Source organism: Arvicola amphibius, chromosome 1 (genome assembly GCF_903992535.2).
Source record: "Arvicola amphibius chromosome 1, mArvAmp1.2, whole genome shotgun sequence".
Taxonomy (NCBI): Eukaryota; Metazoa; Chordata; class Mammalia; order Rodentia; family Cricetidae; genus Arvicola; species Arvicola amphibius.
Genome location: NC_052047.1, coordinates 106253379 through 106375022, shown reverse-complemented (window position 1 = coordinate 106375022; position 121644 = coordinate 106253379). Strand labels below are relative to the sequence as shown.

Below are 121644 nucleotides of genomic sequence, written 5' to 3'. Positions count from 1 at the left end.
GGCATCAACATGGCTCCAGGCAACTGCAAGTCCAGGGAAGACTTCACGGCCTTTGGGGGTATGGGCCTTAGACAATGTCCCAGGCCCCTGCTGCTTCAGTCATGGACCCTGACATGGTCCCTCGTAGCAGCACAGGCTGGACATTACTATGGACACAGGTGTCAGCACAGGCTACTCATATCAGACTGTTTGTTCCTCACGATCCTCACGTTGTCAGGTCCACCTCTGTTTATAGTGCCAAAAAGTCTGCTTCTGTCTCTTTCCTTACCATTTCTCCACCAAATATGTCCTCATCATAGTGGGTCCGGCCCTGCCCATGTGGCAATGGGTTGTGAAGGGGATTCTCCAGTGTTTACTGTCCCATCAGCATCACGTCAATGTCACTAGCCATTTTCATTTATTTATTTGTGATGGAGGAGAGTTATCTGTCTATGTTTCTTTCATTGGTTAATTAATAAAGAAAACTGCCTTGGCCCTTTAAGAGACAGAAAATTAGGTAGGTGGAGTAGACAGAACAGAATTGTGGGAACAAGGAAGTAGAGTTGGGGAGACGCTTCAGGCAGTCGCCATAGGGAGTCTCCATGCTTCTCCTCTCCGAGATGGACGCAGGTTAAGATCTCTCCTGGTAAGCCACACCTCGTGGTGCTACCCAGATTACTAAATATGGGTTAAAGGAAGATGTGAGAATTAACCAATAAGAGGCTACAGATAATGGGCCAGGCAGTGTTTAAAAGAATACAGTTTCCGTGTAATTATTTCGGGTGTAAAGCTAGCTGGTGGCCGGGTGGCGGGACGCAGCCCCGCCGCTTCACACTACATATTTGTTCATTTTTGGTTTCTCTCTTTTGGAAAGATCTCTCTGTATGACTGTATGCAGACTGGCTAGGAACTCAGTCTACAGACCAGGATGACTTTGAAATGTTCCTGCATAACCCGCCAGAGTTTGGGTATTCAAGGGCTGGCCCTCTACACCCAACATTAAGATTGTGTTAGCCTTTGAAAAATTGACTGCTGTAGAGATTTTCTGTGACAGGTTCTCATTTTATACCCCATACCAGTTTTGAAGGTTTTACCTTGCCATATCATCCCAAGTCATAGGACTCAACCGTCTCTGAGTCTCCAGCCTCACAGGGATCTTGGCAGTCTTTGCAATTACCTGCATCCAATAGCTTTGGCTCTTTCTTTCCTTCTTCCTTCCTCCCTTCCTTCCTTCCTTCCTTCCTTCCTTCCTTCCTTCCTTCCTTCCTTCTTTCCTTCCTTCCTTCCTTCTTTCCTTCCTTTCTTCCTTCCTCCTTCCCTCCCTCTGTCCCTCCGTCCCTCCTCATTCTCTCCCCCTCCCCCTCCCCCTCCCCCTCCCCCCCCTCTCTCTCTTTGTTTTTTACAAGAAAGAGTTTCTCTGTAGCTTTGGAGCCTGTCCTGGAACTAGCTCTTGTAGACCAGGCTGGCCTCAAACTCACAGAGATCTCCCTGCCTCTGCCTCCTGAATTCTTGGATTAGAGTCATGTGTCACCACAGCCTGGCACTTTGAATCTTTCTTGAAAACACGTCTTGTTATGGTGCCTACAGTGATCTGCAGCTCACATTCTTCTTGTCTCAACCTGCAGAACAATGACTATCACACCTGACTACCAGCATCCTAGAGAAGATGGAATGAGTGTTGGATTCCATTCCCAGAATGTACATGGAGACTCACAACTCATTTGTAACACAAATTCCAGAGAATTTGGATATCCTCTTCTGACCTACACAGGGGGGGAAAGCAACAACAAGAACAAAAATGTACATACAATAAAAGAGAAAGAAAATAGAAAAATTTTAAATGAGATAATTATTTCATCTATTTTTCTGTATATATTTCAAGCTAATTAATGTTATTAGTGTGAGGAGTCTGATGAAAACAGCGATTACCGGGAATGTAAACTTTTGCTTAGATGTATATAATTTGTTGGCATGTGCTCAGAAATGAAGAGCTCAGTCAGTGAGTATGTCCATGTGGAGTGCCCAGCTTGGGATGCAAATGTCAACCATGATGCTGAGAGTGGATAAACCTCTTCTCTAAGACTTCGTGTTGTCAGACTGACACTTGTTGAATTGCTTACTGGACTGAATAAAGGCCAAAGGCTATTTCTCTTTGCTAAAACTTTTATTTGTAAACTCCTGTGACATTCATGGTCTAAACTGGGTTTAAAGAATTGAAATTTGTCTAAAAAATAGAAAACAGTCCCTGAAATAAAGTATCTTTCTCAAACTATCACCATTGGTTGTGTTAATCAAGGGGTCAGACAGTAAAAGAAAAGAAATTCATAAAGTTGATTATCTTATTACTGTCAGAGTCCATCAGAAACAGAAACAATACCTTTTAATAGCCTCATAAATACTCTCCCACCTTCAGATACTAGAAATACTGAATCATTTCCCATGAAGGTTTATCAGAAATATAATTGACTTTGAAATTATTACTATTGATCACATTTCATAAATCTGCTGGATACACAGCTCTTAGCATTTTATTAAACCATGTGTGTAGCCTGCCATATTTTTGTGGTAATTGTTCTGTGTGGAAGACTGTAAATCTTGAACCTGTCGCAAAGTTGCAAGGGTTTTCTAAAGCAATGTGACTAACAGTTCTGGCATGCTGCTTTGGCTTACATGCATTGTTAGCTAGAAGATTGGAGGATAGAGATTCTATCTGGGATGTGTTCAGAATTCTTCCTCTTCCTATTACCTTGTGAATAAAAACAAATGGGACCCCAGAGAAGGATAACCTCCCCTAAGGTGATCACCTCACCAGCCCAGTGTTGTGGCTTTGTAGCATGCCCTATAGCTACCATATTCTAGAACACTGCAATGCTACTAGGTTTTCCCAGAAAAGGTATAAATATTGACTTCACTTACTACATTTGGTACACCATCATGCAATCTTGCTGTATATTTATAGTGGCATTAGACACCAAAATACAGCAAAAACCTGGGTCTTGGATTCGTGTAGGAGGTCCTTCTGTTTATGTGTTGCTTTCATTGGTTGAATAAAGAAACTTCCTTGGCCTGACAGGGCAGAACTTAGGTAGGTGGAGAAGACAGTACTGAATGCTTGGAAGAAAGGCAGAATGGCAGACACCATGGATCTTCAGCCTGAGACAGACACTGGTTAGAATCATGCCGGTAAGCCAGAGTCATGTGGACATAAACAGATTAATAGAAATAGGTTAAATTAAGATGTAAGAATTGGCCAATAAGAGGCTAGAGCTAATGGGCCAGGCAGTGATTTAATTAATACAATATCTATGTGTTTATTTCAGATGTAAGCTAGGCAGGTGGCTGGGACAGAACAAAGGGCCACCCTCCTGTTGCAATGATTTGGCGCCAACGTGATGGACTAAATCCACTTCAAAACCTGAGAGAGCTTAATTCTAGACACACATAAAAACAGAGTTTAACATAGCTTTTTGCTGTTTGCTGGTGGCGTGCCATACACAGATTTTCATGACTCAACAATAACAGCAGAAAAAAGCTGCATCGTTTTAAAACAAGGCTTCCTGGGTCAGGCTGCCAGCGCAAACTCCAGCTATGGAGCATTTATGGGCCCGGGTGTTTGTATGCCCACTCAGGGTCAGGAGGAAAGTAGCTGAGACCATGCCCATGGCTCGGATCTTCCTGCCTGGGCAGGTGGCTGGATCAGGTCTACTAGGCTTGGGCAGGCAGGAGAGCATGACAGATGCCCGTCATCATACAGCCAGATGCTTCCAGGCTGTGCAGTGCTCTGCATGGCAGATTTGGCTGTAACTTAGATAAAAAGGAATTATGTGCTGCATGCTCATTCTTGGGTAGAACTGCTGAGAGCGGTTCCTGCCTGGTGGCCCTAGAGTTAGCACTGGTGGTACATCCACCATTTTAAAATTAAAGAGAGGCAGAGAAAACATCCAGAGCAGCTGGAACCAAGCTGCTTAGCATTTTAAAAGCTCTTCTAGACAATAAAGAATTACAGATTCACAATAGGACAGATTCAGATATAAACGACCACTAAATGGGTCATAGTGTTGGATAAATGTACATAGGCATGGGAAAGAAAAGAAAAGAGTATAGAGAGTCATAAAATAAATTAATGCTTTTTTAAAAAGGTAAAGTCTTTAAAGAAACAAGAGTACAGATAGTCATAGGTTAAAGGAAGTAAAAAAAAAATAAGCCCACATAAAAATGGAAAATTTACAGAGAATCTGGATTCTGTATATTATTGTGTTTGTTTTCTTTGAATTTTTTACTGTAAAAGAGTTAAGTACAGAGACACATCTCATTGTGTGGGCTGCTAAATTAAATCAACACGTATATTATAAAGGTATTATGACTTCAAAATTTGGGTGTAAGGATATGATGTTTTGGAAAAGAGGTTTTTCTTTTGTTTTCACAGAAGATGAGAACCTGTGGATTGTCTCCATGCAAATTTGGTTTCATGGACCTAGGCCTCCTGAAAGGTCACTGTGAACACCCCCACAAAGAAAATGCTTTGCCCAACTGCTAACTGAGATGAACCTAGCACAATAGCACCCCCATACAGCACAAAGCATTTGGGAGAGAAAATGCTGCACCCATATTCCCAAATATTATTTATAAATGTTCTTTTACATTTAAAGGGGGATATGATATAGATATGAATAATTTATATTGTTATGGATCTTGCTTTATTGATACAAATTTAAGGCCAATCTTGTTATATGTATATTTCTGCCTTTGATTAAGGTATTGTGATTGTGTAGTTCATTTAAAAATGTATAATTAGGAAATATAGGTTGTTAATGAATAATCATAGATAATAGTCAAGCATGTAGTCATGTTAGTTAGATTTTCTAGTTCTATAGAGATACATTTCAGTGGTTGAATAAAGAAATTGCCTTGGCCTGATAGGGAAGGACTTAGGTAGGTGGCAAAGACAGAAATGAATGCTGGGAAGAAGGGCAGAGTGGCAGTTGCCTTGAATCTTCGTCGTTGGGAGACAGAAGCTGGTTAGAATCTTGCCGGTAAGCCAAAATCACATGGGGATACACAGATTAATAGAAATGGGTTAAATAAAGATGTAAGAATTAGCCAATAAGAGGCTAGAGCTAATGGGCCAGGCAGTGATTTAATTAATACAATTTCTGTGTGGTTATTTTGGGTGTAAGTTAGCCAGGTGGCCAGGACAGAACAAATGGCCACCTTCCTTGTGCAACATTGAATATCAGGCCATTTCCTCCTCAGACTTGTAGAAGTACATTTCCTTGTCTTGAGACCAGTACTTTTAAGTTATATATACAACTGCCTTTATTACACACCTGCTTATCACAATTCAGTTCTCCAGTGTTGCAGAAATATCTACCTCTTTCAGATTGCAGATGAAAATAACTGAAAAAATTGATCCAGATATCTTCTAGTTTGTGCTAAACACACTGCTTTATTTCTACAGCCCACGACTCTCGTGAGGATATGAATTGTTAAGAGGCAGTCTTTTTTGCTTTTCAAATATATGTTGTAGAGATTTTTTCACTACCATGAATCTGATTTTATCTACTTGATTCTGTATAGATTAAGTAAATATGTGTGATGAATTTAAAAGAAGACTTACTGTTGAGACTTTACTACAACTCACCTCCACCAATCTCATGTCTATCCCTTTATTCTTCCCAACTTTATCTCTCTGAACTCATCCCAAATTTTGAAAAGATACCTCAAATGAAATGCATTCTTAAAATTATAGTGTGATAAAGTAGTCAATATCAAAGACAAAAGACCAACAGGAAACTGAATACACCATGCTCTTCCTATCATGTATAAATTATTACCGGCTAAGCATGTAGGCAAGGCTCACATTCTAAGTATTCTGCAGAACCATTGGAAAACAATTTCCACGAAAGTTTTGTGATTTTTCACAGCCCTTAAACAGTTTGCTTAAAAATCAGTGCAGTGACATTCCTCCACTTCGAGAAAATTGTTTAGCAAAGTAGTTAATGTAGGTAGACCATAGTAGTAGGGACAGACTCATCACTAACACAAGAAGGCTTTAGGGAGAAAGCAGAGAACACATTGGTTAAAATTTGGTAGGGATAAAGACTTAGTTCCTCAAGCCTGTAATGCCTGTACTCAGGAGTTGAAAATAGGGAGGGATATTGCTAGGAGTTGGAGAGAGCATCAAAAGCACATAGTGTGTTCCATCCCAGGCTTGGATACAGAGCAGAACTCTGCCTAAATAACAAAACAAAACAAAAAGGTAAAAGGTTTCTACATCATTATTCACAATTCAGAAGGATATGTACATATTACAATTGTGTAACATCAATTGTGTCTATAGCAAGAACAATAGTAGAGGCTCATTACCTCATCAAGATGTGAAGCTTCAGTGAGGGATTTAGCTCAGCAATGGAGCACTAGCCCAATTCACAAGGCCCTGTGTTCAATCCCTAGAAGGGCAAAGATCAAACTAAAACAGGAAGAGCAGAAGCTCATGATTCCAGCACTGGGGAGCTGAGGGAGCAGGAGCTCAGAGGTCAGACTAGGGTCTACTATGAGACCATATTTCAAAAGAAGAGGAAAAGTAGAAAGAAAAAACAAGTATGTAAAGTAAAATTCAAATTGTGGTGACATATCTGTTTATCTGCCACACCTTATGTCACTTTTCAGTAGGTCAGAGAGGATAAGGAACAAATGAGTTGCTTTATTGAAGGAGGTGTGTCATTGGGAGCAGGCTTTGAAGTTTCAATAGATGTGGCCATTACCAATGCTCTTTATCCTCTGCTTCATGTTTGTGTCCTGAGTTGTGACCTCTCACCCCCTGATTCAGCACTGTATTAGTCAGGATTCTCTAGAGCAGTGGTTCTCCACCTTCCTAATGTTGTGACTCTTTAATACCGGTCCTCATGTTTTGGTAGCTCCCAACCACAAAATTATTTTTGCTGTTGCATCATAATTCTAATTTTGTTACTATTATAAAACATAATGCAAATATTTTAGAGTTAGAAGCTTGCCAAAGGGGGCACAAAACTTGGGTTGAGAACTGTACTGCTCTAAAGATATAAAACTTACAGATTGAATCTATATGAAGGGAAGATATTAGGATGACTTACAGGCCGACTAATGCAAAAATGGCTATCTACCGACAGACGGTCCAAGAATCCAGTAGTTCCTCAGTCCATGAGCTGATATCTTAAGTGATCATCAGTACATATCAGAATCCTGAAGAAAATGGACTCTAAAGCCAATGAAGAAATGGACTTGCTACTGACAGCAAGAGAAAGCATACAAAAAAACAGGCACCATCCCTTAATTCACGTCCTTTATACAGGCTGCCAGCAGAAGGTGTGGTGCAGATTAACGATGTGTCTTCCAACCTGGGAAGATCTAAATTAAGGGAGTATTTACTGCCTCAAAGATCTGGATTAGATGTGGGTTTTCCCAATTCAAATGATTTAATTAAGGAAAAGTCTCTCACAGGTGCCTAGTCATTGTGTTTTAGTTAATTTCAGATGGACTCTGGTTGACAAGGAAGAATAGCCATCACAGTCACTGTGCCTCTCTGCCTGCTAACATGTTCCCCACTGTGGTGGTCATGATCCCTAACCCTTTGAACCTGTAAGACCCAAATCAAACACTGTCCTGAATCATACAATGCCCCAGACATGGTGTTTACCACAGTGTGATAGTCAGGATGAAAATGATTCAGTTGGTTCATGGGCAGTAAGGAACACTGTCAGTAGGTGGGACTTTGTTTGAGAAGGTTTGGCATTGTAGAAGGAAATGTGTCCTGAGCAAGAGCTTTGGGGTTTCAGTAGCTCCAGCCAGGCCTGTAGGCAGAGACTGCTCTTTAATTTCCAGCCACCTAGATACAAAATAATCACATAGAAACAATATTAATTACAACACTGCTTGGTCTATTAGCTCAGGATTCTTATTAACTAACTATTACATCTTAAATTTACCCATTCCTGTTATTTTGTATTGCCACAAGGTGGTGGCCTACCAGTAAGGTTCCTTCCAGCGTCTGTCTCCTTCAGCAGCTACATGGCATCTCTCTGACTCTGCCTACTTTCTCTCTAGATATCTTCCAGCCTGGCTATATTCTGCCCTGCTATAGGCTGAAGAGCTTCTTTATTCGCAGCATACAGATGTGAATCTAACATCACAGGCAAAGTAGCTCACTCTCTTCCTCCTGCCTGCTCTTGCAAGGGCACAGCTGTCACTGCAACATGTCTGTCTTCAAGCTGCGATGCTTCGAACTGTGCTAAATACTACTGAACAAAACCTCTGAAATGTAAGACAGGCCTAATTAAATGTTCTCCTTTATTTGTCATCATCATGTGTATGACCATAGTATCTCTTCACAGCAATAGAAAACTAAGGCAGACTACATACCTATATGCCACCACATCTGGTTTCCTGCCACTCAGAATCCATGCCAGGGTTCCAGGATTGCTGGGCAGGCAGGGTACCAACTGAATCTCATCTCGTTCTGAGCCCTACAAAATTTCAACTTCTAATTCAAGGGATGCTGAGTCAATATCAGAGGTTTGTAATAGAAATCCTAACTCATATGGAGCCTATAGAGCCATTGTGGGGAGGGATTCCTGGAAGGGATGTAATGAATGTATCAGATCAGCACTGGGAAGAGGCCCTGCTCTGGGCAGCAACAGAACACCTAATCAGCAGGACACCCCTGGGCAGCTGGAGAGCCCTCTGCAGTTTGCTAGTTTCACTGCTGTGAGGGTGGGAAGTGTCTCTGCAGGGCTCTGCATGGGGCTCCTCCCATCCTGTCCCTGCTGGGTGGGAATCTTGATTGTGAGCAGCTGCCCTGAACTGCAGCTTCCTCCATGGCGAAGGCTTTTTTTTCCAGAGGATCAAGACATTTTTAGATGTAACATGAGCCTGAACAAGTAACCTGACAACTTCCTGTAGCACTGTGTCCTAAGCTCCGGGAAGGCAGAGCTGAGGTAGGGGAACTGACTTCCTCTGATGGTAAAACCCCAGATACCAATATGCTAGCATCCCATTGGCTGGTAGTTATTTAGTTTCTCTTTCTCAGTTTCAGCCCTAAAAGTCTTAACTTTCATTTCTCTTCTTGCTCGGCAGACATCAAACTTAGAGACCAAGTCCTCAGGACACTGTGGCCTCCATTTGCTCCTCTCCACAGATTCGGGATCTCTTGGTTGGTGTCTGAAGGCTTGAGAGCAAATCTAGAGGGCAGAATTTGGAAGAAAACACTCTTTGTTCTGGTGAGTTTAATTTGAAACTGATAAGGGCCAGGAAAGAACTGCTGGCTCCTTGCTGAATGCTGGGGGAGGGGTGGCAGAGGGAGAAGTGGCCTTGAGAAAGAAAATTTTCAAATTGCACAGTTTGAGTAAAGCCAGAGTGGTGTCTGAATGTGGAGTTGAAGGTCTCGCTGTGTAATAGTGTATTTACGGATGGTTCTATGTTGTCCGTCCCTTTGCTTCTGTCTTTCTGTAGCCTCTAGTACATTTACTTGTACTGTTTAAAGTCTCAAGTGTGTAGAGAATTGTTAAAGAGAGAGAGAAAGAAAGAAAGAGAGAGAAAGAAAGAAAGAAAGAAAGAAAGAAAGAAAGAAAGAAGCAAAGAAAGAAAGAAGCAAAGAAAGAAAGACCCAAATGGTGTTCTTGATTTTCATGGTGCAGTTAGTGAGTTGGCAGGAACCTTCAAGTTTGCGCTTGGCGTAGGATTCGATTCCATGTAAAGAGACAGAGGAGGTGGCAGGGGAAGAAAGAGACTGTGAGTGAGAACACTGGAATCCCACACTTATTGAAGTCACAGCCTTTCTTCTCGTTTGGGACACGGTACCCTTATATAGCCCAGGCTAGCCTCATCTAAATGCCCTGTGCCACCCTCCTAGACACTGGGGTTACAGGTGAACACTGCAGCCCCAGGACATTTCTGCCTTTCAGGAACAGCACAAGATCCTTACTGATTTTAATGCTATAAAGACTGAAAGATATCTGTTGTTGGGAAGATCTTGAGAACCACGAAAGGACAGGGAATCCCAGCTCCACCCAAGCTAATGTAGACACCAGAGGACAAGGGCCAGGCTTCCTTTGTCCAGGTTGACTTGGAGGACTGTCATGAGGCCATCCTCTTTCCCTTTGATCTCCTCTGCTCTTCATCAGTTGTGGACCCCTCCTGCCTGATCTTAGCCATTGACTCTCTTTACTGCCATATGTTATGAGATACTACAATGCACACATTAGAGTTCTCCAGGTTTTAAACTTGCGAGCATATAGTGAATACACATTAAGTTGTTCTAGAAAACGCTACTTTGTAAATGAGTCCTGGGAAAATTTGTTTGCACAGCCTATTTGGAAAAAGAACCATTTTTCATATGATTTCAGTACTTTGAAGTTTCATCATAAAAAAAATGCTTTTACCTGCAACTTGATAGGCCATGGCAGGTTGACATCCATGGGAGCCCTGCCCTTTGATGAACACAATGGGAGGAGGAGTTGATGGGAGGATGGAAGGGAAGAGCTTGGGAGTAGGACTAGGAGAAGAGGAGGGAGGTGAAACTGTGGTCAAGATGGAAGCACAATAAAAAATGAATAAATAAAAAAAGTGTTTTACGTGTTACTGTGGGGGCCAGCCATGATAAGCTAAGTGTGGGCAGGTCACCCAAAGGAAGTTCTTTTCTTCCAACCATTATCACCTGCCAGAGAACTCTGGCCATCCATAAATTTAATAAGAGGACTGAGTTTCAGCAGTTTACCCTAAAGTAATGCCTGGTTGCAGGAGGAATCACAAGCTGAGATTACCCAATCACCACCCAAGAACAGACCATTCAAAACTGTAAATAGGATTACCTGCCAGCATACATTCACCAGGACAACACTAGACAAATGTCATCCAATCAGAAGTCCTGAACCTCAGAGACCCCTCACCCCCACCTTACTACTATAAAAACCCAATTCTAATTGAGCTTGGGACTCTATGTTTATTCCAATATGTCAGACATGCAGAGAGATCGAGTTTGCAGACTTTATTAAAATAAAGGCTCTTTGCTTTTACATATGGGACTTTTGGTTTCCTTGTTGGATTTTGTGGGGACTTCGCGGATTTGGGCATAACATTACTGAGCTCGAATTCACCAGGAAAAGACCACAGACTCAACTTAAATTATAATTACCTGGATTTATTAATTACTCCTAGTAGGCCAACAACAGCCTAAAGGACAAATCAAAGGCTTATCACACATGAGACTGGAGGAGGGGTGTTTTAAGGTAGGCAGCCAGTTATCTCATTTGTGTGGAATGTGTAGCTGACTGAGAAACTGCTTGTACTCCCTCAGCTGTGAGAAGCTCTCTCACACAGCAGTAAGTGCATTGCCAAAGCCAGACTAAGTAGTTAATTATCTAACAGCACATTTACAATTTGGGAGAGGGTAGCAAGGAGTGAGAGTAGCCAGGAGCTTCTCTTTTAGGAATATAGAATGGATGTCTACACAGAATGAAGTTTTCCTTATCTGTCACATACCCCAGCCATATTGTTTGAACTGAATGAACCTAGTGGTTTTTTTTTTTTACTTAGTGTCTTTTTTTAAAAAAAAAATGATAAATTTTGCTGGAATGGGGGAGTATTTGAAGGATGATACAGCAACCTAGTGCAATGGACATGTCCTAAAATATATTAAGAAATCCTAATGAGGTCCCCTACTAATGGAGGATATGGAGTCCCAACAGGCAATCCCTTGTCACCTAACAAGGCTTCCAGCAGTGGGATTTGGTTGCATTCAATAGAATTGTTGACCAAGGGAATCACATGGAAAACCCCAAACAACCGAAGCTGTTGAAAAGACTGTAGTGGATTTGATTTGTATTTTAATAACTAAAGCTTGACTGAAAATCAGAGAGTAAAACAGCCCCACTGGCCACCCTTACAGACAAAGGAACAATGATACACACCTTTAATCCCAGTAGCCACACTAGTTTGCCATAGAAACCAGGCAGTAGGTGCTGGAGACATGGCTCAGAAGTTAAGAGCACTGGCTGCTCATCCGGAGGTCCTGAATTCAATTCCCAGCAACCACATGGTGGCTCACAAACATCTGTAATGAGATCTGGTGCCCTCTTCTGGCATGCAGGCAAACATGGAGGCAAAATGTTGCATACATAATAAATAAATAAATAAATAAATAAATAAATAAATAAATAAATCTTTTTAAAAAAAGAAACCAAGCAGTAGTTGTGCTTGCCTGTAAACCGAGAATTAAAGAGGATTATAAAACGGAGGTAATAGCTCAGGCTCAGGCTCTTCCTGAGATTCCTGGAAGCAGGATCACCATTTAGGACTGAGATAGAGGTAAGAGCCAGTCACTGGCTGTTTCGCTTTTCTGATCTTCTGATTGAATCTCAATATTTGTCTCTGAGTTTTTATTAATCATGCTTTATAAGGCAAAGGGTTGCCCTCTAGAAACTGACAGTGAACTCTCCTTGCCTAGGAGCACACCCACAGAATTCACTGAACATGAAAAAGTTGAGCTAGTGCCTACATGGAGCCTTCACCTCTACATTCTAGTCTCTCTGGTGAACGAAGATCCTCTGCAGGCTACCAAAAGAAATTCAAACACCAACCAAGTCACAAAGCCTTCACCTACAGTCTGTCCTGCCTGTGAGATATGCTAGGGCAGTAGTGGCACAAAACTGGTGGCAGTAGCCAACCAAGCTCGGATTTGACTTAAGGCCTACACCAAGGGAATGAACCCATACCAGATATTGTGTGGGCAGACCAAGAACCAGAAACTACATAGCCCAGAAGCCTAGGGTAAAATCCAAACTCTACTGGACTTACAAAAAAAGGAAAGAAAAACACAAAACAAGTAAACATTTCATTTTGTTTTGAGTTGTATATTTTTGAGCCTGCCTGTGTGTATACACATTTGAAAGGATGGTTGGGATAATAACAGCTGGTTGATTCCTTGAAGCTGGAGTTGCAAGTAGTTGTGACCTGCTTCATGTGGGTGCCAGGAAGTCAACTAGGATCTTCTACAGAGTAATACACACTCTTAAACAATAAGAAAAATTGTTGCCTATGTGAATCAGGAGATGGACTGTGTACACTCCACGTCAGTCTGGTAAGCGACTGGGAAGCAGAGGATCAGAGAGTCACACTGACTGGTGCTGATGAAAGAGAAAGTACAGTGGGGGAGACGTGAGTAGTTTGATGCTTGTAACACTGAAGATGTGATTTTGTTCAGGAAAAGAAAGGGAAGGACAGAAGGTCGGTTACCCGAGGCTGATGGAAGGAAACACAATCTTCCTGGTTTTCAGTGAAAGGAAATGACAATCCTGCATCTGAAATTAGTCATTTTGGATGAAATATAGCAGAGGACTTGAAAGTATGACAGCATTCTCCTTTGCCATGTCACTGAACTTCTCTCTGTATTTCTCTCCTTTGTTCTTTTCCCTTATCATCGAGGGTATTCATTGACCTCTTCACAGTTCTGTACTGATTTTCCTTTTCTAACGTGTCCCCTTCTCATCCTCCCAGTCTCTCAGGTACCTGAGCAGAAGTGTCTGGAGTACAGACAGACAGACTCAGCATCACAGCAACAATGGCCTCATCAGTCCTAGAAATGATCAAGGAGGAGGTATCCTGCCCTATCTGCCTAGAGCTTCTGAAAGACCCTGTGAGTGCCAATTGTAACCACATCTTCTGCCGAGCCTGCATCACTCTGAACTATGAGTCCAGCAAAGGCAAAGAAGGGGAGGGCATCTGCCCTGTGTGCCGAGATAGTTACCTGTTTGGAAATCTGAGGCCTAATTGGCATGTGGCCAACATAGTGGAGAGGCTCAAGGAGTTCAAGTCCAGCCCAGAGAAGGAGCAGAAGGTGAATGTCTGTGCACAACATGAAGAGAAACTCCAGCTCTTCTGTGAGAAGGACATGGTGGCCATCTGCTGGCTTTGTGAGCGATCTCAGGAGCACCGTGGTCACCAAACAGCTCTCATTGAAGAGGTGGCCAATAAGTACAAGGTAGGAAGTGGGACAGTAACTGATGGGAAATCTCCACTTGGTGTGACAGGTCAGTTACCTGGACATCATAGACTTTGGGGTTGTTACATCATTCTATTTAGAGTCCTAAAAGGACATGATGGTTTATTCCACTTAATTGTATAAGAATCAACCTGGAGTACAAATATTAAGATGGAAAATCTGTTTTGTAACTGTCCCTATGAATTTGAGTCAATGATAAAGAAAAGCCAGTTGTAGAACAGGTAATTTATTCCATCTTTATTGTCCTTCATTGTTTATGTCAGATTCATTCATACTACCTAAAATCCAGTCCAGTGACATCCAACCATGTAACTAGTAAATGATTGACATACAGCAGTGAAGAGAATGTGTATGTGGCAGTTGAAACATCTGGGAAAAGGGGGAAAATTTCCATAGTGAGATGCACAGAGGCAAGTTCTATGTTGGATCTATGTTTTCTGAGTTAGTTTTTTTGTGGTTTTTTTTGAGCCCACATATAGACTCATGGAGACTTGTTGACTGAGTTTTCTGTCCTGCCCTGTTCCAGCAGTCATTAAGTCCCAAATAAATCACACAGAGGTCTACTTTAGTTATAAAGTGAATGGCCCATTAGTCAGGCTTCATATTAACTCATAACTTATATTAGCCCGTTATTCTTGTCTATGTTAGCCACATGGCTCAGTACCTTTTTCAGCGAGGCACTCACATCTTGCTTCTTCTGTGGCTGGTCAGGACTCCCAGGAATGGGCTTCCTTCCTCCCAAAATTCTCCTGTTCTCATTGACCCTCTGCTACTTCCTGTCTCATTGTCCTACCTATATTTTCTGCCTGGCTACTGGCTAAAAAGACCCTCGTTTTCAAGGGTGGCGATTCCCCCCCTTAACTCAATAACCCGAACCAACAGATTCAATTAGCAAGAGGTTATTTTATTAATTTCACAGGCGTCTGTGGGTGAATCAGCAGGTCTCGCCAACTGATTACCCCAATCCAACTTTTTATTCAGCTTTTATAGGTTTACAGGTTACTTGGGGGGGTGCTTAGTAACAGTAATTCTATTGGTAGGGGCTTGGGTCATCTTGGGGCCAGTCCCATTTGTCTGTTCCTAGGTTTTCTCGCAAGGTATACTTCATCAATTTGACCGTTGTGATAAGGAGGTCTGAGATCTTAGTCCGGTCAGCTAATCTCTTGACCAGATGTATCCCATAAAATACCCTGCTGTGGCACCAGTTGTCCATAACAGAGACAGTATCTGACTATGGTCAGGAGAAAAGCTAAACAAAGATTATTAGATTCAGAAGGCTTTTTTTTAGGAAGAGGGGAAATGGAGTGGGACAAATGTCAATTTGTCAATTATATTCTGACAATCATATTTTAAATAAATGCTGACTGGCCAGAGAAGAGTCCAAGAAATAAATAAATATGGATTCCAAAAATAAGGAATATATATATATATGTATATATGTATATGTATGTGTGTGTATATATATATTATATATATATATATATATATATATATATATATATATATATATATATATATATAGTTGCAAGTCTGGGAGAATGAGAACATACCATCAGCAGCTTTCCCAACAGATCAAGGATCATTTACTCACAGGGAGCTGTTTTCTCAGATGTTTGGGAAGCTTAGGTCATTTTACGACTGGCTGTTTCATTTACAAGACCAGAACACCCCCCTATAAATTGAGAATGGTGTCCTGGTCAGTCCTGATAAACAACAGATGTGAACTGAGCTAACCTTTAGGAGACAGAGATAAGGTGACCTTTGTCCATTTTGGGGGAATATAGGTGTAGTTTTTCAGGCTGCTTCCTGTTGGTTGGGGGTGCTGATAATCTTATGGAAACCTAAAGAAAATTTAGCATTATTATCAAGTCCTGACTGGAGTATCTTGTGAGACTTGATCATCTCGAGCAGCATCTTGAATCTGTTCTGGATGTAGAACTCTGACATCTGGGCCATCTGTTCCTACCAAAGATTTCTCAGGTAGTCTTCTTTGATCAAATCTGATTTTTCTTAACTCAGAATGAATCCATAGCCTCTTATATCCTGTAGAAACAAAAGTAAATTCTCTTCTCCAAAGTAACATACCTTCTGACTTCAATTTTGATGTCAAGGTATTTTCAAAATATCTTTCTAGGATTAATTCAGCAACATTTATAAATAAATGTCTTTTAGCAGCTGTTGCTCTTTCCTCAGCATTCAAACAATTCAAAGGGAACATAATAACATAGAGTATCCTGACTCTCTGGGTATTTTTTTATCTTTAGGTAACTTTATTTTAACCTCTATTTCATTTATTTTTAATTTTTGGCTTTTTGAGACAGGTTCTTTGTGTATCTTTGTTTTGGAATTTACTCTGTAGACCAGACTGTCCTTGAACTCACAGGGATCTGCCTGCCTCTGCCCTGCAAAAAGCTGGGATTAAAGGTGTGTTGTTGTAGGAGGTTCTTCTGTTCATGTCTTGCTTTCATTGGTTAATGAATAAAGAAACTGCTTTGTGCCTGATAGGGCAGAACTTAGGTAGGCAGAGAAGACAGAACTGAATGCTGGGAAGAAGGGCAGAGTGAGGGATGCCAGGGATCTCCTGCCTGAGACAGACGCTGGTTAGAATCTTGCCAGTAAGCCACAGTCATGTGGTGATACACAGATGAATAGAAATGGGTTAAATTAAGATGTAAGAATTAGCTAATAAGAAACTAGAGATAATGGACCAAGCAGTGTTTTACTGAATACAGTTTCTTTGTGGTTATTTCAGGAATTAAGCTAGCCAGACAGCAGGGATAAACAAGGGGCCACCACTCCTTGTAACAGTGTGTGCCACCACACCTTAAATTCACAGAGATCTGTCTGCCTCTGCCTCCCAAGTTTTGGTATTAAAGGTGTGTGCCACAACACCTTGAACTCATAGAGGTCTGCCTGCTTCTGTCTCCCAAGTGTTGGGATTAAAGGTGTGTGCCACCAACCCAACTACTCTCTTTTTTTCTTTTTTCTCTCAAGCCTACATATATTTTTAAACACAGTAAAACATTTAAAGGGTTTTTTTTTGTCTTTGAATCTATCTTTACTGTATATCTTTCTTTTTCTGACCACATGAGTCTTTAATTTGCTAAGCAATATGCGTAGGATTAAAGCCTTGGCTTTGATGGCTGGATCCAGCCCATTTCTTAGCTTTCTGAGATTCCAGCCTCATGGCAGAGGTACCGGCTGAAGCCAAGTTTATTGCCACAACTCTATGGCATTTCAAGGTCCCTGCCAGCAAGCAAGCTTCAGCAGTGTGCTCACAGACCACATTCAAATGCTCCGTAGTCAGACCACCTGCCTGAGAGAGTCAGTTTTTCCTGGCAAAACAGCCCAGAAAGCTGGCATTTTAAAATACCATGGCTTTTTTTCATGATATGGATGGAAACCAAAAAGCATGTGGTCAGCTTTTCATCAACACTGTTTAAGTGTTTTGTGGCAGGACCTCTTAAAGAGCTGCAGGGTTTTGCAGCTAAAGCTGAGTCAGGAAGCCACTCTTAAATGATTGCCTCTAGCAAGCAGAGCCCACCTAAGAAAATGCTGCTATCAATAAGCCATGCTTAACTCTATTCTTTTCTGTCTAGAATTACTTCCCAAGCTCTGTCAAGCTATATGTGGATACAGGCATCCACACATTGGCACCATTTGTTGGAGGGTTTCTGTCCTACCCAGTTCCTGCAGGAGTTAAGTCCAAGAATGTAGACATTTGTCCCACACCAGAGACTGTTGCAACATGCACCAGGCCTGCAAGGGTTTGCACCAGATGGGATTCTCAAGATTGGAGAAGTAGGCACATGACCCATCCCTAACCAAGAAGCAATCTCTAATTGATAGCTACTTGTAAATGAAAACTTACTTTTCTCCAATGGAATATCAATGTGGAAATGAACTATTTTTATAGCTCCCCTTCTCAGCAGTAGACTGATGACTAAACCACATTAAGGGAACCCATATTTGGAGGTTCTTTCTCTCATAAGGTTAAGTCTGGACTTTGGTGATATGTACAGTTAAGCCTTTATGTCTGACTTTGAGTGAAATGTTTCATCAAAGCCTTTGCTATGTTTGTGTTAATCAGTAAGGCAGAGAAATTGCTCTGAGCGTGTTTAAACTTTGAAGAATGTTGCCTGGGGAATCTATACTTTGTGTTAAATGAGAGTTTGCAGCTGCACCATACTCGGTCCTAAAACACTTCTGGAAGAGCTGGAGGTCTTACTTACTTTTGATTATTGCTAGCCATAGTCAAACAAAGCTAAGATTTGTGTAGGGTATCTCCTTTCTGGTGTGGGATTTCCCTCTGTTTGCTGTGACTACCATTAATGAATAAAGAAACTGCTTTGGAACTATAGCTGTGCAGAACGTAGCTAGGCAACGGAAAACTAAACTGAATGCTGAGAGGAAGAAGGCAGAGTGAGGAAGAAGTCATGGAGCTGCCACTGGAGACAGACGCACTGAAACTTTGCTGGTAGGCCACGACCTCATGATGATGCACACATTAATGGAGATGGGTTAAATTAGTATGTAAGAGTTAGCCAATAAGAAGCTAGAGCTAATGGGCCAAGCAGTAATCTAAATAATACATTTTCTGTGTGATTATTTCAGGTCTGAGCTACTGGGTAGCCAGGAAATGAACAATAGGCCCACTTTACTACAAATTAAAGGTAGCAAGAGCAAGATAACTTCATTAATTGGAACCTTTCCCAGCCCTATTAACCTTGTACATGGTTAAATAAAGTAACTGGAGTGAGCTACCTGGGTGTCAGTCCTTTCCAAGAGACCCAACTCACCTCTCTGCTACTTTGGAAAATGAAGACTTAGCAGATTAGTGAGCTTCTCTTCCTACTTAAGCACCTACAATTGATGGATGTCAAACAATACTGGGGTGTTTCATTTTATTGCTATGTTTGTCTTGTTGTTGTTGTTAGGTTTTTTGTTTTGGAGGGATTTTTGGTATTTTGTTTGTTTAGTTTCATTTTTGGTTTTTGCTTTTTCTACTCTACAGTTCCTTTGTTTTTATGTTAAAGGTTGGGGTTTTATGGGATTCCCATGTGTTGGAAACCTGTGTGTCTCTGCATCCATATGCATTTCTTTTGTTTTTCATTTTGCTCATTTTCTAGTTTTTTTGTTTTGTCAAATTCCAAAGTATTTCTTATTGTATTTATTTTTATTCCCTTATCATTCCTTAGATGACTATTTCTTTCTTAGCAAGAGACATACTGGGTATGTATCTGAATGGGAGGGGAGGTAGAAAGAAACTGGGAGGTATACAGGCAAGGAAATCTGTAAACAAAATATATTTTATGAAAAAAATTGCAGTGAAGCAAAAATATTGAATACAGAAAAAAACTACAGTTCATAAAAGAAAAATGAAATGACAAAAAGAAGTGCATGTGACCAGTAGGATAGGGCTTGGCCCAGTCCCAGAAATGATGTGTTTGAGGTTATACAGGTATACACAGAAATTCCAGGACAGCCAGGGCTACATAGTAAGATCCAGTTTTTTTTAAACAAAAAAGGTACGTGTGTCAACAGTAAGGCATATGAGGTATGTATATATTTATAGGAAAGACCAGAAAACATAACAAAATTATTCCAGTTTATTGAAAACAGAATGAAAGTAACCACTTTGTACTTGGTGGGATGACTGACTGAGACACATTTCTGTGTCTTTGTTTGGGACTGTGTGTGCATAAATGCAAAAATTGATTGAGCTGAAGATGAAGATTTGCCTACTTTATGTGCACAAATCATGGCACAAGATATTAAAAAAGAGTACAGTCTTAGACCTCCTGTCTTTCCAGAAGGGTTTCTTGGCCTTTGGCTAGGAGCAGCTGTCCTACTAAGCACACAGCTTGACTCTGCTACAATTCCTCTCCACAGGGGAAGCTCCAGGCTGCCATGGAGATGCAGATGGCTAATGAGAAAAGATGTGACCAGTGGGATGATGACCTTCAAAAGGAGAGAACTTCCTGGGAGGCAAGTGGGGACCCTACCACCCTTAGGTGGTAACTCCGTTAGGAGTTAGCCTGATGCCTGGGAGGGACCTGGGCAAGAAGCTCCCTGGCTCTTCATTCCCTGGAGGCTGATGGGGACAAGAGGCCTTGATAAGTCCTCTCTGCCTGTTCCCTTGGAGATGGGGCTGCACAGAGAGTGCATCACAGCTGAGCCTGGCTGTGTGAGGAGCTGACAGCATGGCAGGGGCCTGGTGAGAATGGCGCTGAGTCCTGGGACTCCTCCTGTGGTGCTTTCTGGAACTCTGACTGTTGGGAAGATGGGTGGGAACTGTTACAATTTTATTTTGGGGTTAGCTTCTCTCAGGGGTTCAGAGGCAGAACGAGGAGTATACAGACAGGGATAGAGATCAGGGACACATGTGTGAAAGCTGAGCCACAGCCTTGCATCCCAATTTGGCTCAAATGACGATGGTAAAGGTCACCTAAGATCTGTGTTTTGGAATATCATGAACAGACCCTGAAAAGAGACAGATGCTTCCCTAAGACTGCATTCCCAACCCAAGCTCATTTCCCATGAGAACTCCCAATTAGAACTTTTTTTTCTGTCTCTCTGTCCCATTAGGACAGTCTGAACAAATCCCCCCTTTTTTTAATCCCTGAAGAACCAAATACAGAGTGAGGTAGAAAACGTTCAGAAGGAGTTTAAAGGACTGTGGGAATTCCTGGACTCCAAGGAGAAGAATGAGCTGCAGAAGCTGATGAAAGAGAAGGAAGACATTCTGGACATCCTGGCAGTGTCTCAAAATGAACTGGAGAAGCAGAGGGAGTCAGTGAGAGAAGTCATCTCAGATCTGGAGCATTGCTTGCAGTGCTCAACCATGGAGATGCTGCAGGTAAGACTGCAGGAGGTCCAGCATCTGAGAGTCAGGACACCTGGAAGCCATTTCCCTCCCTCTGTGATGCTGTGATCTCCCTGAGGAGGACAGTAGGGCTTTCTGGGTTCTCCCTGAACTCTTTTCCTGAACCAGTTTCAGAAGCTGTGGAAATCATCACATGCCTGGATGGCCAGGGGAAATTGCATGTTTTAGTTTATCAAATAAAGTATAGTAGGAGAACCTTGGAGAGATCTGTTGCATTACGGGTAGTTACTCTCCTACTGCAATGTGAGCATGCATGAAACATATTCAACAGTCATTTGTCATTTGACCTGAATTTGATATTAGTTTGGAGAATTTCAGCCCCACTGCTTCTGATTCAGTGGTGTGGTCAGTGGGAGGGGACTTGCCACCCAAGATCTCAGACAGTTTCCCTCCTTTGTCTTTGAGTTCTGAGCTGAAAGTTGTCTTCTCTATCCTTGCAGGTATGAAATTTCTATTGTATTTTATAGCTGTGGCATTTTTAAATACTTTAAACCAAAGGCATATTCTGGTACTGGATATCTCTGTAGGAATTTGTTACTTTCATCTCAGTTGTGAATTTTATAGACCTTAGTAGTTCTGGTAATTTATCATACACCTTTAATTTATTGGTTTCCATTGTGTTGATTTAATTATTATTGATATCACTCAGTTATCACTTATATTTAGATGGAACTAGACATATTCAGCTGAACTAAGCTAGTTAATGTAGGTAGTAACTACAGCCACCGTACTCTACATGACTGAAATTGCATCTCTTAACCAAAGAATCTGCCCACCTTTCTCTTCCTCCAACCCCTGATGACCCAAATTCTAATACTTACTATTGTGAGGTCAAGTTTTGTACATGATAAATATATAATTATATCATTTAGTGTTGTTTTGTCCTGTGCCCAGCTGGTTTAGTATAACATAAATTTTCTGAGTTCATTAAGTTACCACAAATGGCAATACTTCTTGCTTTGAATGTCTAATATTTTAACATTATATGCTTATCATATCATTTTATCCATTTTTATCTGATTAGTTCTCCAGTTGACTCAATTTTATCTGCCATGAAATGACTCAGTGGACATGAGCATACAGATGTTTCTATGAGGACAAGTTTGAACATCAGAATTCACCTATAACTAGAATGATAAGTTCTCCCCAGAATTTTTTTCTATGAAATCTACTTTTTTGGTTTATGTTATATAAATAAAGTCATGTGTAGCCAAGCATCTACTGCCTATGATCCCAGAACCTGAGAGCTTCTCATCATACACAAAAACAAAACATGAGATGCACACAATAAAAATTAAATATAAGCTTCCCAACCTACCACCAGGTGTGCTGGCTCACATCTTTGATCCCAGTAGTGGGAATGCAGAAGCAAATGAAGCTACATGGGTGCAAAGCCAGTCTGGTCTATATGATGAGTTACAGGCCAACAGCATTTACAAAGTAAAACCCACAACTGCCCAAGGTGGAGACAGTAAGAAACTACAGAAATGCCCAGCTTAAAATGGAAAATATACACTATACCTTAAATTTAAAGTCACAGGAACCCCAGTCCTGGGCAAGTCTAAACCACACCAAATTCAACTTTGGAAGGTGGACGTTCTTAGATGGTTCAACCACACCCAAAGAGCAAATGGTAATTGGCCAAAATATATGCATATATGTACAATCCATTACTAGATGTAGTCCTGTATATCATTCTCCCGTCATTATCGGGTCGCATACACATACGTTAAGGTGGCCTGGCAAGTAATTAAAACTGCTTGAAATCTTTTTAGGAGGACAGCTCTCCCTCTGGCAAGAGCTGTTTTACTTCTCCCAGTGTGAGATTCCTGGAAAAATTCGCATTTTAAAAGGGGTCATTGTTTCGAACAACTGTCAAATTGAGAGACACACATGTCTCTTTAGATTAATTTCTTTTCGTGACAGGACAATTACAGAGAGATGTAGTCAGAGACTGCTTGTTTGTTTCTCAGTTGCCAAGACCTGAAATAATCACACAGAAACTGTACTAATTACAGTGCCACTCGGTCAACAGCTTAGGCTTCTTATTAACTAACTCTTACATCTTAAATTAACCAATTCCTATTGTGTTGTATCTTACCACAAGACTCGTGGTTTACCAGTATGGTTTAGGGCGGCTGTCTCCTTCGGCAGTTACATGGCGTCTCCCTGACTCTACATTCTTTTCTCCTCTATCTCTGCTTAGAATTCCTGACTTGCCCTTTTCTGCACTGCCATAGGCCCAAAGCAGTTTCTTTTTTAACCAATGGTAATAAAACATATTCACAGCATACAGATGGGAATCCCACACCAGAAAGAGAAGAAAAAGAGACCAAGAGATTTGATTAGTTGGATTTAAGGATCAGACAATCTTCATTACAAACACATTAAATTGTGTCTAAATGACTAAAATAATGTAGAAATAAGCTTCTCAGACATGTTAGTTTTAAGTTAAGTAATGTAGAGCTAACATGGGGCATGAATAGTGTCATTGTCTACGTGTTTAGTTGTACACACAGTAAATCCTATGTAAGTTTTCAAATGATCAAATTAATTCATCTTTGTTCTCCAAAGTCTTGTAGTACAGAAAATAGTCTATTAGTTTACATATAATCCAAGTAAATAGCCCTGCATCGTGTGTATATCATGTCTTAGAGGACAGTGGGTGACGGGCATAATTCTCTTTGACACTGTCTCTGTACCCAGTGAGCCTGTGACAGGATTTACAAGAACATTCAGTACATGCTATTAACTATGTTTTGTTCTTTTTCCCTAGGGGGTGAATTGTGTTTTAACAAGGTATGTTTGGGCTTTCAGGGATGAACAGTCCTATTGTCTGTTGAGAATGATTTAGTATTCAGCTGGAATATATGTCTCATAGGTTTGGCGGAATTTAGACAAATGTTATTCTGAAATTACAATAAGAAGGAAGAAGTGGTAGGGAAAGGCAGCCTCTGAATGTTTTGTAACTACTGGAGACAGATTTGATTCTCTCTTAGGGGTCTGGGTAAGGGGAGTCACAGAGTTAGGCTCAGCAGTGGGAAGAGGCAAATGGAGCCACAGGAGCTTTCAGACTCCTTGTGGTTCCATCATTCTGTCCGTGCTCTGTGCTTGTGTCTGGCTCTGTCTGCAGCTCACTGGTACTTGATTCACAGATTCATCCTAGATAGGGTATGTCTTCCTTGTCAGCAGTGCTCACAGAAGTGTACACTGGGAAAAATTCCTGTGGGTCTGTGTATTTCACATGAAGATAGAAAAGTGAGCACAGCTGCTCCATGTGAACCACATACTTCAGAAGACTGGAAAGCTGTGCCTTTGTGTGTAAAGATCACACCCAGGCTGTTGGCAACAAACTCATGTTCTTGTGTCCAAAGTCCTGATCTCCAAAATACCACCAAGAGACAAAATTCGATGCAAAAGAAAGGGGGGGGGGGCGTATGGTGGCCAGGCAAAATGAGGAGGGCTTGGGGAATTCCAAACCTGCACTGCATAGCTACAGACCCAAGCCCTCCAAAATGACATAGTTACACACTTGGGGTTGGCTCAAGCTGTAAGAGGTTGCAGCATTGATTCTCAGCATGAGGACATCTGGTTTTGTTTGTCTATTTCTCATTGTCCTTGCCCTGTGGGGTCAGGTGTTGCTGGGCTCTGATTGGCTTCTCCCTATGGCTGGGACTGAGGTCAGGCTCTAAGGTCAGGCTACAACTAAGGTCAGGTAAGGGGCAGATACATCTTACTGGCAGACTGGGACTGCCTCGTGCTGAGGTCTGGATTTTCAGCGTCAGCATTAGTTTGATACTTAAGTCTTGTTTTCAAAAACTGTCATCTCTTAAAAAGGAACCTGAAGTGTCAGAAGCTGGCCAAAAGTGTCCAGATTGACGAAAGTGTTTGAAGTACTGGCTTTCTCCAGTGGGTTCTCCACACCCCATGACTCTATACCCAGGAGCAGCTTCTGTACCCTGACTTTAGTTTGTCCTGGAAAACACAAATTTACTTATTTATCTATCCACTTATTTAATTGTTTGTTTCTTTGTGTCTCTCTGTCTGGTTGTGTGTCTGTTTTGCTGCTGCGGTTGTTGTTGCTGTTTTACTGGCAGGGTTTCTCTGTGTAGCCTTAACGGACATGGAACTCACTCTATAGTCTAAGCCAGCCTTGATGTCAGAGATCTACCTGCCTCTGTATCCCGAGTAAAGGGATTAAAGGCTTCTGACTCCATGCCCAACCCACATAAGATTTTTTAGCCACCTAAGTTTGATTTGTTTTGAAATTCGCTAATTCGTCATTTCTTAAGACTCTAGGAGGGAAGGATACAAACTCAGGGAGCAAGTATTTTGTTGTGCAAGTGAGGAGCTCTGCTCCAGAGAAGTAAAGCTTTCCCAACATCACATAGGAATTAAGCAGGAGGGGTCATGAGTGTGTCTCTCATGTCTCCAGAGTTAGTATCTACCCACTCTCCCCCTGCTCAGAATTCTCAGGAGAGCTCCAGGACCTCTATGGTTAGAATGATAGGGAGTGATAGGGAGTTGATGGTGGTCAGATGTCACACTGTCTGAGATGTGGAAGTCAATATTTTGTCCCTAGGAGTCAGAACTTAAGACTGAAACAGCCCGAAATCATCTCGAGAAAACAGAGAAAGGTCTTCCGAGCTCCGGATCTGAAGGGCATGCTGCAAGTGTTTCAAGGTGAGAGTAGCTCCATTCTGTGGTTACTTGGGGGACTCTAAGGGTGGCTGGGGCTGCACTCTCTGGATAGAGAGTGATGTCTCTGATCATGGGTAGAGAAGCTGAGAAGAGCAGAAAATGTCTCTGAGTGATGTCACCATGTTTAATGGACATCATCATTCATCTTGTCCTATGTCACAGTTTCCAGATCTTCTCCCACATTGACTTTAATGTTCTGATTCCCTTGCTTGCATTTAATGCTGTGCATGTTCATCATTTCAGGGCTCCAGGATGCCCAGCACCACTGGGGTAAGGAGAAATCACACCATCAGCCTCTCTCGTCTTAATGTCTTTCAGAGTATATTTCTCTACTAATACTTATTTTTTATGTTACTGCTCCCAATATGCACAGCAATCTGCCTCTCCTTGACTTTAAACTTGGCTCCTCCATGTTCCTCCTCACTTTCTCCTTAGGCTTCTGCTCCTTATATCACCGAAAAGGCAGTACCTTGTTTCTCGTGTGACTCTTAATTTATATGTCTCATTTTTCTGCAGTTCACGTGACCCTGCCTGAACTCTGCAATAAAAACATTGTCATTAGTGAAGACAAAAGACAAATACAACACGGAAGTGGTTATATAAGTAATTTGCAAGTTTCTGAGTCCTATGATTTAGGTGTCCTAGGGTATCCAGCTATCTACTCAGGGAAACATTACTGGGAAGTAGACGTGTCTAGATGTGATGCCTGGCTCCTGGGAATAAATGATGGAAAATGTGCTAAACCCCTGCTTCCTTCAATGAACCAACAGGGCTTCAAAACCGAATATAAGTGTGGTGTTAAACAACATGTAAATTATGAGAAAAACTATGGTTTTAGCTGGGGATCCAAATCATATTTTAAGGATAAACATTATGATTATCGGTCTGAGTATGAAGCTATAGATAATTCTGATAATAAACAGCATGTAAATTATCAGCCCAAATATGGCTACTGGGTTATAGGGATGAGAAACAGATCTGTATATAATGCCTTTGAAGAGTGTTCTGTCACCCACAATGCCAGTGTTTTGCTCCTCTCTCTGAATTGTCCTCCCAGTCATGTTGGAGTTTTCCTGGACCGAGAAGCTTGCACTCTCTCATTTTATGATGTTTCCAACCATGGAGCTCTCATCTATAGATTCTATGAACCGAACTTCCCTGATGCGGTTTATCCATATTTTAATCCTATGGAATGTTCAGAGCCATTGACAGTCTCTGGGCCGCCCTCCTAAGCCCTCACCCATGTCTGCACAGTGCCCCTGTGTCTGATGTATCTCAAATGTCTAAGCTCTGTGGGATCATTTTAACTTTTTTTTCTGTCTTTGCTTGCAAGGAACCATCAAACTACCTTGGCCTAGCTGCCTTGAGAGGCATGAGTCATAGGTTTTTCATGTTAGAGTCCATGGCTCCTGGTGTACACTGTGCCTTCCAGTTCCCAAGAGATGAGTGCACTCACTCAGGCAGTGAAACATTCAGGCTATATTGAATTCTCTGTTTGTTCCCCCTAATAGTCAAGGAAGCATGGAAATTTAACAGGACAATAGGTATTAGACATTAATCGTGAGTACCCTGTATAACCTTCAAACTTCATTGTTTTCTGACAAGCAAATTGCATTGATCCTGGCAACTGCCACTATGATCTGTTTCTGATAAAGGTATAAAAGTCTGATTGCTCTCAATAAAATTGTCACAGCCTTTATCTTGCTGTGGTCCCTTAGCCTGAGTCTGTTTCCGTTCCTTGCGGCCATATCAGGTGACTTTGCCCTAGTAAGTGAACACTGGCACTCCTATTTGGTCTTTCTATTTTAACAAACTTCCCTTCTCAATGCAAACCAGTATGGATTCTTTTCCTTGATCCAATTGCTTATCTGTTTATAAGGCAATAATAATTCATCATTTCCCAAATTCCCAAAGACAATGTCTCTTCCTCACGAGGTGAGGTAAGAACTCTGCTAACCCGTACTTCCTGTTTTGTGATGCCACAGATGGAAGCCAAGGCCTTGTGCATGTTGAGGAGGTACTCTGCCCCTGAGCCACTTGTCTCAGCTCTGCCAGGTCTCCACAACCTCATTCCTCTGTCACTGACACAAGATGACAGAAAGTCCTGATATGGGATGTACTTCTGTATATGTCTTGCTTTTATTGCTAATGAATAGAGATGATTTAGCTTATGGAAGGGCAGAACATAGCCAGGATAGACGAGCTATATATATAGAGAGAAAGAGTCGGTGAAGTCAGAGAGATGCCATGTAGCTGCCAAAGGAAAGAGATGCCCTGATACTTACTCATAAACCGCAGCCTCATGGTGATACCCAGATTAATAAAAATGGATTAATTTAAGATGTAAGAGTTACTTAATAAGAAGTCTGAGCTAATAGACCAAGCAATGTTATAATTACTATAGCTTCTGTGTGATTATTCTGGTCAGGGCCGCCAGGAACAAACAAGCAGCTTCCAGCTACAAAGTTCCTATCCAGCTCTTCTATTAGTTTTAAAAAGTACAAGTAGGTGTCTCTAGCCTAGGAATGAACCCTTAGTTCTAGGTCAGTTTAACCACATTGCTGTGCTTCATCAAAACTTAAGAAGTTAATATCTCTAATAGTAACCACTAATGCTGTGGGACAATGGTTTTACCCTGAAAAGATTTGTTTCTTATACTTGTTTAATAAATACTGATTGGCCCGTAGATAGGCAGGAAGTAGAGATGGGGCAACGAGAATGCTGGAAAGAGGGAAGTGCTGTTTACAGTTGTGACCCAGCCTCAGAGGAAGCAAAATGTGACTGCCTCACCAAAAAAGGTACCAAGCCACGTGGTTAACTCAGATAAGAATTAAAGGCTAATATAAGTTATAAGAATTAGTTAAGAAAAAGCATGACCTAATGCTCTAATCAGTTTATAACTTATGTAGACCTCTGTGTGATTCTTTGGAACTTAATGGCTCCAGGACTGAGTGGAACAAAACAAACTTCAGTCAAGACACTAAGATTGTTCAGAGGACCTGGGTTCTAATCCTTAAACTCCACATAGAAATGTAACCCTGAATAGCAACCTCAAAAACCTATGCTTTATGGGATTTTTGTTTTTGTTTGGTTTTGTTATTATTTGTTTTTTTTTTAATTTTTTCTATAAAGAATATACACATACTATAAGTCAGTGTGAGAAAATAAATCTGGATGTGTTAGAAGGTTCTGAGGGTAAAAGCTTCGTCCTCTAAGCCCAGTGACCTGGGTTCCATCACTTAACCCATATGGTAGAAGGAGGCAGCCAACTCCAACCTGCAGATTATCCTGTGTTGACACATATGCAGGACACACAGGCCTAGACACATTCACAAATCTAAAATGAGTCATGTAAGTGATTTAAAAGGAAGTTCAATTCATACAAAGCATCCAGTGAACACTCCATAGATGGTTGTTCTGATAATTACTGAGTTTATGTTCTGATTCCATGCAAAAGTTGGGAGAAGGGACACATGAAGATTTCTCATTCCTGATGTCAAATTTACTGTAATATGCTGTAGATAACTACGATTATATTTTGGTTTTCACATTCATTTTTTGACAGGATATTTGTAGTGGTGTCACATTTGTTTCTTATCAAATATGCAAATCCTATGATTTTCATTTTACAGTGAATGATGGAGATGCCAGTGATGCCGTAACCTTCCCTTGTGCTGTGCTGTGCAATGTGAACAATAGAATGTTTCTAGGAACTTACAGCATGTCTGTGGTATTCAACATCGCGTCTGTTTGTCTCCTCACTGTGACTGTAATAAATGATTGTTGAGGCTGAGTACCAGAGCCTGGCATAATGGTTTTGATGCAGACCCAGCATTCAGGAGGCAGAGACAGGAGCTTGCTGTACATCTGAGCGAGGCTCAGTTACAGAGTCAGACCCTGCTGCATTTTGTCTCGCCTTTACAGAGGAATGTTCCAGGTTTTGGATGAGTTAGTTGGTTCAAGGGGACATGTTGGAGAATTGGTGGGCAAAGGGAGTTTATTTGGAATCAGATTACCATAAATAGAGAGAGGGGCAGAAGAGGGGCAGAGAGAGAGAGAGAGAGAGAGAGAGAGAGAGAGAGAGAGAGAGAGAGAGAGAGAGAAGACCCACACTGATGAGTGCTCCCAGGAGAGTTCAGGGCCCACTACCAGAGAAGACTGAATGGAGAGATCTCTGGAGAGCATCAGGGTCCCCGTGGCTGAAGAACAAGACTCAGACTTTGTAGGATGGAGGGGTAGGTTCACAGCAGGTGCCTGCAGCCAGTCTCTCTAATTTCCAGGCAGGAGGCAGGACAGACATGTGACACAACATAGGATGCCCTGTCATGAGAACTCACTTAGGTTAGTGTGGCAGCAGCAAGGCAGCTCCTGGGGACTCAATTCCAGTGCAGCTCCATCATGTCTCTATAACAGCAGAGAGGCAGTTACAGGGCCGCATGTAGATTGGAGATTCTAGCACTAAATGCTGGCAGAGTATGCATCAGCCACTCAAAACAACACATGCTTAGTTTGAAGAATTACAATACCTGTATTGTAATTCAGCAGTGGTGGCTCACGCCTTTAATCCCAGCACTAGGGAGGCAGAGTTAGGTGGATCTAGGTGAGTTTGAGGCCAGACTGGCCTACAACTGCTAGTTCCAAAACAGGCTCCACAGCTACAGAGAAACTCTGTCTTGAAAAACCAAAACAAACAAAAAATAACAGATGATTTTATTTAAATTTTAAATTATAAATTCATTCAAGAAAAAATGTTCTATCTTCATATCTCTCCAATGTTCTTTTTGGTTAATATTTCTTTCATAATTGTATTTCATGGGAAAGCCTTTCCTGTGTTGAAATAAATGTCAGTGTGTATTGACACAGTTAGACTCACACACATTGCAGCACTGGTCAGTGCTGTGCTCTCCTGGCCGCCTTCATTCTTGTCACTGAGGTTCAAGGCTGGTGGCAGACCTGACCACAAAGTCAAATCTTTGCACAGAGTTGAAATGAAATTGTGGCTGCAGAGAAAGTTCATGAAGAGGTAGAAGACTGTCTGAACATTTTACGGTTTTAATTACCAAGAAGGCCTTAGGAAGAAACAGAGGAGGCACTTGTTCAACTTTGTAAAAGACAAAGATGGTGGCTCCTCCCTCTAACACCTGTACTTGCTAGATTGAGGAAGGAGTGCTGCCAGCAGCTGGAGACCAAGCTGAACATGAGTGAGCTCCAGCCCAGTCTGGGATATCCAGCCTCCAAAACAAAACCAGAAAGTTGTAAAGTATTTTACATATTTATTAACAATTCAGAAGAATCAGATTATAATATTGATTGACAGCCGTTTTGTCCACACCAAGAACAACAGTTCTGTCTCTTGACGTCATCAGGGTGTGGAGTTTGGGCTAGGGGTTTAGCTCAGGGATGGAACACTGGCCCAGCATTCACAAGGTCCTGGGTTCAATCCCTGAAGTGCAAAGACCAAACTAAAACAACAGCAAAACCCATGGTCTCAGCACTGGGGAGGATAGGGAGTTACATCTCAGCTAGAGGTTAGGCTGGGGTTCAATGTTAGAGCCCGTCTCTAAAAATAAGAATAGAAAGAGGAGGAGGTGACAGGTATGTTAAACAAAACTCAGACTACGCTGTCATATCTGCTGTCATTCTGTATGACATAATTTAGTAGATCTGAGAATATAAGGAACACACGAGATACTCATACAGGAGTGGGGGTGAGATTGAAAATGGGGATGGCTCATTGTTTCCCTGATATAGTGTTTCTGTTTTTAGATAATTCTCATGAATCTCAAGCTGTCTTTGCATCAAAGTCACCTATTGCTGAGGATGCCCTTTGAACCTCTCATCCTCCTGCTGCCAGCTCCAAAGTAGTATGTCCTCTGGTGATTTAATAAGAATGGCCTCCATAGGCTCCTATCTCTGAATACTTGGTACCCAGCTAGTGGGACTCTTTGGGACAGACTAGGACATGTGGAATTATTGGAGTACATGTGACATGGGTGTGAGCTCTGAGATTTCAAGACATTCTGGGCATTCCCAGTGACTCTCTGTCTCTGGCTCAGGTTTGTGTCTCAAGTGTGACCTCTCACATCCTACCCCAGCACCATGCCTCCCTGCCTGCTGCCATGATCCCCACTGTGGTGGCCATGACCTCTAACCCTTTGAAACTGCAAGCCCCAAATCAAGCACCGTCCTTATAAGGTGCCTCAGTCGTGGCTAGTTTCACTGCTGTGAGTGTGGGAAGTGTCTCTGCAGGGCTCTGCATGGGGCTCCTCCCATCCTGTCCCTGCTGGGTGGGAATCTTGATTGTGAGCAGCTGCCCTGAACTGCAGATTCCTCCCTGTTCTCATCCAGTAAGTGCCCAAGTCCAGCCCCAGAGGACACTGCAGTTCTCTATCCCTCACCTTGTCTTTCCTGCCCTTTGGGCCATACCTACCACACAAAGCAAAATCCATTCTGGAGCTCAGGTGCAAGAGGAGCCCATGGGGAGGGCTCTCTTTCCATCATGGGCAGCTTTCGCAAAGATCAGCATCTTTTAGGGTGATTGAGAATGAGCCTGAACAAGTTCTATAGCTCTGAGAAATGTCCCAAGTTCCTGGAAAGCAGAGCAGACCCAAGGAGACTGACTCCCTCTGTAGGTGGAACCTCAGAAACCGCTATGGTGACTCCCCATTGCTTGGTTGGTCCTAAGATTCTTTCTCAGTTTCAGCCCTCTAAGTCTTTTGATTTCTCTGCTGGATAACCAGAGATCAGCCTTAGTGACCAACAAGGGGGTTAGGACATTTACTCTGGCTCCTCTTTCTCCTCTCCACAGATTCAGGCTTTCTTACTTTTTTCTGAAGGTGTGAGAGCAGTTTTAAAGGGCAGAGTTGGAGAAATTTAGAAGAAAATTCTGTCTTTGCTCTGGTGAGTTTGATTTCCAACTGAGAAGGTGCTGGGGAAGATGGAATGCGGGCTTCCTGCTGGGGGCACTAGGAAGGGGGGTTCAGGTGGAGGCCTGGCCTGCAGAAAGACAGCTGTCAAGATCCAGAGGGGTCAAGGCTTTTCTACAGATGGAGTTTTTTCTCTTCTCTTCTAATGCTTAATTTTGGGTTGCACCAAGAGTCTCCTGTTGAAAGACTGACACTGCTGTCTGTCCATGCCTCTACCCTGTTAAAAAAGTAAAGCCCAAATGGTGTTTGAAAACAGAGTTTAAGGTCGCTCTGTGTAACAGTGTGTTAACCCATGATTCTATGAGTTCGTTCCCTTTCTTCTTTCTCTGTTATTAAAATCCCAATGTTTCTGCAGACATTTAGTCTGTAGAGAATTGCTAATGTTACTTAAAAGTTATTACATTTGCCTGCCTTTCCCTTGGTCCATGTCTGCCATGCATAAATGAAATTCAGCTCAAACTAGTAATTGCTGCTACAAAGAATGCTGATGCAGGAAGATACAAGGTTCAAGACCTGCCATGGAACTTATTAAGATCAGGTCTCTAGAAAAAAACAAACAAAAAATCAAACAAACAAACAAAAACTCAGATGCTCCACCTTATTGGGCAATGCTTGGATTGATGGTGGGGGCTGAGGGATACATTTAAATGCACTTCATACCCAATTCAGTCCCTAGGGAAGAAACAGAAAATTGGATGAAGATGTAAGAGAAGAGGAGAGAGAGAGAGAGAGAGAGAGAGAGAGAGAGAGAGAGAGAGAGAGAGAGAGAGAGAGAGAGAGAGAGAGAGGTGAACACGTTAGGAGCACCCTTTCTAGAAGTAACAGCTTTTCTATTTCTTTGGGACCTGGTACCCTTATATAGCCCAGGCAAACCTCATGTAACTGCCCTGTGTCACGCTCCCCAGGAACTTGGGTTACAGGTGAACATTGCAGCTCCGGGACTTTTCTATCTTTCAAGGGACAGCACAAGCTCCTGATTGATTTTAATGCTATAAAGACTGACAGATGTCTGCTAATAGGAAGAGCTTAAGAGCTGCAAAAGGACAGGGAGCAGGGAATCGTGGCCTTTGGTGGTACCATGTCTCCTGCCTGTTGCCATGCTCCCTACTGTGGTAGTCATGACCTCTAACCCTCTGAAGCTGTAAGCTCCAAATCTGACACCATCCTTATAAGGTGCCTCAGTCAAGCTGTTTCTCAGACTTTGTTGATTAGAATGAAAATGTCTCATAGCAGTGGCGTTAGTAGAAGGTTTGACATTGTTTGAGTAGAGTGTGACGTTGTTGGAGGAAGGGTATCAGTAGGGATGGCCTGTGTGATTTCTGAAGCTCCAGCCAGGGCCATTACCTTTCTCTCCTCCTGCTGACCTTTGGTCCAGATATAGAGGTCTCTACTACCTCTCCAGCACCATGTTGCCTATATGCTACCATGCTTCCAGCCATAATGATAATGTGAACTGTAAGCCTCCCCAAATTACATGTTTTCATTTATAAGAGTTCTGTGGTCACAGTGTCTCTTCACATAAATAGATATTGGTATTAAGACACACAGCAGTACAAATGTAACTGAGCAGACTAGTTACTTATGCCACCACAACTAGTTTTGTACAGTGTGAGGAACAACCAGAGTTCCACCTGGGCTAGGCATGTATTGTGCCAACTCAACCCCATTCCCAGATCTACACATTTTCAGTTTTAATTGAGGAGATCCTAAGGAAATATCAAAGGTCATTAATAGAAAATCTACCTCAAATGGGGGCCTGCTGAGACATTCTGAGACATTCTCCTAGAAGGGATACAATGAATGTATAAGATCAGCACTGGGAAGAGGCCTTGGTCTGTTCAGCAACAGAATAAATAATCTGTAGAACACTACTGAAATGCTGGAGAAATCTCTGCAGCTTGCAAGCTTAACTGCCCTGTGTATGGAGAAGTGTCACTGCATGGCTCTACATGGGAATCTTCCCCATCCTGTTCCTGCTTGGTTGGAATATTGATTGTGTGCAACTGCCCTAAACTGCAGCTTCCTTCCTGTTCTTATCCTGTAAGTGCCTAAATCCAACTCTGATATGGAATTGTCCTCTACATGCTATGAAATGTTTTATTACCATTGGTGATGTAGGATGTCCTTCTGTATATGTGTTGCTCTATTGGTTGGTGAAAAAAAGCTACTTCTGCCTATAGCAGGGGAGAATAAAGTCAGGTGGGAAGTCCAAACAGAGATACAGAGTAGGTAGAGACTGTGGGGACACTGTGCATCTTCTGAAGGAGACAGATGCTGGACCCTTACCAGTAAGCCACAGCCTCCTGCTGATACACAGATTAATAGAAATGGGATAATTTAAACTGTAAGAGTTAGTTAATGAGAAGCCTGAGCTAAGAAGCCAAGCAGTATTGTAATAGTTTCTGTATGACTTTTTGAGTCTGAGCAGTCAGGAAATGAAAGAGGAGTCTCTTGCCCAGAAATGGTACTATGGGAACTCCTTCAGACAATGGCCTTTAGGATGCTGGTCCATTTTGGGCATGGTCTCTTGTACTATAAATTCATGTATAAGGGCATTCACAGCCACTTGGCTGCTGGATTTGGTTCCTGTTCCCCATGTACACAGAGGACTGCAGATCACTACTCTGTCTGTGAGTTTGCCCCCAAATGAATAAACTTTTGTTATACTCCATTCTGGGGTCATGTGAAACTATTTTTTATTACAACAAAAGGGTGTGCCAACATGGGAGAACTACATCCACATAAAACATGAGAGAGCTTGGGTAAGAATTTAGACACACACACACACAAAAAGAGTTAAGTATGGCTTCTTAGTAGCAACATTTTCTCAGGTGAGCTGTGTTTGCTAGAAGCAAGCAGAGGCATGATTCCTTTAAGAGAAGTCTTCCTGAGTCAGCATTACCAGGAACAACTACACAGCTTTTTTAATAGAGGGTTTCCTGGTTCATGCTGGCAGCACAAACTCTGTCTCTTTTGAGAAGTCCTATACTTAAACGGGTTTTCTGAGCAGCATGCTACTTCTGTAAATATGTTACTTTATTATTTTATAAAGCTGCTTCAGTCTATCCAGGGTAGAATAAAGCCAGGTGGGAAATCTGAACAGAGACATATAGAGAGAGTGGGTAGACACAGAGGACATTGTAAAACTGCCAAAGGAGATAGATACTGGACTTGTACCAGTAAGTCACAACCTCCTGCCAATATACATAATTCATAGACATAGGTTAGTTTAAGACATAAGTTAGTTAATGAGAAACCTGAGCTAAAAGACTAAGCAGTATTATAATTAATATAATTTCTGTGTGTCTTGGGGGATCTGGACAGTCTGAAAATGAACAAGTAGTCTCTCACTTACACATTGGTTAATATTAAAGCTTTTTCACCCAATGGTTTAGCAGAGGAAAGCCAGGCAGGAAATCCAAACAGAGATAGAGAGGAAGAATAAGTAGAGTCATAGAGATGCCATGTAGGTGCCTAAGGAAAAAGACATTGAACTTTACTGGAAGGTCACAGCCTCATGATGATACACAGATTAATAGAATGGGTTAATTTAAGATGTTAGAGCTAGCTAAGAATATGCCTAAGCTATTGGTCAAACAGTACTATAATTAATATAGTTTCCTTGTGATTATTCAGGTCAGAGTGGCCAGGAACGAAAGTAGTAGTCTCTGCTTACAAAATGGTGCCCACCATCAGGGTCATAGTCCATATAAGACCTAAAAAAGAATAAGGAGAAAAAAAAGGAGAGTTTCTAGACACAAAAAATTGGAGCCAAGAGCAGCTTTTTGGTAGCAGCATTTTTTTTTCAGAAAGGTTCTGTTTGCTGGCAGCAAGCAGAGGCATGGCTCTTTTAAGAGAAGGCTTCCTGACTCAGAATTACCAGCAGAAACTGCTTGGCTTCTTTGAGAGACAGCTTCCTGGTTAGTGCTAGAAACACAAATAGCTCTGGCTCTTTCAGGGGGCCAAGCACTTAAATGGTGTTTGTGAACAGCATGTTAAAAACTGCTTTATGGCAACATAGATCTGCTGCACCACTGGTGCTGGAGTGGTGAGCTTGGCTCATCAAGGCAATGGACATACCTCTGCCATGGTGGAAGTGGCAGAGCCAACAGCCAAAGTCACAATGTGTTAATCCTAGCTATGCCTGCTAAGGGTTTCAAAATAAAAAGGTCATCCTGGTCAGAAAATGATTACAGGTACATAATAAAGACAGATTCAGACAAAAATAAACCTCAGAACAGATCACAGTGTGTATAAAAAATATATGTAAGCTTGAGAGGGACAGGAAAGAGAGAATAGACAAGAGTACAGACAGTTATAGATGAAAGGAGTAAAGATAATAAATTAAATAATAAAAAGTTATGGAATAAAAAATTAAGTCATGTAAAGATGGAAAATACACAGAGAATCTGAATTATGTATATTATTATATTTTCTTGGAATTTTCTGATTGTGAATGAGCTTGGTACAGAGAGACATTTCATTGTATGGTCTGCTAAGCTAAACCAAAGTTTGTGTGTGCATGTGTGTGTGTGTGTGTGTGTGTGTGTGTGTATTTTTTAAGGTATCTTGACTTTAAAATTTGAGTCTTAGGATTTGTTATTTTGAAAAGAGGTTATGCTTTCATTTCCACAGAAGATAAGAACATGTGGATTCCTTCCAGGGTATTGTGATTTGATGGAACAAGACATGCCCCCCAAAAAAGTCTCTGTGAAGCCTAAAAATACTTTGCGCAGCAAACAGCAGGAGGCAGTTTAAAGAAAACTGCCAAATTAAAAATGACAGTTTATAAATATTTATTTTATCTATAAATGGTTAATGGAATGAAGAGGGAATATGATACAGAGATGAATACTTTACATTGGTATGGGTCTTGGTCTATTGATACAAATTTAAGGTTGTTTTTGTTATACTGTGTATACGTAATTCTACTCTTGCTTAAGGTATTGTGTTTGTGCAGCCCATTTTAAAATGTAATGCATAATTAAGAAATACAGATTAATAGATAGCCATCTCTAACAGTCAAACTGTAGTCATGTTATTTATGCTTTCTAGATGTACATAGATATATTTCAGATGAATAGGTATTCTTTAAAACTTTCAAAGACTTACAAAACATGGCATTTAAATATTTTTAGGATTTAGACTTTTATTGATAATGAAATACATCTGCTTCTGTCAGCACCAATTTACTTCATAGATTATGGGTAATGAAGAAACTCCTTGTGAAGTTTGCTGTCGTTGTGGCAAGATTAGTCATTTGATCAAGAAACTGCTCTTGCTTCAACTGCTTGACAGTATATTGTATAAACTAGACAAGCAGAAAAATGACTGCTGAACTTATCTAAAGAAGGTGAGTAAGTCCCTCAGGGTTCTTGCTTCATGAAAGAGTCTATCAGACACTCTGCAGGACACAGAAGAATGTGACTGACAAACTGCCAATATTGGCAAAACAGTCTTTCAAATTTCCTGCTTCATGCAAAAGTCTGTAGGATAGGGGCTGGAGAGATAGCTCAGTGGTTAAGAGCATTGTCTGCTCTTCCAAAGGTCCTGAGTTCAATTCCCAGCAACCACATCGTGGCTCACAACCATCTGTAATGAGGTCTGGTGCCCTATTCTGGCCTGCAGACATACACACAGAAAGAATATTGTATACATAATAAGAAAAGAAAGAAACAAAGAAACAAAGAAAGGAACAAAGAAAGAAAGAAATAAAACCTTTTTTTAAAAAGTCTTTAGGATACTATGGGCCTGTAGGTTAAAGATAGATGCCCCAATGCCACAGAAAACCGCTGGGTGGCTGTCCAGGCAGCAAGTTGTCTCTGTCAGTTCTAGAGTTTTGGAAGTTGCTTACAATGCACTTCCTGTTTTCTTATGTAATATTATATTCTCCTGGAGTCTATGGTGGTGTTGAAGACAGATAGTTGGAGTTATACCTTTCCTTATATGATAAAAGACTAATTAGTTATGAAACTTGCAAGATACAAATAGACTCAATATTGTAAGTGTAATTCTTGCTCAATAACTGTTTGCTTATATGTAATTTTACTATGTTAAAGCTAAAAACTTCCTTTTTATTTATACAGAAAGGGGAAGATGATGTGAGATTCCCCTCTTTATGCTGTGGATATCTTTTATTACCAGTGGTTAATAATAAATCTGTTTCAGCCAAAGGCTTAGCAGAGTAAACCCACGTGGGAAATTCAAACACACACACACACACACACACACACACACACAGAGAGAGAGAGAGAGAGAGAGAGAGAGAGAGAGAGAGAGAGAGAGAGAGAGAGAATAGGCTTAGTCATGGAGATAACATGTAGCTGCCAAAGGAGAATGATGCCAAACAATACAAATAGGCCACATCTTCGTGGTGACTCACAGATTAAGGAAATGGGTTAATTTAAGATGTAAGAGCTAGCTAGGAATATGCCTAAGTTACTGACCAAACAGGGCTGTAATTAATATAGTTACGGTTTGATTATTCAGGTCTGGGAGGCTGGGAAGCAAATGAGCAGGCTCCACTTATACAAGTCCAGAGGAACACTGCAGTTCTCTCTCCTTCACCTTGTCTTTACTTCCCTTTGGGTGATACCTACCACACAAAGCAAAACCCAGCCAGGAGCTCAGGTGCAACAAGAGCCCATTGCAAAGACTTTGTTTTCTTCAGGGTCAGCTTTCCTGGGGATCAAGCCTTTTTTTAGATGACTGTAACATGAGCCTGAGCAAGTAACCTGACAACTTCCTGTAGCACTGTGTTTTAAGCTCGGGGAAGACAGAGCTGATATAGGTGAACTGACTTCCTCTGATGGTAAAAACCCAGATACCAATGTGTTAGCATTCCATTGGCTGGTAGTTATTTAGTTTTTCTTTCTCAGTTTCAACCCTCAAAGTCTTAACTTTCATTTCTCTTCTGGCTCTGCAGAGATCAGACTTAGGAAACAAATGCTCAAGACACGGTAGTCTCCATTTGTTCCCCTCCACAGATTCAAGATCTCTTGGTTGGTGTCTGAAGGTCTGAGAGAAAATCTAGAGGGCAGAATTGGGAAGAATTGAGAAGAAAACGCTCTTCATTCTGGTGCATTTAATTTTAAACTGAAAAGGGCCAGAAAAGAGGAACTGCTGGCTCCCCACTGAGTCCTGGGGTAGGAAGGATGATGAGGAGCAAGCAAGAGGGGAAGCCTTGAGGAAGAAAGTTTTCAAATAGCACAGATGTTTAGTTGTTTCTGCAGACGGAGTTCACTCTCTTCTTTGTAGTGATTACTATTGATTCTCTCAGGAAACCCCTGCTGTGAGATAGAATTAAAGTCAGAGTTGTGTCTGACTATGGAGTTGAAGGTCTTGTTGTGTAATAGTGTATTTGCCGAACGTTCTATATTATCATTCCCTTTGCTTATGTGTCTATGATTATAAGTCCCATTCTTTCTGGAATCTCTTGTACATTCACTTTTACTGTGAAAATCCTCAAGTCTATAGAGAATTGCAAATGTTACTTAAGGGTCATTACCCTTGCCTGCCTTTCCCTTAGTCCATGTCTGCCATGCCTAAATGAAATTTAGCCCAAGCTAGTAATTCTAGCAACATAGAAATCTAATGCAGTAAGGTCCAAAGTCCAAGGCATACCTTGGGACCCCCCCCAAAAAAAAACAAGTCTAAAAGAAAGGAAGGAAAGAAAGGGGAGAGGGAGGGAGGGAGGGAGAGAGGGATGGAGAGAGGGAGGGAGGGAGGGATGGAGGGAGGGAGGAAGGAAGGAATACCAAATGGTGTTGTTGAAGTTGGTGAGTTGGCAGGCACTTTCAAGTTTACACTACGCCCAGGATTCGATCCCAAAGAAACAGACAAAGAAGAAGTTGACAGGAGAAGAAAAAGATTGTGTGAGAACTCTGGAATCACACACTTACTGAAGTCTCAGCCTTTCTTTTCCTTTGGGACATGGTACCCTAATATAGTTTTGAGTCCACGGGGGTCATAAAAAGATGGGGGCAGACCACCAACTCTAATAAACAAGAAGCAAACTTTATTCCAGAAACCAGATTCCAGGAAAAAATAAAAAAATAAAATGAAAAATCTCTAAGGGGCACAAAAAGCCGATCAGCTAGCTGCGACCACAGCCAGAAATGGATTTGGTAAGGCAGTAGCAGACGCTGGTTTTTGAACTCCTCCTTTTATAGCAAGCATTAGGCAATACCAAAAGAATTTTTACAATCTCAAGGTAAAACTTAGATACAAATTGCCCATCTTTGCAATTTCCATTTACAGAGTTTTTTAGTTAAACTAGTGTTTGTATTTAGTTCCTTGCTTTTCCCTGACACTCCCTGATAAATAGTGTTTATGAAGGCTAGGCACCTCCCCTGACACTGCCAGTTTCACATAGCAGAAAAAGGTATGTGACAACATAAAATCAAAGTCAAAAGGAATGTACATCCCATCATTTAAAAGTTAACTCAGCTCGCATCAATTTCTGGTCATAAGTGGCCAGCGGCAGAGGGAGGCAATATCTAAAAGCTGATCCTCAGTTAGCAGAGCTGACTCTCAATTTGTAGAGGGCTGCTTCACTCATGTAAATGGAACAAACAGTTGTAGAGTTACCCACAGTTAATAGTTAATCCTTAAGCTGCAGAGAGAGCTGCCAACAACCTGCTCTCATTCTCCTGTGCTTACAACTTTATATTTCTTTAATTCTACATTCTTATTTCTGGAATCTAAATTGTTTTATATTCTAATTCTTGGATCCTTCATATAGCCCAGGCTAACATCATTTTACTATTCTGTGCCACCCTCCCTAGACACTGGTGTTACAGGTGAACACTGCAGGACTTTTCTATCTTTCAAGGAACAGCACAAGCTCCTGACCGATTTTAATACTATAAAGACTGAAAGATATCTGCTGTTAGGAGGATTTTCAGAGCCATGAAAGGACAGGGAATCCCAGCTTTACTCAAGCTAATGTAGACACCAGAGGACACGGGCCAGGCCTCCTGTGTCCAGGTTGACTTGGAGGACTGTCATGAGCCCATCCACTTTCCCTTTGCTCTCCCCTGCTCTTCATCAGTTGTGGAAACCTCCCACCTGATCTTAGGCATCGACTCTTTTTACTACCATGTGTTATGAGATATTACAATGCACACATTAGAGTTCTCCAGGTTTTAAATTTATCAAATTCTAGGGAGTACATATTAAATTGTTCCATATAATACTATTTTTATTGATTTTATTGAGATCTACATTTTTCTCTGCTCCCCTTCCTGCTTCATCCCTCCTCTTCAACCCTCTCCCATGGTCTCCATGCTCCAAATTTACTTAGGAGGTCTTTTCTTTTTCCACTTCCCATATAGACTACCTCTATGTATGTCTCTCTTAGGGTCCTCATAATTACACAGAAACTAGTTTAATTACAGCACTGCTTGGTCAACAGCATAGGCTTCTTATTAACTAACTCTTACATCTTAAATTAACCAATTCCTATTGTATTCTATTTTACCACAAGGCTCGTGGCTTACCAGTATGGTTCCTGGGGTGGCTGCCTCTTTTGGCAGCTACATGGCATCTCCCTGGCTCCACCCTCTTTTCTCCTCTATCTCTGCTTAGAATTCCTGACTTGCCCTATTCTGCACTGCCATAGGCCCAAAGCAGTTTTTTTATTAACCAATGGTAATAAAACATATTCACAGCATACAGAGTGGAATCCCACACCAGAAAGAGAAGAAAAAGAGACCAAGAGATTTGATTAGTTGGATTTAAGGATCAGACAATCTTCATTACAAACACATTATTGTGTCTAAATGACTAAAATAATGTAGAAATCAGTTTCTCAAACATGTTAGTTTTAAGTAAAATGATGAAGAGCTTATATGGAGCATGAATAGTGTCATTGCCCAAGTGTTTAGTTGTACACACAGTAAATCCTATGTAAGCTTTCAAATGATCATTTACTCATCTTTGTTCTCCAAAGTCTTATAGTACAAGTCAGAAAATAGTCTATTAGTTTACATATAATTCAAGTAAAGATCCATGCATCATGTGTATATCATGTCTTGGAGACTTTGTCTCTGTACCCAGTGAGCCTGTGACCAGGATTTACAAGAACATTCAGTACATGCTATTAACTATGTTTTTTTTCTTTTTCCCTAAAGTGTGAATTGCATTTTAACAAGGTATGTTTGGGCTGACAGGGATGAACAGTCTTATTGTCTGTTGAGAATGATTTAGTATTCAGCTGGAATATATGTCTCATAGGTTTGGAGGAATGTAGACAAATGTTATTCTGAAGTTCCAATAAGAAGGAGGAGGGGTTGGGGAAAGTCACCTCTGACTGTTTTGTAACTACTGGAGACAGATTTGATTCTCTCTTAGGGGTCTGGGTAAGGGGAGTCACAGAGTTAGGCTCAGCAGTGGGAAGAGGCAAATGGAGCCACAGGAGCTTTCAGACTCCTTGTGGTTCCATCATTCTGTCCGTGCTCTGTGCTTGTGTCTGGCTCTGTCTGCAGCTCACTGGTACTTGATTCACAGATTCATCCTAGATAGGGTATGTCTTCCTTGTCGGCAGTGCTCACAGAAGTGTACACTGGGAAAAATTCCTGTGGGTCTGTGTATTTCACATGAAGATAGAAAAGTGAGCACAGCTGCTCCATGTGAACCACACACTTCAGAAGACTGGAAAGCTGTGCCTTTGTGTGTAAAGATCACACCCAGGCTGTTGGCAACAAACTCATGTTCTTGTGTCCAAAGTCCTGATCTCCAAAATACGACCAAGAGACAAAATTCGATGCAAAAGAAAGGGGGGGGGGGGCGTATGGTGGCCAGGCAAAATGAGGAGGGCTTGGGGAATTCCAAACCTGCACTGCATAGCTACAGACCCAAGCCCTCCAAAATGACATAGTTACACACTTGGGGTTGGCTCAAGCTGTAAGAGGTTGCAGCATTGATTCTCAGCATGAGGACATCTGGTTTTGTTTGTCTATTTCTCATTGTCCTTGCCCTGTGGGGTCAGGTGTTGCTGGGCTCTGATTGGCTTCTCCCTATGGCTGGGACTGAGGTCAGGCTCTAAGGTCAGGCTACAACTAAGGTCAGGTAAGGGGCAGATACATCTTACTGGCAGACTGGGACTGCCTCGTGCTGAGGTCTGGATTTTCAGCGTCAGCATTAGTTTGATACTTAAGTCTTGTTTTCAAAAACTGTCATCTCTTAAAAAGGAACCTGAAGAGTCAGAAGTGGGCCAAGAGAGTCCAGACTGACAAAAGTGATAATAAACAGCATGTAAATTATCAGCCCAAATATGACTACTGGGTTATAGGGATGATGAACAGGTCTGTATGTAAAGCCTTTGAAGAGTGTTCTGTCACCCACAATGCCAGTGTCTTGCTCCTCTCTCTGACTCGTCCTCCCAGTCGTGTTGGAGTTTTCCTGGACCGTGAAGCTTGCACTCTCTCATTTTATGATATTTCCAACCATGGGGCTCTCATCTATAGATTCTGTGACTGTTCTTTCCCTGATGCAGTTTATCCATATTTTAATTCTATGACATGTTCAGAGCCATTGACAGTCTGTGAGCCGCCCTCCTAAGCCCTCACCCATGTCTGCACAGTGTCCCCATGTCTGATGTATCTCATATGTCTAAGCTCTGTGGGATCATTTTAACTTTTTTTTTCTGTCTTTGCTTGCAGGTAATCATAAAACTTGGCCTACCTGTCTTGAGAGGCATGAATCATAGGTTTTTCATGTTAGAGTCCATGGCTCCTGGTGTACACTGTGCCTTCCAGTTCCCAAGAGTTGAGTGCACTCACTCAGGCAGTGAAACATTCAGGCTATATTGCATTCTCTGTTTGTTCCCCCTAATAGTCAAGAAAGCATGGAAATTTAACAGGACAATAGGTATTAGACATTAATCTTGGGTTCCTTGTAAAATCTGCAATCTTCATTGTTTTCTGACAAGCAAATTGTATTGATCCTGACAACTGCCACTATGATCTGTTTCTGATAAAGGTGTAAAAGTCTGATTGCTCTCTATAAAATTGTCACAGCCTTTATCTTGCTGTGGTCCCTCAGCCTGAGTCTGTTTCCGTTCCTTGCGGCCATATCAGGTGACCTTGGCCTGGTAAGTGAGCACTGGCACTCTTATTTGGTCTTTCTATTTTAATAAACTTCCCTTCTCAATACAAACCAGTATGGATTATTTTCTTTGATCCAATTGCTTATCTGTTTATAAGGCAATAATAGTTCATCAATTCCCAAATTCCCAAAGACAATGTCTCTTCCTCATGAGGTGAGGTAAGAACTCTGCTAACCCACACTTCCTGTTTTGTGATGCCACAGATGGAAGCCAAGGCCTTGTGCATGTTGAGGAGGTACTCTGCTCCTGAGCCACTTGTCTCAGCTCTGCCAGGTCTCCACAACCTCATTCCTCTGTCACTAACACAGGATGACAGAAAGTCCTGATATGGGATGTACTTCTGTATATGTCTTACTTTTATTGCTAATGAATAGAGATGATTTAGCTTATGGAAGGTCAGAACATAGCCAGGATAGATTTTATATATATGGAGAGAGAGAGAGAAAGAGAGAGAGAGAGAGTAGGTGAAGTCAGAAAGATGCCATGTAGCTGCCAAAGGAGAGAGTTGCCCTGAATCTTAACTGGTAAGCCACAGCCTCATGGTGATATACAGATTAATAGAAATGGGTCAATTTAAAATGTAAGAGTTAGTTAATTAGAAGCCTGAGCTAATAGGCCAAGCAGTGTTGTAATTACTATAGCTTCTGTGTGATTATTCTGGTCAGGGCGGCCAGGAACAAACAAGCAGCTTCCAACTACAAAGTTCCTCTCCAGCTCTTCTATTAGTTTTGAAAAGTACATGCTAGTAGTGTATGCATCAGCCACTCAAAACATCGCCATGCAGTGTTCTACAGAATAAGATTCCTGTACTTTAAAATCTGAGATGATTTTACTTTTATCAAGATATGAAATCATTAAAGAAAAAAATTCTACTTTCAAAGCTCTCCAATGTCCTTTTTGCATATTATTTCTTCCATAATTGTTTCATGGGAAAGCCTTTCCTGTGTTGAAATAAATGTCAGTGTGTATTGACACAGTTAGACACACACACATTGCAGCACTGGTCAGTGCTGTGCTCTCCTGGCCGTCTTCATTCTTGTCACTGAGTTTCAAGGCTGGTGGCAGACCTGACCACAAAGTCAAATCTTTGCACAGAGTTGGAATGGAATTAGTTTACAAAGAGGTATATGGCTGTCTGAGCATTTTGTTATTTTGATTCCCAAGAAGGCCTTAGGAAGAAACAGAGGAGGCACTTGTTCAACTCTGTAAAAGACAAAGATGGTGGCTCCTCCCTCTAACACCTGTACTTGCAAGATTGAGGGAGGAGTGCTGCCAGCAGCTGGAGACCACCCTGAAGAGGAGCAAGCTCCAACCCAGTCTGGAATGTGAAATAAAACCTTGCCTCCAAAACAAAACCAAAAAAAAGTTGTAAAGAATTTTACATAATCATTAACAATTCAAAAGAATCAGATTACAATATTGATTGACAGCCGTTGTGTCCACAGCAAGAACAACAGTTCAGTCTCTTGACCTCATCAAGATTTGGAGTTTGGGCTAGGGGTTTAGCTCAGGGATGAAACACTGGCCCAGCATTCACAAGGTCCTGGGTTCAATCCCTGATGGAGGAGAGTTATCTGTCTATGTTACTTTCATTGGTTAATTAATAAAGAAAACTGCCTTGGCCCTTTAAGAGAACAGAAAATTAGGTAGGCGGAGTAGACAGAACAGAATGCTGGGTAGCAGGAGTGGGGAGACGCTTCAGGCAGTCGCCATAGTGAGTCTCCATGCTTCTCCTCTCCGAGATGGACGCAGGTTAAGATCTCTCCTGGTAAGCCACACCTCGTGGTGCTACACAGATGACTAAATATGGGTTAAAGGAAGATGTGAGAATTAGCCAATAAGAGGCTGAAACTATGGGCCAGGCAGTGTTTTAAAAGAATACGGTTTCCGTGTAATTATTTCGGGTGTAAAGCTAGCCAGCAGCCAGGTAGCGGGACACAGCCCTGGTGCTCCATTCTACAAATCCCTGAAGTGCAAAGACCAAACTAAAACAACAACAAAAGCCATGGTTTCAGCACTGGGGTGGGTGAGGGAGTTAAATCTCAGTTAGAGGTCAGGCTTGGGTTCATTGTGAGAGTCTGTCCCTAAAACTAAGAATATAAAGCGGAGGGGGCAACAGGTATGTTAAACAAAACTCAGACTATGTTGTCATATCCATTCTTGCTCCGTATGTCATAATTTAGTAGATCTGAGAATATAAGGAACACATGAAAGAGGCGTGCAGGAGTGGGGGTGAGACTGAAAATGGGGACAGCTCTTGTTTCCCTGATACAGCGTTTCTGTTTTTAGGTAATTCTCATGTATCTCAGGCTGTCTTGGCAGCAAAGTCCCATATTATTGAGAATGGTCTCTAAGCTCCTGATCTTCCTTCTGCCAGCTCCAAAGCAATGGAATCCTGTGGTGGTTTGAATAAGAATGGCCTCCATCGGCTCATATCTTTGAATACTCGATTTCCAGTTATTGGGTCTGTTTGGGATAAATTGGAAGGTGTGGCAGTATTGGAGTATATGTTACAAGCGTGTGAGCTCTGAGATTTCAAGACATTCTGGGGAGGGATTCCTGGAAGGGATACAATGTATCAGATCAGGACTGGGAAGAGGCCCTGCTCTGGGCTTCAACAGAACACCTAATCTGCAGGACACCCCTGGGCAGCTGGGGAGCCCCTGATGCTTGCTAGTTTCACTGCTGTGAGTGTGGGAAGTGTCTCTGCAGGGCTCTGCATGGGGCTCCTCCCATCCTGTCCCTGCTGGGTGGGAATCTTGATTGTGAGCAGCTGCCCTGAACTGCAGCTTCCTCTCAGTTCTCATCCTGTAAGTGCCCAAGTCCAGCTCCAAAGGACACTGCAGTTCCCTGTCCCTCACCTTGCATTTCCTGCCACACAAAGCAAAAAGCAGTCTGGAGTTCAGGTGCAAGAAGAGCCCAAGAGAAGACTTTCCAGAGGAGTCTGGATCTTGTTCGGTTAGTTTGACCTGACCCTAAACAACTGGCTTCAGAAATTCAAAAAACAACAAAACAACAAAACAACAACAACAACAACCACCACCACACACACAAAAAAAACAACAGTTAAGGGTTAAGGGTGGGAGAGCAGATTGTAAGCCGTCTCCTGACAGGCTGTGCTGATCTGAGGGGAGTTCCTTCAGTAGGTGGAGCTGGGCATGCTTATGCGGAAGCATGCTATTGGTCTGTCCTTCTTCTGTACTTTCTCTTTCTTTTCCTGGGCTCAAACTTTCGTTTCTTCTCCTTGGAGTCGGAAATACCTTGAAGTTCTGGATTGGTGCGTTAATTCTCCGTATTTTACCACTTTCAGGTTGGCTGCTGATTGGCTGAGCAATATTAGGGGCAGAGTTTGGAGGATTTTTCAAGAAAAGCGTTGCTTTTGCTTGGGTGAGTTTGTAGGCTAAAAAGGAGGATGAAGAGGGAGGGGCTGTGGGGCTTGGGCTGAAAAAGCTGATGGAGGAGCCTGAGGAAGGGACTGCGGGGCGGGGGGGGGGGGGGGGGGGGGGGGGGGGGAAGGCTGGTTTAGAGATGGCTTTTAGCCAGGTCCAGTCGCCTCCTGCCATTTCATAACCTATAAATTTGAATTGTACCTTGACGAACACAGTTCCTTTCTCTACAGCGAAGCTAAGTCAGAGCCTCTTTTATCAAATATGTTTTTGTGTGATAATGTGGTGTTTTCGCAGTCGCTGGGACAGTGGTTCTCAACCTGTGGGTCGCGACCCCTTTGGGGTTCCATGAGCCTTTCACAAATATAATTCTATGGTAGGGGGTCACCCCAACCTGAGGAACTGTATTAAAGGGTCACCGCATTAGGAAGGTTGAGAATCACTGCCCTAGGAACTCTTAGGGCTTCTCTCTGGGTTTAGAGCTAGAGGCTGTGAGCCTGTTAGCTAGTTATTCCCTGTGATAGTCCCAAGCCAGGAAATGACTGCTATGGTTTTCTTCCTTTTCAGCCATTTCCTTAAAATTGAAGCAGGGCTAAGTCCAGGTTGAGATTACGGTTACACAAAAGGCCAGACGATCAGAAATTGAAACCCTTTATGGGCAGCTCAATGAGCCTCATTTATAAAATATTTTTTTAAATGTTTGTGACTTAGGTCACGGGTAGGCTCTTTTCAAGGCTTGGGTCCAGTTCCAAGGGAAGGGGGTCTTCGAAGATGGGCAGATGAAGGACGAGGAGATTCTCCCTGAAGTGACTGATTTTCTGTTGTCTCTTAGAGAGATAATACATTTTTGTTGCCCAGGCTGGTCTTCAACCCCTCAGTCGGCCCCCAACCCCACCTCCCTGTCACTAGAGAGGCAGGTGCCGATCACTGCTGCCACCCCCCTTTCTACCTCTAAATAATGGAAATTAGATTCTTGATTGATTTGGAAAACGTCTAATTATAAAAGATCATGAGAACCATGAGAGTAACCAGTTTGATCAGGGATTTCATGGTTCTACCCAAGCTAACCTGGGCACCCAGGAGACATTGACAAACCTTCTTATGATTCTGTCTGTTTTGTTTATTTCATTGCATATTGTGCCTGCTGGGCAGATGGCACATGCCATTAATCCCAATACTAGGAAGGCAGAGGCAAGATCTTTGTGAGTTCTAGTCCAGCCTGATCTACATAGATGTTCCAGGACAGTAGGACTGCATAGTGAAATCCTGTTCACAAATGAATTGGAAGGAGAGAGGGAGAGAGGGAGGGAGGGAGGGAGGGAGGGAAGGAGGGTGAGAGAGAGAGAGAGAATGAACCACTCAGATTATTCCTTACATTTTCCTAGGGTCTTTCTGTTCTTTTTGTTGTATTTCTGTTTTCTGCGTTCTCTTCCCATCTTATAAGTTTTGGCTTAGTTTCTTTTAATTTTTCTACTTCCCTGAGGTCAAGAATTAAGTTATTTACTTGAGACTTTATTTATTTTTTATTATTTAATGTAGTTTTGTCTCAGTGGGCTTCCCTCTTAGACTGTCTACAGTACCCAATGGAATTCCTTGAGATGAGAGCTTCTGTTGTCATTTCTTCTTTTTTAAACAAACCTCCTTTTGATTTTTTCTTTGCTCATTAGTTTAGAGAATGTTGTATAATTTCCATGTGTCTGTGAGTTTTTCCCAAATCCCTCTTGTAGTGATTTCTAGTTTTATACCACTGAGGTTAAAGAAGATGTGTCATTTCAGTCTTCTTACATCATGAGACCCAGTTTTGTAGCCCAGAGGTTCCTTCTAGAGCAGTGTTCATGTGTGTGTGCGCCTCTCAGTGTGGGGAGTGTCCTTTGTGCAGTGGGGTTAGTGCGATTCTTGCTGAGTTCCTGTCTGCCTTCTCTCTGTATTGTTCCTTGTGGAGCACTCAGACTGAGTACACTCATTTTCTGAACAGTGCCCCTTTGTTCTCTCCGTGACCTCTGTCTTTTACATGACACTTTGAGTAAATATATGGGTATATTTATTTATTTATCTTCTTATTCTAAAAAAAAATATTTTTAAAAATGTGATCATATTCTTTCCCCTTCCCCAGCTTCTTTCAGATTCTCCCCTCCTTTCCTCCCATCCAACTTCATGCCCCTCCATTATAATTTGAAAATGAGTTTTCTTCAGTGCTCACTGGGCACATCAGTAACATTCCAAGGCTAGCCCCGTGTTCACTGTGCATATCAGTAACACTCCAAGGCTAGCCCCGTGCTCACTGGGCATATCAGCAACACTCCAAGGCTAGCCCCATGCTCACTGGGCACATCAGCAACACTCCAGGGCTAGCCTGTGCTCAGGAGTAGTTGCTCAACACTAATAGATTCCACATTTGTTTGTTTGTAGGATATTTTTTCTGTCTTATTCTTAACTGGTTTTTTGTTTTGACATGATACTTTCAAATGAGCTGACTTTTTGCTTGATTGTCAGAGTCTGCTGTTGAATCTATTTCAGAGTCAGTTTCATTCATTGAATTATTAAACTCTAGAATTTTAGTGCTTTTTCTATAAAATTGTCGATTTTGTGGTTTTCCTCATTAACTGTTAATTTTGAATTCCTATCTGAATTATTCATTATTTCTATCCCTTGAAGTCAATTGCTAGAATATGATAATAGTCCTTTGATAAGGTGAGGTTTCTCACTTTTTTATGTTTTTTGTTTCTGTTGTTTGTTTTTTGTTTGTGGTGTGTGTGTGTGTGTGTCTGTGTGTGTGTCTGTGTTAATGCCTGCGTATTATGGAACAACTAACTCTTGCAAACTTTTCTGTTTAGGTTCTATGGGGAAGGATTTACACATTCCATATAAGGGTGGCACTTGATTAGGTGTGGTAGCTCTGATCCTGAGTGGGTACAGTGGTAGAGTCTTCATATGGTTCTAACGGCGGGACTCGGTGCTTGCCGTGTCTGAAAATGTCTCTATGGCCTGAACTGCAGGCATTTATGACAGCAGCAATAGCCATGCAGCTTGTTAGCGTCCTCAGTAGGAAGAATTGTAGGGGACTTGATCTTTTCCCCTTGCAAAGTATGAAGGCCAATGGTAGCCTCTCTTAGGTATGTGCTCAGAGTGTCTATGAGGTCATGGGTGTGTGAAATGATCCACTGTGGCATATGGAAACTGCTTCATAAGTTTCTCACCGCCAAACTACTGATAGATGGTTTCTTCATTAGGGTTTCCGTTGCTATGCAAAGACACCATAACCACGGCAACTCTTATAAAGGAGAACATTTAATTGGGCTTAGCTTACAATTTCAGAGGTTTCGTCCATTATTGTCATGGTGGGAAGCATGGTGGTGTGCAGGTAGACATGGTGCTGGAGGAGGAACTGATCCTCAGGCAACATCTTGATCTTCAGGCAATAGTAAGTAAATTGTCTACCACATTGAGCATAACTTGAGCAAAGGAAACCTCAAAATCCACTCCCACAGTGACATACTTCCTCCAAGAGGGCCACACCCACTCCAACAAAGCCACACCTCCTTGTAGTACCACTCCCTTTGGGGGCCATTTTCTTTCAGACCACCACAGATGGAGATTACTACAAAGCATGACCTGAGACCCTCAGGCCCATCATAGCTGCTTAGGTCCAAGGAGAAGGAATGTGGCTCTGACTCTGGGGTGGGGCGGGGCCGAGAGGGACGGGACAGGGCAGGGTAGGGGGGGGGCGGGACCAAAGACAGAGCAGGAAGGATGAGGGGAGGGGACAATGGGAGCAGGGACAGGACAGGGCACCATCATAGATTCAGGAATGAAAAAGAACTCTGTACAAAATGGCAGGCAGACTGAGAAAGAAATCAGGGAAACAAACAATACACTTCACAATAGCTTCAAATAATATAAATTTCTTGAGGTAATTCTAACCAAGCAAGTGAAAGACTTGTATGATAAAAACTTCAAGTCTTTGAAAAAATTGAAGAAGGTATCAGAAGATGAAAAGATCTCCCATGCTCATGGATCTGTAGTATTGACATAAAATAGCCATCCTACAAAAAGCAATCTATTGATGCAACTAATTCCCATAAAAATTCCAACACAATTCTTTACAGACTTTGAAAGGGCAGTCCTCAACTTCATATGGAAAAACAAATCCTGAGCAATAAAGGAACTGCTGCAGGTACCACCATCCCTGATTTCAGGTTGTACTGCAGAGCTATGGTAATAAAAACTACATGGTATTGGCATAAAAATAGACATGGTGATCAATGGCATTGAATTGAAAACTCAGACATAAATCCACACACCTATAGACACCTGATTCTTTTTGAAGTTTTTTTTTTTTAAGACAGGGTTTCTCTGTAGCTTCGGAGCCTTCCTAGAACTCACTCTGTAGACCAGGCTGGCCTCAAACTCATAGAGATCCGCCTGCCTCTGCCTCCCGAGTGCTGGGATTAAAGGTGTGCACCACCACCACACTGTGGACACCTGATTTTTAATTTAAAAAAAAGCCAGAAATAAGACAGTGTTGGTGCCGCATGCCTTTAATCCCAGCACATGGGAAACAGAGGCAGAAAGATATCTGTGAGTTCAAGGCCAGTGTGGTGTACAGAGCAAGTTCATGGACTGGCTCCATAGCTACTGAAAAACCCTGTCTCAGAAACCCAAAACCAAACAAAAAAGCCAGAAATATACAATGGAAAAAAGAAAGCATCTTCAACAAATGGTGCTGGTCTAACTGTTTATCTGCATGTAGAAGAATACAAATAGATCCATATCTATCATCATGCACAAAACTTAAATCTAAGTGGATCAAAGACCTCAAAATAAAAGCAGATACACTGAACCTGACAGAAGAGAAAGAGGGGAGTAGCCTTGAACTCATTGGCAAAGGAACAATTTTCTAAATAGAACACTGATAGTACAGACACCAAGATCAACAATTAATAAACAGGACCTAATGAAACTGAAAAGCTTTGTAATGCAAAGGACACCGTCAATCAGGCAAAGCAGCTGCCTACAAAATGGGGAAAGATTTTTACTAACTCTGTATCTGATACCCATCTAATACCCAAAATATATAAAGAACTCAAGATATTAGATATGAAAAACCCAAATGATCCAATTAGACAATATATAACTTAAAACAGAGAATTCTCAGTAGAAGAATCTCAAATGACTGAGAAACAAATGTTCAACATCCTTAACCCTTGGGAAATACAACCAAAAACTACTTTGAGATTCCATCTTACACTTATCAGAATGGCTGAAAACAAAAACACAGGTGACAGCTCATGGTGGTGAGAATGTGAAGCAAAGAGAACATTGTGCCATTGCTGGTGGGGTTGCAAAGTGTTAGCCACTATAGAAATCAATATGGCAGTTCCTCAGAAAGCTGAAAATTGATCTGCCTCGAGACCCAGCTATACCGCTCTTGGGCATATACTCAAAGGATGCTCCATTCTACCACAAGAAAACTTGCTTAACTATGTTCATTGCAGTTTTGTGCATTACAGCCAAGAACTGGAAACAACCAGATGCCTTTCAATAGAATAAAGGATAAAGAAAATGTAGTTTGCTCACACAATGGAGTACTATTCAGTTACTAAAAAAATAGCATCATGAGCCAAGCAGTGGTGGCACACACCTTTAATCCCAGCACTCGGGAGGCGGAGACTGGCAGATCTCTGTGAGTTCACAGCCAACCTGCTCTACAAGAGCTAGTTCCAAGAAAAAAAAAATCATCCTAAGTGAGGTCCTACAAAGCCAAATATGGGATGTATTCACTTGTAAGTAGATATTAGCTGTTAAGTAAATGGTTATCGAGCTACAACACACAGACCCAGAGAGGGTAGGTAAAGAAGATGGCTCTAGGGGGAGGCATGGATTTCCCTGGCATAGGGATATGGACTAGTTTTTGTAGGTGGACTAGGGGCAGGAGTGGAAGGAATCTGGTTGGGTGGAAGAGTGTAGGATGAGAAAGCAGAAATTGGGGGTTATTTGTGGAGGGTGTGGAACCTAATGCAGTAGAAACTTTCTGGAATCTATGAAGGTGACCCTTGTGAGGACTCCCAGTATGGGAGGGTACAGAATCTTAACTGGCCAACTTTTGTAGCCAGGCAAATCAAGGCTTCCCCTTGTGGAATGGATTGCATTCAGTTCTTGCTGGCCAAGAGGGTCATGTGAAGATCCCTAAACAACCCAGGCTGATGCTAGAACAGGGTCGCTTTCCACAAATGGACAGCAGGGTCCCATTACCAAAGACATCTACACAGCTCTTTGAATGTAGAGAAGCTGAGCTGGTTTCGACGTGAAGCCTTAACCCTTTTTTCCTAGTCTCTTTGGCATGAGAAGGTACTCTGCAGGAAAGAGAAACCGTATGGCCCAGAGACCCTGAATCAATGCCTTGTCCCGCTGTCATCAGAGGCTTCCTGCATCAGCAGAGAGGTACAAGTGCAGAGATTTACAGCCAAACAATGCGGAGAGAGAACCAAAATTAGAGGTCTCCAGGAAACTCTGAGAAGAGGAGAAGAAAAATTGTAGGAATCAGAGAGGTTGAGGGGACCAGGAGAACATGGCTCATAGAATCAACTAAACAGGACCCATCTGGGCTCACAGAGACTGCAGCAGCAAGCATGAGGCCTGCCTGGCTCAGCACCAGACCCTCTGCATATATGTTATAGCTGTTAGCTTGGTGGTTTTGTGGGACTCCTATCTAAGGGAGCAGGTGTGTCTCTGACTTCGTTGCCTGCTCTTGGGACCTTTCCCATCCTATTGGGTTGCCTTGCCCAGCCTCAGTATGAGGCCTTTCACCTTGTCTTTTTGTATCTTGTTTTGTATTTGGCTGTTGTTTCTTGGAGACCTGCTCTTTTTCTGAAGAGAAAACAGAGAGAGTGAGGATCTGGGGAAAAAGGGAGATGTAGTGGGGAGCTGGGAGGAGTGGAGAGAGGGGAAATTGTGGTCTGGATGTATTGTATGAGAGAAAAATCTATTTCAGTTTAAAAAAATAGAAGAAAAAGAAAACAAGAAAGAAAGAAAAAGCTCTCGAGGTTCAAGCCTTGGGTAGCAGGGCATGCTGGCAGCTTGGACTCCAGGACTCTAGAATGATGAACAATATGCTTTGTCACTGTCCACTAAAATTCATAGTAAATTTAATCCTCTAATCAATTGGATTGAAAGTTGAGGTCTATAGCCTTCCTGAGAAGATTATTGTTATTGTCGTAGGAATAACCATTGCTCTGTGGCTTTGATTCCTTGTGAAAGCATGAGTTTGGCATCCTTGCCTTTTCAAACCCTCTTGGGGGCATCATGAATTGATATAGCAAGATGACCTCAGAAGCCGCATGTGGTGGCAGACACCTTTAATCCCAGCAGGCAGATCCCTGAGTTTGAAGCCAGTACAGCTTATTTAGGGAGTTGTAGGCCAACAGGGCTACACAGTGAGATCCTGTCTTTATTTTTTTTTTTAAAAAAAAATGCTTACACAAAAGTAAGCAAAAACAGGAGAATGAAGAACTCACTAGATGTGAGTCGTTCTGTCTTAGACCTGTAAGAAATAAATCTCTATTCTTTATGAATTACCAAGTTTTATATAATCTGTTATAGCAGTATAGACAGAAGCAGTGCAAGGCCGTGGTAGCCCAATACGGAGGGGGCCGTGTGCAGCAGCAGTGAGGACCTTGGAATGGGGAGCCTCAGTTGTGGCTCTGACCCCGCAAGATCTGGAACAGCGTGCAGTGGAAGATAGTGTGACAGACGCCTCAGATCTCAGGAAGTGGAATGCTGAACAGAGATGGTGGCTCCCTGGGGAGGAAGACTCAGGCAATTTTCAGGGGCAAATTATGGTTTTGAAGAGATGGGGTTTCAAGACACGTCAGCATAGAAGCCAGACTGCTGTAGCTTAACCAGGGCTTGTTTTCCATGAGAAATGGGCCTTGTTAGGTTGGCACTGAGAGAGACAGCTTCATGGCTCAGCCAGATTCTGTTTTGCTGGAATAGGAGGGCACTCTTACTGATAATTAGCATTCTGTGTCCTGGGATGGTAGGGCACTCTTACTGGTAATTAGCATTGGTGGTTTTGCCCTAACTTTAGAAAAGAGCTTCGAGTTCGTTACCTGTTTCAGAATCTGAGACCTAGTCCATCATTTGAGAAGTGTCACATATTGTCTCCTAGAGGCTGCTGTAATACCAGACACTGTCCAGCTCTCTGCATACCAGCCACACTGGCAGCTCCAAACTAGAGAAGACACTTGAACTTCTGTGGCAGGATGCATTTGTTTTTGTCCCATAATTCCTTGTTAATTGTTAACCTTCATTTAAACTCTTGTGTTCTGAATTTGGGAATCTTGGACAACCCCATTTCCACCATTGTTTATGTTATAGTTTTTGCACACTTTTAGTCTTGTCTGTTTTGTCTGTTATTTCTGATTTTAATTACTTGTTATTTTGGTTTTTGTGTATGCAGTACTTGTGACCAAACCTTGGACCTTGTGCATTCTAGACCAGTACTGTGTATTGAAGCTAGTTCCCAAACCCTTTATTCACAGAATTCAATATAAAATAACTGTAATTAAATGTTTAGATACATAACTGCAATTAAACGTTTAGATGCTTGTTACTTTTGCTTGTGTGTGTGTGTGTGTGTGTGTGTTTGTGTTTTAAGGCAGGGTTTATCTGTGTAACACCCGTAGGTGTTCTGGAATTCGCTCTGTAGACCAGGCTGGCCTCAAACTCACAGCTCTGCCTGCCTCTGCCTCCCGAGTGCTGGAATTATAGGTGTGCGCCACCACTGCCCAGCATTCCTCCCTTTCTTACTTGTCCTTCTTTTCATCTTCTCAATGATGCAGGCTCCTGAGCAGGGGTGTCAGAAGTCAGGACAGACAGACACAGGATCACAGCAATTATGGCTTCAGAATTCATGGCGAATGTCAAGGAGGAGGTGACCTGTCCTATCTGTCTGGACCTCATGGTGGAGCCTGTGAGTGCAGATTGTGGTCACAGCTTCTGCCGAGCCTGCATCACACTGAACTATAAGTCCAGCAAAGATGAAGAGGGTGAGTTCATCTGCCCTGTGTGCCGAGTGAGTTACCTGTTTGGGGATCTGAGGCCTAATCGACATGTGGCCAACATAGTAGAGAGGCTCAAGGAGTTCAAGTCCAGCTCAGGGGAGGAGCAGAAGGTGAATGTCTGTGCAAAGCATGGAGAGAAACTCCAGCTCTTCTGTGAGAAGGACAAGGTGGCCATCTGCTGGCTTTGTGAGCGATCTCAGGATCACCGTGGTCACCAAACAGCTCTCATTGAAGAGGCGGCCCATGAGTACAAGGTAAGAAATGGGAGGAGATTGTGGGAAATAGAGCAAGAAGCAGAACCTACCATGAAATCTACTTCTTGTGCCCATTCAGTTACTTTATCATCGTGGAATTAGAGGCCTGGGATTTCATTCCATCCTGGTACCTTCTGAGGCCTGAAAGAATAGGTCTATCCCCTAAGCTTAATCTTAAGAGAATCTACCAGGGCTCAAACTCTACAAGAGCAAATGTTTTTACAGCTTGTTGTGTATGGTTGAGATTTTTACGTCCAAGAGAAGCTCTGATTCTTCTTTAGTTGTCACAGTCATTGAGATGAGGGCTGGAGAGATGGCTGAATGCCTTGTTGCTAAGCATGATGACTGCGTTCTAACCCAGAAACCACATGACTGAAGACGAGAACTCATTGCTGCAAGTTGTTCTCTGACCTCTACATACCTGGGTTAGTGCGAGTGTGGGCATACACAAGCACATGCCCGCACGCACACATGCACACATACAAAGAATGAATTAGGCCGGGCGGTGGTAGCGCACGCCTTTAATCCCAGGACTCGGGAGGCAGAGGCAGGCGGATCTCTGTGAGTTTGAGGCTAGCCTGGTCTACAAGAGCTAGTTCCTGGACAGGTTCCAAAGCTACAGAGAAACCCTGCCTTGAAAAACAAACAAACAAACAAACAAAAACACAAAATGAATTAGCTAGTTAAAAAGGCTAAGTGAAGTAAGTTGTTATACCTCATTTCTTCTTTCCTTGCTATCAGTTCCCTCTGTTTTTACACGTTAGTGTAAAAAAATAAATCAATTTAACTGGGTTTGGTAGCAGATGCTTGTAATCTCAACATTTCTGAGGGAACTGGAGCAAGGATTCTTTACATAATGAGACCACCTTATTATTAATTTGTTTGCTTGCTTGTTTTTCTCTCAGTTGCCCTGGCTGTCCTGGAACTTGTGGCTTTGAACTCAGAGGTGCACCTGCCTCTGCCTCCTGAGTGCTGTTATTAAAGGCATTTACCACCCTGCCTGGTTTGAGAACACCTTTTTAAAAGAGGATAGGAGGATGGGGAATCTTTTTGAGTTGATGGTGACCTTATTACTCTTTTCCAACTCCTAGACTCTAGTTGCCATTCTCTCTGTTTCGACCAACTTGATTTTGCCCGTTTGCCTTCTTTTCTTTTTTTTAAGATTTTATTTATTTATTATGTATACAGTGTCCTGTTTGCCTGCAGGCCAGAAGAGGGCACCAGATCTCATTACAGATGGTTGAGTCACCATATGATTGCTGGGAATTGAACTTAGGACCTCTGGAAGGGCAGACAGTGCTCTTAACCACTGAGCCATCTCTCCAGCCCTCCTGTTTGCTTTCTTTTTAATGTTTATTGTCTATTTGTTCTTAATAGATCTAAAAGTTCTATGTGTAGCCAGCGGTGGTGGTGCACACTTTTAATCCTACCACTCAGAAGACAGAGGCAGGCAGATTGGCAGATCTCTGTGAGTTGGTGGAGAGCGTGGTTTACAGAGCTAGTTCCAGAATAGCCAGGGTGATACTAGGAAACCCTGTCTCAAAAAAACCAAAAAAAAATACCATAAAACATAAAAACACAAAAATCCTATATGTACGTGTGTGTGTATGTGTTTGTGTGTGTGTGTGTGTGTGTGTGTGTGTGTGTGTGTGTTCTATACATAATTTATATCACATTCCTTTAAGGAAACTTAATGGTCTAAGGACTCCTGTCTTTCCAGAAGGATTTCCTGGCCTTTGGCTAGGAGCAGCTGTCCTACTAAGCACACAGCTTGACTCTGCTACAATTCCTCTCCCACAGGGGAAGCTCCAGGTGGCTCTTCAAAAGCTGATGTCAGACAAGAAAGAATTAGAGAACTGGAAAGATGACCTTCAAAAGGAGAGAACTTCCTGGGAGGCAAGTTGGAGACCCTACACCCTAAGGGAGTTAGCCTGATGCCTGGGAGGGACCTGGGCAAGAAGCTCCCTGGCTCTTCATTCCCTGGAGGCTGATGGGGACAAGAGGCCTTGATTAGTCCTCTCTGCCTGTTCCCTTGGAGCTGGGGCTGCACAGAGAGTACATCACAGCTGAGCCTGGCTGTGTGAGGAGCTGACACCATGGCAGGGGCCTGGTGAGAATGGCACTGAGTCCTGGGACTCGCTCCTGTGGTGCTTTCTGGAACTCTGACTGTTGGGAAGATGCTTGGGAATGGGTAGATCATGGATATATACTCAGGGTTCAGCTTCTGCAAGGGAGTCCACCTGCCTCTGTCTCCCAGATGCTGAGATTAAAGGTGAGCACCACCACCACCCAGCCCAATTTTATTTTTAAAGATTTGTTTATTTTTATTTTATGTGTATGAGTATTTGCCAGTATTTTTTTCTGGTTTTAATGGAGGTCAGAAGAGGGCATCAGATCTCTTAGATCTAGAGTTACAGGTGAGGCACCATGTGGGTGTGAAGAATTGGATTCAGATCCTTCAGAGGAGCAGTCCATGCTCCTAAATGCTAGGCTGTCTTTTTTTGGTTTTCAAGACAGGGTTTCTCTGGTAGCCCTGGCTATCCTGGAACTTACACAGTAGACCAGTCTGACCTCAAACTCACAGAAATCCGCCCACCCCTGCCTCCCACATCCCAGCCCTAAAGTCTTTTTAAAAAGTAGAATGAGGCCGACAGTGGTGGCGCAGGCCTTTAATCCCAGCACTCGGGCAGCAGAGACAGGCGGATCTCTGTGAGTTTGAGGCCAGCCTGGTCTACAGAGCTGGTTCCAGCACAGCCAGGGCTATACATAGAAACCCTGTCTTGGGAAAAAAAATCAAACAAAAAATGGAATGAGGAGTATTACAAGCAGGAACAAGCATCTTGGTCAGCTGTGTGGAAGCAGAATCATAGCCTGATGTACCATTTTGGTGTAGGTGATCTTGGTAAAGATGACCTGTCTTTGTGGTGGAATGTCATTAACAGACACTAAAAGATTATACATGCTTCCCTGAGACAACCTTCCTTAGGCAGGGCAATGGTGGTGCACGCTTCTAATTCCAGCATTTGGGAAACAGAAGCAGATGGATTTTAGTAAGTTCAAGGGCAGCCTGGTCTACAAGTGAGTTCCAGGACAGCCAAGACTGTTACACAAAGTAACCCTGTCTCAAAAAAAAAAAAAAAAAAGACTCCCTTTTCGGGTCTCCATTCCTCGTAAAAAAAACTCCCACACAAAGCCTGGAGCTTGTAGTGTACACCTTTAATCCAAGTATTCAGGAGGCAGAGGCAGATGGAGCTCTGATTTTGATGAATCTCAGCCTGGTCTACACAGAGAAACCCTGTCTCAGAAAACAAACAGACAAAACAACAACAACAACAAAAAAAAAACTTCCACTAGCACATTTTGACAGACTGAATAATTCTCCCATTTCTTATCTCTGAAGAGTCAAATACAGAAAGATGTAGAAAACGTTCAGACAGAATTTAGAAGACTGAAAGACATCCTGGACTCTGAGGAGAAGAATGAGCTGCAGAAGCTGACGCAAGAGAGGGAAGACATTCTGAGCAACCTGGCAGAGTCTGAACGTAAGCATGCCCAACAGAGCAAGTTGCTAGGAGACCTCATCTCAGATGTGGAGCGTCAACTGCATTGCTCAGCCATGGAGATGCTGCAGGTAAGACTGCAGGAGGTCCAGCATCTGAGAGTCAGGACACCTGGAAGCCATTTCGCTCCCTCTGTGCTGCTGGGATCTCCCTGGGGAAGACAGTAGCGTTCTCTAGGCTCTCCCTGAACTCCTTCCAAACCAGTTTCATAGGCTGGGAAATCATTGCATGCATAAATAAAGGAGTGGAACCTTTTTAATTTAGTTTATCAAGTACAGCACAGAAGATAGGGGAGGAGCTCTGTTGGAGGTGTGGATATGCATGGCACCTGCTCTTTCTGAGCAGAGCTCTGTGTTAAGTACCACATTAACTCCAGCTAGACACTGGCAAGCAAGAAACTTGTAGTTATGAGAGGTGTTTATGTTGTCCACCGTAGGATGAGTTGAGGCTTCTCTCCTCTTCAGTGGCTGAGCACGTAAGAGCACTGGCTGCTCTTCTAGGGTACCTGGGTTCAATTCCTAGCACCCACCGTGTAGTTCAACACCACTTGGAACTCCAGTGCCTTCTTCTGACCTCCACAGGTACCAAGCGTGCTGATGATGCACAAGCAGGTGTGCAGGCAAATGTTCATATGTATAAAATAATAATAAAAGACAAGGAATAGTGAACTGGAAGTATTTTTTAAAAGTATCTGAGCTACTTAAGCCACTGCACATTGTAGTTTTTTGTTTAGTTTTGCTATTTAAAGAAATGTAAATTTTTTATTTTAGTATCACATTTATTTAGGTCATTTTTACTCCTTAAAAATATTTTATGTACCAGGTGGTGGTGGTGTCCACCTTTAATCCCAGAACTCAGGAGGCAGAGACAGGTGGATCTCTGTGAGTTTGAGGCCAGCCTGGTCTACAGAGCAAGTTCCAGGACAGCCAGGGCTATACAGAGAAACCCTGTCTCAAAACACTTATGTTTGTGTGTCTCTGTGTGTCATGTATCAGAAAACAACTATGGAGAGATGGTTTCCTCCTTCCACCTTCACATCACGTCCAGGGACTGAGTCACATGCTTGTATGGCCAATACCTTTCCCTGCTGAGCCATCTTGCAGCCCAGAGTTAGCATTTTGCAGCGTTTGTTTGAGATGTCTCCATGGGAATGTGTTTCTTCCATCTAAGTTATAAAATTTATAGGCCATATTGGTTGTAGGAAGTCCTCACCACCTTTTCAATTTCTACTTTCCTATTGTGTTCATTTTAATTTAAAAAACGTACATATTGCAAGGTGTTTTGCAATATGCTTACATTATAAAATACTACATGGAGCTGGTTCACAAATGCATGGCCCCACATCGTACTGCTTTCTTTGTGTGATGGCAGCGCTGAGTCTTTTTGTAACTTGAAGCATATGTTATTTACTACCCCCTCTCACTGTACTGTACAATACTAGGAGTTTATCCTTTGAGCAAATATCAATCCCACTTTTCCCTGCCCAACTACTGTCCACACTCGCTCTAGTCTCCTATGAGATCTTCTCCGTAGTCACGTGATATCGTGTGGTATTTATCTGGTTGAACCTGGCTTGTTTCATGTGACACAAACTCTGTTGGTTCATCCGTGTTACCGCAAATGATTGTGCTTCCTCTCTTATAAAGCTGTCTCGTACTCCACTGTGTATGTGGACCACATTGCTTTTGTCCATTCATCTGTTGATCCGTGGTGAGGTTGAGTCCGTATGTCAGCTATTGGTTTACGACTTCAGGAGACAGGAGTGTGCAGCTTGCTCTAGGCCAGCTTGTTTGAACTCCAGATATGCTGCCAAACATCTGTATGCTTAGCTCTTTGGGTCCATGAAATCTGACACCCTCTGATCTCTGACCTTTTTTGGCCCCAGGCACCAGGCAGAGCCACAGAACAAGATCCTGTTTTGTTATTCAAAATACACACACACACACACACACACACACACAGGAAAAAAGTTTTTTCTTTTAAAAAAAACCAGGGTCTCTGGCTGTCCTGGAATTTGATTACGTGGACCAGATTGGCCTTGAATTCCTGACCTGCCACTGCCTGGCTGAGATTAAAGATGTGCTCCACCACTTGACGAATCATTTTTTTAAAATATAGATTTTTTTTTTTGGTTTTTCGAGACAGGGCTTCTCTGTATACCTTTGGAGCCTGTTCTGGAACTTGCTCCGTAGACCAGGCTGGCTTCAATCTCACAGAGATGTATCTACCTCTGCCTCCCGAGTGCTGGGATTAAAGGTGTGCGCCACCATCAACCAGCTAAATGTGTTTTTTGTTTATTTTATGTGCATGAGTGCTTTGCCTGCCTATATGCATGTGTACCATGTGTGTGCCTGGTGCCTCTGGAGGCCAGAAGAGGTCATTGGACCACCTGGAACTGGAGTGACAGATGGCAATGAACCACCATGCAGAAGAGCAACAAGTGCTCTTAACCATTGAACCATCTCTCCAGCCCAAGCATGAGATTTTTAAAGAAAAAAAAAACTTAAGGTGGAAAAATTATATTTAAGGGGAACATTGGGACACTGTCAGGTTCCACAGATTTTAGAAATCATTAAAGCTATGAAAGGCTATAATTAAAGAATAAAAAAAGTGAGGCCGGAGAGATAGCTTAGCCATTAAGCATACATGCTGCTCTTGCAGAAGACCTAGGTTCCATCCCAGAACCCACAAGGTGACTCACTACCCTCTCCAGTTCCATGAGATATGACACCCTCTGACCTCCATGGGCACCAGGCAGGCGTACAATGTGGTGCACAAACACACATGCAGACAAAACACATAGAAAGTATGAAAGAAACTTAAAAAATAAATTTAAAAAGCAGTTGAAAGAGGAAAGATAATAATGAGAGGAAAAGAATGTAGGATTAAGAAGAGAAGCCCATGAGATGTGGGTGAAAAGTCTGACAAAGGATGTGATGGAGTAGATTGTAGAGAAACAACCATCTAAAGCCTAGCAGAGCAAGTCACAGACAAAAGCCAAACCATGGTGTGGTGTGTCAGAGAGTGGAGTAGATAAAGAGAGAAAATAAGTAACAAGAACACTATCCTAGTGAATTTCTGACATAGTTGTGCTGAGTTCAAAGATGACCTTCTCAGATCCCTTTGGCTGTAGGTGGTTCTCCTTGGTACTGTGCCTGAGCAGTTAGTGGCTTACATAGATCTTGGGAGCCACCATGTTCCCGTGTTCTGGTGTAAGCAAGGACAGGCTCTAAGTCCTTTCCAAGTGCATCCTTCAGACCCCTGTGCTCCTGCAGGTCCAGTGTATATGAGGAGTACCTCTCCCTGATAGTGTTGAGTGCTTTGTCACATCGCAGCATGCTGTGCACTCTGGGAGTCCATTGGTGGAGAAGCTGCCTGCTACCCATAGTAATCTCTGCTGCCTTAATCAGCTCATTTACAGACTGTCGCTCACAGGAAACGGCTTCTCGTGTGTTATCATGACTGTTGTCTCTCACAGAGTCTAAGATGTTCACCCGCCATCTTAATGAGAAGTCCTAACTCCTGTTTTTTCTGTTCCTGTCTAGGGTGTGGATGACATCATAAAATGGTATGTATGGCTGCCAGTGGCAGTCTTTCCGTGTGGCAAGAATGACTTAGTTTTCAAGTAGAACATAATTTTCCCAGGTTGGGGAGATTTAGATTTAGTATTGAATTTCTGATCAAAAAACAGGGACGGAGTGTGTTGCCACTGTTAAGAATAGATTAGAGCCTATGGTAGAGAAATGGGTTGTGAGGAACTATTTGGCTCAGTAGTGGGATTAGGGATAAAGACTAGGGCATTCTTAACTCCATTGCTATGTCAGCGCTTTACTCTGCCTGTGTGCTTGCATGTGGCTCTGGATCTGGATTTAACGGGTGCTTGGTTTATGGTAGATGGGATGTGGCTTCACAGAATTGTCCACTGGCAAAATTCCTATATGTTCACATTATTTTCTCCTGAGACTAGAAGACATCCACTCTTGGGGCTGGAGAGATGACTCAGAGCTTAAGAGCACTGACTGCTCTTCCAGAGGACCTGGGTTCAATTCCCAGCATGCACATGGCAGCTCACAACTGTCTGAAAATCCAGTTCCAGGAGATCTGACACCTTCACATGAATGCACATAAAATAAAAAGCTAAATAAATTATAAAAAAATAAAAATAAATAAAAAAGAAGACATCCAGTCTTTCTGGATTTACTTAGATTTGCAACAATAGTCTTGAATCTCTGCATATACCAGATATGCAGATATAGGTGTGAGTGACTGGTCCATTTTCATCCCATACTCTACAAGAGATGACAACCTTGTGTCTAGATAGCACACCCACATGACCACACCGAGGATTTTCTTAAGACACTGGGATCATATTAGTATTAGTTTGATGTCCTTTTCTTTTCCAACTGTTTGTAATCTTTATAATAGAGCCTGAAAAATCAGGTGTTATCTGCCATTCTCTATATTGGCTAAAGGTTTTGAAACCATTGGACTTTCCCAGATGAATTTCCCATACTTCATTTGCCTTGAGCTCCAAGGTGTGGGTTCTGTACCCTGCTATTTGATCCTTCCCCGAGAACCCACATTCATGAAAATATGTTTCCACACAGTTTTCCCCCAACTACCTTAGCTTTGGTTTGTTTTAAAATTTATTATTTTATCAAGGAGGCAGAGTGGGAGAAAATAAATTGTTTCATTTTAGAAGGCAAGAACCATGATTCTGCAAATATAAGGCCTTCCCAACATTGCACTGAAAGTAAATTGGAGGGGACACGATTGTGCTTTTCAATCCCCAGAGAGCAGGCTACCCTCCTCAGCATCCCTGAGAGCTCAAGTGTATCTGTGGTTTGAAATGAGAGGAAGTAGTGGTGGCTGGGGGTATTAATTGTGTTTAATTCCTAGGAGTCAGGCCTTTTCACTGACAAAGCCCAAAGCCATCCCCAAGAAACGAAGACGAGTGTTCCGAGCCCCTGATCTACAAGGAATGCTGCAAGCGCTTCAAGGTGAGGAGAGCTATGTTACATGACGTGGCTTTGGGATTCTAGTAGCTTCTAGTTAGGGACAAGGAAGAATAGATACCACGGACTGAAGATTGGACCTTCTCTGATGGGACATGACCTTTCGTCTTTGACCCTGTTTTGGTTTTCAACTCTTGCCTGATCTTCAGAAGTGGACTTTAGATTACCTTTGCTTGCATTTAAGAGTGTGAATTTTTGTCCTTTCAGAGCTCATAGAGGCCCAGCGCTACTGGGGTAAGGAGAAAACACAGCACTGTAAGCCAACCCCTCTTCCCGCTGTCATGCAGAGCCTATGTTTCTGTTAGACCTCATGTTGCTTCTCCCAGTCTGTGTGGTATGCCTCTCCAGTGATTTCTACACAAGGTTCCTTCCAGGCCTGTACGCTTTCTTCTTAGACTTCTTTTGTTTTTGTTTGTTTTCCAAGACAGGGTTTCTCTATGTAACAGCCCTAACTGTCCTGGAACTAGCTCTGGTAGACCAGGCTGGCCTCTAACTCACAGAGATCCTCCTGCCTCTGCCTCCCACTGGGTTTAAAGGTGTGCGCCCCCACCACCCGGCTTAAACTTCTTTTCCTAACATCATAGTATTTCCTGACCCCATGACACTCACTCCTGTCATTTTTGTGCAGTTCAAGTGACGCTGGTTGAGAACAACAATCCAAACACTGCCATTTCTGCAGACAAAAGACAAATAAGATATGAAGAACATCAAGCAAGAAATTTTGTGCCTGGGTGTGAGAACTCTCATGGCGGTGCCCTGGGCTACCCATCTATCCAGTCAGGAAAGCATTATTGGGAAGTAGATGTGTCTGGGAAAGGTGCCTGGATTCTGGGATTAAGTGACGGCAGCTACCTCTTCAATCCGATATTTCATTCAAATGCTGAAAGCCTCCAAAATCCCTTATTTCGTTTGGGTATTAGCAATGATGCACATTATCAACCTAAATATGGCTTCTGGGTTATAGGGCTGTGGAACAAGTGCGTGTATAATGCTTTTGAGGAGTGTGCCTTCACAGGCAAGCCCAGTGTCTTGACCCTCTCGCTGATGGTTCCTCCCCGTCGAGTTGGCGTTTTCCTTGACCATGCAGCTGGCACTCTCTCGTTTTACAATATTTCCCACCATGGGACTCTCATCTACAGATTCTGTGCAAATTCCTTTCCTGATAATGTTTTTCCATATTTTAATCCTAGGGGATGTTCAGTGCCAATGACAGTATGCTGGTCAGACTCGTAAAACTTCATCTGTTTCTGGGTAGGGCCTTTGGCTCTGGTGTGTATCTTATTCGCCTGACCTCATGGGCATCATTTTACCCATAAATATATATGGAGATAATTTGCTGTCTCTAGCCTTCCTGTGTGAACATCTTTCACTGGTAAATAAAATATATTCATTTCTTTGGGCCATATTCTCAGTTCTTTGGTATTTTAGGTAAGAATAGTAAATCATTCACCACATATTCAAGGACAAATATTTGAGTCCTCACTATGGAAGGTAACACTGCTGCCAAATTCTTCTTTTATTCTCCATGCTAGAGACGGAACCCAAGGCCTCATGCGTACTGAGAAGGGGCTCCACGACTAATGCGCTTGCCTCAGTTCCCCTCATGTCTCTACACCTCATTCCACTCCTCAGTGAAAGGAAAAGAAAGGAAGTTCTTCAACAACTTGTCTGCTCGTTTTGGGAATTATACGTAGGAGTCCATGGTTAAGAAATGTACCCTTAGCAAGTAGGCCATTTTCACCATGATGCTTCTTCATCAAGGAACTAAGGAGAAAACATCACAAACGATATACACTTAAAGTCGGCCATGCGTTCACCTAGGCAACATATCTACCCAAAGTGGAATGATACAGAGAAAATTAATATGGCCCCTGCTGAAGGATGATACACACATTCATGAAGTGCTCCTCTTTTGTTTTGGTTTTTTTGTTTTGTTTTGTTTCGTTTTTTGTGATAGGGTTTGTCTGTGTAGCTCTGGCTATCCTGGAACTCACTTTGTAGATCAGGCTGGCCTTGAACTCACAGAGATCTGCTTGCCTCTGCCTCTCAAGTTCTGGAATTAAAGAACCACCACCACCTAGCACCTGGCACATATTCTATATTTTTGAAGAATATTAGTGTCCTAAAACATATTAGAGACAGACAGACACACACACACACACACATGCAGGCAGGCACGTGCATGCACACTCACACACTACAGGAGAGAGAGACAGACAGATTGAGATAGAGTAGACAATGTGGCCAGAGTACCTGAGTTCAAGTCCTGGTTCTAGCATGCCAGCTGTCCTGGTGTGAATAGCACACTTAACAGATATGCTTATTCTGTTATAATTTGCTGTAAAGCGTGCAGGTGCCTCAAGCCAATGTAAGGAAATGAGTATGAAGCTGGAGATACAGCTCAGTGGGTAATAGCCCTTGTCACCAAGCCAGGGCACCTGAGTTCGATCCCCTGAACCCATATTTATACAATCTTCCCTCTGAATTCACACGCGCTGTGGCATATAGAGACCCAGACACATACATCAACATAAAATGAGCAAATGCAATTTTTTAATCAACTGAAGTTTCTCAGTTTGTTCTGTTAATTCCCATGAGCTGTACACTGTATTTTAGTGTCCCATGAAGCCATAGGCAAGTGGGGAACAAGGACCAGCCTTCTACCAGTCTTACTTCTAGTCCCTAGATAAGTCCCGTGATCACAGGCCTCCAGGGTTCTATTGGGTGTCCATGTGTGTGTGTGCGTCTTCTTTCTCACTTTTGAGGGTGATTTGGTACCTTACCGAGGACTGAACTCTGACATTCTGATCTTTCAGTGTATTGTAAACATAGACAATAGAGTGTTACTAGAGACGTGCCTTGTTTCAGCAGTCCAGTACAGTGTCTGATTCCACTGGGGGAGGGGTGTCTTAATCACTGTGACTAAAATAAATGATTATTAAGATTCTGTATCAGAACTTTCATGGTAGCTCTTTTTTGCTATCCCTGTATCTGGGAGGTTGTGCCAGGAAAATTGCTATGTATTTGAAGACTCACATCCAGAGCGAGACTCCATCAAAAACAAAAATAAAGTGTATATATTGGCTTACTTCAAAACCATTACTCCACTTTGTTTTAAGAAATGAAAACTAGAATGCAAAATCCCAGATTTTTTGTTTTCACAATTTGTAAATACATGTTTCTGTTTGTTAAAATTAAAATTCTTAACTTCAGAGCTTTCTGACCTTTTTAAAATATTTCTTCAATAATTGTGTTTCATGGGAATTCCTTTCCTCTGTTTGAAATAAATGTCAGTGTGTATTATGTGCAGTTGGAATCTGACACAATTGTGGCACTTCTCAAGACCCGGGTGGCCAGGGCTGTGCTTGCCTGGTCACCTTCAGCCTTTTCCTTGAGGTTAGAGATTAATAGTAGACCTGAAGGACACAAAGTCTGTTTTAACTTTTTAAGTTTTTAAATAACTTTTTAAGATTTATTCTATTATTTTGGGTGTATGCATACTTATCCTGCATGTATGTCTGTGCACCATGTTCATGGTCCTGTCAAGGTGCTGAGCCGCCATGCGAGCGCTGAGAAGAAACCCAGGTTCTGTGTAAACACACGTGCTCTTAGCCACTGAGCTAACTCCCCAGCCCCACGTTTGCTTCCTTTTCAGAGACAGGAGGAACACTGTCTGAAGAAAAGCCCACACAGGGCTAGATGGTTGTCTGTGTGTTTTAACATTTAATCTTGGTGTCTGTCAGTGGTGATCATTCGGTGTCTAGGTCTCCTTGTTCCGTCATCATGCAGAATAAAACTGAAGCGCAGTGGGAGGAAGCAATGCTAGAGAGATACCCACTGTTGCTTTTCTCGTGTCTTAACTTAGCAATGAGGAAAGTTCCTACCAAAAGGGGAAGAAAGGCTTTGTTGGTAAGGAATCCTTCAATGTGACACTATTATTTGATTTCTCCAATACTGTGACTTTCCATTTATTTCCCCCTAGCAGAATTTGGTGTATTAACAAGATAAAAGGGTAGATTAAATTTTTAGCTGCAAATGAATTATGATAATTTAGAATGACATTATAGATCAACCTTTTTTAAAAAAATAGAACTACTCCACATGAGGTTACACATATTGGATCAAACTGTCAAGGAAAAAAAAACTAGCAATTTAAGACAATGGATTGTTTGAAATACTCCAAATATCACATAGAATATTTTATGGAATACAAATGACTATAGGCACAGGGCTGCTGATAACAGTCATGTCTTGTTAAAAGCTTGACTCAAGTACAAGATTTTTTTTTTCTGTATGTCAGCATCCCTCATCTAGTACCTATATAAAGGCCATACTTTGTTCTTGATTATTTTTTCTTTATATATAATACTATCACGTGTCACATATTGTTCTGTTTGAAGGCTCATCTACAATAGCCAGATTTTACTTCTGAATAAGTGAGAGTATTAAGGGCATACCAAGCAAAAGTTCAAGTACAAAAGAGTCCACCTGGACCTAGTGTTTCTGGTACTGCAGGCAATGTTGTGCCGTGGGATAAAGAGAGTAATCTCTGTTGGAAATGGCTTACCCTCTCAGTGTTCTCAAGGACTCGGATGTCTTTAATACCCTTCTCCTTTCCTGGCACAGTATCATGGCGTTGGTGTGTCTCGGAGGACAAGGGATAAAAATGCTTTACGTCTGTGACAGACGTCTCACCATGTTCCCGTACTTCTCTTTCAATAAGCACAGACATCATGTGCCAGTGTACTAATTTATATTACAGTTATGAATGTTATCTCATATACAGACAGCAGAAAAAAACAGGCTTGTCTCACAATGATAATAACAATGATATGATCTGGGGATTTTTTCCTTAATGGCAGGGCCCAGACCGAATGAAATGAACAGGGCAACCAGACAGTATGCATGCATTGACTTATTGCTCTCTGCTCACAATTACAGATGTAGTGTCTAGTCACCTCAAACCTCTTTGTAGTATGGGCCACCAGCTCACAAATAATGACACAGACTTATTACAGCCTGGCCTTAGCTTAACCTCCTTCCCAACTAGCTCTTTTTATAATTTTATTGCTAGTTATATTTACTATTTATTGAGAACCAACTAGTGCTTATAACTTAACCTGTTCCTATTCGATGTTCTGCCACGTGACTCTTACCTCTCCCATTCTGTACATCCAGCCTGCTCTAAATCTCACAGGCATCTCCTGCATGCCTAGATTCATTTCTTCTTCCTCTCTTTCCCTGGAAATTCCACCTACCCTCTCCTGCCTAGCTATTGACCATTCAGCTCTTTATTAAACCAATCAGGTGCCTTAGGCAGGTGAGGCAAAACATACACACATCTTCATGCAGGATAAGCAAACACTCACTAACACTTTTTGACTTTCCTGCAGTGAGGGGTTGGAGCCTCCCTGGACTCCATCCCTTTCTCCCTTAGGCTTTCTTCCCTCAGGGTGATTTGTCACAGCAACAGGAATTAAACTATGACTTGAAAGATGTAAAACGATTATTCAGAAATAACACACTATTTAAAATGGAAGTTGAGACAATAATGTCATTCACAGTACCAACAAAATAAACACTTAAGTCCCGACCTGCTGGACTCTCCCTGGGACTGAGAGGGATGATGAGTGTTGAGACTCAGATCTCCCCACTGGCCACCAGAAAAACACACACACACACACACTGAGTTGGGAGGATGTCAAAGCAAGATCTTGTTTAATTGTATTATAAGGCAGGAACTTGTATAGGCTGAGATATGGGGTGGAGGGGAAAGCCTGGGATGGGCCGAGGTAGAGCAAGAAACCAGGGCCAAAAATATTCTGAGATGATCTTAAGTTACATGCATTTCAATTTACAGTTTAAAAACCTCTGTATTTGTTACAGTGAGAGAAAGGACTTGAATTTGTAGGCCAGAAATAACTCCACTCTAGGCTCATTACTGCTTATATTTTCTATTCCTTGACTCCCTGTTGAATGTGAGATATCTTGGGCAAATCGACATATTCTCATTCGTGATGGTTATGAGGCCAGATCTTATGAATTGTTTAAATAACAGGGATGAGTGGCTAACTGGATTTGTCACATTTCTTGAAGACAGAGGGAAATACAGAAGTCGGAGGGCATAGATCTTATACTGATTGGTCTAGCTAGCTCTTGGCTTGATTTGAGCTGTCTTTGAGGATATCAATAAGAATAAATGGGTAAGCATCTCTCCTAAATGATTCCAGATTTACCACATCTAAACACGACTTAAAGTCTTAAAGTACAGAAGGGAGACCACGGGAAGAGAGGCTTGAATGGCACAGGTATGTCCAGATGAAAGCGAGCCTCAAAGCAAGAAGTAATAGCAGAAATGGATGAGCATGAGAAAACTCAAGAGTTCACAGGACACAGGGTCATGGGAGCTGGGCAGTCCCAAGGATTAAAGTATGGATAAGCAGGGTGGGAAAAACAGCATTGAAAGAACGTGTAAATGAGTGACCCATGGTTTGTGACATTGAAGAAGGACACTATGCCCTCTTCACAGTCAAGGAAAACCCCAACCCGATGGAGAGGGGCAGCCACAAAGGGGGTCAGAATGGTAGGGTCACAGTTGGAAGAATCCTCAAAGATACTATACTTTGATCCATCCTGTAACCCTATAACCCAGTAGCCATTCTGAGGTTTGTATCTGTGGCAAACATTTGGCTGATTTTTGCCTCTCCTGACATCAAACTTTAAACTACGTTTTCTAATGTAAACTCCCAATGTCCAGGAATTCTTCTTAGACACATCCACTTCCCAGTAATGTTTCCCTGAGGAAAAACATTTGGAGCCCAAGATACCATTATTATAACACTTAAATGGCCAAATGGGCACAGATGTCACTTCTCTGTGATCTTCTGAAAGAATAAGATTCAAATTTAGGTTTTCTGGATTAAATGTGAAATCCGCTGCAAGAGAAAAAAAGAAAGAAAAAGGTCAGGTGAGTAATACAGAAGTGGCTTGTTTGATGACATCATGAAAAGCAAAAACTGGAAAGGTTAGAGGGAAATAATACTGATCGATTGTGGCAGATGGTAAAACAATACAAAAATGTTATACAGTTGTTGTTTTAGGACAGTGTCTTGCTAAGTAGCCCAGGTTAGCCTTAGACAATCAATTCTCCTGCCTCATCTCCCTAGTGCTCAGATTATAGGCATATAGCACCATAGGAAGCCTTAGAGGAGCACTCTGTGTGTACGTGGTAACACTGGAGACAACAAAGGTGATGAGACCTCACTGAACCAAGCCTTCGGAAAGGTGACCAGAATACCATGATTTGAAGATCTGCAACTTCTTACCCCAATAGCCACGGACAGCTGTTAACTCTGAAACGATAAAAGATTTGGGAACTTTCATCAGAAGCAAAAAATTGGAAGAATACTTCTCTCTAGAGGTAAGGAAGGCTGGTAGAGTGAAGCTGCAAAGTGGTAAGTGAAAGACCAAACCGAATCCTTTCCAGTTCTCCCCCAGACACAACTGGACCCTCTTCCTCACAGGATGCCCCTCCCTGACCCCTGCTCTCTTCACCTGCAGACTCACCCCCCAGTGGCCCACACCCACACTCACCACTGCGCCTCACTCACCTCTAAACTGTCGGAGCATGTCGCTCAGATCAGGAGCTTGGAATACCTTCTTCAGTTTCTTAGAAACTGCTCTTGGCTTCTTCAACGTCCAGATCTGACTCCTAGAGATGAAGAAATATTTTACATCTGTCTCCTTGTTGTCTCTGATACAACTGCCTTTATCCCCTCCACATCACTGATGAACTTGATACTTGAACCTCTGAGAAAGCCCTGACTTTTTTTTTCTTTTGAGTCTAAGTTTCTTCGTGTGGCCCTGGGTGTCCTAGAACTTGATCTGTAGACCAGGATAGCCTCAAACTCACAGAGATCTGCCTGCCCTGCTCCACAAAAACAAAAACAAACCACCAAATGAGTCTAGTTTAAATTCATGTGTTTTAAAGGAAGTTGATGCTATTAGATTGGCAACTCAAAGGCTGAGTGGTGGTGGCCCGCACCTTTAATCCCAGTGTTGTGCCCAGATTACGACCCCCCGAGAGGCCCAGACTGTAATAAGCAAGGTTTAATCGGAATAATACAAACATGTTTGGAACCTCTGTCTCCCGTTACAGAGAGGTAGAGAGAGGAGTTGTATCTCCTCTGTGGGGTAGGCCTTTAAAAAGGCATAACTACAAAGAGACTCTTTGACTGTTTTGGCATGGGTGCAAGGACTTTTGCTCCCTCCCATTCTGTTAAATCAGCTTTTTCTTGTTCTTAGAGCAAGGCCACTGTTTCTGAGTTAGGCCATCTTTATCAGCCTGTACCAGGTGGCTGGCTGGGCTGAGCTAAGTGACCTTGTGCTCTGAATCTCCAGAGTGGGAAAGGGGAGGGCCTCTATCTTCCTGGGAAAACATTCTGCTAGGAAATTTCTTCTCGCCCCTTTGAGAATAAGGGGTGAGGCTTTTACACCAGCACTCTATGAATTAGAGACCAGCTTGGTTTAGAGTAAGTTTCTGGACAGTTCCAAAGCTACAGAGAAACAAAACAACAAAAACAAAAAACAGATTGGCAACTACAGATCAAGGATTATACTTTACCACAAGAGCTTCTAAAACATGCCAAACAAGAGAATAATTTTTGGAAACTTAGATAAGAATCACAAACCCCAAGGTGTGTGTGTTTCTAAAAGTTGTTAGAAATCTTCTATTCTCAGTGAACAAAGTCCCCATGGCCTGTCTAGGCCTTGGTCAGGTTTTCTGTTTACGAAATACCTATGAAACTGGAGATCTAGGACAGGCTGCAGGGAGTCTGCAGGAGTGAAGTTAACTCACAGGAAAATGACACTGACATCTCTAATGCCCTTTGTGGCCCCAACTCTGTCTTAAAACGCCACATTCACTACCACTGAGCCTAGTTCATTCTCTGAGGAGATGAGATGATCAAGTCTTTATGTGGGACCAGCAGTTCTAAATGATATGGCATCCAAATGTCCTTGATCTGGGAAATAGTTTTTCACTGGTACAAAAATATTGGTAATGGCTCCTGTTTTAGTTAAGGTTTCTATGGCTGTGATAAACACCATGACCAAACACAACTTGGGGATGAACAGGTTTATTTCAGTTATCAGCTATCATGTCTGGACCACAGTCCATCATGACGGGAAGTCAGGGCAGGAACTGAAGGCAGGTACCTGGTGGCAGAAACTGAAGCTGAGCTGAGATCATGGAGGGCTTGATCGTCACTGCTCACTCAGCCTGCTTCCTTATACAATCCAACACCCTACAGTACAACCCACTTCAACGGTTAACCAAGAAAATGCCTCAGTGGCTTGCCACAGGTGATATCTAATTGGTTCATTTGCTCACCTGAGGTTCCCTTTTCTCAAATGACTCTAGACTGTCAAAACTGACAAGAAAACTAATAGGGACAACTACTAATCCATCTGTACTACACAAACCCCACCTGGAGTCAGCCACACTTACCATTTCAAGGTACCGCTCATATCCTAGGGAGAAGAAAATAAAACCACAAGTCACAAAGTGTGAGCTTAGAGCAGAGTTAGTGAAAAGGAGCAAAGGAGGAGGGGGAATCAAAGAATCAAGAGTAAATTATTTTATCTTTTTTTTTCTAGATAGCTTCTTTAGATGTGGCCCAGGCCAGTGCTAAACTGTTGATCCTCCTGCTTCAGCCTCTTAAGCACTGAGGTTACATATATTTGCCAGCAAAACTGCCTAAAAATTTGGTTTCTTTCTCCTTTTTGTGTGTGTGTGTGTGTGTGTGTGTGTGTTGTTTGTTTTTTGTTTTCTGAGACAGGGCTTCTCTGTGTAACTTTGGAGCCTATTCTGGCACTACTCACAGAGATCTGCTTGCCTCTGCCTCCCAAGTGCTGGGATGGGATTAAAGGCCTGCAAATCACCACCCTGCTAGTTTCTTTCCTTCTCCTTTTTAAAAAAGTTATGTCAAAATACCAACAGAACTGGCAACGCTTAGGCTAAACACACCAGGAAAAAATAAAGGCGAGGTAGAGTTTTCAAATGGGGAAGAAAAGATGAGACACTGTTACCGGCCTTGAACAAATTAAAAAAGAATGGTGCTGAAACAGGCCTTAATCTCACCCCGGAGGCAGGGGAAGGAGGTGGGCTACACAGTAAGACCTTGCCCAAAAGAACCAAAACAAATAAACAAACTGAAAAGTTTCTGCACCCCAAAAACTTCTCCGCTGAGTCAATAATCCAAAGCAAACCAAATTAGAAAAAGCCCAGGTTTAATGAACATCAATGCTCCCGGATGGCTTTCTAGCCCCACAGAAAGGAAGACTAGAAAACCATGTGTTTGTTCTCTGTTTTTTTTTTTTTTTTAAATACCCTATGGGAGTGGTCTTTAGCATCTCTGGGGAGGGGTCACCGTTTGGTGGGCTTTCTCAGAAGTGGAGTCTGAACTGAGGCAACGCCCAGGGATTACAGGGGTGAAGCTTCCACCCGAACATTCCTGACTCTGGGTATAAGGGTGCCAGGTGCTGGCATGAAGCCTCCATCAGAACACAAACAAAACTGAAAAGAACCACAGGAGCTGGGGTGTGTCTTGGAGGTAGAATTCTTACCTAGCAAGTGTAAGGCCCTGGATTAAACTCCTCAAGCCCTCTCCACCCGGGTTTGTTATGTTATGAACAAAGTAGGTAAGTTAGAGGAGAGGAACCGATCCCGGAAGTGCAGAAGCAACCAACAGTGATTCAAGAAGAGAGAAAACATGCATAGGATGAAAGCATGCAACGAGATTAGATTGAAAGTCAAACTTCATGAAAGGAAAAGTCAACCATGGCTTCACTGCAGAATTTTACTAAAAGCTTAAAAGAATAAGGGACACCAATATTTTTAAAATTCTTCCAAAAACCACAAAATGGCTTCATGTGATACTAAAATTGTTGAAGCATCATAAGAAGAAACCAATGAAAGCATCATGGAGCTGGGGCAGAGCTTGACAGGAAGGTGCTGGGGACAAAAATGAAAAAGGGCAGTCAAGACGGCCTAGTGGGTAGAGGTCCTGCTGCCAAGCCCTGGACCCAGTCCCCAGGATCATATGGTGCGTCCCTCTCAGGCTAACATCTTACTTAATGGCAAAAAACTGGAATGGTTTCCCTTAAGACAGGAAAAGAGGCAATAATATTCCCTTCCATGACTTCCATTAACACTGAATGCACGAGCTCCAGGAAGGAGAGGGGCAATGTCTCTGCGGCCTGCCTTGAGGTGCTCATTCCTACCTGCAGCAGCTCTGTCGCTGGCCACTGGCACCGAAGCTCCAGATCTGAAATAAGGTCCTGCACCAACTGGCTCTGTTGAGCCAGCTCAGCTTCCGCCTCCGACAGGCTGTCCAGTATCAGCTGCTCCTCTTCCCCAAGTCTTTTCAGCTCTGTCTGCTCCTCCTTGTCCAGGATTCTTCTGAGCTGATCAAAACCTGTTTGTATCCTTTGCCTCTCAGTCTGGATCTGACACTACAGGAAATGCACAGGGGGAAAAAGAGAAAGGTAATGAGCCTGTCAGGCTGAGGTAAGATGTCACTAGCAAAACTTAAACCAGGGCAGGCATAGGAAGAGAAGAGCAATCTGGGATATGCTCTTTTTAGCTTCTATTTTCCCTTTATTATAAGCAACCCAGACAGGGGCAAAAACTAAACAATCCCCTCCTTGTCTTATTCAGGCAACCTCCAAAATAATACAAGACTGGAATAAGGCTCAACTTGTAATGATTGTCTTGGGCACTCATGGCGCCCTGCATTAGCACTTCTGGTTTTGAAATTTAGAGAACTTTTCTTTTTTTTTGGCCTGGAGAGAAGTGTCAGAGCCTCTGGGGACAAGAGAAGAACAAAGACTCTTCCAGCCTTCAACATTATACAGTTTATCATTGTGTTTGGTTCCAAATATTTATGTGTATTTACAACAAGTCTGCCCCATCCCTCATCACTAAAAAGGAACTTATAGATAGCTTTGAACTCATTGATTGTCAGGGAACAAAGATGAGGGCCCAAGCATCTCCTGCCTTCCAGGAAATTCTGTCTTCTTCAATGTCAGCTTCCAATTTCTCTGCCTTCTCCTGCTCCTTCCTCAGCCTCTTGAGAGCTTTCTGGATATTCTCCTGTGAGAAACGAATCATATCTGTCATGCTTGCCACCTGGACAGAGAACTAACAAAGAAACCAGGTTGTTCCCAATTTGTAGAAGTCATGAGGTTGATGCTGATACAGAAGAACATCTAAAGAGAAGGCATTCTGTAACCTTAGGGGAACAGAGCCATCATCTGCATACCAACGGGAGCCTGCATCTCTTTCCTCAGAGAAAGTACAGACCTTGTAGCAAGTGCAATCCTTCCTCACCCTGATGACCTTCTAGTTGGTCGTATTCCCCAGCAGAGGCCATGCTGAAAAGCAAACTAAAAGCATTCCCTGATCGTGCACACAGGGGAAGGGAACCCCGAAACCTTCTGCTCTTGATCAAGATATTGTGTGTACTACAAGCCAACCCATTACATAAACGGAAAGAAAAGACATTTCTAGGCATTAGGACCGAATATAAGGCAAGGGCTCAATATTACGGTGGTACTGTGAATCAAGAAGGTCGTGAAGTTGCCGGTCTGTGGTGGCACATGCCTTTAATCCCAGCACTTGGGAGGCAGTGAGGTGGATCTCTGTGAGTTCGAGGCCAGTGTAGTCTGTAGAGTGAGTCCAGGACAGTTGCAGCTATACAGAGAAATCCTGTCTTGGAAAAGGAAGGAAGGACAGACGGACGGACGGACGGACAGACAGGGAGGGAGGGAGGGAGGAAGAAAGGAAGGAAGGTAGGTGGGAAGGTACAATTTCTTATCAAGAACCACTTTCTGCCCTATCTTCCTCCCTTCATGACCTTACCTGACATTCCTTGACTGCTTCCTCACAGAGGAAAGCGTGGTGACCACGATGCTCCTGAGAACGCTCACAAACCCAGCAAATGATCTTTCTATCTTCCTTACAGAAGAGAAGGAGTTTCTCTCCATGGTGGATACAAAGATCTCTTTTTTCCCCAATGTCAGGGTTCAACTTGACTTCCCTGAGTCTTTCTACTACGTTTGCCAGATGTTGATTAACCTGTAGATTTTCAAATGAGAATCTAGTACCACACACAGGACAGCTGCTTCTCCCTCTGGGGTTGATCCTTGCATTCTTCTTGTTTGTGGTAATGCAGGCTTGACATGCATTGTGGCCACAGTCTAGACTCACGGGTTCTTTCAAAAGTTCTTGGCAGACAGGGCAAATGGCCTCCTTCTCTACATTCATCGGAACTGTTGAAGCCATTCTACTGCTCCCCTACTTTCTCTTGCCCTAACTTCTGAGCCTTTTCTTTTTTACAGACTGCTGGATGGCTAGAAAGATTATGAAACGACGGTATATCAGAAAGGCGACTTAGAGGAGCGCGGTCACTTCGTATCCTTCAAGGGGAATGATATGATGGCAAAAAACACTTAATTTTCAGCTGTGAATAGATAGAATCTGAAACAAAGAACAAACCAAGTATAATTTGGTGAATAGACAGAAATACTCCAGAGGAAGAATGTAGTTGCAGCACAGGAAAGAGCAGGGACTGAGGCAAAATGAAGAAAGAATGAGAACCTCAGAAAACACAGTTCACACAGGCCTTAACCTAGCACTGTGCAGAAGTGCAAGCTACCAGCACAAGTCCTGGGATCTGCAATGCACACTGGCATGGGCAAGGTCTCTTTTCTTCCTAAAATTTGGCCACAAAGTACAGTGTTGTAGTCACCCTGATTGGGAACTGACAAGTTTGGGAGTTTCCCTGCTTCCGTTATTAAAAAACAAAAACCAGCTGGGCAGTGGTAGCACACGCCTTTAATCCTAGCACTCAGAAGGTAGAGGCAGATCTCAGTCAGTTCTAGGCCAATCTGGTCTACAGAACAAGTCCCAAGACAGCCAAGGCTACAAAGAGAAACCCTGTCTTGAAAAACCAGAAATGAAATTAAACTAAAGTTTAAAAATCATATATTTCAAATCAAGATCTCACTAAGAACAAGAACGAACCAAAGCCAAAAACGGCAGAAAGGAAAGAACTGAAGCTGCTGAGATGGAAGCTGGACGGGTAAAAAGAACCAGGTAACCGGAGTCTTTGAAAGGGCGAACTGGTCGAACACATCTTAGCCAAAGGAGCCGGCAGAATGAGAGAGGTGGGTGCATATTATCTGTACACCTTGTATAAATGCACACCATGTAAAAGAACAAAAGACATCATTCTTAAAAGTTAACAAAAGCTAAGAAACATTAAAAGATGATGCTCAACCTACTGTTGATTAGCCTGCAATAAAAGAGAAGCTTGAAAAGCACTAAGCAGTGTGGAGATGTGGTTCAGTAGCTAAGAGCTCTTGTTGCTGCTCTTTCAGAGGGTTCACTTGAGTTCCAAGTCCCCATAGAGCGGCTCAGAACTCTCCATAACTCATGTTCCACAGGATCAAACCCTCTTCTCCAAAGGCACACACGACACACACACTCTCTTTCTCTCGTCTTCCCATCCTTTCTTTTTATTATTTTCTTAAATTTGTATTTTGTTTGTTTTGTTGTTTTTTTTCTAGACAGGGTGTGTGTGTGTGTGTGTGTGTGTGTGTGTGTGTGTGTGTGTGTGTGTAGTTTTGGCTGTCCTAGAACTAGCTTTGCAGACCAAACTCGTCTGGAACTCACAGAGATCTGCCTGCCTCTGCCCCAAGTGTTGGAATTAAAGACATGCGCCACCACCACTCAGCTTAATTTGTAGTTTTGAGACAAGGTCTCAAGTAGCCCGGGCCAAGCCTCAAGTTGGCAGGACAACCAATCATGACCTGGAACTAACTTCTGATCTTCCTGCCTCCACCTCCCGAGTGCTAGAATTATAGACGTCTACCACACCCCATACTTTCTCCTGACTGCATATTTGTTCTCTGTAATGAAACGCCCTCCAACTCCTCACAGTGCCTCGCTGGATTCTTTCTCTAACTACAGCAAGAATCCAGAGACTCTAGGTAGAGGTCTCTTATGAGCTCACTACCTTCGAGACCTCCCCAGCCATGTTCTCACTGGGGCAACTCCCACACCCACGTCCTAGTCCTTTCTCTGCAGCTCCTCAGGTATGCAACATCTTCCTCTCAGTTCAAAGGAAAACGGACCTGTGGTAAAGACGTCAAATTCCTCACTCTTTTTTATTTTATTTATTTATCTGTTTATTGAATTTTCTTTATTCCTCACACTCTTAAGATTCTACTGAAGTTTTATAACTCTGAATACTGAAGTTGAGAAGCCTTAATCTTCTAAACCTGCGATTCTGAGCCAGAGGCAGGCGGATCTCTGTTAGTTCGAGGCCAGCCTGGTTTACAGGGCTAGTTCCAGGACAGCTAGGGCTGTTACACTGAGAAACCCTGTCTCCCAAGACCAAAACAAAAACAAACAGACAAACAAACGAAAACTCCAAAAAATTCCATAGAATCAGTTACTTCTTGTATTGTCTAAAAGTTACTTAATTTTTTTATTGCTATACCTAGGTAGAGTGTAAGCTTGTATATTTATTTCATAGTTAGTAAATACTGAGTGGATGCTTATTACACTTAATACCTGAAACGTGCTTTATTTCCATTGACATTTTCATAAAAAAAATAAACAAACACAGAAATCCAGATTAACTTCTGTGTTTGGCCATGACTAAACTCTGTCACTACCAGAGGCATCTCCAACAGTCAGGTGCAGACTGAGAACAAGGCAGGTGATGGGAACTCTGAAAAGTGAGGGTCTTTGATAGTGGCAGGTGTTGAACCCATCCATTAAGGTAAAAATGTCCCTTTGTTAGCCTAACAGGGGGATACACAAGGTCAACAGACAGAGAAAACATCTTAGCAAGAGTGTCAACAGCACTGGCGGCTCTCCTCAGCAATAGGTAGCTCTTGTTAACTAGCTCTGAGCAAGGTAACAAGGAACTGACTCAACCTTCAATGTGAAGATCCACACACTGGGTGAGAACCAAAGGCAGGTGAGGACGCCAAGGTCACTTAAACAAGGTTGGAGGAGGCACAAGTTTGCAGTCCTGGCTACTTAAGAGGATCATGCAGGATGATATCTGAGCCCAGAAAGCCAACCTGCCTCAGCAAGGCAGTAAGACAAGTCTCAAAAATAAATGAATGAATACATTTTTAAAACAATCAGTGTTAGGTAAAAACAAATAGTCTTAAGATTGGAGCACCAAAGCTACAAAAGCTAAAAAGTTACACAGGGTTGTCCAACTTGCTGTTCTCAAGTCGGTCAAGGGCTCAGGATGTTAGAAAGGTCACTGATAACCCCTTAGTGGGAGTAGGAGGGGAGTAGCGGCTCTCCTTAGTCCAAGTCCCTGAAACTATAGTAGCTAGTAGGGAGAGGGAAGAGCAGGGAGAAGGATCACCCAGAAGAGGAGTTAAAGGAGAGGTAGGGTTCGTGAGATCCAGACCTGTTTGCGAGGCAAGCCCCAGAGAAAGAAGGGTTCCTTCAGAAACGAGGCCCTCCTATTCAACTTTCAAGTCGATTCCGCCCCAAACTCCTTTTGTCCCTTCAGATCACAATGGTTTCTGCGAGCTAAACGATCTTCCCCAAGCTTCACTGACTTCTCTCCTCCCCGGGTCTCCCTCCCTCAGCCCTGCACAAACTTTCACACACACCTTTGGACCCTCACCTCTAGGCCCTCCAGGTTGAAGCGGTGAGGAAAAAAAGCCAGGGGCAGCTCAGCACCCGGGTTCAGCCCACCAGCAGCCCCTCCCTCTCCCGACACCAAGAGAAAAGAAACTGAAACTCCGGACCAGCAAGAGCAGGATAGAGGAAGAAATTTCTGGGCAAAACTCTAGGCCGCCGATAGAGGGCGATGCAGCAAACTTGGTGATTGGGGAGAACGGAAGAGTTGATCCAGAGTTGAAATTTTCAGTGGCCAAGTGCTTTTTGGTGATTGTAACCAAGGGTGTCGCTGACATCAGGTAGGCAGGGGCCATGACCAGGGAAGAAGATTCCACACAGTAAGAAGGCAGCAAACTTGGGAGAGGCAGGAGAAGCCTTTGTTAATGTGTGAGCCGAAAATCAAACAAATGCCCGCCGAGCTTTACAGTTTCTTAGCCTTTTCCACGCCCCGCAGCGGCGGGAGGCAGCAGCATTTCAGCTCAGTGGCTCTCTGAGGGTGGTCTTGGAGTTCCTTAGTCATTAAAGGAAGTTCAGGGAGGCAGGCTCACGGGAACAGAAATCACCAAAGACAAAGTTTGCAGTCATTAAAATGCACAGGTGTTCCTGAATAACACTAGGTTGTGAAAATAGGATCTGCGGCATGCCCTTTGTCTGTGACAATCTCAAATACACCCCCCCCACACACACACACACGTACACCCCCAAGGCATAGTGTTTTTTGTTTTTTGTTTTCCAGACTGGGTTTCTTTGTAGAACAGCCCTAGCTGGCCTAGACCAGGCTGATCTCAAACTCACAGAGACCATGCAGTACTAACACCTCTAACACGGGGCTACATAATGGTTTTTAACAAACAGTCAGAACTCTTGGCCTACCTAGGTAAAACCAGTTGACTCAGTTCTAGGCTAGGGTTTCTCTTAAGTAACCATAGTATTCTATCTATTCTCTTTCCCTCTCCACTCCCCCATCCCCGCACCATCCAAAGAGCTGTGGAAGCTGCCAAATGCAGACAGCTCTGTCTGGATACAAAGAGTGACCTAGTCAACCGGCTCATCAAGAGGGACACTTCTCCTTGAAGAGATGGAAATCATTACAGAAAACCACAACCAATGTGGAGTCCAGTTCCAACTGATCTACAAAACACTCCTGTGCTAAGGCTCAGGGAACATAGCTGAAGAGGGGAAGGGAAGATTGCAAGAGCTGGAGCACCAAGGAGTTGGCTATGAGACTCTCTCCCCAGGTAGCATCAGCTGCCCCACGTTTCACCATCATGACGGTGTGAGCATGAGCTCAACAAGGAAGATACCAAAAATCCAAAGGGGAGAAGGTTCTGTGTCAGGAGGATTTCGGGGGTGAGGGTGGGGAGGGATGTCGGGACAGGACACATGGACCGGACACACAGACGGGGATGCACAAAGAGGCTAAGAGTTCATTCAGAAACCACTGATGAGTGTCCTGACCCGGAATACCCAAATTCCATACTTCAATGTGAAAATAGTTACTAAAATTCTTACAGTAATGGAACAAAGAAAATAGTAAATACATTTTTTTGTTTGTTTCAAGGTAGAGTTTTTCTGTGTAGCCTTAGCTTCTCTTGGCTGTCATGGAACTTGCTCAATAGACCAGATTGGCCTTGACTGTAGACCAGATAGGCCTCGAGCTCACAGAGATCCTCCTGCCTCTGTCTCCCAAGCCCTGGGATTAAAGGTGTATGCCACCACCGCCTGGCCTGATGACACTCTTAAGCCTTTTGCTTGGTTAGGAAACCAGTGCTGCTTCTTATGCAATGAGCACAAAGACCTGTGCAGAGGAGGGAGTACACGGCTACTGACAGGGCTAAAGGGGACCCCAAACTACTTGACTGTGAATTGTGTAGCATCCCAATGTTGTAAAGCTCCTGGTAGGGGAAGTGGGACACAGCTTCTTCTCCAAGGAGGCAGTTTTTTGTGTCTGCACGCAGGGCTTGGTACATTAGTATCCCAAGGTCAAGCTCTGACTACAATGGGGCTCCCTTTTTTCTACAAGATTGGCTTCTGTGTCTCCATACATGGTAACATACAATCTGATTGGGTAGCCTAAACTATCAGGTTATGGGCCTAAAGATGTGAAGGGAAGGGAGCATGGCAAGGCTCCAGGTGAGCACTTTGGCTAGACACATACAGTTTTCAGTTCTCTGGAAAACCCCACTGCGCCACCAGCCTTGCAATGCTCACTGACGTGCCGATTGACCAGCTTTGCCAAGGCACGGTGGGAATTGTAGCTTCTATTTTGACTTTTGTTGACAACGACTAGATGTCACAGACTAGAATGGAAAAAGTATGAGAAAATAGTTGTGGAATGTAAGCAGAGAGATGGGGGCTCTAAGAGAGAAAACAGGATTAGACATCAAGCCTGAGGTAACAGCATTGGAAACTGACGAGAAGAAACAGCCTGTCAGCAGTGTGGCCTGAGCTGCAGCAAAAGGCTGGACATGGCCAAAGATGAATCTAAACTTGAAGAGATAGCAATGAAAATTCTCCGTAGTAAAATGCAAAGGGGTGAAAAGAATGTATCTGGGAAGCAGACAGCTCCAGAGGCTACGTGCATCATTGGAATGTTGCAACCAGGATAAAGATGGTAAGACAGGAGAAGAAGTACTGCAAATAGCGAGGCAGTGGTAATGGGGCAGGGCTTTAATCCCAGCGCTCAGGAGGCAGAGAGAGGAGAATCTCTGTGAGTTGGAGGCCAGCCTGGTCTACAGATCTAGTTCCAGGATAGGCTCTAAAGCTACAGAGAAACCCTGTCTTGAAAAACAAAAAGAAGTATTTTAAATAATGGCCAAGAATAACAAAAATTAATGTCAGACACCATATCAGAAGTCCACAAAGCATAATAACACCCAGCCAAATAAATTTTTTTAAAAGCAAACAATAGAGTTGTCAGGGAAGAGAATATCCAATTAGTTGGTGCAAACAGTTGAATATAGGGCCTTGCGCATGCTAAGCCTCTCCTTTGAGTTCCTCCTGAAATTAATTTTTAATTATGTAGTGCTGTGCCCAGATTATGACCCCCAGAGAGAAACCACCAGAGAGGCCCAAACTGTAATAAGCAAGGTTTAATCAGCATAATACAAACATGTTTGGAACTCATCTCCATCCCCGTTGTAGTGAGGTAGAGAGAGGAGTTGTATCTCTTCTGTGGGGTAGGCTTTTAAAGGCATAACTACAAAGAGACTCTTTGAAGCTACTTTGGCATGGGTACAAGGACTTTTGCTCCCTCCCATTCTGCTAAGCCAGCTTTCTCCTTGTTCTTAGAGCAAGGCTGCTGTTCCTTTAGTTAGACCATCTTTATCAGCCTGTACCAGGTGGCTGGCTGGGCTGAGCTAAGTGACCTTGTGCTTGGAATCTCCCAGGTGGGGGGGGAGAGGGGAAGGCCACGATCTTCCTGGGAAAACATTCTGCTAGGAAATTTCTTCTCGCCCCTTTGAGAATAAGGGGTGAGGGTTCCACATGTAGTATGTCAGTAAACTAAAAAGAGAAGCTATTAGGATAAGAAAATTTTTGCTTTAAAATTAAGATTTATTTACATTAAATTATTTTATAACTTAGATAAAATTTAAATCGCCAAAAAATAAAAAAATTTAAATCGCCTTGTAATAAAGTAACTTTTTCAAATAATACATGTGTTGTTGGGACCTAATGGAGTCCTGGCCTTCCTACTCACCTCCCCTGTTGGTAACCTTTCTTGCCCTTGTTGTTCTGGGTTTCTGAGAAACTTGCAAGTTCAGTGCTCTCAGAGTTGTTTACCAACCCTGCTTCCTGAGTATGTATTGCCTTGGCCCTTGGCCCTAACCGGAGGATCCTGGGATGAGGTCTCCATCCTGTTGGCCCACCTGTCTGGGTTAGGAATGAAACCCCTTTGGTGATGTACAATAAAGGCTTCTGATTCTGCAACATCCATTCTGCATGTTCCATTAATCCTGACGTCCTTCACTTGGACTCGGAATCCAGGTTGTGCTGGCACGGCAATCTGTCATTTTTTATTGAAAAATAATTCTTTTAGGGGCTGGAGAGATGGTTCAGGAGTTAAGAGCACTGGCTGCTCGCTGCTCTTCCAGAGGTCCTGAATTCAATTCCCAACAACAAGGTGGCTCACAACCATCTATAAGATCTGGTGCCCTCTTCTGGTGAGCGGGCATACATGCAGACAGACACTATACATAATAAATAAATCTTTTTAAAAATTTTACTGTCTCGAAAAACAAAAAAAAAATTTATTTTATTATTGAGAAAGGGTCTTACTGTGTAGCCCCTGGCTCGTAACCCCTTATATAGACCAGGCTGGTCTTGAGTCCAGAGATCTGTCTGTATCTGCCTCCCAAGTGCTAGCATTAAAGTCATGAGCCACCACACTTGGCTCTTGTTTATAATTATGTATGTATGTGTATTTGTATGTGTTAGTACACCAGAATGCAGAGTCCAGGGAGGCCAGTAGAAAGTGGCAAGTCCACTGGAACCAGCTACAGGGTATTGTGGGCTTCTGGATACACGAATGCAGGGAACAGACATCAGGTCTCTGCAGGAGCAGCAAGCACTTTCAGTTGCTGAGCCATGGTCCCTCCAGGCCATGCGCCTAATTTTGTTTGCCACTGATATTTGCTGGTGCTCAGACTGAAAGTCAAGGTCGTCCTTACACATGCTAATGTGATCTGTCTGGGAACTCTTACACCACACTTCTTAGAGAAAGCTAATATGTATTCTAAAAATGACTAGTATGTTAAATTGCAGACAAAAGCAAGGATAAAATGACAGTACTGGGCTACTAGGTATGAACTAAAATTAAAAATTATCCAAATATTCTATTAATTAATCTCTGTAATACCGTAGAAGAATATTATTACATGACACGGGAGGGGCAGATAGAGCCTACTTGAGGCTTGATATAGATGAATAAAGCCTGGAAATAGACCCTCCCATACATGACCAAGTCGGCGGACAAAGGGTCATTTTCTGGATACTTCCTTGGAGCTTTCTAGGCTTTCAACAACTGGTTTTGTAAACACTGCTTCCATGCAGTCAATCCACATTTTGCACCATTTATGAAAATTATGTCAATGAGGATTGTGAGGTTAATGTAAAATCTAAAATTATGAAATATACAGAAGAAAACTAAGAAAATAGTCTTGTTCGTGGATTTAAGACTTTCATTCTTTTCTTCTTGTCTTTATTTCTTTTATAGTTTTATTTGCTTTTATTTTTCATTTTTTGAAACAGAGTCTATGTAAACCTGGCTGCCCTGCGACTCACTATATAGACCAGGCTGGTCTTGAACTCAAGGAGTGTGCCACCACACACAGCTAAGCTTATTTTTAGAGACAGTCTTGCCCTACCTATTGTTTGGGCTGACCTTAATACTCATGTTATACAACGTGGGAGACAGAGGCAGATGGATCTCTGTGAGTTCGAGGCCAGTCTCGTCTACAAAGTGAGTTCCAGGATAAGACAGGACTGTTACACAGAAAACCATCTTGAAAAACCATAAAAACAAATAAGAAAAAATAACATCTGTTAGTATTTGTTTGATGTATATTTCAGAGGAGCTTAACTTAGGTGAGACTTCTGCCTCAAGAACCCTCTGGATAAGGTTAGGGCTGAATGCTTGCTCTAGTCTATTTAAGCAAGACTTCTTGAGGCTTACAGAATTTCTTTGGTGTCTAGGGTCATTTTCTGAACACCTCTTTGGAGCCATCAAGCCAATTTAAGGTTTAGGAGTTTGGACTAACTCCTGTGGTGTGGACTTATTTTATAAGAAAAGTAAACAAGAAAGGAGCAATACTTGGGCAGAGCAGTGCAGGTCAGGATGAGGAACCTGCGCCTGGCTTCTGGGATGCCATACATGAGATATGGCCCAGACCTGCACTAGGCTTTTTCCAGAGGCAAAGTCCTCACAGTAGAAATGTTTTCCAGGCTCAGGCTCCTCTCCAGCCATCTCCTGGAAGTTTAGGTTTCCACCAGTGTTCAATGATGGCCTTTTCTGCCACACCCGAGGGTGTCTGGAGAGATGGCTCAGTAATAGGGTATGTTTTCCTCTTCCAGAGGACCTGAGTTTCATCCTTAGCAGCCATGTAAGGCAGCTCTCACCTGCCTGGAACTTCAGCTCCAGAGGATCTGATTCCTCTGGCCTCTTCACTCACACAAACGCATACATATACATGATTAAAAATAAAATCTTTTTCTTTTTTTTTGAGACAAGGTTTCTCTGTGTAATGGCCCTGATTGTCCTGGAACTCGCTCTGTAGACCAGGCTTGCCTTGAACTCACAAAGATCCACCTGCCTCTACCTCCTGAGTGCTGGGACTAAAGGCGTGTGCCACCACGGCCCGGCTCTAAAAATATAATCTTAAAAACAGGGAAACTAAACCAAACCTCAGAGTACAGGAATGGTGTGTGGATAGATAGGTCCTCCTATGCACAGGTGCACCTTCCAGTCTCCCTTGGTCCTAGGGATCCCTCAAGGACAGGGAGTTATCTCAACACAGTTGTCTGGTAGAAGTGTAATCAGAGCCAATGTAACTGAAAATTTCCCAACATCTACATTTTAATTACAGTAAGCGGGGCAGTGGTGGCTCATGAACACTTAGGCAGAGGCAGATGGACCTGAGTTTGATGGATCTCTGCCTGATCTACAGAGTGAGTTCTGGGATCGCCGGGGCTACAAAGAAACCCTGTCTCATAAAAACAAAAATACAATGAAAGCTTCATGTGGCGGCTCATGCCTGTAACAGCAGCAGTTGGAAGGCTAAGGAAGGAGGAGGCCCACCACCATGGTTCTGAGGCTAGTCTACGCTACATGGTTAATTTTGGAATAACCTGCACAACAGATCAAGAAGAATCTATCTCAAAATAAAACAAACAGTTGAAGTAAGTAGTGAGCTTTATTTAAAACAATATATACAAAATATCATCACTGTAATACAGTTATTAGTGCAATTATTTTTTATCGCTTTTATGGAAATCCACTTACAGTACACCTGAGAGTGCTCCAAAGTCACTCCAGGCCCTCGGCTGCAGCGTCAGCTGTCCCCCAACAGGGATTTCTCCCCTCACATCTATAACTTTTTTAACTGGAACTTGAACCTGAGCGTAAGTAAGCACTCTGAGGTGAGAGGACGAGGTAGTATAAGCCTGTAAACATAGTAGCTCGGGATGCCGAGGCAAGCTTAAGGTCAGACTAGACTTGATTGCAAGTTCGAGGCCAGCCTGGGCAACCTGGTAAGACCCTGTGTCAAAAGAAACAATAACAAAAAACAAACAAAAAACTGGGGTTGTCAAGCTAGGATGCCAGCCTGACATAAGCCCTGAGTTCAATCTTGAGCTCTACAACAGAAAGGGGAGGTGTTGCGGAGCAGTCCCTTACACTGTGCATAGATATGTCACCATGGCTGATTTAATAAAGAGCTGACTGGCCAATAGCTAGGCAGGTCTGCTGGGGACAGAGAGGACTGGCGAAGAAGAAGGCAGAGCAGCCGCCAGATGGAGAGGAAGCAGGATGGAAAGTACAGAGTAAAGGTAACCAAGCCGCGTAAAAGAGTGATTAAGTTATAAGACCTAGTTAAGAGCCTAAGCTAAGGCCGAGCTTTCATAAAAAGTCTCCGTGTCATTTTTTGAGAACTGATGGCTCAGAGAAAAATCTGTTTACTGAGAAGAGCGGCAGGAGGCCAGAACACATCACTGTGAAGTGGCTACCACAATTTCTGCCTCCTCTGATATTATAACTGGTGTGGGGAGATCGTTATCTTCTCCCTTTCCAGCACATTTTCTGATTTTGATCACTACTCTTAAAATATTAAGATAAAGCCTATTTATTATGAAAACAAAAGCTATTATCTCTTCTTGACGCCATCAAGACTAAAGTGATCAGAGGATTTATTATTTTTTTTTAATCAACGGTTAGTTTGTGGGGTTTTTTGGTGTTGTTATTTATGAATGGAGAGTTTGGTTTAAGCACCCAAATCCTATATATACATATATAATTGCCTTGTCCATTACTACATTTTGTATAACTTGACAGATACTACAAGAATGCAAAATTAGAGGCAATTTTGTTTATAAATATAGGCAAAAATTGAACCTAAACAACAAGTCAACAAAAATAAAGTATTGAATATAACACATAATAACGGTTTACTTAGGAATCAGTGGTGGACTCAACCGAGACAAATCAAGGTAGCTGGCCCAGGAACAGAAGAAAAGGGACATACAATTACCTCAGTGATTACAGAAGAAAAAAATCTATCGAACTCAATGTTTAGTATAAAAACTCCTATCTAATTTATACAGAATGTTTTACATTCCACCACAGATATCAGTTTAAAAAAGTCATCAAATACCATGCTTGGCCAGTTGTTGTGAGACAGATTTGTAATCTGTGTTTGGGAGCTGAAGCAGAAGGACTAAGTGTGTGTGGCTAGCCGGGGCTATTGATGGATACTATGTCTCGAACAACACCAGAGCAAAACCATACGTAGGCATCAGGACTTAGGAGGTAGATACGGGACAATCAGTTCAGGGTCATTATCAATTACACAGAGTTCCAGAACAGCCCAGGCTATAGCCTGCTTCAAAACTAACAAAACTCAACAAATCAAAAGTCAACACTTGCTAGGCGGGCCTTGGTGGCACACACCTTTAATTCAAGATTCGTCAAGAGTATTCATATGAGCAGTGAGAGGCCTTCCTACAAGAACAGAGAACAGAGGCTCAGAGAAGAAACTCGTGTGTTCGAAGGAGTCTGCTCAGTTGTGGGCAGGGGCACCAGACCTCTCAAGAGCTTGGGCGACGCAAGGTCATTGGGACCACACAACTACAGGGATTGAAATAGGGACAAAGGGCAGTAGGAAAGTAATACTTAGAGAAGGTATAGATGGGCAAGCCATGGTTTGTAACATTATAGAAGGAGACAGTGCCAGCCTCATAGTCTAAGAAAATCCCTACGCGGCGAGGTGGCACTGCCATGGACAGCAGCAGGGAGGTGGCGGAGTCCTCATAGGCTCTGTATTCGTGTTTATGCTGCAGCCCAATTACCCAGTATCCGCTCCGGGGCTGATACCTGGAGTAGGCGCTCTGCTTGCTGGGATATTGGCTGAAAGAGAATGCGGGTTCCACCGGGTTACTGCATACACCCAGGATCCAAGCCGTCTTCTTGGTCACGTCCACTTCCCAGTAGTATTTTCCTGAGGAGAAGTGCTGAGAGCCCAGGACACTGCAGTCGTAATGCTCTTCCAGACAGGAAGACTCGGACAGCTTGGCACCTACAAACCTCATCTGTCTCCGGTTCTTAGACAAAACAAGATTTAAATTGGCCGTCTGTGGATTCAGGGTCACGTCCACTGTAGGAGAGGGTACAACAGCATCAGATGAGAATGGGCACATGGGTCCTGTGACTCTCAGAGGAGAGGAAGCAGATGAGAGTGGGCACATAGGTCACGTGATGTTGAGTGGAGAGGACAAAGGAAATAGTGTGTGTGGGGGGGTGGACGGACGATGACCTAGAATTAGGTGGTAGAGGAGAGTATGGACACCTAAGACCTGAGGGAACATGCGAGTCGGTTGGGGAGAAGCATGTGAGAGGCTGACCATGCACCAGTTCAGAGAGGCCATGGATTCTACTCACCCCAGTAGCTCTGGACGTCTGTCAACTCTGTAACAAGACGAGTAAAACATGTTAAAGGGAACACGAGGTCTCAGGTCTGACAACTGAGAACAATGGGGATTCAGAGAAGGCACCCACTGGTTACTCTGTGTCTGGTCACTCCGTGTCGCCTTCAACATCTGTGTCCCTCTGTGACTTCTCTCATAACTGCTATTCTCCAGTACACCATCTGCCCTGTTTCTCCCCACTACAGGAACCCCTCATCCAGACTCTCCCCAAACTCACCTCGAAAGACTCGCAGCATCTTTTCCAGGTCCGGGGCTCGAAACAAACTTCTGAGCTTGGTGGGGAGATCTTGGGGCTTCCTCAGAGTCCAGAACTCACTCCTGGTGAGGGCACACTTTATGAGAGCTTCAAGGGTGCGTCTCCCCACCCCTCAGAGCCACTGATGAACTAAATCTCAACATTCTTTCCTGAGTAAAGTCAGCGCTCTGCAGAGGGTCCTGCACTGGACTATCTGCATTGGCTTCAGTAAAAGCGAACTTGTTAAAGCCTCATTTTGTTGCTTCTCTAGTGTAAATTCCATAAGTTACAAAGTTTCCCTTTCCTCTGTGCCCTAGGGACAGCGCCCAACTGAGGAGAACTGAAAGAACTCCAGTGGCTGTGGAGTCCTTTGCTACATCTAAAAAGGAAACAGTGTTTAAAAATGTCAGTGCTGAGTTGGGCAGTGGTTGCGCACGCCTTTAATCCCTGCACTTGGGAGGCAGAGGCAGGCAGATCTCTGTGAGTTCGTTCGAGGTGAGCCTGGTCTACAAGAGCTAGTTCCAGGACAGGTTCCAAAGCTACAAAGAAACCCTGTCTTGAAAACCAAAAAAAAAAAAGTCAGTGCTGTATCAGAATGTCCACTAGGGGGTACCAGAGATGCCCACACCAATCAGGAAAGAACCCTGCTGCTGAGGCTAAAAGAACACCTGAAAGGAAGGGCTTGCTTCAGCAGGGTGTGTGGGCTTAGAATTCAGGGACAGAAACCCAGGCTCACTGCCTAAGAGGCCTGAAGGTACTGTGTCCCTGGGCAACTTTAGATGTCACCTCGGTGGATGACTCTATAGATTCAGTGTTAATGAAGAGAAGTTGTTCTGTCCCAGGGCCAAAACCATTCCCCTCAGGTCAGGTCTGGGTTTTTACTGGAATTGACATAAAAGGAAAATGTAAGCACTAGGTCAGAAGACCAGGACTGAAAAGGCAGGAGAAGGAGGGAGTCACCGCTGGCATCGGAAATGCCCATCTCAAGCCTCGGGCAGCACATGGATGGTGATTTCCCTCAATAAACAGCTAAGAATGATGTGTATTGAGGCAGCTGTGACTAGGAAAGTCAGCATCAAAGGCAGGTGGAGAGGTTGGTGAAAAAGGGAATCTGGTGACAATCCTGGCTCCAGCTAGTGTCCCCTTCCCATACCGATTCTACCACCATGGATGCCAGCTTACTCCCTTATCTTTGAGATCCCTAAATTCACATGCAATGCAATATACCTGTCTCAAACCTACCCTGCCCATGACTTTTCCCCTTCCCACAGGATAACTCTACAGGGCCAAGGGAATTAACTCACATACCTTTTTGTGACATCACTCACATCCTAGGGAGAGAAAAGACAAACGGAGTGAAGGATTATGTCTTCTTCTCATTTGACCACCCGTCTAATGACAAAAACCCCCCGCAAAAAAAAATCAGTCCAGTTGCGACAAAGTATAAACGAGAACTCGGAGGAAGTCAGATATGCCTGTGATCCATGATCTTAGGAGGTTGATGCACAAGTATATGTTTGAGGCCAACCTGGGTCACATAGCAAAGCGTTCTCAAAACAACTAAACAAGCACAGCTGGGCGGTGGTGGCGCACGCCTTTAATCCCAGCACTCGGGAGGCAGAAGCAAGTGGATCTCTGTGAGTTTGAGGCCAGCCTGAACTACAGAGTGAGTTCCAGAAGCCAGGGCTGTTACAGAGAAACCAAACAGACAAAAATAAAAACAACCTCTATCAGAGCAGAATTCCTGAGGACCCATGCACAAGTTTTTTTTTTTTTTTTTGGTTTTTCGAGATAGGGTTTCTCTGTGGCTTTAGAGCCTGTCCTGGAACTAGCTCTTGTAGACCAGGCTGGTCTCGAACTCACAGAGATCCGCCTGCCTCTGCCTCCCGAGTGCTGGGATTAAAGGCGTGCGCCACCACCGCCCGGCTCCATGCACAAGTTTTAAGTTCCTTCATTTTTTGTAAGTTTTATTTGTTTTTTGGCAATGCTCAGGATGGAAACCAGGACTTCACGTATGTTAGACGGATGCCCCAGCATGGAGCCATCCCCTCATCGCTGTTTGGAAAGCCATGTATGTGTAGCGCCTGTTACTTCACACAGCACCTGGCTTTGCGGAATGACAGATTAACATCTACCCTTGAGACAGTCACAGGTTTTATTTTTTGGTTTGTTTGTTGTTTTTTGAGACAGAGTTTCTCTGTGTAACAGTCTTGGCTGTCCTAGAACTGTCTGTAGATCAGGCTGGCCTTGAATTCAGAGATCCACCTGTCTTTGCCTCCCCACTGCTGGGTCTAATGGGCTGCGCCATTGCTACCCAGCATTGAGACATCCATAGGTTTGAAATGTGGTTTGCTCTCAAACCCATCCCTTAGATGAGATACATGTATGCACGCACGCAAACATGCATGCATGCACACACAGGGGCCCGGCTCCAAACACCTGTTAAGTATCTGCTACCATAGTGGAATTCTACTAAGGGCAGAGAAAGGCTGGTGGCACAGCCCTCTCTGATGGGAACCGCAGACGGCCTAAGGCCGGCACAGCTGCTTGACGAGGACCCAGCAGAGCTGAGCTTCATGATGGCCACCGTGTCACCCTTGGTTTTCGTCTCTACCTGTTGCATACCTGGGAGACTTTTAATTTGTACAATTTGGAAATATTGGTTTGATGGAAATTTTATTATGACTAATTTATGCCTTCTCCAGGAACACTGCTTCTAACGTTTCCCCAGCAAAGTCCTGAACATGCTACCCCTCCCACTTTAGGGAGACATCCTTATCTACTTCAAGGTCTTCCATACACCTTGGAAGTTGTGACACACAGAAAGAAACCACACGTCTCTTTACGAGCTATGAGAAATTTTTGAAATTTCTGTCCCTGTACTTACTCAGGAACAAGATAGTCAAAACAAATTACACTTAAAAATGTCAACAAGGTCCGGTGGGGGCTGGAGGAGTTGGCTGCAATTCGGATTGCCAGTCTCTTCCCACTACACACCCAGCCAATGACATGGCATGTACAGCAACAGAGTTAGAGTAGCTGAGGTCACCATGCCAGAATTTGAGTAACTGTAGCAGTTTGGGTCTGAGGATTTCCCTTGGGCACGCTGACCGAATAATCACTCACTATGCCCAGACTGGTTCAAAGATTTTGTTTTGGTCTAGCATCCCTGAGACAACCAAAAGCTACCAGTCTGAGAACAGGCATTCATAGGCCCCCGATTCTTAAAAATTGGGTTAATGGGCTAATTAATAAAAAACGATAACTCTGCTCATCAATGATGTCAAAACTTGAGGGGAAATAATTGGAAATGATAACTCTGTTCTGTCATCGTTTATTAACGACGGACAGATGAGCAAGAAAAAAAAAACCACATGTCCGAAACTAAAAGTATAATCTATTTTGGAACAACATGAATCTATCTGCCCTTGCTTACTGAATTCTTTATAAATAAAAAAACGCTCTGGCTGCTAAGTCAGTCAGGGCTGCAGGTTCTCCTGGCCATCCTGCCGGTTCCCCTTCCTCTACCCTTACATTCTTTGCTAGGCAGGACCTGTCTTCCAGGCAGGCTGGTTAAGTGCCGATGCTCTAACTTGATTTCTGCACGTTTTCTCACGAGAAGACTGAACAAAAGCATCTTATCAATTGTCATTACAGCAACAGAGACATGAGCTGTCTGGTGAACAGGGTTTTTAGCTGGGGTTAGACATTTCTTCTCTGGGGACACAGGGCAAAGTTAAAGGTCTTTGGAATGCCTTATCTGGGGCGATACTGTTGAATTCTGGTGAGAAGGGGCTAGAGGTGCTGAGAAATTCCCTACAACACACAGAAGAGTCCATTATAGCTGAAGTCTATCTGTATTAGAATGTCAGTTGTCCCAAGACTGGTTAAGGCCCCTGGAGAGCACTGCTGGAGACAACAGGTCTTCACAATTCCAGATAAACTTCTGAGCTACTCTTGACTAGGAATCAATAACAATGGGGCTTTCCTTAGCATTTGCATCTGACCTGTTTTAGACTTTAGCCCTTGGTCCTCCTCATAGTTCTATAAAAAAGGTTAGAAGAAACATAAAGGAATCTGTTTCTTCTCCTTTCCATCATGATGGTCCTAGTGCCACACGAGATGGAAATGTCTGTGAGTCTCACCTGCAGCAGCTCCACTGTGGACCCCTGGCAGCGGTGCTCTAGGTCGGAGATGAGATCCTTTAGTGACTGGCTCTGGTGGATCAGGTCCCCCTCAGCCTTCTCTATGATGCTCAGCCCCTTCCTCTCTTCTACTTCTAGTTTCTTCAGTTCCCTCTGCTCCTCTCGGTCCAGGATGTGCCGCAGCTGCTTAAATTCGGTCTGGATCCGGTGTCTCTCAGGCTCCACCTGACTCTTCAGCACCAGAGAAGAAAAACAGGCTGCTGACTGCAGGCCTAAGGGGTCTCCCTGGGGGAGAAGGGGCAGGAACAGGCTGCACACTGCTTTCGGGGGGCCTGCCCGTCTGAGAGTGGAGGAACACAGGTCTGCAACACCTGTTCTCAGCCCTTGGCTTCAGGCTGCTCTGTCTAGGTCTGGAGATACAGTCTGTGATGCTTGGGTAGTTTAGACTCCAGGAAGCCTAGGTAGACTCTTAGGCTTCTAGGTCAGCCTGTACTTCCAATTTTGAGCCCTGAGAGGAATTACCGGCTCACAATTAACGTACCTTTTCCAGGCAGTCACACTGGAAAGAAGATTTAGAATTATTATTATTAATTTATGTATTTATTTTGAGGCAGGGTCTCTCTCACTATGCTGCTCTGGATGGTCTGGTACTAGCTCTGTAGACCAGGCTGGCCTTGAACTCACACCCACCTGCCTGTCCCTGCCTTCTGCCTGGGAAGCCATTCTTTCTCATATAATTTCCTTAAAAACCTGGGAGGGGCCTGAGAGATGGCTCAGATGTTAAGAGTACTTCTTGTTCTTCCATAGGGCCTGGGTTTGATTTCCAGTACCTAATGGTGGCTTACAGGTCCCTCTTCTGGCTTCCTCAGGCACTAGACACACAGGTGGTATACAGTAATATATGCAGGTGAAACATCCATACACACGAAAAAAAATCATAATAAATTAATAAACAATCCAAAAGAAAACTGGATGGACTTTTGACATGTTACCTAACTTCCACTCCAATTCCCCTAAAGAAGGAAAAGAATTAGCCCCGGGGATTTTTTGTTTTGTTTTGTTTTGTTTTTCAAGACAGGGTTTCTCTGTAGCTTTGGAGTCTGTCCTTGAACTCAGAGATCCGCCTCTGCCTTCCGAGTGCTGGGATTAAAAGCGTGCACCACCACTCAGCATCCAGGGGAAGTTCTGTGCAGAAGGGGAAAACACTGGGACAGGAGGCCCCGGTCCTCGGCTCCCATGGTCACTTTTGTGGTCCCATATCACTTCCAGGACAATGCTACTTGCCTTCCAGGATTCCCTCTTCTCTTTGATAATAATTTTTAGCCTCTCAGCTTCCTGCTGCTCCTTCCTCAGCTTCTTCAGAGACTCCTGGAACAGCTCCTGGAAGGAATATAGCAGGCAAAAGAGGGCTCAGGGGAAGCTTGCCTTGGCTTCAAAGAATGTTCTCTACACAGGGAATGCCAGGGATGGGTTAGACAGGCAGGCAAGCAAGAAGACAAGATCGGCAGACAGCTTCTAGTTCAACTTCTAAGTCAACAAGTCATACAAGGAAATCTGGGCTTCAGTTGGTAGTGTTTAACTAGCATGCAAGAAACCCTGGACATCTGTAATCACAGAACTCGAAATAACTGGCACTAGGACTAGAAGTTCAAGGTCATCTTTAGCTGTTTAAGGTCATCTGTAGCTCTGCAACCAGTTTGAGGTTATACTGAACTACCTGGGACCTTGTCTCAGAAAAGAGGAAAACAAAACAAACAAAACCTACAAAACAATTAGAGGAGAATGTGGTGTAAGGGCGAGCCCCAGACCTGCTCCCACCTGGTACTCCTGGACCACCTCCTCCATGAGGAATGTGTGGTGACCACGGTGCTCCTGAGATCGCTCACAAAGCCAGCAAATTAACTTCCCGTCCTCCTTGCAAAAAAGCTGGAGTTTCTCTCCATGAAAAGCACAAAGAATGACCTCTGGCTGCTTTCCCGGGCCCAACACGACCTCTTTGAGCCTCTTCACTATGGTAGCCAGGTGTCGGTTAGGCCGGAGGTTCCCAGGCTGGTAGGTGGTCTGGCACACAGGACAGATGCTCTTCCCTTCTTGGTTGAGCCCTGACTTGTCACTGTACCCTGTGATGCAGGCCTGGCAGAAGCTGTGACCACAGTCTATGCTCAGGGGTTCTGTCAGGAGCTCCAAGCAGATAGGGCAAGTGACTTCATCTCGGATGTCCTCCAGAAGCGCTGAAGTCATTGTAGCCACCCTCTTGGCTCCTATCTGCCCAGCTCTGACTGGTAAACCGTGCTTGCTTGTAGAATCCAGGTAGAGAGCAAATGAAAAAAAGCACAGGCTAAGGAAGGGGAGAGAAAGGAACAGTGCTGTTAAAGCTGAGAAGCCAGACAAGAGGGGAAACAAAAGGCCTCTCCCTTCAATTCCAATGCTTTATCTGAGCTCACGTCCAACACCAACTTCCCTTCTTACTACAAAGCTTACTGTTTCCTTCACCTCCTATTGCACAGAAAGATAAACAAGACACTGGAGAGGTCTTATACAGAGACCAGCCCACCCAAGCGTGTTTTCAGTGTTAAACATAGTAGACACATAACTGTGCCAGGACTTTTGGATTTGCTGTTCCCCTTGCAAGGGGACCCTTCATTCTGGTATCTGCACCTATGCCTTCTTCCCTGTTGTTTTATCAGATGGCAACTGTTCTGGCAAGTTCTCACTGGCTTGCTTTTCTCATCATCACATGGTTATCTCTGATGGTCTGAGAGATCCGAGCCTTTTGTTTTCTGTTCATGGCTGTACCCACGGAAGCTGGCATAGGACCCTCCTTTAGTGGATGACCTTTCTCATCAGCCTTTTCACCTCTGGCTGTCACTGTGCCTGCTCTCCAGGACCACAGCTATCTAAGCTTGTTAACACATCGACTCTCCTCTGCTCTACTCAGGCCTCTTGCTCGGTGTCTTCCCCAAAACCCAGAGACAGGAATAGCCACAACAGGCAGAGGAGACAGGTTTTACAACTAACACGCTCCCCCCCACTTTACTGTGTATGGACGTTTTGCCTGAATGTAGGTCTGTGCACCGTGTACATGCCTGGCGCCCAGAGGTTAGAAGAGGACATTAGATCCATGGGAACTGGAGTTAGAGACAGTTGTGAGCTGCCATGTGAACGCTGAAAACCAAATCTTAGTCCCGTCTGAGGAAATATTACTTTTATTTCAGGCAAAACCATTCTTGTAATCCACTATTCTCTTGAGAAAGTCTCTACCCATGAGAGAATTTGTGAGAAGACTAAGTGGCAAAGGAACAAGCTGTAGTCTACTCATACGATGTTATATTACGGTCAAAAGATAAAAACTACAGGAGCTGGAGAGAGGCTCGGTGGTTAAGTGCACCGGCTGCTCCTCCAGAGGATCTGACACCCTCCTCTGGCCTCTGAGGGCACCAGTCACACTTGTGCACAGACATACCTACAGGAAAATACTTATACACATAAAACTAAATAATTAAAAAAGACAAAATTAGATGTGTATATCCTCCCTGGCACTGGGGCTGCATTCAGGGCCTACTGCGGGCTCTATCAGTCAACGACGCCAATGCCTGTTTCTGTAAGTCCGAAATGAGTTTATGCACAGTCCTACAATCCAATACTAATCTGGGTAGAAAATGGCTCCCAGGACTCTGCTTTACCACCTAGGCCAGCTGTTTACATCCAGAAAAGAAAGCAACACGTGAAGACTGAAGTTAGAGACAGTCAGATTGGTTCTGACATTTGAGACGGCTTATACAGCTGCTTCTGATTGGCAGACACTTGACTACTTGCTGCACAGATAAACTACAATCTGTTTACTTATTAAGCTAGGTTACAGTTCACTATGTAACATGAAATCCTTAAACCGAACTTAAAACGCAGACTGGCAGCTTTCGGCCAAACTCAAAAGTGACAATTACATAAAACTGCTGATAAATGGAGGAGCATTTGAAAACACACCAGCAAAGGCAGACCCAAGGGTTCCAGTGGGGATGAACTGCACACCAGAACAAAGCAGCCAGGAGTGTAAAGGCAACGCTGAGGAGCGCCAGGACTTTGCTGGTTGGTGCACAGCTATGGATGCCAAGCAGAGCTGTGCCAGGTGTGGTGGAACTCTCTGTGCAGGCTGTGAGCATTAAAAAAGACCTGCAGGGATCTGGGCGGTGGTGGCATGCACCTCAATCTCAGCAGAGCCAGCCCCGTGAGTTCAAGACCAGCCTGGCCTACAGTGCAAGTTTCAGGACAGGTTTGAATGCTACCCACAGAAACACTGTCACAAAAAAAAAAAAAAAAAAAAAAAAAAGATGTGTGGCGGAAATTAGTTTGCTTCAGAAGCACTGACCTTTGCCAAGTAGATACAGTTCAGGGCAGGAAGACGGGGGAAAGGAGCACCAACACACAGACTGATACTTAGATCAGAAGTGCTTGTTGGAACAGAAGCTCTGCAGATACTAGAATGTCCTTCAGAACAAAATCAGTGACACTGGGGTCAACGCTGGAGACTCAGACACTGAACAAGAAAGGCAAGGGGAGAAACTTGTCAACCAGGCTGGCCTTGAACTCAAAGATTCATTTGCCTCTGCTTCCAGAGTGCTGGGACTGAAAGTCTGTGTCACCATACCTAGCTAATGTCATTGTTTTTACCTTTATGCAGGCCTATTATGTGGAACTGATCTCACTGCACTCAATGGACATGAAATTGGAAAATAATTAAACATTTCTGAATTGGCCTTCAAAGAATGCTTATGAATTTAAAAACTTGTTGAACATCAGAAATTCCTAAAATACTACCCTGTACAGGTTATTCTACTTAGTGCTAAAGAATTCGTTACATTCTTAAAGGGTAGAACATAATTTCTGCATATCTATTAAATTTGTGGTATCTCACCTGTAATTCCTAATGTTAAAAATGTTGATTTTACCGTGTTTAGACATAATACGTAAGCGGTCACACCCTTTTAAAACATATACTGTAAGGCATATTTAACACCCTACTACCCACTTTGGTATCTTCTGTTTGAGATGTACCCCAGGTTGGTCAGCCACTCACTACGTAACTGAGTATAACGTTGATCTCCAGATACCCCTGCCTCCACATCCTGAGCGCTGCTGTGATAGGTGTGCATGTATCCCACTGCATCATCCCTGCTCTTCTCCCTTTCTTTGATGCTGGGGAGCTAGACCAGGGCTTTGCGTATGCTAGGCAAGCACCCTTCGGTTGAGGCACACCCCCCAACTTCTTAGCATATTATCTCCAAAATTGTTCTGATTGTGCATTTTTTCTTTTTTTAAAAATATTTATTTATTTATTTGTTTATTTATTTATTATGTATACAATATTCTGTCTTTGTGTATGCCTGCAGGCCAGAAGAGGGCACCAGAACCCATTACAGATAGTGAGCCACCATGTGGTTGCTGGGAATTGAACTCAGGACCTTTGGAAGATCAGGCAATGCTCTTAACCTCTGAGCCATCTCTCCAGCCCATGATTGTGCATTTTTTAAGTTAGGCCTGGGATTTTTCAATAGTAACGTCGTTTGAGAATTGATCACACTTATTTAGAACTCTACCCCAGTTAACTCTCACCAAAACTCTAGGATCCACACATTATATAGCTCTGCCCATGCTATATATTAAAACTGATTAACACTTGAAAGCTAAGTAACAGGCTTAGGGTACAGTGTCCAGGTGTCAGCTCCTGCAGTATAGCTGTGACTATTCTCTTGGGCATGCTTTTCTCTCAGCATGAAATAAATGTCCCTTTGCTGCACTGGTAGCTTAGCTCGGGGCTGTACTCATAGCTCTAAGGAGGAGAGTGAAAACAGGAGCTCGGGTTAACTACCGGGCAGCTGGGTTACACCTCAAAAAAATTTAAAATCAGAGTCGATAGATTTTACATACATGCTGATAAAATACATCAAGACAATTCTCCAGATTTCAGCGAACTCATTTATAATAAAACGCATATGATCACCTCAATGTCCCCGGCCGCCTCAGCCAGAGGTGACTCGGGAGAGTAACGGGGCAATAGGCATCCCCAGAGAAGGTCCACAGAAGAAGAGCACCCTGTGCCAAACATCTGCAAAGCACATTCGGAAGCCTTTAATTAATTCCGAGGGCCAGAGGGCCTCGCTTAGGTCTTTTCCCAACTCCGCCCAGCTTGCCTGGGCTTCCTCAGGAGAGGCTCCAGGGCTTCCAGGTTAGACTGGTTGCAACCGGTGCTGACCGGGGCGGGGCCGGCCGAAAGGCTCACCTCCCAACTCTTCCTGGGAGAAGTGCGGCCTGCTGCGGGGGATGGGTGCGGGGTGGGGGTGGGGGAATAAACCTACTTCCTGGGAAAGCCGGGCTGGAGCCTGGAGGGGGAGGGGATGCTGACCTCTGAATCCACTCGGGACCTCAAAAGGGAAACTTCCAGAGTAGAGTGCTTTTGCCTCCAAAATCCAGGTTCAACGCCCGCCTTTAGCCCCTTACACAATCTAGTCCCATTTGCAAACGTGCCTCTTCGATGCTTCCCAAACTCAAAGCTGTAGTCCCGCACAATTCCTCCACGCGTGAACCCCAACACAATCTTAAGGTGGCACAGACTCTCCACATCAGTGGGATAGCAGCGACTGGTCAGAAAAATGGGTTTGTTCACCAACCTGGAATCCGTGGCCTGATCAGTGCCGAGATTTGCACGCAGCCAGTAGACAGTTCACTCCAGCACGAGAGCCCGACTCCAGGCAAAAGGGGCGGGGCTGGCGGAGGAGGAGGGGCTGCCTCTGCGCTGGCTGGGAGGGTCAGAAAGCCAGGGAGCCTGGGGACTGAAAAGGGCCCTAGACAAACCTTAGGAACAGCAAATGTTGATGCCTATGAGAACACTATCATTTGAGACGTAAACCTTCGACCGTCGTGGAAGTGTTTAACACATCTGCTCTCTCTATTAATATATTGAAATGTCTAAAGAATAAAAGGTCTAGCCATAGCCGGGCGGCGGTGGTGCACACCTTTAATCCTAGCACTCCAGACGCAGAGACAGGTGGATCTCTGTGAGTTCAAGATCAGCCTGGTCTACAGAGCAAGTGCCAGGACAGGCTCCAAAGCTACAGAGAAACCCTATCTCAAAAAAGCAACAACAACAAACAAGTCTAGTCACATAATTAAATTATGTGCCATTTAATGTATTTGATATATCATTTGATCACTGTATCAGAGGTAGTCATATGATGTATCATTAAGATCTAACAACTTCAAATTACCACGTGTGTATACATACAGAGACATCTGTACATCTATTATTTAATGCACAGAACCAAGAGACCATCTACTTTTTAATTGAAGGTTTATTACACATTATGTATACAAAACTTATGGCATTTAGAAACTGGGCTGTAGATAAAGATTTTACTAAAGGCACGGAAATTCTGAAAAGCAAAAGAATGCTAAACTTCCCGACCACCACTGGACTACCAAGATAGACAACCTGAGTATCACCTGATCTTAGAGAGTGAGGGTAGGGGAAAGACTTGAGGAGGAACAGCAGATGTGGCTCAGTTGTGGAATTTTTGCCTAGCAAGCAGAAGTCTACAGACTGGGCTTTCTGGCTCACACTTATAATTCAGCAGTAGGGAGACTGAGGCAGGGGATCACTCTAAGTAAGGAGTTTATGGTCAAAGCACTTTTTTTTTTGAGACATGGTTTCCTCTCTGTGTAGCCCTGGCTATTCTGGAACTTACTACCTAGACCAGGCTGGTCTTGAACTCAGACATCCACCTGCCTCTGCCACGAGAGCTCCTGAGTAGTACTGGGATTAAAGGTGTGTGCCTGTCTCCAGGCACTTTTAAGAATCATAGAGAAATAGAACATAGAAGATATGGCTTTGAACGTCTAACATACATGGATCAATGTTATTTTTGAGAGTGATGTGATATATATGTCTATGAACACACACACGCGCACACACACACACACACACACACACACACACACATATATATATATATATCCCAGGCTGACTTTGAACTTGCTATGTAGTTGAGAATGGTCTTGAATTCCATATCATTCAGTTTCTGCTTTTGTAGTGTTGGTATTGGAAGAATGCATGACCTTACACAATGCATGCAGTGTTGCGGACTGAACCTAGCACTTTGTGTTTCTGGGCAAGCACCCCATCAATAGGGCTAACCCCTAGAAGAGATTGATGACCAGCACAAATAAGGGTCTTATGGAAGAAAAATTTGGCAAGGTCTCCAAGTCAGGAATGTGAAGTCAAAAGATCTCAGAATTGTGGTTCTTCCAGATTCCTGTGTTTTATACTACCTTGATTGCTCCAAACTTGGTTGTCGAGTTACATAAAAACTGGTATAGAGCCTTACTTTGCCTTCTGGTATTATCTGTCGGGGTTCTCTGGCTGCTTTATTTATTCAAATTCTAAATCAAGTCTCAGAATTGTAGCTTTCTTACTATTTTGTTCCATTGTTGTTGAAGGAAGACCTGAGGCTTTGCTCTTGAGCCACGCACACAACTTTTGTTTGTTTGTTTATTTTGGTTTTATGAGATAGGGTTTCTCTGTAGCTTCGAAGGCCTGAACTGGAACTGGCCTTGAACTCACAGAGACCTGCCTGTCCCTGCCTCCGAGTCAAGGAATTGAAGGTGTGCCCCAAGACCGCCCTGCAGGCCTTCTGTACAACTTTTAGCCTTGTCAACTTTACACTGCGGGACTTAGAATAGCTCCCCATAGGTGATAAGCCATACACACCTTAAGGAACAAGTTCCAGTCACTTCACAGTACAAGAGGTGGGGCTTTGAAACATCCTACCTGCAGAGGCACAGGCTGACGCTGGACTCTTTTGCTCTAGTCTTAATAAACTGGTGCTGTTGTGTTAACTGGGCTTCTGTGGGTTCCAGACTTTTCAACCTTCTCTATCGCTACAGCTCCTTCTTACCCAAACTTCCTAACTGGCTCAGCTCTCAGCAAATCTGTTGTCCATGGGCTCTGCCTGATGCAGAAGGGCAAGGTCACATTCTCCAAGGAAAGGGGGCTCACCGCCCTGTGTAGACTGAAGAGGGTTTGACTGCAGGAGGAGTAAACAAAGGAGCCCTGTCAGCAATCTGCCCGACTTTTCACTTTATTTTTATTGTACCACATGTCCCCATATCTCCGTGGCCTACTCCATTCTTGAGTTCAGTGCAGAGACAAGGCTAAAGATGTTTTCTGGAAATACCGCAGAGGCCTAGTTTCTATGCCAACACCAGGGTACAAATTCCTCTCCATCTTGTACCCTTCTCTATTTTGAGTTCCATGGATTCCTTGGTCAGCCTATTATACCCTGCCACCTTCCTAAACGTGAGTTCTTACTCCATGGGCGTGGATGTGGAAAGCAGGAACTACTATTAGCTGCCTCCCTTCTGTGTTTCTCTTTGAAATTGCCTGTCGTGTCAGAAGCCAAAGGGATGGGGCTGGCTGTATAACGCAGGTTATTTAAAGTGGTTTGCAAACCACCCTGCTGGTCAAGAAACCATCCCATCTAAATAGTAACAGCTACATATTTAATTAAGGAGCTTGTGTCAATCTTGTGGTGGTGGTGGCGCAGGCCTTTAACCCCAGCACTCTGGAGGCAGAGGTAGACAGATCTCTGTGAGTTCAAGGCCAGCCTGGTCTACAGAGTGAGTTCCAGGTCTGGCTCCATATTTACTGGAAAACCCTCTCCAAAAAAAAAAAAAAAAGGAAAGGAAAGGGGAAAAAAGGAGCTTGTGTCTGAATGTGTACCAGCAAACACATTTTCTATTCTTATGGCTGGATTATGTTTTTGTTTTCTGGAAGTAACAGTTTTTAAGGTAAAGAAAGCAGTGAGCTAATTTTTATTCTGTCATAAGGTTCAGATATAAATACATGGCAGCATTTTGGTAATATTGTTCTACAGGATGATCAGCATTTTAACTAATCTCTTTTCTTATGTATTCTGGCATCACATAGAACATACTTCCCATATGTGGTAATTTATGGCTGTAATCCTAGTACTTGGGTAGTCGAGGCAGCTGTGAATCTGAGACAGCAGAGCTTTCAGAATGAGACGCTGTCTCAATAAACAAACAAACAAAAACCAACAGATAAACAAATCAAGCCAGTTTTCTGGAACTGGCGGCTGAAGATCTTTCTGGCACCAGTTTCATCTTTTTGACCATTTTCTTGTCTGTCTTCAACTATCCCAGAGCTGCCTGGAGCTTTTTCCTGCAAGGAATGAGTTCCATTGCTTACACATTCCCCAAGATGGTGTGACTAAAATGGACTTAGAGTTATTCTTTTTTATTCTATTTTGTCTTTTATTTATTTATTTGACAGGGTTTCTCTGCATAGCTTTGGGGACTGTCCTAGAATTCACTCTGTAGACCAGGCTGACTTTGAGACGACAGATATCCACCTGTCAGCCCCTGGAGTGCTAGGACTAAATGTGTGTGCTACCACCAGCTGGTGCTCTGTTTTGTCCTATTTATTTATTTATGATTTTTCTTAGATTGTTTGCCTTTTCTCTAGGAGGGCCAACCATGATAATCCAAGTCTGGGCAGAAAGGAAGTTCTTTACTTCCTCCAACCATTATTACCTAGGACTTTGGCCAGAGATGTATTTAATGGAGTCTACAGTCTTAACAGTTTATCTTGAGACAATGCCTGGCAGGCAGATATTACCCGACCCCCACAGAAAAGCAGACCATTCAAAGGAAATTCCTGACTTTCGAAGTACTATTACTAGAAACACCTGCCACAACTTCACTAAGACACCCTAGAATAATGTCAGCCAATCATGGGTCCTGAACCTCAGAGACTCCTCACCCCCATCTTTACTACTATGAAAACCCAATTCTAATTGAGCTCAGGGCTCTCGAGATATTCCAGTATGTTGTACATGCAGAGAGACTGGGTTTGCAAACTTGATTTTAAAAAAGGCGCTTTGCTTTTACATATGGGACTCTGTCTCCTTTGTTGGCTTTTGTGGGGACCCATGGATTTGGGCATAACATTCTCTAGAGCATAAAATACCATTAGCTTCCAATATCTGTGTGCTCTTTTAAAAGCATCTTATTTAGACTTGGGAGGCAGAGGCAGGCGGATCTCTGTGAGTTCGAGGCTAGCCTGATCTACAAGAACTAGTTCCAAGACAGATTCCAAAGCTATAGAGAAACCCTGTCTCAAAAAAAAAAAAAGTATCTTATTTAGCGGAGAAGAGAGGGAGGAAAGGAAGCTTGAAGAAGAACATGAGGGAACTGGATGATCAAGACGGGAGGACAGAGAAGGAGAGCAATGAAAGAGATATCTTGACTGAGGGAGCCATTATGGAACTACCAAGAAATCTGGCACTAGGGAAACTCCCAGGAATTCAAAGGGTGACCCCAGCTAAGACTCTAAGCAATAATGGAGAGGGTGCCTGGTGACTTTTCCCTGTAATCAGATGACTACCTTAATTGTCACCAGAGAACTTTCACCTAGTCACTGACAGAAGCAGATGCAGAGATCCACATCTGCTCTGGGGCATCCTTGGTGTTTGAGAGATAATATGAGGCATAGACCTTCGTGGGGAGGCAGATGGGGAGCAGCTAGAAGCAGGGGCAGAGAGAGGTGAGGGCGGGCAAATGTCCTGCTGGCCTTTGGTGCAGGTGTTCTGTTCTAAGATCATATGTTAGTTTTTCTTTGCGCCCCCAAGAAGAATAAATGGGCTAAGTCCAGTATTATTTGGTGTCGTGCCCTCACCCCAATTCTCCAGATGTGGCCCAGCTGAGGCCTGGCATGGCTACTGAATCATGCTTGCCACAGAGTGGACTAAGTGGTAATGACCCTTCACAGCTGCCCCACCCCTAATGGCATGACCTGTTAAGAAAAAAATATTGTGATGTCAGCTTAAGCCTCACAATATCCTGATGAAGTAGGAACATATACATTTGAGAAAGTGAGGATGTTGCTCTACATAATAAAATTAATTAGGACAGTTTTTCAAGAATGGAGATAAAATTTCTTTCTAAATAATAATTGTACTAGTAGTAATTAAACAGCTATAGAATATATGTTTTTTTATAGATCCTTGTGTAGGTCCCTCTTTGGAATGATTAGGGTTAAAATATAAAGTATTGGATCTGCTGAAACACTTAAAGAGTAAAACTCATTCCAGAGAGCAAGAACAAAATCTGAGTTGATGTGAGATTCCCCTCTGTATGCTGTCAATATATTTTTATTACCATTAGCTAATAAAGAGGCTGTTTTGGCCAATGGCTTAGCAGAGCAAAGCCAGGCAGGAATCTGAAGAGAGATAGAGGCAGTAGGTGTAGTCAGAGAGATGCCCTGTAACTACTGCAGGAGACAGATGCCGCAGATCCTTACCTGTAGGCCACATCCTCGTGATGATACGCAGATTAATAGAAGTGGGTTAATTTAACATGTAAGACTTAATTAATAAGAAGACCAAAAACAGTGTTGTAATTAATATAGTTTCTGTGTGATTTTTTGGGTCTGGGCAGCCAAGAACAAAGAAGCAGTCTCCATTTACACTGCATCACAGAAAGGGCTTCTTAGGTTTGCCCATGATCTGGAACAGTGAGTGTTAAAAAGGAAAATGGAGAGGAGGATCATTGAAACACACCCTTAATCCCAGCTCTCTGAGAGCAGAGCCAGGTAGAGCTCTATGGTGAGCCTGGTCGACATAGTAAGTTCCAGTCCAGTCAGGGCCACATAGTGAGACCTTGTCTCAGAAATTAAATTAATTAAATAAAATATTATTGTTTTTACTTTTTATTGACTCTTTGTAGATTTCACATTATGCATCCTGATCCCACTCATCTCCCTGTCCCCTCACTCCTGTCTTCTGCCCTTGCAACCTTGCCCCCAAAAAGTTTAATAGTAAAAACCAAAAGAAATTTTTTTTAAACTCAGCATGAAAGCTGTAATGTAGCTCATTGAGTCACACTATAGACCCTTTAGTCCAAACATCTTTATTTGTTTAGATTTTTTTGGCAGGAGTAGTAATTGGTTATTTTCTGGTTTTTTGAGACAAAACCAGCTATGTGTAATAGCTCTGACTGTCCTGGAATTAGCTCTGTAGACCAGGCTGGCATTGACCTCATGGAGATTCACTTGTTTCTGCATCCAGAGTGCTGGGATTAAAGGCGTGCGCCACCACCATTCAGCCCATACATCTTTGTAAGTGTTCATTCCAATGAGTCATTGGTCTGTAACGTCTGCTACACCATCAACACTGGGGCCCTCAGTGGGACCCCTCTTTTATATCCTGTTGTTGCCTTGTGTCATGGAGATCCCATAGCTTTGGATCTGCAGGTCCAGCCCCTTCACACATTGCAGCAGTTTATAGATGAGGTGGGTGTTGGATGGGCTAACTCATAGTCCTGGTTCTGGGCCTGGGAGGTAACTGGGTTGACCAGCTGCCAACATTCCTTCATTGTCACCATCCTGGCTGTAATGATCTCTCCTGTCATTTTTAAAGACAAACTCTACCCACCACCCATACCCACCACTCCTCACCCCTCCCCACTCCTCATCCCCCTACCCCTGTCAGCTGAGGCAGGCAGATCTTCCTTCCTGATTGCAGCCCGAATCTCTTCCTTTTCCATCTCCCTCTCAAAGAGGCAGCTTCCTCTTCCATATCTCCCCCCCTTCTCTCTGCCACTCTGCTCTTCTCCCCTTCCCCTCCATAACCCACTAAATAAATGCCACCACTTGGGGACCTGCAGGGTTTCTGCTGCTACAGCCACCGGGTGCAGGGAGCCGATTTGCTAGCCGCCATTACAAGATGGCGCTGAGCCCCTGCACCACCAAGTAAACAACTCCATATATGGTAAGGCTGTAGATGGAACCTCTCGCATGCGCAGTAGTGTGCAGTAATCTTAGCCAATCCCGTGGCCGGGGGCATCGGAAGATGAGTGAGTAGCCAATCCAGGCATGACCCGTGTCCGCTCTCCCTATATAAGCGGCTGCCGTTTAGTGCTCTGGGCCCTTCGCTTCCTGCTCTCCCTTAACCAAGAGGCTCCAATAAAGCGTGATAGGAGAAGAATCCTCGACTCGGTGGTCGTTCTTCCCTGCTGGCCAGGGGGGTTCGCCGCAACCGGGGATCCTGCAGCATTTTCTAATTAATCCATGACACTGGTAAACTCATCAGCCAAATGTAACAGACAGCAAGGAGCAGGATCAGTTTCCCTGCTCACACCCTCAGGTCCGTCTCACGCATACTCATACCACCAGGGTCAGCTTTACTGTTTCGCCCAGACAAGATGCAAGGCTTTCTCTCTAGAGTGCCATACTTGGTAAGGGGCAGAGCCAACTCCTCCCTTCTCCCAGCCCCTAGGCCAGCTCTCATGCCTGACACAGGTGGCAGGAGATGGGGGGGGAGCATATTTCCTTTACCCTTGCCATCCCTGGTATACAAGGGAGAAGGCAGGGGCAGGTCACCTGCTCTCACACCCTCAGGCCTAGCTCATCTATCCCCCCTCGCCAACAGAGTCAGCTCAAGTGTGTTGCCCAGGCAAGATGCCATGCCCACTCTCCTGTGTGCTGCAGCTGGTGAAGGGCAGGACCGGCCCTCCCTCCCACTCTCGTGACCTCAAGGCCAGGTCTCCCACACACCACAGGAGGTAAGAGGGGAGGAGGGGACCCAGCTCTCTCTCCCACCTCACCTTATGGTAGGTGAAGGGTGAGGCCAGACCTCCCACAAGCCTTTGCAGCACCAGATCACTGGCACCTCCTGTCAACTGGGTCAGCTCTGCTGAGCTACCCTGGCAAGGTGCAGGGCCCGCTCTCCTGAGTGCTGCAGGTAGTGAGGGGCAGGATCAGCTCTCCCACTCTCCTGATCCTGGGACCAGCTTTTCCTGCTTGCGTTGGTGGTGAGGGATGAGGAACAAGGGGTTAATGGAGTATTTCTCCCCTATACACGCCACAGACTGTGATGCTAGTTCTCCAACTCTCGACCAGCTCACCTATAACCATGCCAGTAGGGAACTCTCTTCTGTACTTCCCTGCAGAGATGCGAGGCCCACTCTGTTGAGTGCTACAGTTGGTAAGGAGCAGAGTTAACTTTGTGCAGCCCTATCCTTGCTGCTCTCAGTGGTAACAGGAGCCATGGACATTAACACACACCATGACAGCAACACAGGCCCAGAAGACACCATGGCCCTGGGTGGCAGTACAGACTACTTAGCTCCACATGGCCCTGGCAGAGGCTCAGCCTTCAGACACTAACAGGGCCCTAGGTGGTGGCCCAGGCCCTTGATGTCTATGTGGCCCTTAGTGGCACTGTGGGCCATAGACATCAATATAGACCCCAGCCATGGGTGGACCGTGGACTGAGACAGACCTTGGCAGTAGCCGGGGTCCTCATAGTCTGGCCTAACTGATAATATTCATGGCCTGCTCACTGCTTTGTGATGCCAGGTGGGTGAGTGCCATTACGATGAGCAAGCATGGGGTGGAGAAATGGGAAGGGGCAGAATGGTTAGTGTGCTGTGATAAGAGGCAGTTCTGAAGAAGCCAGGGCAGCAGGGAATAGCTGATGTTGGACTACATGCTACCTGGCACCAGGGCTATGTCTGGGTCTCAGCTCCTGCCTAGGGTTATGTCTGGGTCCTTAATCCTAACATAGCTTATGTCTATGTTGATGTCTATAACCCATGTTGCCACCAAGGCCACAGGGATGCCCAGGGTCTGGGCCACCACCTGTCCCTATGCTGCCCTTGGGCCATGTTTATCTGAGTGGCCATGCTGCCCCCAGAGGACACAATGATATCCAGACCTGATCTGCTGCCCGGGTCATGTCTGGGTTCATGGCCCTGCAGCGGCCAGCATCGGTGTTGATGTCCATCGTTTTGGTAACCATTGAAGGCCTTGTGAATTATCCAGGTCTGGTCACACACCCGAGTCCATGACAGGATGCAAGGGCCTTGCGGACACTAAGACCAGACTGATCTGAAAGGCCTGTGTGATCCATGGCCATGGTGATATGTGGACCCGTGTAGGGTCATGTCTGGATATGTGGCACTATCACAGCCAGGGCCTGGGTTGACAGCCATGGCTCCTGATACCACCAAAGGCCACACAAATACTCAAGGTCTGGGTTATCCCCTGAGGTCAGATGGGGATCTGAGGGGCCTGCTGCAGCTAGGGTCATACAGAGATGAGTGGCCTGTACTGCCACAAGGTGCCATGGTAACATCCAGGCCCAGCCTGCTGATGAGAACCAAGAATGGGTCCATAGTCCTACTTAGCAGGATCTGCATTGATGTCCGTGGCCCAAGGTGCCACCAAAGGCCACACAGATGCCAGGGGTTTAGGCTGTATCCTGTGGAAATGATGGTATCCCAGGGCCTTGCTGCCACCCAGGGGCATGCCAATCTGAGTGTCTGCACTTGTTACCTGGGGCCATGGTGTCATTCAGGCCAGGACTGCTACTGAGGGCCATTTCGGGGTCCATGTTCCTGCTACAGCTGGAGTCTGATGATGCTCATGGCCTGCGTCACCAGAGGGTGTTGTAGAAACCTTTAGTGTTGAAATCAAAGGGCCATGCTGGGCCAATCCTGCCCATCACTGACCCTGGGATAGCTGATCCTGCCCCTTGCTAGACACTGCAACAGGAAAACTTGTCCTGACATTTCCCATGGGACAGCTAACCCCCTACTGTATTTAGGAGAGAGCTGGCCAGGCCTTACCCCTTACCGTAGAGGTGGGAGGGCTAGCTCCTATGGCATGTTTCAAAGAGAGCAGGCTCCACCTCTCTCCTGACAAGGGTGGCCACAAGTGGCCTGGACTGACCAACTCAGTTACCACCTAGACCCATATCCTGGATCTTGGGTTGACCCACCCTAATGTCTACCCCATCTATATCCTGCTGGAGTACTTGAAGAAACTGGTCCTTTGGAACAATAAATGCAGGATGTCCAAGACTTGGGGCAACAATAGGATGTCTGAGAGGAGTTTCAGTGAGAGTTTGGTGTTGATGGTGATGGTGTGCCAGACCTTGACACAGACCAATGACTCATAGCAATGAACATTTTGAGAGGGGGCTGATTGGACCAAAGGGTATACTGTGTGACACTACAGGCCCTGATACCACTAGGCTGAATGAAGAGGTGATGGACAGATGGAATAGCAAGGTGGGTTGTTTATTTGTTTTGTTTTCAATACATTTTGTTTTTTTGGAGGGGGCATGCTGCAGGGGCAAAGGGCAGATCTGGAGGCACTGTATGATAAGCAACATTGAAATGTATGATGTGAAATTCAAAAAAATAATTATGCTTAAGAAACAAAGAAGAGAGAGAGAAAGAGGTTGGGGAGGGAGGGAGGGAGGCAGACTAACTAAACAAAAGTGAAGATCTTACGTGAAAAGGAATCACATTTCCCTCTGAGGCCCAGAATGTGGGATTCTAGACTTAAGTGACTGATGTGGGAGATTTGAAATAGCCAAAAATAGTCCTTTTAGAATAAATCAGAATTAATAAAAGGAGAAAGAGGGGCACACTTACAAAGCCAAAGCTCCAACGAAGCAGAGTCAAGCGGGCGAGGGGGGGGGGCGGGGAGGGGGGGAACAGGGCGTCTCTCCCCAACACGGTTCTTTTTAAAGGTACCTTTCTCCCCTGGGGCAGCCACGCCCCTGAACACAGGGATTGGGCCAGCTGCCCCAACAAGTGACAATTTGTCCTTGTAGTAGGTAAAGATTTTTTTCTTCCCTGGGAATTAGGGGTAGGACTGGCCAAGGAGGCTTTCTTTAAGAAAACCCGAAATAGAGGTGAACAGGCTGCTCTTTACAGCACACCTTTTAGTCAAATAATTTACAAGTGGCTTTGTCCATATGATATCATAACAGACTTTCTGACTGATTGATTTCAAGATCTTTGCTCAGTCTTAAGTGAAAACACCAAAGAGGGCAGGTATCTCTAGACCAATTGGTAATGGTGAAAGTGGTAAACACTGCATTTCCTACAGGGAACAGGTTTTGGCAAGATTCTCAGTACCCCAGCTTCTTGGAGCTAGCATTTGATTGTTTTTCATAGGAAGCTCATGAATTATTAGTGGCTATGTTAAGATATCTACATTAAATATATAAATGCAGAATTATTACATTTACAATTTGAAAGCCCAAATGTTCCAAAATTCATGTTTGTGAATATACACTCAAAGACAGTGCATGCATCCTCTATGGTCCGGAGAGCTTGGGAATCTGTGTTTATATAGCTGTCTAGAGAGGGGATCACTGTGTGGACAGATGAGGAACACAGGGAGAATTTTAACCCATACCTCCTCAGTGCACTGAAGAGGGGAAGGAAAGAACAAACACATGCTAGGAGACCTCCTGCAATCATACTAAGAACTTTTTATTGAGAATGTCTCAATTGACAGTCCCAACCATATTCCATGCTACTTATCCTGACTAATTCAGTAGCTGACTTCCTAGAACAGGGTCAGGTGTGGTTGAGGGTAGTGAAGAACTTATCTTCAGGCCAAGATTCTGCCTCCCTTCTCTGCAGAACCCTTTGGTGGTATGGAAGTATGAAGGGAACTTCTGTACCCCCTCTCTTGATACCAGCGCCCTTGGATCACTGGAATCAGATGGACTCAGCTTTACCCTAAGAATGAAAGGTCACATGATCCTAGAATTCTAGTAACTGTCCTGCTAAGTTTAAAATTGTGATGCCCAAATATCAGAAAAAGCCAACATTTCTCTAGCTAATTTTTTTGGTTATTTTTTAATGCTAAGGATTGAATGATGAATTTTCTTCTTTACCCCCACTGTGCTAAGCATTGAATGTAGAACCTGATGCATGCTAAACACATAACTCAGCACTCAGTTACCTTTCCAAACCCTCTCTAGCTAAGACTGTATTTTTTTCTTAATCGAATCATTGCAGGCCATTCTTAGCACCTTAATGTGTTGATTGAGATATTGATTACATACAGAACTAAATATAATCACTGTACTTCAATCATTTAGGTAGTTTAAGAGAGGTGTCCTTCTAGAGGTGAGGAAGACAAAGTATTTTTATGAGTACTCTGATCAGTCACAGAGTCTCCAGATCTGGAGGGTTTGTTGGACCTGATAGGTTTGAATGGAGCTGAGGACCCAGAAGGCCTTTTGATGGAAGACCTTGGCAGCTTTTCCTTTACTGTCAGGAAGGTGAGATCGTAATTTATTAAGAATCCGTTATTGTAAACAAAGAGCTTGTGGTCCCAAGGACAGTAATTGATGCCTTGCAGTGTTTCCAACATCTTGTCCAACAGGATGCTGAGTCGGTGTTCCTGACTGGTGGCCGTGTCATAAGCATAAAAGATCTCCTCTTGATGTATGCTTAGTGAGCGTAAAGCATAGAGCACCCCACAGGCCATGAAGGCCCCTGAAAGAGCAGGCTTGTACTGGCTAGTATACCAGGTCTGCTCAACTTCTAGGGTGCTGTCATTGAGACGACTTATTACCAGGTTACCCTTGCTCTCTTCTGTGGCATAGAGCACCCACAGCCCCTTCTCATCACCAGCAAAATCTAAGGTAGTCCAAGGCACCGCAGCATAGGAGAAGCGGTTGTTGTAGGTGGCACCAGGCAATGGACGTCGCAGCACCAGGGTGTTGGATGAAAGGTCCACCTTGGCCATGTCTCTTGTGCCATAGTAGTTAAAGTACATGCAGTTCTTGTACACGGTATTGCCGCTGCCATCACCATAGCCCATCTTCCACTGCTCATAGTGCTTCAGAACCACCAGGTCACCGTAGGATTTGTACAACCTATAGTAATCAAAGTACCTAGGCCAAGAACCCCACACACAGTAGAACCATTAAGTGACAGCAGCAATCAGAGAATAAAGAACTATGAAAATGATAGTGGGGCGTCTGTAACACAACCCCTGTAATCAAGCCCAGGGAACACAGCAGAAGTGGGGGTGGAAAGATTAACAGCCAAAGGACCCAAAGCAGTGCTGTGTGTTCTAGACATGATAGGAATGTTTCACCCATGAGCTCACAATAATATGGTGACCTACATAAGACCTGCACTAGATCAATAAACGTCTTAGCATAGATATGGGAAAGGTTTAGAAGGTCTTAGCTCTAGGTGGAGAGTTACAAGCACTTCACAGCTGTGTGGAGGGAAGGAACATCTGTTTTCCTCAGGGGCAAACTCCTAACAGATTGCCCATGCCCACATGGTCAGTCCAACACATGTGTCCACGTAGGAAACACTACCTGGACTTAGGCTGTGTGAGTGTGTGTTTGAGTGTGTAAGTGTGTGTGTAATAGTATGAGAGTATGTGTATGTCTGAATGTGTGTTTATGTATGTGTGTGTTATTACAGAAGAGAGTATGTATGAGTGTTTGTGTGTGTGTAATTACAGAAGAGAGTGTGTAGAGTGTGTGTGTGTGTGTGTGAGCGAGAGTGAGAGAGAAGAAAGTGTGTGAGCATGTGTGTATGTGTGTGTAATTACAAAAGAAGAGGATAAATTCTGAGGGGCAATAAGGGGTGAGTCAGGGAGGGAGGATGAGCATGATGAAAATACAATTTCCGTTAGTGTGAAATTCTCTCACAAACAAAAAATAAAACTGGGAAAGCAATTTAGAGTAGGGACTTTGGGGCCAAATTTTATTTTTATTCCATCTTTTACTCACTGTATACTATGTTGAAATAAATAACCATTTTGAAAAGCAACAGCTACAGTGTCTGCTAGCCAATGGACAGGTCTGCCAGACAGAAACCTAGCAGAGAAATAAAGGAACTAACAGATGTTATAACTCAAATGGACTTAATAGATATTTTTAGAACACTGTACCCGAATACAAAATAATTTGCCTCTTCTCAGCACCTCATGAGACCGTCTCTAAAATTGACCACATACTCAGTCACAAAGCAAATATCAATAGATACAAAAAATTGGAATAACCCCTTTACCTTATTGGATCACCATAACAACAGCACCAAGTGCAGAAAGCCTATAAATCATAGAAACTGAACAACGCTCAACTGAACCACAACTTGGTCAAGGAAGAAATAAAGAAAGAAATTAAAATCTTCCTAAAATTCAATGAAAATGAATGCACAACATATCCAAACTTATGGCACACTATGAAAGCAGGGCAAAGAAAAATTCATAGCACTAAATGCCTTCATGAAGTATTTGGAAAGATCTCATGCTAGCTACTTAACAGCACAGCTAAAAGTTTTAGAAGAAAAACAAGCAAACCCACTCAGGACAAGTAGAAGACAAGAAATAATCAAATTGAGGGCTGAAATCAACAAAATAGAAACAAAGAAAACAATACAAAGAATCAATGAGACAAAAGAGCTGGTTCTTTGAGAAAATCAACAAGATAAACAAACCCTTATCCAAACTAATAAAAAAGCAGAGAGAATATGCAAATTAACAAAATTAGAAATGAGTAGGGGGACATAACAACAAACACAGAGGAAATCCAAAGAATCATCAGGTCATACTTCAAAAACCTGAACTCCATAAAACTGGAAACTCTAAAAGAAATTGACAATTTTCTCATGAGGCTACAGTTACCCTGATGCCCAAGCCACACAATGATTCAACAAAGAAAGAGAATTACAGACCAATTTCCCTCATGAACATTGACGCAAAAATGCTCAGTAAAATCTGGCAACATGAATCCAAGAACACATTAAAAAAATAACCCAATCATTCACCATGGTCAAATATGCTTTATCCCAGAAATAAAAATTTGTCAGTGTAATCTACCATATAAACAAACTGAAAGAAAGAATAAACCCATGTGATGATCTCATTTGGTACTGAAAAAGCTTTCCACAATGTCCAACACCGCATCATGATAAAGGTCTTGGAGAGATCAGGGATACAAGGAAAATACATAAACATAATAAAGACAAGTTACTGCAAGCCAACAATCAACATCAAACTAAATGAAGAGAAACTCAAAGTAATCCAATAAATCAGAAATAAGACAAAACTGTGCACTCTCCATATCTATTCAATATAACACTCAGTTTTCTAGCCAAAGCAATAAACAACAAAAAGAGATCAATGTGATACAAATTGGAAAAGAAGAAATTGAATTTTTGCTATTTGCAGATGATATGATAGTACCCATATTAGTGACCTCAAAAATTCTACCAGTAAACACCTAAAATTGATAAATACCTTCAGTAATGTGGTGGGATACAAGACTAACTAAAAAAATAAAATCGCCGTACTATAAAAAATGATAAATGGGGTGAAAAAAGTCAGAGAAATATCACTTCATAATAGTCACAAGTAATAAAGAATACTTTGTGGTAACTCTAACCAAACAAGGGAATAACCTGATGACAAGAACTTCATGTCTTTGAGGAAAGAAATTGAAGACAATATGGAAATATCTCCCACACTCTTGAATAGGTAGGATCAGTATAGTACAAAATGTCCATCTTACCAAAAGCAATCTACACATTCAATGCAATCCCTATCAAAATCCTAACACAATTCTTCACAGACCTCGAACTATAATAATAAAAACAGTTTGATATTGGCATAAAAAGAAACATGTGGATCAATGGAATCAAATTGAGGACCCTTACATCAATCCACACACCTACTAACACCTGATTTTTGACAAAGAAGCCAAAATTGGATAGTGGAAAAAAGAAAGCAGCTTCAACAAATGGTGCTGGCTTAACTGAACGTTGACATGTAGAAGAATGCAAATAGATGAGTATCTATCACCATGCACAAAGCTGAAGTCCAAGTGGATTAAAGACTTCAACAAAAATTTAGTTACACTGAACCTCATACAAGAAAAACTGGGAAATAGCCTTGGACGCATTAGCACAGGAGACCACTTCCTTAATATAACACCAGTAGAACAGATACTGAGAGCAACAATTAAAAAAATGGTACCTCCCGAAACTGGGAAGCTTCTATAAGACAAAGGACATGGTAAATAAAATGACAGCATACAGAATGGTAAAAGATCCTCAACAACGCCACATCTGACAGAGGACTGATCTCCAAATATACAAAGAACTCAAGAAACTAGACGTCAAACTTTTTTTTTTTTTTTGTTTTTTTGTTTTTTCGAGACAGGGTTTCCCTGTAGTTTCTAACGCCTGTCCTGGAACTAGCTCTTGTAGACCAGGCTGGCCTCGAACTCACAGAGATCCGCCTGCCTCTGCCTCCCGAGTGCTGGGATTAAAGGCGTGCGCCACCACCGCCATCAAACTTTTAAATAACTCAATTTAAAAATAGGGTATAGAACTAAACTGAGAATTCTCAACAGAAGAAACTCAAATGGCCAAAAGACATTGAAGGAATTGCTCAACATCCTTAATCATCAGGGTAATGCACACCAAAATGACTCTGAGATACCATCTTACACCTGTCCAAATGACTAAGATAAAAACACTGATGACAGCTTAAGTTGGAGAGGATGTGGAGTAAGGGGCACACTCCTTCTCTGCTGGTGGGAGTACAAACTTTACAGTTACTTAGGAAATCAGTATGGCAGTTTTTCAGAAAATTGTGAATCAATCTACCTCAAGACCCAGCAATACCTCTCTTGAGCATATACCCAACGGATGCTCAATCATACCCCGAGAACACTTTTTCCAATATGTTCATAGCAGCATTATTCATAACAGCCAGAACCTGGAAACAACCTAGATGCCCCTCAGCCAAAAAATGGATAAAGAAAATGTGATACATTTATACAATGGAGTATCACTCATTTACTAGGAAGAAGAAATAGGTTAGATCTCCTGGGTAATTGGAGGGAAGGGGAGGGAGTGGGGGATGAGAACAAGAGGGAACAGAATGGTCAAGTTGGGGGAGAGACAGAGAAGGAGAACAATGAAAGAGATATCTTGATAGACGGAGCCATTATGGGGTCAGGGAGAAACATATTACTAAACAAAATCCCAGAAATCCACAACGATGACCCCAGTTAAGACTCCTTGCAAAGAAATTGATCACCAAATCAAATAATGCAATAAAAAATGCAGTACAGAGCTAAACAGAGAACTCTCAACAGAGGAAACTAAAAGACACTTAAGGAAATGCTAAACATCCTTAGCCATCAGAGAAATGCAAATAAAAACAACTCTGAGATTCCAACTCACACCTGAAAGAATAGCCAAAATCAAAAACACTGATGACAACTTATGCTGGAGAGGTTGTGGGGTAAAGGGAACACTCCTGCATTGCTGGTGGAATTGCAAGCTGATACAGCCCTTTGGATAACAATATGGTGATTTCTCAGAAAATTAGGACAACCTTCCTCAATACCCAGCAATACTACTTTTGAGTATATATGCAAAAGATGCTCAATCATGCCACAAGGACATGTGTACAACTATGTTCATAGTAGCATTGTTTGTCATAGCCAGACCTGGAAAAAACCTAAATGCCCCTTGACCAAAGATTGGATAAGGAAAATGAGATACATTTATACAATGGAGTACTACACAGCAGAAAAAATAATGACATCTTGACTTGTGCAGGCAAATGGATGGAGCTAGAAAAGACCATTTTGATTGAGGTAACCAAGACCCAGAATGACAATTATCATATGTACTCACTTATAAGTGGTTTTTAAACATGAAGCAAAGAAAACCAGTCTACACATCACAATCCCAGAAAATCTAGACAATACTAAGTACCCTAAGAGAGACATACATGGATCTAAACTACATGGGAAATAGAAAAAGACAAGATCTCCTGAGTAAACTGGGAGCATGGGGACCTTGGGGGAGGACTGAAAGGGAGGAGAGAGGCAGGAAAGGGAGCAGAGAAAAATGTAGAGCTCAATAAAAATTGATTAAAAATGAATTATAAAAAAGACTCCTTGCAATAATAGAGAGGTTGCCTGAACTGGCCATCTCCAATAATCAGATTGATAACTACCCTAATTTTTATCATAGGACCTTCATCTAGTAGCTGATGAAAAGATATGCAG

At 43.3% G+C, this 121644-nt stretch overlaps 4 protein-coding genes, 1 non-coding gene and 1 pseudogene across 10 annotated transcripts; 3 read left to right on the top strand and 3 right to left on the bottom strand.

Moving 5' to 3' along the window:
* The first annotated feature begins 8772 nt into the window (after positions 1–8772).
* LOC119821348 (tripartite motif-containing protein 30A-like) lies at positions 8773–27313 on the top strand. Of its 2 annotated transcripts, XM_038340335.1 has the most exons (10): positions 8773–8951; positions 9091–9233; positions 12458–13090; positions 13507–13990; positions 19904–19999; positions 20640–20870; positions 23674–23696; positions 25480–25580; positions 25842–25868; positions 26115–27313. In XM_038340335.1, exons 4-10 carry the CDS (start codon positions 13571–13573, stop codon positions 26828–26830), a joined length of 1614 nt encoding a protein of 537 aa, XP_038196263.1. In that variant the 5' UTR covers positions 8773–8951; positions 9091–9233; positions 12458–13090; positions 13507–13570; the 3' UTR covers positions 26831–27313. The 2 variants fall into 2 exon arrangements, with proteins under 2 accessions (XP_038196263.1, XP_038196254.1); XM_038340326.1 differs by lacking the exon at positions 12458–13090.
* Positions 27314–47783: 20470 nt separating this feature from the next.
* LOC119821581 (tripartite motif-containing protein 30A-like) lies at positions 47784–67315 on the top strand. Of its 3 annotated transcripts, none has more exons than XM_038340697.1 (8): positions 47784–47910; positions 56860–57335; positions 59136–59231; positions 60736–60966; positions 64441–64463; positions 65795–65895; positions 66118–66165; positions 66539–67315. In XM_038340697.1, the coding sequence occupies exons 2-8, from the start codon at positions 56916–56918 to the stop codon at positions 67141–67143; spliced, it is 1524 nt and encodes a 507-aa protein (XP_038196625.1). In that variant the 5' UTR covers positions 47784–47910; positions 56860–56915; the 3' UTR covers positions 67144–67315. The 3 variants fall into 3 exon arrangements, with proteins under 3 accessions (XP_038196625.1, XP_038196617.1, XP_038196635.1); XM_038340689.1 differs by having other exon boundaries at positions 47828–48020; XM_038340707.1 differs by having other exon boundaries at positions 47829–48020; positions 66118–66144.
* Positions 67316–67719: 404 nt separating this feature from the next.
* On the top strand, positions 67720–67826 carry LOC119806026. The gene has a single exon (XR_005284079.1). It is a non-coding gene; the product is annotated as a U6 spliceosomal RNA (small nuclear RNA).
* A 3774-nt stretch (positions 67827–71600) lies between these two features.
* LOC119811611 (tripartite motif-containing protein 34A-like) lies at positions 71601–79259 on the bottom strand. The gene is made up of 7 exons (XM_038325512.2): positions 78833–79259; positions 77969–78064; positions 77194–77424; positions 75419–75441; positions 73521–73621; positions 73236–73262; positions 71601–72845 (listed from the first exon to the last, which is right to left on the bottom strand). The coding sequence occupies exons 1-7, from the start codon at positions 79253–79255 to the stop codon at positions 72286–72288; spliced, it is 1461 nt and encodes a 486-aa protein (XP_038181440.1). The 5' UTR covers positions 79256–79259; the 3' UTR covers positions 71601–72285.
* A 16-nt stretch (positions 79260–79275) lies between these two features.
* Positions 79276–103447, bottom strand: LOC119811588 (tripartite motif-containing protein 6). 3 transcript variants are annotated; one of them, XM_038325506.1, is made up of 9 exons: positions 103372–103447; positions 98525–99044; positions 97991–98086; positions 96707–96937; positions 93870–93892; positions 92544–92644; positions 92280–92306; positions 91716–91995; positions 79276–79450 (listed from the first exon to the last, which is right to left on the bottom strand). In XM_038325506.1, the coding sequence occupies exons 2-9, from the start codon at positions 98945–98947 to the stop codon at positions 79423–79425; spliced, it is 1209 nt and encodes a 402-aa protein (XP_038181434.1). In that variant the 5' UTR covers positions 98948–99044; positions 103372–103447; the 3' UTR covers positions 79276–79422. The 3 variants fall into 3 exon arrangements, with proteins under 3 accessions (XP_038181434.1, XP_038181430.1, XP_038181425.1); XM_038325502.1 differs by lacking the exon at positions 79276–79450 and adding an exon at positions 101073–101240 and having other exon boundaries at positions 89523–91995; positions 103372–103444; XM_038325497.1 differs by lacking the exon at positions 79276–79450 and having other exon boundaries at positions 89523–91995.
* A 12244-nt stretch (positions 103448–115691) lies between these two features.
* LOC119820714 overlaps positions 115692–121644 on the bottom strand; it is a 10501-nt pseudogene continuing 4548 nt past the window's right edge.

What these genes read in the sequence shown, in the direction of transcription:
- LOC119811588 (XM_038325497.1), bottom strand. Translation starts at nt 98,947, where the DNA reads ATGACTTCAGCGCTTCTGGAGGACATCCGAGATGAAGTCACTTGCCCT. An exon ending in GTGAGTGATGTCACAAAAAG is followed by an intron (nt 92,645 to 93,869) that starts GTATGTGAGTTA and finishes TGCCCTCACCAG; the next exon opens with GAGTGAGTTCTGGACTCTGA. An exon ending in GATGCTGCGAGTCTTTCGAG is followed by an intron (nt 92,307 to 92,543) that starts GTGAGTTTGGGG and finishes GTCTTGTTACAG; the next exon opens with AGTTGACAGACGTCCAGAGC.
- LOC119811611 (XM_038325512.2), bottom strand. Translation starts at nt 79,255, where the DNA reads ATGGCTTCAACAGTTCCGATGAATGTAGAGAAGGAGGCCATTTGCCCT. An exon ending in AAGCAGTCAAGGAATGTCAG is followed by an intron (nt 78,065 to 78,832) that starts GTAAGGTCATGA and finishes CGTTTCTCACAG; the next exon opens with GAGAATATCCAGAAAGCTCT. An exon ending in CATGCTCCGACAGTTTAGAG is followed by an intron (nt 73,263 to 73,520) that starts GTGAGTGAGGCG and finishes TTATCGTTTCAG; the next exon opens with AGTTAACAGCTGTCCGTGGC.
- LOC119821348 (XM_038340326.1), top strand. Translation starts at nt 13,571, where the DNA reads ATGGCCTCATCAGTCCTAGAAATGATCAAGGAGGAGGTATCCTGCCCT. An exon ending in AGGTGGCCAATAAGTACAAG is followed by an intron (nt 13,991 to 19,903) that starts GTAGGAAGTGGG and finishes TCCTCTCCACAG; the next exon opens with GGGAAGCTCCAGGCTGCCAT. An exon ending in CATGCTGCAAGTGTTTCAAG is followed by an intron (nt 25,581 to 25,841) that starts GTGAGAGTAGCT and finishes TCATCATTTCAG; the next exon opens with GGCTCCAGGATGCCCAGCAC.
- LOC119821581 (XM_038340697.1), top strand. Translation starts at nt 56,916, where the DNA reads ATGGCTTCAGAATTCATGGCGAATGTCAAGGAGGAGGTGACCTGTCCT. An exon ending in CAGCCATGGAGATGCTGCAG is followed by an intron (nt 60,967 to 64,440) that starts GTAAGACTGCAG and finishes GTTCCTGTCTAG; the next exon opens with GGTGTGGATGACATCATAAA. An exon ending in AATGCTGCAAGCGCTTCAAG is followed by an intron (nt 65,896 to 66,117) that starts GTGAGGAGAGCT and finishes TTGTCCTTTCAG; the next exon opens with AGCTCATAGAGGCCCAGCGC.